This window comes from Hylobates moloch, unplaced genomic scaffold (genome assembly GCF_009828535.3).
Source record: "Hylobates moloch isolate HMO894 unplaced genomic scaffold, HMol_V3 SCAFFOLD_40, whole genome shotgun sequence".
NCBI lineage: Eukaryota > Metazoa > Chordata > Mammalia > Primates > Hylobatidae > Hylobates > Hylobates moloch.
This window is the reverse complement of record NW_026652315.1, coordinates 1-136,733: the sequence shown is the minus strand read 5'-3', so window position 1 is coordinate 136,733 and position 136,733 is coordinate 1. Positions and strand designations below refer to the sequence as shown.

The 136,733-nt window shown below is 41.8% G+C and overlaps 2 protein-coding genes and 1 pseudogene across 3 annotated transcripts; all 3 read right to left on the bottom strand.

The window, feature by feature from the left end:
- Positions 1 to 5,646: 5,646 nt before the first annotated feature.
- LOC116463518 (DNA-directed RNA polymerase II subunit GRINL1A) lies at positions 5,647 to 16,367 on the bottom strand. The gene is made up of 4 exons (XM_032146649.2): positions 16,166 to 16,367; positions 13,776 to 14,420; positions 10,970 to 11,174; positions 5,647 to 8,666 (listed from the first exon to the last, which is right to left on the bottom strand). The coding sequence occupies exons 1-4, from the start codon at positions 16,276 to 16,278 to the stop codon at positions 8,523 to 8,525; spliced, it is 1,107 nt and encodes a 368-aa protein (XP_032002540.1). The 5' UTR covers positions 16,279 to 16,367; the 3' UTR covers positions 5,647 to 8,522.
- Positions 16,368 to 32,595: 16,228 nt separating this feature from the next.
- Positions 32,596 to 126,952, bottom strand: LOC116463517 (myocardial zonula adherens protein). 2 transcript variants are annotated; one of them, XM_032146646.1, is made up of 13 exons: positions 126,747 to 126,952; positions 114,200 to 114,286; positions 100,328 to 100,483; positions 96,823 to 96,915; positions 92,651 to 92,764; positions 88,699 to 88,851; positions 85,985 to 86,110; positions 84,805 to 84,933; positions 80,555 to 80,634; positions 78,784 to 78,889; positions 56,656 to 56,739; positions 43,160 to 43,260; positions 32,596 to 33,559 (listed from the first exon to the last, which is right to left on the bottom strand). In XM_032146646.1, the coding sequence occupies exons 1-13, from the start codon at positions 126,819 to 126,821 to the stop codon at positions 33,463 to 33,465; spliced, it is 1,401 nt and encodes a 466-aa protein (XP_032002537.1). In that variant the 5' UTR covers positions 126,822 to 126,952; the 3' UTR covers positions 32,596 to 33,462. The 2 variants fall into 2 exon arrangements, with proteins under 2 accessions (XP_032002537.1, XP_032002539.1); XM_032146648.2 differs by lacking the exons at positions 32,596 to 33,559; positions 43,160 to 43,260; positions 56,656 to 56,739 and adding an exon at positions 72,108 to 72,189 and having other exon boundaries at positions 126,747 to 126,928.
- LOC116463545 (U7 small nuclear RNA) lies at positions 49,687 to 49,743 on the bottom strand (annotated as a pseudogene).
- Positions 126,953 to 136,733: the final 9,781 nt, after the last annotated feature.

Below are 136,733 nucleotides of genomic sequence, written 5' to 3'. Positions count from 1 at the left end.
AGTAGAGACGGGTTTTCACCATGTTGGCCAGGCTGGTGTCGAACTCCTGACCTCAGGTGATCTGCCCGCCTCAGCCTCCCAAAGTGCTGGGATTACAGGCATGAGCCACCGTGCCCGGCCAGCTTAATCATTTCTAGCTTTTGATTTAAAGTGAGAGACGTGCAACTCTTCCTCTCACTTGAACACTTAGAGGCCATTGTAGGGTTATTAATTGGCCTACATTCAGTATTGTTGTGTCTCAGGGAATAGGAAGACCCATGGAGAGGGAAAGAGTTGGGGGAATGGCCAGTGGGTGGGGCAGTCAGAACATACACATGTATTTATTTCTCAATTAAATTCCCTATCTGATAGGGGAATGGTTCATGGCACCTCAAAACAATTACAAAGGTAACATCAAAGATCATGGACAGACATAATGATAATAATGAAAACATTTGAAATATTGCAAGAATTACCAAAATGTGACAATGTGACACAGATACATGAAGTGAGCACATGTTGTTGGAAGAACTGGTGCCAATGTACTTGCTCGACCCAGGGTTGCCACAAACCTTCAATTGGTTTAAAAAAAAAAAAAAAAAAAAAGCCTTATCTGAGAAGCACAATCAAGGGAAGTACAATAAAATGAAAGTATGCCTGTACCTCCCAGAAGTGGTTTTCCAGAAACCAGGGAAAAAAAAATGTTTCATGGAAGAGGGGGATATCACCTACACCAAAAACTGCTGAAGGGTTAAGAAAAATGACTGGAAATTGATTATTGAACTTAGCGGCATGAAGGTCACTGGTGACCTTGACAAAAGCTTTTTCAGGAAAATGTTTGGAGCAAATACTTAAAATTTAAGTAGATGAGAGAGAAAATGGGAAGGGAGGAGCTGACAGTGTGATAGACAACTCTTCCAAATTATGCTTTCTTGCTACCCTTTGGCCGTTCAGGGCCCCTCCAGGCTGCTTCCTATCCTTGTCCTTCTCCTCTTTCATTTTTCATTTTCTCTCTTCTCTCCTACCACCCTCCAACCCGCAAAAAACTTGCCTGTTCCATTTACCATTGCTTTAAGCCCTACCTTCCTTCAGGAAAAAAATCATCTAATAAACTGATATGCACCGAGATATTGCTAAGAGTTGATTGATGCTAATTAGCCAGCTATACTGTTCAGACCCCAAGACTCTTGTTACCCTTGGATGCTGATAAAAGACTAAGACGTCTCAGAAGGACGGGTGAGAAGTTTCTGTAGGCTGATGGAAGCAGAACTGCCGAAGACGGAAAGGAAGAGGTGTGAAAATGGGCACATTCGAAACAGACCAAGCCAGGAAGTGAAAAGGAAAAATGGGGTCATGCTTATAAATAATGGGCAGCACATTACCCATGTTGAAGAAAATTGTAGTACCGGACCTAGATGCAATGGTTATGACTATCTTTAAAAACATCTATAGTTTTAAAATTAGAAACTAGATTTCTGGCACTGCGCTTTTTCAGTCATTTTGTAAACATGTGTTAATTAATTATGAGATGACTCCATATTAATCAAAGAGCATTGAACTAGGAAAGAAAAAAATTGGCTGGTCGGAACCAGCTGCCCAACCATAGCAAGTCTCCGTGCTTCTCTGTGCCTCAGTTTCTTCACTTACAGGGTTTGGAACAAATAACTAAGTTTCCTTCCTTCCCTAAAAACTGAAGATGTTAATTCAATGTAAGATTTGTTTTCTGTTGCCAGTTACAGTGTTTCTAATGGTGCTTCATTTTTACCCCACTAAGAGTAACTAAAGGGGAGAAAAAAATCTTTTTTATTAAAAATCTAAATATCGACAGAAGATAGGCTTTCATTTTTACAACACAATCACTAGAAAAGCTATTTAATTCAATACAAATATATGTGGTACTGATTAGGAGAACGGATATATTTACTAGCAATATTTTCAGTCAAAATTTATAAGCACTGAGCTGAGTCTCCCTCTTTTAAGGAGTATTTCTGTATGCTCTAAATAAGGACTTGATTTACGACTCTAATTCTTTTGCCTTAATAATGTGAAATTTTTCCATATGAAGTCGGATCTCTCCTTAGCTCAATGTCCTAATTTCCCCTTGTCAAAATAGCTTTTTTAGGGAGTCCCTATTGTTCTCAGTTAATTTTAACACTAAATTAAAAGTTTCATATGGTGGTGATTTTAAAACATTTTACTTCATATGGCCAAATGTACCTTCTAAACTACTTCAATCATAATTGTTACCATCGTTACAATAAGGTTTTCATATAGAATCTCTTTTAGACCTCAAAATGCTCTATAAAGACCACACTTTGAAATTTTGTTCTCTTAAAACATACCTCATACATTAGATAAGGGGTCACTGACCTCATCTTACAGACTTAATAGTCATGAGAGTACATAACTTCCCACTGGATTCAAAGGAAATAGTGGTATTTAAATCCTAAATCTAATAATCTAATGCTATTCCAGTGGCTTACCTTCTTTTTTAAATTTTTTTGCCTTTTTTAAATTCCAAGTTTTCTAAAACCATCTGGGAAGTAATAGATCATATTTAATTGTTCAGGCTTTTATGCTGTACTTTCAGAATCGCGTCTGATTTGTGGTCTGGCTCTGGTTCAGTATTATCCAACGCTAGGTTTATTTCATCAGCCCAGTATCAAAGCTTCCTCACTTTAGCCAGAAATTAAAATAATAGCTTTAAGAAACTCCTCCACTCCACCCCCCTTTAGCAAGCAGCTAGCCAATAATGTGATTTGCCATATTTTTTAAATGACTATATGCTCCCCATAAAAGCTGGATATATAAACCTTTTATTTGGCACAGGCATTCCCAACTTTTTTTGTGCAAAGACAGAATTATTTTTGTCCTAACAACTTTAGTGTTACAAACTATGTCATTAAGCCTGGGAAGGCTAAACTGCCAGATTGACCTGGTCCTCTGAGTAAAGCCTATGACACTTTACTTTTCCTTATATCTCTTCTCCTGAAAAGTTTTATGCAGCTGACCATCAAGTAAGGAGGGAGAAGTGAAGATTCCGGCAGAGACTGAAATGATCACACAGCCGTAAGATGATTAAAAACAAAACACTGCAAATAAAAAAAATCATCAGAAGCAAAAAGCTCTCTTGTAGAATGTCACGGAGACCTGACAAACACCCCCAGAGTAATTTGAGCTCTTGTCTGGCGTTAGCACGTGTTAACACCTGAATGCAGCCTTGATTTGTGGTATTCACCTGCAAGGCCATGCAGTCAAGGGCCTAAAACCTTGAGTGCTGGGTTCTTTTCTTGGCTGCCTCTGAGCGACCTTGAACAAATCACCTCAATCTCCCAGTTATAGGAAATGGAGATAATCCCACAAACTACCTTCCACATTAGCTCACAGCCTGGCTCCCCAGAGAATGCGATGTGGATTAGAGACAGGTCCTGTGAAAATGAAGAATTATCACTCCTATAGATAACTATTATATAATGAGATTAATCCTCATAACATCTTCCATGATTTAGATTAAGCCCCAAGCTTTAGCGCTTCCTTCCTTCCCTGGACATAGTCACTTGAAAATTGAAGGCAAGAGTTCACAACTACTGCATTCATTCCATTTTCCCAGTTTAAACCTAAATGTGACTTTTTAAAAAATCCTTTCTCTTCCGTTTTTCCTCAGTCAAAACTACACAATACTTCAGGTAGTCACACTAAAACAGCATTCTGAATTTTCTATTTAACTCAAAGCAACTAAAAATAGTCATCGGCATAGAAAGAGTAAGTCTAATGTACTTTAGTCAAGGGCAAAGTTCCAAATCCCAATTTCCTAAATTTCAATATATAGATTGTTAGAAAAGTTAATCAATGACAGAATATCAAACATATTTTTGAAAATGAATGAGAAAGAATTTGCACTACACCAAGGATTTTGTATGGAACATGACAAGCTGATTCTAAAATCTATATGAAAATCCAAAGGGCCAGAAATTCCCAAAGCACTTTGAAGAATAAGATGGCAGGCCTTGATCCAGCCTTATCATTAAGCTATCATAAACAAGGCAATGGAATATAAGCACAAATGGGTTAATGGAACTGAAGAATCCAGAAGGTAACGCAGACATATACAGATGCTTGATCTATGGCAGGAGTGCACGGAGGAGCAGCTGGGAATGACTGCGTTTGCACTCCGTAATGCTAGCACCAGGGCTGTCCAGAAGGACCCCTCCCTCACACACTCATGAATATCTTCCAGGTGGAATCAAAGACCTAACGTGAAAGGCAACATTATAAACCATTTTTTAATTATAAAGATTTTTAAAGATAAAAGATTATCTTCATGACTTCAGGAGAGGAAAAGTCCTTAAAACAAGCCACAAAAGGCACTAAACGTAAAAGATAGATTTGCCATTAAAATTAAGAATTTATCAATCATCAAGAAGAGAATGAGGGCTGGATGTGGTGGATCATGCCTGTAATCTCAGCACTTTAGGAGGCTGAGGTGGATCACTTGAGCTCAGGAGTTTAAGACCAGCCTGAGCAATATAGTGAGACCCCATCTCTGAAAAAAAAAAAGAGAATGAAAAATAATCCCCCAAAAGGAGAGGATATTTCCAACAAATATAGCCAACCAAATACCAATCTGATTGAATACCGAGGATCAGTCTCCAGAATATATCCTAAAAATCGGTGAGAAAAAAAACAGCTGACACAATTGAAAAAGAAAAAACTCGTATGGAGTCCAGTGCAATGGTTCCTGCCTGTAAGGTCAGCTACCCAGGAGGCTGAGGCAGAAGTATCCCTTGAGCCTAGGAGTTAGAGGTTGCAGTCAGCTGTGATCATGCCACTGCATTCCAGCCCAGACCGGGCAACAGAACAACTCTGTCTCTTTAAAAAAAAAAAAAAGACTTGAGTGAGCACTTTTCAAAAGAAGAAATCCAGTGCCCAATAAACATAAAAAAATGCTCATATGCCATTTCTAATCAGGGAAAGGCAAAATAAAACCACAATGAGGCCGGGTGTGGTGGTACACACTTGTAAGCCCAGTACTTTGGGAGGCTGAGGCAGGCGGATCATGAGGTCAGGAGATTGAGACCATCCTGGCTAACACGGTGAAACCCCGTCTCTACTAAAAATACAAAAAATTAGCTGGACGTGGTGGCATGCACCTGTAGTCCCAGCTACTCGGGAGGCTGAGGTAGGAGAATCGTTTGAACACAGGAGGCGGAGGTTGCAGTGAGCCAAGATCACACCACTGAGCTCCAGCCTGGGTGACAGAGTGAGACTCCATCTCAGAAGACAGAGAAAAAAAAAAAAAAAAAAAAAAACCACACACACACACAATGAACATCTACTATATAAACATCATATTGGCTAAAATTAAAATCTGGCCATACCAAGTGTTGATGAATAAGCACTCTCATACATCATGGAAGCAGATGTGGGAATATAAAAATTTAAAGGTGTGCATACAACTGAGCAATTCCACTCCTAGGTACACATCGTATGGAAACATGTTTATGTACACAAAGATGCTCACTGAAGCATTACTTACAATAGCCAAAAAGTGAAAATCTCAAAGTACTCATCAAAGTGGAGTAATAGCAGTATTAATGAAATGGCACACTATACAGCAATGAATATGAATGAAACACACCAATGTTGAAAGACACCAAACACAACATATAGTATTATTCTATTTTTATGTAAGTCAAAAGTGAGCAAAACGTAAACCATATTGTTATACACATAACTGGTAAAATAATTATTAAAAGGACAGAGGGAGAATTACCATTAAGTCAGGATAGTTACCTGTGGGGGAAACAGTGTCAAGAGGGGACACACAGAGATTTTGGAGTGCTGGCAAGACCTCCTCTGCATCTAGTTTATGATTACACAGCTGTTGCTTTACCCATTAAACTCTGTTTTAAGTACTTATTTGTAAGTTATATTTCACAAAATTTAAAAGAACAAGGGAGAACCTGTGTACTACCAAATATTAACACCAATTAAAGCGGTAATTATTGACAGTGTGGAAAAAACCCAGAAGGCCCAGAAATTGGCCTAAGACACAAAAGACACATAAGAATTTAATATTCTATAAAAATAGCATTACGAATCAGAGGGGAAATAGTTTCCCATACTGAACCAATTGGTAAACTCTTTGAAATAAAATCAAATCCCTACCTTATATAATATACCCAAATACATTTGAGATGGATTAAAAATTTCCTTTTCACCCCACACTTGTATTGATTTAGTTAATGTATATAAATAAAATTTAAATTCCTTTTAAAGACAGGTGTAAAAGTGAAATAAGAAAATACTAGAAGAAAATAAGGACATTTATCCATTCTTGGATTACAAAAATAGTTTCAAGCACATACACAAAGGTAGACTCCTAAAGAAAACAACTTCTACACTGAAATATCACAAACTACGTTAAATGACAAGGCTAAAAAAAGTTACAATATATGACAAAGGACGGACATTCTTAAGAACTTATAAGCCACAAAAAGAGCAAATTCTCTAAGCAAGTAACAGAAAAAATATGAATAAGCAATTCTCAAAAGAATGAATATAGCATGGCCAATAAACATGAAAAAAAACACAACCTTCACTAAGTAATAAAAACAAATACAAATTTTAAATGTAGTCCTTTTCTGTAATTATTCAACTTGCAAAGATTTTAAGTAGTAATTTTCAATTCTGAGCGTTGGATATATTGCTAATGGGAATGTAAATGAACATGATCTCTGCAGTAATATATATAAAGATTCTGAAAAACACTTTCACCTAACAATTTCATTTCTAGAGTGGTATCTTCTGGAAATAAGTCATTTTGTACAGATGTGATTAAGATGTTAATCATATCACCATTTACAGATTACATTATAATAAATAATCAAATTGCTGAATAGGAAATCAATCTTAAAGTTATGGTATACCCATGAAATAAAATATCCTACAGCTGTCTAAAAAGCAAAATATTTAATATGGGAACATGTTGACAATATATAGAGCAGACTACAAAGCAATGTACATTACGATTTCATTTTTGAGAATATAAATGTATAACTATGCATAGAAAAATACGCAAAAACACAACATCAAAATGTTAACAGAGGTTATCTCCCTAGATGGTAGGATTACAGGGAACTGTGTGTCCAGGCACATGAACTCTTCCATATCACCCAGCTTTCCAGAAATAACATCAAATTTTACGCTGTGAAATCATTTACTATTCGTTTTAAGAACTAAAATTAATGAGAATCTTAGGTCAGTATACTTTTCACATTTGCTTGAGGGGGGTAAGGAATGAAAGCAATAACTACACCTGGAAGCAAATGTGAACAGTCTTTTTCAAAAAGAAAAAGTTGTATTTAATTAAGTCCCGGTAAAACACCACCTTAGCATTTGAAGTTGTTCTAATTAGTATTTTATTCTTCAACACTTTTAAAGACTCCAATATATTAGGCAAAGAATTTTTTGATAATGTAAGTTAATTTCTCTGGAGACAACCATATAATCCTCTAAAATGACATGAACGTTTATATATGAGACTGAAGTTTCTGCAGTCTATATATGCCTCTTTGGGGGGAAAAAGTAAAGTACTGACAATTCAATTGTAACAACAAAAAAAAATGCTTTCCTTACCAAACATTAATGTTCTGTACATGAACCTATCATCCGTGACAGCAAGGAACTCAAGCCAGGTGATGCACAAGCCTTCACCCAGCTCAGTTAGCTTGGGCTTCTCCTGTACCAGATTTGCCTGAAGTAACATGAGGTTATTTAAAAAGACCTCCACCTAGGTTGCAGTGAGCCGAGATCGTGCACTGCACTCCAGCCTGGACGACAGAGCAAGACTCCGTCTCAAAAAAAAAAACAAAAAAACACAAAACCAAACAAACAAACCAACAAAAAAAACCTCCACCTTCCAGCATCTACTCAAAAGGGAAGTCCTTCCTAATCAGAAGAGAGATAACATTCTTTCTCAGGGAAGACAGAAAAAGGAGAAGAGCATTTGTTAAGCATTCTCCATGCATGTCTTCCTAGGTATTTCACATCCAATGTCTCAATAACCCCATGCAAACATACACACAATTCTTTAGACTGCTCCCTTCATTACCCAAAAAAGAAGGGAACTATGTCTTCCTAATTGATTTTAGGTGCCTGGAACAACTAAGTATTTCACTGAAAGACATGTAATAAATGCTATTTGATAGGTAAGAATAAGGAAAAAAGCAAAGTTACCTCTTTTCATTTGGCTTAAAGAAAAAAAAGTATGTTCTACTATATACTAAAATATCAGACCAATACACAATATATTGCAAAATTTTAATACCATGTGGTTAAACACATTACTCAAATATTAAACTTTTCAAGCACATGACAGTCATCTTCTGAAAGACAAACTGGGCTTTTTTTTTTTATAACTACCTTTGTGTAACTTTATAAAATTACTTCCCTCAACAATATCTGACACTGATCTTGATACTAGTTAGAAAGTCTGATGTAAGATGATGACATCTCAACGTCAGTGATTTAGGAGATTATCTTCAGAATTCATCAGAGGACCAATCGTCATCTTCATCCCTTACTTCTCGGTATCTCCCTGAAGACTTCCCTTCTGGATTATAATTCCGCATTTTAATATTCAGTCTTTCAGCTAATTTTTGCGCTGCGAGCTTTGCTTGCATCTCCTTTAAAACAAAGAGCAAAGCAAAAAGTTACACGTTCACATCTCTTCCTTACAATTTTTCAATGGGAAGTTACCTAGAATCAGCAACAAGAGGGGTCACTGAGTGCTCCCTTGGGCAATACGAGCCTGATGGCTGTGCCCTATCAGACACAACTGGGTAATGCTTCTGACAGCCACCAGCCTGCTACAGTTGAAGCTACTGAACTCCATTAATATACAACACTGCACTGAAATACACTCCTCTATATAAGAAACTGAGTAATGAGCTTAGCACTACAATACTTATAAATACAGATGCATTAAATATGTGGGCACATACACATGTATACACACTCACATAAAATTTGACCTATCAAATGTCAAAAATGACTAATGCTGGGGCCAGGCACGGTGGCTCACGCCTGTAATCCCAGCACTTTGGGAGGCTGAGGCAGGCGGATCACGAGGTCAGGAGATTGAGACCATCCTGGCTAACATGGTGAAACGTCTCTACTAAAAATACAAAAAATTAGCCGGGCGTGGTGGCGGGTGCCTGTAGTCCCAGCTACTCGGGAGGCTGAGGCAGGAGAATGGCATGAACCCGGGAGGCGGAGCTTGCAGTGAGCCGAGATTGCGCCACTGCACTCCAGCCTGGGTGACAGAATGAGACTCCGTCTCAAAAAAAAAAAAAAAAAAAAAAAAATGACTAATGCTGTCTAGATTTCTACAACTGACAGAACCTTCTTCCCTAATAACAATCATGACTTCCAGACTTGGGAATTACATTTCAATTGCAAAATGAAAATCAAGAAATTAATACTAAAAAGCTGACTAGTCCTCTCCAAATAAAGTCCTACAGCAACTAGTATCCAATAAAAAGTCCAAGTAAATTTCAGACACCGGCAATGTATTTAAAAACTCCCAAGGACTTTACCACCAACTGATGGTAGGTGGCAATGTCATTCCTAATTCAGTTCTTCCCTTTTCTCATGCTTTCTTGAACTTCTTGATGTCCTCCTCTTCAAGCAATGAATATGGGTCAGTAAAAGTGGGAGCTATTACCACTACAACTTCTCTGCCAAAAAAAAAAATTTTTAAATGAAGGGTTTAATTCAACCTAAAAATATCTTAGGACGGGCATTTAAGAGCTCAGAGACAATAAACACTTCCTCAATGCCACAGTCATAACTAGACAGTAATTTTAATGCACTGAGAGAAAGAAAAATGGTTTTTTCAAAAAAAGCACCTTGAAAATGCCAATCCATGCCAAGGCTTTTATGAAAAGCCAAGGCAGATTAACGGCCTGTTTTGTTGTTTTTTTGAGACAGGGTCTCACTCTGTCACCCAGGTTATATAGAGTGCAGTGGTGCGACTGCAGCTCACTGCAGCCTCGACCTCCTGAGCTCAAGCAATCCTCCTACCTCAGCCCCACGGGTAGCTGAGACCACAGGTGCATGCCCCAATGCCCGGCTAATTTTTTGGTAAAGATGGAGTCTAGCTATGTTGCCCAGGCTGGTCTCGAACTCCTGAACAGCCTGGTGTTATACTAGTTGGTACACTAGTACCTGACTAAAATCTAGCTAATCAATACATAGGAAGTGAGACAGGATACTGTTCTCCTGGAGGCTAAAATTATTACTAAATACTTCTAAACTTTTCTATTCCCCTATGGTCCTTCACACTTATTTTCTCCCATCCCATTATTCTGTATACAAACTCTCAACATACATGTTTAAAGTTCAATGCAAAACACATGGAAACAAGTGCTATGCAAAATTGATTAAGTTGCCAAAAGCAGGAGATATTTCTCTCTTCACATGGGCCTGCAGATTATGCTCTGAAGCAGTGTCTCACTGTCTGCTGGCTACACAACATTATCCTCCCACTCCTATGCTCTCCCCTGTACTGCAGGAGATGGAAGCCTGGGAACTACATTCTCCTCATTCTCTAACAAGGGGTCTGGGTTAGAGTCCACCACTGAGAAGCTGTCACATGAGTTTTACAAGGTGAAAGGGAGATGCGATGCTACTACTATCCTAACAGGAACAGGCAGGTACATGAGCTTTAAGACATGAAATTCTACAAGTCTCCCCACATTTCCTGGCAAATCACCACTTTAATGTTGAAGGTAGCTGTGATCATCTCTAGCTACTTCCTGCAGTTCTAGCAACTTTGTGACTCTCTGAAAACTAGTGGCATAGATCTGAGCTCATGGAAGCACCTAATCCCCTCTATTCCATTCCTTCCTCCTTGAACCTGGAGTAAATTCTAGCTTACGTAAGCAGCACACAACAAACAGACAAGAAAAGAAAATACTCTAAATACCTCATAATTCTGTTTCTGCTGTTTCTGAAGTGCCAAGGATTCTTCTATGGAGAGCAGCTGCGTGGGCATATGGTGAAGTGGTAGAAGCCGAGCTGCTGTGATGTCATCAAGATGCTGCTTATCCCTGCGCCGCCGCTCTTCTGAGGAAATAGGAGACCCGCTCTTCTGACAATGACTAGATGAATCATTTTGTCGAAAAGGTAACCTGATGAAAGGAAAACTTGTGTTATACAATCAGACTATTTCATCTGTAGACACATTTAAAACATTCACACAAATGGCCTTTACCTTATCAATTAATTCTCCTCCAAAGGTAATAGTAAGTAATTTACCAGTATTCATTGCTCTAACAAATACGGGTGTGTTTGTGTGCATACAGGCTCTTTGCCTTTTCCTTCCTTATTCAAATCTTGTATTTCATCTGGAGTTTTTTTTTTTTTCATTTATTCAAAGAACATTCACAAGAGGGCTTATTGCCCAGTAGAAAGAAATACACACGTAAAGTTTCAGTGCAATATAATACCAAAGGTACTGTGGCAGATAGCTCAACAAGATACACTGGAATATAAGGAAATGGCCAGTTCTAGTGGGAGACAGGGAGGCTGTAAGAAAAGCTTCGAAAAAGCTTTGAACAGTCTTGGAATAATAACTGCTTCCCATGTAAATAAGGACAGAAGTGCATCCCAGCAAGGGGAGTGAGAGAAAGTACAGAAGGTAGACAGACTCAGCTTTTCTGGCTACACAGAAAAGACAGCTAGAAAGAGGGCTGGGAAGTAGGCTGGGCCCAGACTGCAATGAAGAGTTCTCCGTAACAAGTTCAGATTTCCATCTTACAAATTTCACTCTGGCAGCAGTGGAGATAGACTGGTAGTTAAGACTAGAGGTAGAAGGGGCCACAATTACAGCCCGAGAGAGATGACAGTTTTCACTTCGACAGCAGATGAAGAACAATTATAGAGATGAAGATCAAAGAAATAAGTAGGTCTTCATGGCTAGCAGATATGGAGATGAGAAAAATGGAAGACACCTTAGGGGAAGAAAACCACGAAGGTGGTGACACTATTAGGGAATATGGAAATTACCTTGGAAAGAAACAGCAGTTCCACTTTGTACATGATTAAGCTGAGGTACCTGGGAACACCCAAGTGATCAAGTTTCATGGTTAACTGGCTATGCAAACCTAAAGTTCTGGGAAGATGTGGGATAGAGGTGGACAGGGGTCAGCCTCCAGCATCCAGGTGATACATGAAGCCAGAAGAGTATGCAGAAGGAAGAGCAGAAAGGACCCAAAGGACACTACCTGACCCCACCTTCCAACCTCCAAGCCACTTCTCACATGGAACCCTCTCAATCCCTATCTGTCTATGGCCTAAGAACTCCTCAAAGCCCTGCCTTTCCTGTTCTCCTCTAACTTATACAGGAGGTTCCCTGTCTCTTAAACTTCCTGAATTCTTGGTAGCCCTCATCACTATTCCCTTACCTCTCTCCCACTCCCAGCTAAATGAACATAATACAGAACTGAGATTAATGTATTCTTTGTTTTATTTATTGACTAGATGATGGTTCTAGTTTTCTAAAATGTCATCCTGGAAGTGAAGAAAGATACCCCACTGTACACAAGAGATTACTTGATCACATTAGTGTAGTATAATCCTGATTTTCTATACAGCAGAAATAAAATGTTTTGAGGTTAAAATGAATGCTGGGGTAGAATTAAAGTCTAACAAAAAAGAAGCATGTTTTAGGTACTTTTCACTAGAGGTTTTCTGTTTTTCAAAGAAAGGTAGTAGTGATTTAACTTTGATGTTACATACTTGTAAATACAGTATAGGAAGGTACCAGTTACCTGAGTTGAATGTTACATTTGCTGGATGTAAATAGCAATTATTTTCAAAAAGATTTTACTTTTCCTGAAATTTCAGAAACAAATTTATGGCAAGGAACTGGTAAGCAGAGTTTTTGCCTATCCTGCCTGAATCTATTTTCACAGTTTTTCAAACCTCTTCTCAGCTTCCTTCCCCCTGAAACTGTTATTATTATGTAGCTTAACTCTTTTCCAAGTGTGTAAACCTTGGGTCCTCATCTAGCTCTTAAACTCCTTGAAGAACATGGTATTGTATTACATTATATGTATACATTACAGTCATTTTTTAAACTTGAGATTTAACATCAAAAAGGCAAAGGAGTTTAAGAATCTTGACTTAATTGTGTCCCCACAACACCTACTGCCTGCTTACATACAGTGAGCATGCAAATAATTTTTGCTGGAAACTCATCAGCTCCTACAATTGCTTTACCCTTACTTCACAGACTAATCAGAGAGAGTACACTTTAATAGTACACTGTACACTAAAAAATGGTTCTGAAAAAAAGAAGTCATAATAAATTCTCTCCAACTCTGCTTATTATGAAATATTGGCTAAGCATCCTGAAATTTAATACTCCCCCATGCGCTATTTAAGATCTTGTCGATTATTTGGTTTCAAAACTAAATATTTTTCAACATGAATCTTCTACTCCAGCCAGGCTGGTCTCAGTGTTTCCACAACATGTTCTTTCCTAACTACAAGTAGTTCTCATACAAAGCCCACAGAACTTAGAGCATTCTCCTGACTTATTTAAGAGAAAAGGTCTTATTATATTGCCCAAGCTGGTCTACAACTCCTGGACTCAAGCTGTCTTCCCACCTCAGCCTCCTGAGTAGCCTGGGACTACAGGCAAGCACCACCACACCCAGTTTCTCATAACTTTTTGAGTTTAACAAATATCATGTTCCTGTTACAGGCCTGTTTCCGATGGTACTTACACATTGGTTTTAAATTTATGCAGCTGGGGCACTGGGTTTTTGGCTCGCATTTCTAGCACTTCCATGTAATGAGGTTTCTTCTGAGTCCCACTAGAAAGGCCTGTCAAGTTCTTAGTACTTGCGTTTTCTTCTGACTGTTGTTCACCTTGGTCTGCAATGGTGATCCTCTGTAACCTGTCAATAAACAGGTTGTCAAAGCTGCTGGAGGTATCTTCTGCTTGACTTGAAACACGATGCTGCGGGTGATGCTTACTAGCTTCAGATGAAGGTGGTACCCTGTCTCTGCTGCTGGAAGCTGGGCGCTTATTCACTGTGTACTCAACCTCTGAAGTCTCTTCATCACCTTCAAGAGCAGGACGTCCAAGTCCCTGGTTTTGTGAGGTTTGAGATGACTTGATGTTATCTACAGAGGAACACCCAGGAACTAGTGATGAAGTATCAAGTATCGGGTCAGAATTCTGGGCCTTATCTGTACCCACATGAACTTCTGCAATTGCTTTTTGCCTTAGCTTACAGTCTAAACTAACAGGATGGAACAGTTCACTTTTTCTTCTAACTTCTTCACATTCTGCAATGGCAGCTTTCAGTTTGGCAAAAGAGTCAAAGATCTTTTTACCTTTGTCGGGCAATTTGCAAATGAATTTTCTGTCAAATGGAAAAGAATACTATTACATTACAGCCATTTTTTTAACTTGAAATATAACATTAAAAAGACAAAGCATTGTCTTCAAAGAAAAGCTGATTTTTAAGTCAAATATCTGATTTCTAACTGCACCAAAATAGGAATAAAACAAATAAAATGGTCATTATCCAAATAGCCCAAAAAACAAGGCAAATGCAGGAAGAATAGGGAATATATGCCTCATTTGTCTCAGCAAATTAGAATTTCGGCAAAAGTATTTTAAGCATATAATAATCACATAAGACATTCCAAGAACCAGAGTCATTAAAGTGCAATCTCCAAAATTTGGGAATGGGGTGGAGTGTGGGGATGGGCCTATTAGGTCAAAACTACTTTCATAATAATATTAAGATGTTATTTCCCTCTCATTTTCTCACATGGGTACAGTGGAGTTTTCCAGAGGCTACATGACATGTGATAACATCATTGTTCTAGAATAGAATGTGTGCTTGTGTATGCTTATGTTTTAAAGACTTCAGCTGTATTTCTGATAAGTAAATACATTTTGCTAGACAAAACACATAAAACAGCTCTTTGGGATGTCAATAATTCTTAAAGTACAAAGGAGTCCTGAGACCAAAAAGTTAATTCACTGCTATACATTCAAAACCTGTTCTCACAAGGTCAAAACACGTGTCTTCATCTCAACCAATTATTTATTTGTCCCTTTTGCTGGATGACAGAGTTCCTTTTCTGATTCCCTTTTCTTTAACTATACAATAAATGGAGAGAAAAAATTACACCTTACGTCCTGTTTTTTGACACTACATTCATCCCCACAATTTCAACTATTAACAACACTCTACAGCTGAAATTCCTGTTTTCCATATTTTTCCAGGGTTCTCTCTTTCTTGAGCCTCATGACTACTTCTCCAGCTTTTAAGTGTTTGGTTTTCGATTAACCAAATGTCTGTCCTGCTCTCAACTCTGCACACCCTAAGTAAAATCAACCTTGGATCTATTCTTCTCCCTGAATTTTCCTATTTTTGCTAGTGGTCTTCCATATAGATTGGAAACTTCAGCCATCTCTGTCAACTACATTTAAATTAGTCCATGATTAAAAATTCTCCCAATCCCTTCCTAGCTCACTTTCTTATAACTGTCTCGTGGGGAGCCTCTCTGAAAATATCCTTCTACTGTCTTCTGCTTTTTATTCCTTCAAACCATCTTTTGCAACAAGCTGCTGAACAAAGCTGCCTAAAAAACAAAATCACTTTTATCACGTGGCTCCCTTGCTAAAATCCGTTAAATCAGCCAGCTGAATAAAGGTCGAACTTTCCCGGCCTAATAAACCCCTCTTCATATCCCACTCTTCCCATTTCCTACGGTGCCTGTAAGCATAGAACCCAGAGATGAAGCTGACAATTTGTTATGGGTTAGGGGTGCGGGCGACAAAAGGGTTTAGAATGCAGACTCATGGAACCACCACAGTCCCCGGGTAAATAAAACCAACGAGGGGCTACTAACTCCCTGCAACGTTAGGTAGCCGTTCAGTCCGAGCCATCCTCGCAGGCATACGTGACTGGCCAGGAAGAGGCACAGCTCTGCGGCAGCAAGCCCTCCGTCCACTCGCCCGCAGGACTGAAGCGAATGTGACTGAGTCAAGGTCACCTTCCAGGGAAGGGAACAGAGTGCGGGAGGGGAGGGGAGCGCCCAGGGAGCTCGAGCTGAAGGAGCCTGGCGGAGACTCCGCGGGACGCCAGCTTACTCGTTGCGCAAAAGTCTCTCCTGGCGCTTCAACATTTCCCGCAGCTCCACCAAACTCCGCTGCCCCAAGTCCTCGGGAGCTTGGGGCTCGAAGCCGCGGGGCAGCGAGGACATTCTGCGCGGGCTGAGGCTGGCGCGGCGGCGGGCACTCGGCTTCCTCGGCAGGCCTCGCTGCTAGCGCCGGATCCGCGGACGGCGGTGACTCCGGGGCACGAGCGGGAGTCGCCATTTTCCCGGAAGAACGAGGTCTTCTTCGAGCCGAATCGAGCTTTATTGAAATACCGGAAACAAACACGGACAGGGAGAAGGGGGAGTCCGCAGGAGCGCTAGAGGACGGAAGTTACGTCAGATGACGCCGGCGCCTCGGGTTGGCGCCTTTTCTCCTTGTGTGAGCATTCATGCGGTCATCTGCTGTTCATCGGTTTATACACAGTGTTCAGGGCCGGCGTGACTTCACCAAGCACTATGTGTTAGTCAACAAATAGCCACGTCCTCTGATATACTTGGGGTTTACAGAGTTGGCGGGGGGACGGGGGGAGGGAGAATCAAATTATAATATAATAGTAACGTTGGGATGGGCACCTGGGAAGGTATCTCTGAGAAGTGAAATTCAAGTCGAAACTTGAAAGATGAGTTGGCCATTAATAAGGTAGAGGAGAGTGTGGGACAGGATTTGGTAGACTCTGGCCTGTGCGTGGTGCCTTCTAACTCAGCTTAGCGATGTCCTGAAATTGTTAAAGTTGGAAGATTCCTTAGAATCAGCTATTCTTCTTGGGGCTCAATGCATTTGGAGAAGGACCTCATTTGTGGCACTGCCTCAAGCATTGTTAAGACATTTGGTGTTTCTGGCTTCTGCCTGCTAGGTGCTATGGCACTCCCAAGTCATTGCAACGATCCAAAATGTCTCCTCCAACATAACATTTCCAAAGGCCCACAAGAGGTGATGAGGGAGTGGGAGCAGCTGTACAAACTGGTTGAGGACCTTTTCTAATTTTCTACTTTGCCTATAGAAAAACAGAGGCATGAAAACTGAAATAAATATTCCCAGCACACAAAACCAGTAAGTGACAGCACCAGATTTCAAACCCAAAAGCCCAGCCCCTTTGCCAACACACCAATTTGAAAATCCCCTTCTTCACTTTAGGCCTATTTCCAAATGTGTAAAATTGTTGAAAAGACTTCCCCCTTCCTCCCCCAGCTGTTGAGAAGAAGGCAGCTTAATAGGTATTGGACACAGCTTTTACCTTCTTGTTATAGTTCAGCTACCAGAGGTGCATCCCAATGGAAAGAGTAGGAAGACATGCAGTCACAGCAGATGTCACTTGGGAGGTTTGAACACCCCCATAACCTCCAAAACCACCGCCCTCCCCCGATTTTTTGATATAGGAAATTGAAGTTGTCTCAATCCTGTGTAAGATGCTATATAAACACAAGCAGCTCTGTCCCAAAGAGACAGAAGATCTAGGTAAACTCCAAAGCTATTCCAGGGAGCACAATTGCAACCATTTATCTATCCCCCCAATCTGGTCCATTCTGATCAGATTCATTAATATATCAAAATAAGTTTTCTCTGTATAAGACTTGCTTTCAAGGATGTTAATAACCCTCTCCAGCATTGGCTGAATGAGAAATAGGTAAGGTCCTCGAGTCAGGTGGTTGTCTGTGGTACTGACAAAAAAAAAAGACTCCGTAAAATGTTGAAGAGATGTATACTGTGCCAAATATGAGTGACCATGGCCCATGACACAGCCCTCAGGAGATCCTGAGAACACGTGCCTAAGGTGGTCGGTGCACAGCTTGGTTTTATACATTTTAGGGAGACATGAGAAATCAATCAAATACATTTAAGATAAACATTGGCTTAATCCAGAAAGGTGGGACAACTCAAAGCAGAGCGGGTATGGGGCAAGATGGGCTCCCAAGTTATAGGTAAATTTAATTTTTTTTCTGATTGGCAATTGATTTAAAGAAATGTCTAGGTTACCATAAGGAGTTGTGGAGACCGAAGTTTTATCATGCAGATGAAGCCTCCAATTAGCAGGCTTCAGAGAAAAGAAGCTGTAAGTGTTTATTATCAGACTCAAGGTATGTGTTGATATTAAATGCTATGCAGCTTTTCCTGGACTCTAAAAGAAAGAAGGGCATAATGAGGCATGTCTGACCTCCCCTTCCCATGATGGCCTAAGCCAGTCTTTTAGGTTAAATTTGGAGGACCCTGGACTAGAGGAGGAAGTCCAGCTCATCATGTTCAAATAACAAAAAAAGGCAATGTGGAAGGCTGGGGCTAGATCTAGCAGGGCTTTGTAGACCAGGATATGGAGTTTGGATTTTACCCTAAAAGAAATGGGAAGGCACACGTGGTAGACAGCCTCTAGGATGGCCCCCAGTGTCCCACTCCAATGTAATCCTCTCCCATGGAATGTTGACTGGACTTAACTGACTCACTTCTAATAAATATGGTAGAAGTGATGAGCACCGCTTCCCAGATTAGGGAATAAAAGATTTGAAAAGACAGTTTGCCAAAGAAGATATATAAGTGAAAAATAAGCACATGAAAGAGGACCAGTGTTATTAGCCATTAGGAAAATGCAAATTAAAAACACATGGAGAAGCTGGGCATGGTGGTTCATGCCTGTAATCCCAGTTACTCAGGAGGCTGAGGTGGGAGGATTGCTTCTGCCCAGAAGTTCAAGACCAGCCTGGGCACCAAAGCAAGGTTCTATATCCAAGAAAAAAGAAATAATAAAATCACAATGAGATATTAGTACATGCCTACCAGAAAGACTGACCATTCCAAGTGTTGTAAAGGATGTAGAGCAACTGGAACTTTGATACACTGCTAATGGGAATGCAAAATAGTACAACCTCTTTGGAAACCAGTTTGGCAGTTTCTTAAAATATACCATTTGACCCAGCCATTCTTCTGCTAGGTATTTACCTAAGAGAAACAGGTAAATGAAAGCATATATTAATAGAAAGGCTTGCACATAAGTGTCATTACAGCTTTATTTGTAATAGCCCAAAACTTGACACAATCCATTAGTAGGTAAATGGATAAACACGTTGTAGTCTGTCTATATAATTGAATACTCTGGTACATGCAACAACTCTGATGAATCTCAATTATACTGAGAAAGAGGCCAAGAAAAAATTACATGCTGTATGACTCCATTTATATAAAATTGTAAAAAATACTAACTCATCTATAGTGACAGAAAGCAGATCAGTGATTATCGGATGTTGTGAGGTGGCAGGGATAGGCTGGGAGGAAGGATGACAAAGAGGCAGGAGGAAACATTTGGGAGTGACAGGGATGCTCAGTACCTTAATTGTGGTGATGGTTATATGGGTGTATTCATTTGATAAGTCAAAACTTACTTCTAGAGATAAAAAGAGAAAATTTAAAAAACTTATTGCACTGTATACTTTAAATATGTCCAGTGTATGGCATGTCAGTTATACCCCAATAAAGCAGTTAAAAGCTGCCCCTAGCTTCCACCTGCCTTCTTTTTTCAGACATATGCTTCCTAAAAGAATTGTCCACATTCTCTGACTCCATTTCTTCACCATCTTGCAAGCACCATGGATCCCTTCATGGCTGTCAGATTCAAGGAATATGTCTTAGTCCTTCCCCTTCTCACAGCATCTGACCCTGTTGAGAACTTTCTCCTTCTTAAAACTCTCTCTTACCATAAATTCCAAGGTACCAATCTCTCCAGGCTTTTAAGCACAGGAGTCTTTTGGGGTTTTGCTCTGGGACTAGAATTAGAGTCGGGGTAAAGGCCTTACCACCTGAATGTCTCAAAGGTTTCTCAGTCTCAACCTGTCCAAAACTGAATTTGTATTTCTCTCCTTCAACCCTCTCTTCCTCTCTTAAATTCTGACCTTTTTTTTCTTTTTTGAGACGGGTCTTGCTCTGTTGCACAGGCTGGAGTGCAGTGGTATGATGTCGGCACACTGTAACCTCAGCCTTCTTGGCTCAATCCTTCCACCTCAGCCTCCATCCCAGGTAGCTGGGACTACAGGTGTGTGTCCCACACCCTGCTAAATTTTTTTAAAATTTTTTTGTAGGGACAGGGTTTTGCCACGTTGCCGATGCTAGTCTTGAACTCCTGGGTTCAAGCGATCCGCCCGCCTCGGCCTCCCAAACTGTTGAGATTACAGGCATGAGCCACCACGCCCAGCCTTTTTTTCTTTAAGAAATTTAATTTTGCTTCCTTCACTTGGATTACTAATGTGGGAGACATTAGTGTCAATGTACAAAGTCTGAAAGTGTTCAACTTCACACTTGTTGGGCCTCTCAGCATGAGAGATGGCCTGACCCCCCACATGGGGATTGCTGGAGGATGAGGGGGTGGGGCTGTTATGGGGCAATGCAGAAGCATGTCCAGCCTCTATGCCTAGACTTGGCCATAGTGACAGTGGGCCAAGTGGGGGGTATGCAGGCAGCAGAGTGATGATTAGTGGGGAGTTAGTACCAAAAGGGCATTTAAAGGAGAGGCTACCCAGAGATTTGGACCATATGAAGTCAGTGGGAATAAAGATCACCAACAAGGGAGCCCAACAGCATCATTCTTTTGGAAAAACTAAGACTTCATTGATGACCAGACTTTAGGGTTACAGAGCTGACTGAGGAGGGGAGGAAGCTAGCTTTTGCTTTGGCCCTACTGTGTGCCTGGCCTTTTAATTACATTTTATTAATTTTATATAATTGTTGCAACAAATGGACCAATGGAACAAAATACAGAACACCAAAATAGACCCATGCATGCATGGGAACTTGATTTAAGATTTAAGATTAGTGAGGAAAGAGTGAATTTTCATAAATAGTGCTAGAGAGATTGGTTGTGTATATGGGAAAAAGTATTAATATAAATAGTTTCCTACTTCCAACAGACATGAGGATTAATTCGAGAGGAATTAACTACTATTTAAAATTGAAAAATAATGTTTACAGAAAAACATTTTAATGATCACAAGTTTAGGAAGGATTTCTTAAGACACATTTTACAAACTTTACAGGAAATAATTTGTAAATTAACTACATTAAGGCAAAAACTTCTGTAGTGTAGAAGGGTAAAGGCTATTATACATATAAACAGCAAGCTGGCATCCAGAATACAAAAACTCACACTTTACAAAAAGAATTCTTAAACATCAATAAGCAAAACAAGTCAGAAAAAAAAAAGGAAAAATACAAATAGTTCACAGAAGAGGAAACTGGAAAAACCAGAAAACATGCTTTACAAAAGGAACCTCAACTTCAGGGAAATGCAAAGTAAAAAAATCTAAAAAATTCCAAACTCTTTCTGATTGGAGAAACAGGAGCTCATGTGTTACAGAGACTGAACTGGCAGAAACACTTAGGAAAGATATGCAGTCACATCTAGTAAATTGGAAGACGTGCCTACTCTGCAATCCAACACACAGCCTTTATGTACTAGCCTTCCTAAGGAAACTCTGTGTATGTACCAAAGAAGACGTGTGTCAGAACATTCATTGCCACATTGTTTATAGTGGTAGCAAAAATTGAAAACTATATCAATTAAAATGAAGGAACAAAACCTACAGATATCAACAAGGTTTAATCTCCAAAACTTAAGGTTAAGTGAAAAAAGCAAGTTGCAGAACAATACCATTTATTTTAAGATGAATAACATGCAAATTGATACTGTATATTTCTTTTCTTTGTCAGATTTATTGATACAGTTTACATGTAGTAAAATCCCCCTTTTTTAGTGTACAGGTCTGAGTTTCGACAAATGCATACAGTTCTGCGACGACCACCATAATCATGATATAGAACAGTTCTATCATCCCCCGCAAAATGTAGTCAGCCTCTCCACTGAACCCCTATCCCTGGCAACTACTGGTTTGCCCTCTGTCCTAGAGTTTTGCCTTTTCCAGAATGTCATATAAGTAGAATCATACAGTAGCCTTTTGAATCTGGCTTCTTTCACTTAGCATAATGGTTTTGAGATTCATCTATGCCACTGCAGGTATCAGTAACCTGATCCTTTTTATTGCTAAGTAGTGTTGTATTCTATAGGTGCAGTACTCCATTATAGGGGTTTGTTTATACATTAAACAGTTGAAGGGTATTTTAGTTGCTTTAAGTTATTGCTGATTATGAATCAAGTCACTATAAACTTTGTGTATAGATTTTTGCATGAACATAAGCTTCCGTTTCACTTGGGAGTGGGATAACTAGGTCATAGGGTAAATGAATGTTTCTAAGAATCTACCAAATTGTTTACAAAGTATCTATACCATTTTGCACTCCACCAGCAATGTCTGAGGGTTCCAGTTGCTCAACATCTTCATTGACACTTGGGTTTTGTTTTTGTTCTTTGCATTTTTTTTTTTTTTTTTTTTTTTTTTTTTTGAGATGTAGTCTTGCTCTGTCACCCAGTCTGGAGTGCAGTGGCATGATCTTGGCTCACTGCAACCTCCACTTCCTGGGTTTAAGTGATTGTCCTGCCTCAGCCTCCCGAGTAGCTAGGACTATAGGTGCGCACCACCACCGCCGGCTAATTTTTTGTAATTTTAGTAGAGACAGGGTTTTGCCATGTTGGCCAGGCTGGTCTTAAACTCCTGGCCTCAAGGGATCTGCCCACCTCATCCTCCCAGAGTGCTGGGATTACAGGCGTGATCCACCACGCCCAGCCTGTTTTTGGTTTTGTTATGTTTTGTTTAATTTTAGCCACCAGCCTTGTTGCTCAAGTGCTCAGGCTGGGCTATTTAAGAAAGATTACAGAACTTGCACCAAACATTTTTTATGGTATCAATCATGTTTGTAAAGGAGTGTGGAGAACATTTTCTCCATGAACAAGTGATATGATCTATGAGAGTTGAGAGGAGTTGGCTGGAAAGGAAGAGATGGGAACCAAGGGTCATAAAGAAGTATGAAGCAAATTCTATTTTCTTTCATGATTTTTCTTGGAAGCATCCATTTGAGAATGGGACACACTGATTTTTTTCTCTTTTTTGAGACAGAGTCTCCCTCTGTCACCCAGGCTGAAGTGCAGTGGCACGATCATAGCTCACTGCAGTCTCAAACTCCTGGGCTCAAAGGTTACTCCTGCTTCAACCTCCCAAGTAGCTGGGACTACTGGTGTGCACCACCATGCCCAGCTGATTTGTGTGTGTGTGTGTAGAGAGAGATGGGGTCTGGCTATGTCGCCCAGGGCTGGTCTGGAACTCCTGGGCTCATATGATCCTCCCATCTTGGCCTCCCAAAGTGCTGAGAGGACAGATGTAAGCCTCCATGCCTAGTCACATTCTGAATTTTTAAACAAACCAAAACAATGGCTATAGCTAATGAAAAATTACTTATGAATGGTACACAGAGGACTTTATTGAACAATAATGGCTGACATCTGTGTGTCATTTTACAAAACCATCTCTTCTAATCAGTCCCCCAAACTGCCTTCTCACACTTTGCAGGGGAAGAGACAAGAGGTAGGGCCTCCTGACTTGTTTGCCTAGGGGCTACATTCACCACACTACCCCATGTGCCCCTCAGTGCAGAGCTTCACAGAGAAGTGACAGGAGCCTGGCTGGTGAGGAATGAGGAACCAAGGGAAGGAACTGGAATTGGGTATGAGAAAAACAGTGAAAAAAAGGAAAGAGAAAGGAATTGGTAAAGAGGGAGACGAAAAAGCGGAAGGGGCAATAAGAGGAATCACGTTTCTCTGCACAGAAATCAGAAACATAAAGCTCTAAACATAAGTCCTTAGGAAGTCACAGATACATTTTTTGTTTCCCTTCCAGCTCTAAAATTCTATACTTCTACAAAATGCCACATTTCCCCTCTTTATATTTCACTGTGATCCCATGGCAACAAAAGATTTTCCTCAGTTACCCAAGGGTTTAGGCCGTAAAGTGCCTGCACTCCACACTAAAAGTAAATTCTTGCATTAGTTATCCAAGTTGTTTGAAATGAGGAACCAAATTTTCAGCTTGTATCTCCCTTTTTATCAGCAAATAGTAATTTAAAGCCATTTGCCTGGGCTATGGTTCCCGGGTGACAGACTATGGCCTATTAAAATTAATCCTGACAGAAGATCCTTGCTGCTTTCTCCAAGCCCATTCAGGCCATTGGTTTATGAACAGGATGAACAGACGGCCCATCCCAGAGGGCTTGAGGGAGGAAGCACGTTAAAATGGCTGCCTGCATCTTTGTTTGCTCAGCTGCCTGGAAAAACTAGGACTAAGGGAAATGGGATTAATCAAGGGGGCAGTTGCCCATGGGAAAAAAAAAAATACAAAGACTGTGGTGAGAAAATCTCAGCCAAGTAAGGTTCAAGTTGGTGGAAAAGAACCCTTTTCTGTTAATACCGTCACATGGCTGAAGTGTTTTTTAGTGACGAATCTCCCATTTCAGGCCACCACTGTGTTTTATGATCTTGATAGTGTGGGAAGACATAGTTTTATAAATTATTAAATGTTTGGTACTCTGAAATTTCATGTAAGTTTACTTTTTAATGAATAAATTTAATGAAGATTGCTGGTTAGATATGTGACCAACTGAATTTTGATTAATAAAACTTTGTAAGATTTTTAAATATGAAAAAACTCACAAATTGGGAAAAAAAATCCTTGAAAGAGCACATGATCTTTGACACAGACTATATAGACATTGTAGCTAAGGCCCCTCCTCTCAGTTAAAGACATAAAATCTTAAACAAGATTAAAAATATCTTCCCCTCTCCTTGACTTATTTTCCATTGAGTGAAATTCCACCAATAAGAAGATTATATGGTGAACAAAGATCTTCCTTTGAGAACATAAATGATCTATTAGTCATTTACATGTGAGTATTGTTTAGTTCCAAAAGGCTTCCTCATAACAGCCTAGCTGAGGTGATGACCTACACTCAAACAGTGAAATTTGTTCAGAAGGGAAAGGGAGAAAATGGAGAGAATTTTGAGTAATCTGAGAAGAACACACGAGACAGACTATTACATCTGTGAGTTTAGGATAATAGGAAGACCCCAGAGTACTCATCTCTAGGATTTGGAGAGTATGTAGGGCAGGAAAGTAGGAGGATATCAAAGCCAAACTTTGCTTAGAATTGGTTCAAATTCTATGCTGGAGGGCAGAGTGTCCTACACTTAAATGGGCCTCACTGAATGTAAGTCTGGCTATAAAAATTATTTAATTCATAAAATATCAGATAAACTATGTTTACACTTCCTTTGTGGTTGAAGAAAGATAGTCTGCACATATATTTATAAGAAAACAGAAAAGGAGGAGTGAGGTAATTTGCAAAGTCACTATAGGATGAGATTTCATAAGATCCTTTCAGGTTTCACCAAGGAGGTAGTTGTATTTTTAGTGGATGGAAAGAACCGATTTCTGCTACAGTGTCAGCACACCATGGCTCTCACTATTTGGAGTCTGATGTACATCAGAGGCCATGAAATAAATAAACCAGTGATCAGCAGCAAGCTAGAGTTAGAGAAAACCAACTAACCCCTCTCCTCTCACTAGACCTGGCCAAAGGCAGTGTCTGGTCACCTTTAATTTCCATCTTACATGAGAAAGAACACAGCTCTGAAAATCATCAACATTGGGGATATGGAGAGGAGTAAGGGATGCCCATGAAATATATAGAAGAATTATTCAGGAAAAAAAAATCCTCAGTAATTTTCTTCTTGAAAATTGGGAGGAGATAATAGTCAAGCATAGTGTATAGGACAATAAAAGCAATCCAGATGAGAGAATAGAGGTGGTGGTAGTAAAATTTGTCAACCCTCAACAATGTTTTTATGGGGCAGGGTTTGTGGACCACTAACTTTGTGGCAAGTCAGTTAACTCTTCTGAACCTCAGCTTCCTCCTATTTAAAATGAGAGTATTGAACCAAAGTCCAAAATGCTTCTCAACACTTAAGTTATATGATTCTAGGATGATGAATGTTATAATACATTCTCTGGCAACATCTGCATCTATTTAAGCTCATAAATGTTGAGAAGAAATATTTGGTATGCAGTCAAACCAGGAAGCAAGTAGCTGCCTTTAAATAAATGCTCACCCAACATTGCTGGAGCCCCAGGCTTATCAGCCTTTGCTGGACTCCCATAGTTGTGCATGTCTTGCAGCCCTGGATAATGTTTCCCATCACCTAGAATTCTTGGGCTCCATTTAATTTTTATATCTAATGGATGGCAGCTCTGAGTAATTTAAAATTGTTTATAAGGTTAAAAAAGTGAAGTTGTCAAAATAGTAGAAGACAGGCAAACTATTGTGAATGATGTGGAAGGGCATCACCTCAAGCAGACTGAAGAAAGTTAGTATGAAGGAATAAATATCCTCTTCATAATATACAGAAAGAAAAACATTAGATAATGCAAGTCAGGGGTGGCAAATTGTGGGTCTTTGGCCACATTCAAACTACAGATGGGTGTGTTTGGCGGCAGCACAGTGTTTTTCAGACTTAGCAATTTGAGTGACTTTAGGATAGGCATGTTCTTATAGCCCAGGGAAGCATCCTCCCCTGTTCACATCAGCTACTGGCCCCATTATCCTACCCTTCTCACCTGTAGGCAAACTTCTTGGGTACCAGGGCATTTGAATTTGGGTGCAGGAGGCAAGTGTAAATAAAACACTTAGCCCAACTCTTTTATTTTCTGAGGCTGCAATTAATACCATAGAAACTTCCTAGATTACTAGTAGAAGATACATACTTGTTACAGGAAAGCATTCTTTACTTCTCTATCTCAAAGTTTTTATAAGGCCTTCTGTGTTTTAAGAATCCTCGCAAAAAATAAAAACTTTCACATTTAAAGCAATTTTAAAAAGAATCCTCACAAATGGTTCTCAGATAATTCATGGAATTAATGTTCCTCCAGATTATAAACTTCATCAAGATTACAACTTTTTTTTAGAATCAACTGTAAAAATTGAATTTTTTTTTTATTTCTACCTTAGCATGCCCTTCTGTGAGGACTCAGTCTTTTTGGAGGAAATAATTCCTTTGTTTTATAGTCAGAGATTCTCTAGTCAAAAGATATAATCCTGTCATTTGGAACAATTCCTAAAGAATTGTTTGCAACCATCTCAAACCACATATAGGCATAGTTTTCAAAGCTTGATTAAACACTGTTATCTATTTTTAAAAAGCCATTTTAAAAACATCAAAGAAAATTATGAATCTTTATGATTATCATAGAAAAATTAGCATCTTTACAGCTACATTTTATGCTCTAAATTTCATATTGGGGATTTTGTAACAAAAAAAGGATCAACTTAAGACAGCTCTATTTTCCTTCCCTTTAACACCCCAAAAATGTTTACATAAATTTGTGGGCACTATAAAGATATTTTGTTTTAAGGTTGGGCTACAAAGTGATCAGTTAAGTTTTTTTTGTTGTTGTTTTTTGTTTTTCAGTCTGAGTGTGCTTTGTTTAGGAGGTAGCAAGTTAAGAGGAAAGGGGAGAATTAAAATATTTGCAAGATGTCATTAATCTCCAGCAAGAGCCTAGAGTTGTTTTTTTTCCCCCCACTTCATTTCAGAACTAATCCAGCTTTCTGTTATTTGGCTCAGAAAAGTCTTAAATCTGTAACAAGAGAGTAACTTCCTGTTCTCAAGAGTATGGCTGCCAAAGAAAACATTTACAAGAAAAGTCCCAGGGCCAAAAAATTGCCTACTAATTATTTCTCAACCCCCCTCCCATCCCTAAATCAGGAAGGTGAATCCTGTAAATGGTCTATGTTAAAACTTGAAAAATTAAGAGAAAACCGTCAAGAACCGTTTGCCATTTATTTATAATTTATTGCATTCAGATTACATCAAGTTTATGGCCCTTGGGCACAAATGAATGTTTCTTATAATATTTTGTTTGGAATCCCACAAAGATTATACTATACCTTTACCAAAATACACTATGGAGGTTTTTCCCAGTCCCTTTAAAGCTAAGGAAGAGAAGAGCAGTCGCTGACATCCAGGAGCCAACCTAGTGCTCCCAGCTTGGGCTGCAGTGTTGCTAGGAGCTGGCCTGACACAGCAAGGGCTTGATGTTATCCTTGGTGACCTGTCTATTCAATGCAGTCCCAAGGAAAATCCCAACAGCCCTTTTGTAGAAATTGACAGACTGTAAAATTCATATAGAAATGCAAAGGACCTAGAATAGCCCAATCAACTTAGAAAAACATAATTAGAGAGCCTATGCTACCTGACTTCATGGCCGATGATAAAGCTACAGCAAACAAGATAGCACAGTATTAGTGTCAAGATAAGCAACTAGATCCCAATATAACAGTATAGAGAGTACAGAAATAGATTTATGCATATATGGCCAATTTATTTTCAACAATGGTACAAGGGCAATTCAGTGGAAAATGGGTAGTCTTTTCAACAAACAGTGCTAAAACAATTAGATATCTGCATGCAAAAACAAAAGGCAACTATATTTTTCACACCATGTATTAGTTATCTAATCCTGCCTAACGAATTACCCCAAGCTTTAGCAGCACTCACCTTCTGGTCTCTTTGCTTCTGTTCTCTCTTTTTTAGCAACACATCTTTAGTCTCCCTTTTAGGCCTTTCTTTCCCTGACAAAGTAAAATAGATTATTCTTAAATTCACATCTAAACAAAAGGAAATACAGTTTATTTAACCTCCTGCTTATCCAGTGGCATTTCCCTCACTCCTGTTGGTCTTCTGCACAATTCCATTCGCTAGTATTCATTAAATCTCTGTGTCCAATAAGAAGAAATCCTTGGGTTTGCAAATATTCTTGGTGCAATACTGGCTTCCCAATAATTACTAGTAATAGTAGCAGGGATCAATTATTGGCATGTCTCTGATGAACTGCTAGGAAATTTGTCAATGCTATCCCATGATCTGTGCAGCAAGCCTGGGTGGGGGATGCAATTCCATTTACTTCATCGAAAAGGCTGCATCCTGGGGCACGGAGCCGCAGAGTGCTATAGTGACCTGACCAAGGAGGTATTGTGATTTAATGGCAGACCTGGGATTGACTCCAGGCCTCCCACCTGTGTTCTGAAATCAGACAAGTCTGAGTGGTTTCAGACAATTTTCACATCTTTTTGAGTTTCAATTTCCTTATCCATGAAATGGTGGTGATAACATCTTCCAGGCAGGACTGTTGTAAAGACTCAGTGTATGTGTGCTGTGTCCAGCTCAGTAACTCCTGGTATTCTTTACTTCCCCAAAGCCGAGGCTTTTTCTGGAATACTACTCATTTGTAGGTTTCTTCATGCTTATCAAGGTTTACAATGGCTTCCCTCCAAATGACTAGTGTACCCCTTATGGGACATGGCCCCTGAGGAGTTTATGTCACTGGAGAGATAATAAATGTACACAAAGATTGGTCATGAGATGTAAAATTAAAGAAGGGGCTGAAAATAAGTTCCCCTGGGATTCAGAGATGGGGAAGATCAGGAGGGCCTGGACTTGCTGGAAAAGATTTTGGAGACAGCAAGGGTCTCGAGGTGCATGTCTTTGTCTTCCAAGCACCTGGCATGTGCTGGGTGAACTGGACTGACCCTCTCAGTCTGGCTGTCAAGAAGAGCACCATGGCCCAGTGGGGCCTGAGCCAGGACCCATTCCTGTCACCCCCACTTCTTGCCCTGGTGACCACCCTAGAGTTCCTGGAGTAGGCAGATGGCATTCACTGGGAAGAAAGTGGGTGCTCAGAGTGGACACATGGACCGGCTCAGGAGTCAGCCTTGGTTGGTGCACCCTCCAAGCACTTCCCAAATGTTGATCCTCTCTCCCAGGCTATCCCTGAAATAGGGGGCATGCCCCACTCAGAGTCAAACTGCATCTTAGGCATGTGGCCTGAGTGACAGGCTCTTGATGCTGGCTCACTAAGTGGCAGGCCTTCTCTGATTCCTTGATCCTGAGAACACTTGCTCCTTCTGAGTCCATCCAGTTTCCTGTCGGCTGCCCAGGCACTCTCTGGGCCCTAGGGACACCTCCAGGCCCACAGCTCACACCTGCATGTCCCTGAGTTCTGATACCCACAGGCAATATGCTGAAGGAACTTTGTTCACCACCTGTTTGGGGGGCAGATCTGCCTAAAGAAAGCCATGTTATACACTCTGTTTCTCATTCATGTTGGCAAAAGAGTCAGGAAGTCACATTCTCAGCCTGTTAGTGAGAATTTCAATGAATTCAAATTTCCATAGGCCATACTGGGCCATATGCACCAAAAGACTTAAAGTGTGCACACCTTTTGACCAGACAATTCCTCTAGGAATTGATCCTGAGAAAATAATCAGGCAAGTGTGCAAAAACGTGTGCACAAGATGGTTCATCAGAGGACTGCTGAAGAAAAGTAAAGACAACATCCAAAATTCCAACACTAAGGGATGGGTCAAATAAGTTATGGCACATCAAAAAATGGAATCCAATTACCTATAAGAAGCAATGGTGTAGATTATATATATAGTATATATATACTTTTTGCTTACTTTATGTATATGTGTATATTTCTATGTATAATACATATATATACTTTTTGCTTACTTTATATGTGTATATATATACTTTATACATATACATATAGTATATATACATATACATATATATACACATATATATACATATATATGTGTATATATAAAGTAAGCAAACTTGCTATATATATAAAGTAAGCAAACTTACTATATATAAAGTATATATATAAAGTAAGCAAACACTATATATATAAAGTATATATATAAAGCAAACTATATAAAATGTGTGTATATATTTGTATATATATTTATATATATATATATATAAAGTAAGCAAAAAGTGGCTACAAAAGTATGTAATGATAATGGGTAGCATATATTAAGCGCTTATCATGTGCCAAGCACTATTCTAAGAACCATGCAGGCATTAACTCATTTACTCTTCACACCAACCCCATTAGGAAAGAACTCTCACAGTTCCAATTTTACAGGCCCTCACACAGGTTTGTGACTTACTCACATGCACACTAGTGACTAAGCTCAGGTAGCTGACTCGAGTGTTCCCACGTGCTTAAAAATCACACGATTCCGCTTCTCAGTATAGGGTTATATTTATTTTAAAAATAAAATGGGGAGGGGTGTGTTTTAAAAGTCTGGAAGCACTGGAATGAAAATATTAATTGGAAGATTATAGGATGTTGTTTTTATTTTTTAAAAACCCTTTACATACACTGCTGCTTTCCATTTCAGGGAGATAAATTTACTATGAAATGTTAGAGTTCATTCTCCCAATTTTATGTAATACCCCTGCTCATGAAGAGGTTGATGAATGTCAGTCCTTTAGATGGAGGGTTGGGGGGCACTAGAGTTAATGTTAACAAAGGATCTGGAAGGATTATCTCTCAGTTTCTTTCAGTTTCAGTCTGTACAATTTAGGAACTCTCTTTAATAGTCTTCCTGAGTAGTTCAAATCATGTTTAGAGTTTTCCATATGTTGAAGATATATTTTAAAATACAAAGGCCCGAGCTGTAGAATGGTCCCTGGTATTCTTTAAATTTAAAATTACTAAGTTTTTCTTTTCCTTGCTTGTTTTAAGAGAGAGAGAAAGAAGTGAATGTGGAAGTATTGGCAGAGTAGTTTTCATTTCTACCTTGGTCTCATTAAAATTGACATTTTTTAAGTCATTGCATTTCACTTAGAAACTACTTCCAGACCAGTTTCTCCAGGGGGATGGGCTCCCAGAACCCTCTGCCTCTCTCTGAGTCCAGCTTCCCTATCTCCTGGTCCTAAGGACAGCTTTTTCTCTAAGTGCTCCTCCTTGGTGGCTGCCACAGAGCATGGTTTTTTGCTGCTAGAATACCTCCAGTGGTGAGACTCAACCAGCAATCAGCAGTGCTCTAAAACCTCCAGAATGACAGCAATCACTGCCTATGTGCCTGGCAGTGCCCAGTCCCTATGTGGGAATGACCTCATGTGGCACTCACATCAGCCTATCAAGTAGGTGTGATGATCCGAGGTTTTTAAAGGATGAAACTAACATTCAGAGAGTTTTGATGACTTGCCCAAGGTCCCACAGACAGTGTTTAAATACAAATTTGGCTCCCAAATGCACATTTTCCTCTTGGCATGATTCTGACTCACAGTGATTTATCTAACTGAGTTGCTTTGCTTTCTTACTTTTTTATTTCTTTGGTTTTTTGGAAGAGGAGACAGTAAGGGGTGGGAGGTGTGAGGAAAGGTTTAAAAGTAAAATCTATCTTTGTACTTTGTGATCATTAATGTACCTTGCTTTTTCCACATGATGTATTAACTAAATTTCAGGAATTAAAAGGACAGGCCCCCCGCCCTCCCCCTGACACACAGAGTCAATCTTATGGCTTACAGATGCTTGTATGGATTATACTGTCTGGAAGATCATGTGATCTGACTTTGACACTCATTCCAGAGCCTGATCTGCTCTCTGCCCCTTCTACATGGTCATGGATGAAACACAGAGACAACATTAGTAGAACAAAATATATGGTATTTATTAAACACATGTGACATAGGTTATAATATCAAAGTAGAGCATGCATGAACAGATGATTCATTCGTTTAACAAAAACACCAATTGATACTGAAATCATTAAATGATTAAATTTCCATGACATATAAAATTCTCTTTAAGTTAAAGTGAGAAAGAAAAAAAAATCGCAAGTTGAATAAATACAGTGATTTCAGCTGGTCCAATGAAAGCATAAGGCACAAATTAAACCAAGGGACTAGCGCATCGGAATGAAGCTTGTCTGGCCCACACAAGTCTCTCACTGCGGCTCCCACGACCCTGCACAGATGCTTGGGACCAAGAGGAAAGAGCACCTGCAGGCTGGGAACCCTCCTTTCCAGGTTCAAGTTTTGGCTGGGTGCCCATGCTCCTTGTGGACAGGCCTCTCTGTACTAGAGAAACGCTGCCTCTAATACTTTTACGGGTAAACAAAACCTTCATGCTCTATCAAACGATCCTGGCATGAATAACATGAAACTTCAAATTAATGTCCTTTTCCCTCCCAACCAACATCTAGCAAATAAAATACACTGTGAGGGAATCCTCCTGATAGGATTTCAGTGTCTACAAAGAAAACAAATGATGACGCAGTACAGCAGGGTATGCCGGGTGGGTGTCTGAAATATGACCTTGTATATCCCTCTCTTACCTGCTCACTCCGCCTTCACTTTCCTTCCTGTCTTAGAAGTGGATCAGAGCCTCAGCAATTTCCATTCCGGCTTACACTGTGTATAGGGGAAACAACAGTCACCCTTCCCAAAGGATTTGAAGCCACAGGGTTCCAGAGCTTTTGTCCATCTGTAAAAAGTATATGCCTCTGAGTGCCTAAGTCAGAGTTTTCTTCATGGTTAACTCCAGGACTCTTGTGTATGGGGTGTAGTTCCTAGAAGGCATCACAATTTCACGAGTCCTGCCTGTTTGGCTGAGAAATGAGAAAAGACAGGTCAGCAAAATGAAACAAAACCCCCCATATGCTTCACATGGTAAGACAACTCTAGAAAATGGTGTTTAAGTGCTTAAAAATAAAAAGACAGGCCGGGCGCGGTGGCTCACGCTTGTAATCCCAGCACTATGGGAGGCCGAGGTGGGCGGATCACGAGGTCAGGAGATCGAGACCACGGTGAAACCCCGTCTCTACTAAAAAAATACAAAAAATTAGCTGGGCGTGGTGGCGGGCGCCTGTAGTCCCAGCTACTTGGAGAGGCTGAGACAGGAGAATGGCATGAACCCGGGAGGCGGAGCTTGCAGTGAGCCGAGATTGCGCCACTGCACTCCAGCCTGGGCGACAGAGCGAGACTCCGTCTCAAAAAAATAAAATAAAATAAAATAAAAATAAAAAAAAATAAAAAAATAAAAAGACAATAATGCAGCTTAATATTTCATTTAAATATTACAAACAGGCCCTGCAATGGACTTTATGTTTTCCCAAATTCATATTTTGAAATCCTAACCTCTAAGGTGATGTATTAGGAGGTGGGGCCTTTGGGAGGTGATTAGGTCATGAGGGTGGAGCCCTCATGAATGGGATTAGTGGCCTTATAAGAGAGGCCCCAGGCCCAGCGTGGTGGCTCACGCCTGTAATCCCAGCACTTTGGAAGGCCGAGGCAGGGGGATCAACTGAAGTCGGGAATTCATGACCAGCCTGACCAACATGGAGAAACCCTGTCTCTACTAAAAATACAACATTAGCCGGGCATGGTGGCACATGCCTGTAATCCCAGCTACTCAGGAGGCTGAGGCAGAAGAATCGCTTGAACCCGGGAGGCAGAGTTTGCAGTGAGCCAAGTTCATGCCACTGCACTCCAGCCTGGGCAACAAGAGCTAAATTCCGTCTCAAAAAAAAAAAAAAAAAGAAAAGGAGAGAGGCCCCAGAAATATTCATCATCATCTCTTCTGCTATGTGAGGACATAGCAAGAAGACACTATACATGAACCAGAAAGCAAGTCCTCGCCAGACACTGGATCTGCTGGCACCTTGGTCTTAGACATCCCAGCCTTCGGAACTGTGAGAAATAAATTTCTGTTGTTTATAAGCTAACTAGTTTATGGTACTTTGTTATGGCAGCTGGAACAGACTACAACAGGTTAAAAATAAAAAAGTTATTTTTAACAACCTGTAAAGGTTGTACTAGGCATCCATCGTTCAGAAAAATATGAAACATGCATTCAAGGGACTTGTCACCTGGTGGGAAAGATATGTACATAAAAAATTTTCACGTACTGTGTTAGGAACTATAACAGAGACATAACAGCTGTGCTGGGCATTCTTCTTTTGTCATTCAGCCTTTCTCTCCCCCTTCTCCACCCTACTCTGTGGCCCGGAAAGGTCAGCATCAAGGGGCTCCCTTGCCCTTCAAATTCAGTTCCTTTTGGCCTACTGCAAGGTGGTAGCAGGGCATCAGGGAATGAGAGGACAAAGAGGTCAGGACATTTTCCCCTTCCCAGCCAGGCTGCAGCTTGGTAGTTGGCGGCATCCCTCTACCAGGGCCCATAGCTACAGCTCCCCAACTTGTTCTCTTCCCCAGCTTTCTCCCGTGCCTCCTCAGGCAAGGGTGGTAACAGCTTCCACTGTCGCTAGCTCCAGAGCTTACCACTGTCCCTTGTTTATTTCCCTTAAAGTTGCTCAAACATCCACAACAGTCCCTTCATCTAACTCTCAAGCCTCCCTTCCTGCCATGACCTGAACAAAATAAGCATAAACACATGGTGGGAAAATTGAGGGCAGAACAATTTAGCACCACCAGGAAATTCACATCGGGAAATTCACACAGAGAAGGTGAATCTTGAAGGATGCCTAGCATTCATCAAGTGGACAAAGCGGGGATGGGAACTCCAGGAAGAAGGGGCAGTATGTGTAAGGCAGAGATGGGTGAGCACACAGTTTGTGGATGTGGAACTGCAAACCGTGTGCTCCTTTGGAACGACTGGAAAAAAGAGTTCACAATGGAGAGTGGCAGAAGATGAGGCCTGGTGGAGAAGGGTTCCATGTCCCTGGCTAAGGAGTTCAGAAGGGGACAGGGAACTACAGCATGTTTTTAAGGAGGGCCATGATCTGCTCATATTTTTATTCTAGCAAGATTCCTCTGGTACTATCGAGGGTTGACTAGGGAAGGATTATTCTGAAAGCAGGTCAGTTAGAAAATTCTTACTCTTCAGGAGGTGAAAGAGAGATCATGAGAACTTGAATTCTGATGGAAGCACTTGATGGGAAGTGGCAGGGAGGTTTTAGGGAGACATTTGGGAGTTATAGTTAACAGGATTGGGTGACTAAGACATCCCATTTCTTTTTCCTCCTGGACACATAACTCAACTACATTTCCCAGCTTCTCTTGCCATTAGGTGGACCATGTGGCTAAACAGGCAGAAATGACTTCTACTACTTCCAGATTTAACCCATAAAAATCTACATAATCCCCCATGCTGTCTTTCTCTGTCTTCCCTTTTATGTAGAGCATACAGTTGGAGAATCCAGGAGGACTCCAAAGCTCAGGCAGGGTCGCTAGATGGAGGAATTCCTGGGCTCCTGAAAGACTGTGTGGAGTGAAATGTATACCAAACGGCCTTAAACTGTGACATGGGAAATTAATCTTTACCATGCTAAGCCACCAAGATCTATGGGTTCTTTCAAATATCTACATTCCTTATCCCAATCAACACAATGACAAAATGTGTACATGAAGCCTAAGAGTTGAATCCCTTTCCCCTAACTTCCCACATCCAGTCATTCACCAGGTGATAGAGGATGTATTAAAAGCGTGGCAGGGGGTGTATTTTAAACTTTCCATGTCTCCCCCCGGGAGATTCTCCATATTCTCCACCCAATCCCCATATACACCTTGTACATCACTATTATAGAGGCTTCTGACACCTCCATAGCTTTTTTTTTTTTTGAGACCAAATCTCTCTCTCTTGCCCAGGCTGGAGTGCAATGGCATGATCTCAGCTCATTGCAACCTCTGCCTCCCAGGCTCAAGCAATTCTCCTGCGTCAGCCTCCCAAGTAGCTGGGATTACAGGCGTGTGCCATGACCACCGGGCTAATTTTTGTATTTTTAGTAGAGACACAGTTTCACCATGTTGGCCAGTCTGGTCTTGAACTCCTGGCCTCAAATGATCCACCCAACTAGGCCTCCCAAAGTGCTGGGATTACAGGCGTGAGCCATTGCACCAAGCCTCTATAGCATCTTACTGCACTTATTGGTCTACACATTTGTGTCCACTGCTAGGTATAATTTCTTTAAGAGTGAAAGCCACATCTCCATCATCTCCATGAATCCAGCAGCTCACAGAAGCCAGCCACAGAGCTATTACCCCACATATGAATTACAAAGGAAACCAAAGGTTGGAGGAGTTTCAAGAAGTGGTCCCAGTGTCACCTGCCACAGAGAGCAATCCATGAGACCTGGTGATCCAGGAAGCCCCAGTGACCTGACCAGGCAGTTTACTAGAGTGCCAGGGGCAGACGCCAGATGGCTATTTGTGCCAACTCCTATGAAAATTCCACATAACAGAAACAGTCTCCAGTGACGATATCCTGAAACCCCATAAAATGCAGAAATATTTATAAAGGTGAACCTTCTAGGGTTCAAAAACAGGCTCTCATATCCCGATCTTTTAAAAAAGAAGTGGGATATTTTATTTTGTTGATCACTAGGAAACAACAGGATTTCAAGAACACAAATAACCTCAACCACAAAACTGAAACCCAACCATTTGCCTTAACACATTTAGGCTATTGTTAACCTTTTATTAATCAATAAAGGGGCAGTTCCCCTGGGGAAAACAATAGCAGAATCAGCAAATAAAGCTTTGAGAAAAAGCTACTTTGTGTTCTGGTCTTTGCACAGAAATACGAAAATATAAGCATTTTAAAGCACTTACTACGTGCTGAGCACTTATGACCATGGGGAATATTTTTCATCAAATTGTACCTATTAAGACATAATTGATGAAAACCAAGTTTGCTGGTTTGCTGGAAACCAAGTTTCACTACAGGGAAGAAGAAAGAAAAGTCACTTTTCCTTTCGTTTTTGTTTTTTCATTTTTCTTTGAAAATGAAGGCTAGATGACCTGAACTTGTTCTCAATGGCTTTAATTAACATATATCAAAGTTTTCAAACTAAACTCCTGAGTCTTTAAATACACACATCCATTTGTGTGTGTGTGTATGTGTGTGTGTGTAAACTCCTGAACCGACAGTGAGTCCCCTCTCACCCCTTCCCTTTCCTCTCTCTTTACGAAGAGATCCTTGGTCACTAGAAATTTATGGAAAACAAAGATTAGATGAAGGAGGGGAAGAATTTGAGGAGGAGAAAGTGAGGCAGAGAGATGGTACTGGGTAGATTAGACAGTCTCAGGCAGGCTGGCAGCAGGAGGAATGGGAAAGAAGGAGTCAAGTCATGAAAGAAAAGAACAGCACAGTATGAGTGAGTGAGTCAAGGAGCAAAACAATTCTCTGACTCAGAAGTGACTGCAATATACTGAGTTTAGGTAGCTGGGAAAGCAGTGGCTCTAGCCACAGAAATATGAAAAGGCGGGGCACTTCCACTGGACATTCTATGCCTGTTACTTCACTTAATCCTCTCGACAAGCTTCCAAAGGGATTGCCACCAAAATCATCCTTTTCAAGATGAGGGTAGGAATTTGCCAAAGCTGCAGATACAGCAGGAGGCAGACTCAGGACCCAAACCCAGGTCTAACTTCCAAGCCAGTATTCTTACTCACTCCTAAGAGGAGTGACTTTGAAGAAAGAGATGGCGCACTCGGCCATGCAACGGCAAGTATGAAGACCAAGCAGACACCAGCTGGGAGTGCCCAGAAGGCTGTGGGAAACAAGGACTTGTATTCAAGAGAAAGGTTCACACTTCTGTGGCTCAGCCACAGAGAGGAGAAGTGAAGCTGTGAGACTGGATGCAATCTTTGCAGGAAGTACTGGAACCAAGATAGAGCCATGTGGACTACCATGGGAGGGTCCTGGAGGAGGAAAAGAAGCCATCAAAGAAGCTGGAGAAGGACAGAGCAGGGAGATAGGTGGAGAACCAGGAGAGAAAAGTCCTGCAAGGGTAAGAAATAGGCTGAGGAATCCGTCCTTTCTTCTTAGGAAGGATTGCCGAATGCTACAGAGAGATGGCTCCATTCAACAAATATTGAGTGCCTAGTATGTGCCAAGCATTGCTCTAAGGAGGTCCCAGGGAGAATGCAATTAGTGAAACAGATGAAAATCCCTGCCCTCATGGAGCTCATATTCTAGTGAAGAGACAGAGAGAGAGAGAAAAAACACACACACTCACACAAAAAGAGGTAAAACATAAGCAGGAATCACTTCATCCAAGGCCTTTATTAAATAAATCATGTGATAACACTGATCACCTGCCTACGTTCCTCACTTGGTATGTATCTTTCACTTATTCACCCAACAAATGTTTATTGAGCATCAACTAAATGCATTTATTTTTTGAGATGGAGTTTCACTCTTGTTGGCCAGGATGGAGTACAATGGTGCGATCTCAGCTCAACACAACCTCCGCCTCTTGGGTTCAAGCGATTCTCCTGCCTCAGCTTCCTGAGTAGCTGGGATTACAGGCATGTGTCACCACACCTGGCTAATTTTTTATTTTTAGTAGAGACGGGGTTTCTCCATGTTGGTCAGGCTGGTCTCAAACTCCCGACCTCAGGTGATCCGCCCGCCTCAGCCTCCCAAAGTGCTGGGATTACAGGTGTGAGGCACCACACCCGGCAACTAAATGCAATTTTTTTTTCCACGCAAGACAAAAAAAAAGTAGAGCAGCTCTAAAAATGCTATTAGTAGTAGCACAGCATGTAACACGTGCAGTTGTACAGATGAGTGAGTAGGAGAAGCCATGCTATTCTACAATGAGACAAGTGCCCCATGCCTGCAGCACGCAGGGGCCGTTCTCAGGTCTTCACTGACAGAGACCTTATCAATCACTGGGCCTCCCAGAGTTTTACACAGTGTCTAGAAGGGGTGTCTAGAGAGTTTAACTGAAGAGCCCAATGCATACTGAAGCACTATATACTTGATCAGGCTATCAATCCATTTCATAAAATCAATGATTACCACCAATAAAAAGTTAATGAAATCATCTTAGCATACTCAAATTTATTTATATTTTATACAGTGTTCTACACAAAAAATCAGTTTGGGTTTAGTTAATATTAACAGTAATAGCTATTAGTTATTAAGTGCTTAACTCTGGTCCAGTTACCATGCTAAAATGCTTTCATTTTTATTTTTATTTATTTGAGATGGGGTCTCATTCTGTCGCCCAGGCCCAGGCTGGAGTGCAGGGGTGTGATCTTGGCTCACTGCAACCTTCGCCTCCCGGGTTCAAGCTATTCTCCTGTCTCAGCCTCCCGAGTAGCTGGGATTACAGGTGCACACCACCACACCCGGCTAATTTTTTGTATTTTAGTAGAGACAGGGTTTCACCAAGTTGCCCAGGCTGGTCTTGAACTCCGGAGCTCAGGCAATCCACCACCTTGGCCTCCCAAAGTGCTTAGGATTACAGGTGTGAGCCACCACGCCTGGCCTATTTTTTATTTATTTCTTTTTTTTTTTTTTGGTAGAGATAAGGTCTTGCTATGTGGCTTAGGCTGGTCTTGAACTCCTAGCTTCAAGGGATTCTCCTGCCTTGGCCTCCCAAAGTGCTGGCAATACAGGTGTGACCCACCATGCCCAGTCTCTAAATGCTTTATGTACACATTTTCATTTAATCTTCAAAGCAACCCAATGAGGTTTGATATTATCCTCTTCATTCTTATTTTAAAGATGAAAGAGTTGAGGCTTTAGAGAGATGAAGTAACTTGCCCAAGGCTGAGCTCAGCTAGCAGCTGGCTGCGCAGGGAACTGGACAGCCTGAGCGTCCCTGACTGTCCCACACTGATGAATTCCTTGTAGGAGAAGAACAGGGAGTAAGAACAAAACACTTCTGCATAACTCAGACTTAATTCAATGCTTGTATTGGTCTAAAATATTCTAGAGAAAAAAATCTAAAAAATATTCTGGACAATACCATGAATCTTTTATTAATTAGATGCAAATTTGAGGTCCAAGTATGACCCAGGAATTTTGTTAGAACATACACACCACCATTTAGTAGCTCTCCATTTATTACATATTTTCAAACTACACATGTACTGCACCAAGACTCAAGAAGGCCTGGTTCTAATTCTGGCTATGTGGCTTCCAGTGAATCACTTAATCTCTCTGAGCTCCAATTCTGGTATCCATAAAACATGGGGATTAACTAGACCGGGAGTTCCAATTTGTTTTTGCCCATAGAGCTATTTATTCAAACAGAATCTTACTTGGAATCCAACAGACAAAACAAACTAAAAGTTGACTTTCTCAGGTTGTTTTGGGGAGGAAGAAGGGTCCCACGGGCCAGCCCCTCACTAACCCTCCTCATCCCCCCGGGCATCCAGAGGCCTCTCCAGGAGTCCCAGCTCAGAGTAAGGCAGTTCCAAGAAGTGCAGGTGGAAGGGCACTGCCCTGAGTTACCGAAAGATCCTGGGCTCCTCCCCACCCAGACTTGCCTGGCGCCTTTCACATAGTAGGCACTTAATAAATATTTGCGAGGAAACGAATGAAATATTATTCTGCCTTTTCGGAAACAAGGATATGTAGTTTTCATTTCCTCTGCTGATTGACCTAGGTAGTTAAACTGCTAAGATGGATCCTGGGGGAAACCAAATGCTACATTTATGGAAAAGCTGCTTTTAGATACTGAAGTGGCTTCCAAGTTCACCATGGCCATAAGTTAAGGGTCTGTCAGCACTTCCATTATGAAAACCGCTTTGTGGTTTCATAACTTAGCCATAAAAGTTTGCTTCAGGCTATACTTGGGCATTCAAGTTGAAAAGCTTGTTTTAAGCCAAAATGTGGGAATTAGAAAACAAACAATTTATTGGTTTCAGACATAGTTTTGTACCGTCTTAGCCAAACAAGATTTATTATGTGGGCAATTAGAGTGGACTAGGCCACTTGGCTTTTAAAAAATACAAAAAGGGGGGAAATGGCCAAATTTTTTATATTTCAAAAAGGTCTCTGAACACAATTGATCATTCTTTTTGGTTATATTTTCATATATGAAAATATATCTCATTATGATGAGATCCAGAGTCTATATATATTCAACATTTTCTGCTAATTATATCAGAAAGATAAAAAATGCCTTTTTACTAGAAGGCAAGCAATGTAATTGAGGACATTATCAAAGAAAGAACCTAATGCTGCTTTTTGTAAATTCTTTGAGAATGGCAAGTGATTCATTTTAATTAACAAAAATGACAATGCCAGTAATAAATAAAAATTAATAAAGTAAGGAAAGGAAGCCTTATTGTACAATGTTAGAGCTGGTGGAGACCTGAGAAGTTACCTAGTCAAATCACTGACTTTACAAGTTGAGAAACTGAGGCCCCATTGAAGACCTGTCTGAAGGCATCCTGCTGCTGGCTGGTAGGACAAGAACCAGGTATTCCACACCCCAGCTTGGTGATCGGCTCATCACTACTTCCCACCAGCTGTAACCACTCAAGATTCCAGGATTCGACATTTTTCTAGACTACTATATCCAGCAAAGCACACACAAGTGCCCCTGTTCACACAAGAATCCACCCTCCTGCACACAGGATACCAGGCATTTTGTGACTTTGATTACCTAAATCACAAGTCACATGTCATTAGCATCTTTGCTGTAAACTTGTTTTATGTCCTCTTGAGGCCAGGCACAGTTGTGAGCACCTGGAAATGGTGAGTTAGTTATCAGAGGCAGGTTACTGTGTTACAGGCTCTAATGTCACCAGGAAGAGACACAAGCGTGGAAGCAGCTTAACAATGAACAGGTCAGTCCTCTAGCTCAGGAATGTAACTGAACAAACCAGGTTATAGTTATCACATATCTGCTGATGACTCAAGCAGGTCAGGTATTTATGAACTGGATCCAGTGCTTGACAATACCCTGTTACAGTACTGAGGAACAGATGAATTTTGTTCAAGGTTTAGATCCTCCCTCTTGTATATCACTAAAGCACCTTGGATGCCCCTCTCACACCGTTATAAATGTCTACCTACATACCTGTCTCTCCCTCCAGACTATACTCTGGGGCAAGAACCAAATCTCATTCCTCTCTGTGTCATAACTGTCTGGCACAGGGAAGGTACTAACAGCATTAGTTGAAGGAAGGAAGGAAGGAAGGAAGGAAGGAAGGAAGGAAGGAAGGAAGGAAGGAAGGAAGGAAGGAAGGAACAAATGTATGCACTCACTGACAGGGCCCATCTCTCTCTAAATGGCTTCCCCAGGTCTCTCCTTTGCTGACCCCTCCACCCTGCACAATGCCTCTGTTCCTACAGAAACCAGTCAAGCCCCTCAGCAGCCACCACTTGGCTTTGCAGAAATATTTTTGACAGGAAGAATGCAATTCTGCTAAGAACAGCCCAGTAAAGTATTTTCTTCAGACAAAGAGGAATTTAAATTAAAAAAAATCAGGAAATTCCTAAATACCTGGGTAGAAGATCACAGCCCACTCCAATCTCTCTGGTTTCCACTTCGGTCTTGGCCTGGGTTTCTATTAAATAGTCCAACCTGCTTTGTAGTTCATTATTCTGGAGACGAGAAAAAAAAGGTACTTTCAGTAAGTCAAATATGTTCCCCCCAAATATGCATGATACAATTTATATGTATTATCTGATTTTGCCCCATGACATGGGCAACTATCACAATGTATTTACAGAGCATCACTTACACAATAGTTGTTGAAGAAATAGATTGACCAAATGCATACAAATGGCTTTCTATGCATGTACAGACATGTGCATCCAGTTTTACATAAATGAAAACAAAATATTGTAATCTATGTTATAATCTGCTTTTTCAGCTACTAATTTGTTGTAGCTATCTTTCCATCTTTATTAGTTTTCTTTTTATGTCAACAAACTATTTTAACTCATTAATAGTATTCCATTGTATGGATACATTATTTATTTAACTAGTCTCTTATTGATGGGCATTTAGATATTTATCACGTTTTTGCCATTATAAATAAGGTGCAGCCCAACTTTTAACACCTCCTCATTAAACTATAAAATGAGCAAGTCTGTTAATTTAAGAGTGGGAAATACCTCTATAACTTAATTAGTATTTCGTAGGTGTGGAAAATTCAGAATCTCACACATATAAAGTAGAACAAGCTCCTTGGGATTAAAATTCGCATTCTGAAAAGTTTTTTTTCTTTCGGGCCAGAGCCAAACATTACATAAGTTAAAGATTAGATGCTCAGCAATTGGAAATTTGCCTTATGGGGGAAATGAAGGACAAAGAAGCAAGAGATACTGAAATGAACATAGACAAAGAAGTCAAAGATACTGAAATGAAAATAGACAAAGTGCTGGTGCCTGAAATCTGAAGGGCAAAAACACCAAAAAAAAAAAAATTTTTCAGAAAGAAGTGAACAGTAGTTATCTCTGCGTATTGAGATTCTGGGATGCTTTTTAAAAAGTCCTTCTATATATTTTTCAGTAACACCAGACTAAATGTTCATGAAGCAGTGATCGATCATATCTATCTTCCTGGTTGTATTCTGAAAGCATGGCATGCAGCAGATACAAAATAAATATTTGCTGAATAAATAAATTTATAAATGATTTTACAATGAGCATTTTATTTGCGTAACTAGAAATGAAACCGTTTGTTCTTTTCTTCTTTAAGTTGGAGCTGAAGCTGAGGCACTATTCTAAGACACTAGGTAACACAAGTAAGTTTAAAAGTTCTATGGAGACAGAAGCTCATTTGTTTTGAAAGAAAGAATGTGGGTTAAACATTCAGTAGCTCCCACTCTGAAAGGTTGATACCAAGGAGCAAAGTATCAGTTCTTGTGAAAATTCATGTTCTGTACAATCTAAAAGTCAATGAATCCCTTCTGATAAATAAGAAATGGTGTAAAGGAAGAGAATGCTTTGCAGATTCCTTAGCAGATGACACGCTATGACAGATCGATGGGCTCTGAATCTATCACCTCATCCCCAGTATGGAAGAATGGTGCTGGCTTATTCCCAGAGAGTCAGCAGCATTCACACACACACACACACACACACACACATATGCATGCACACACGTGCAGAGAGAGAGAGACAGAGAGAGAGAGAGAGAGAGCTTTCCCAGCAATGTCTGAACTCTCCAATTTATAAGAAAAGAGAAAGGCAGAAGATGCCTGCCTTTGCCGGATGCTCCAGTAATACCATCGCCTTATCCCTTCTTAGTGTAAAGACTTTAATCATAAGGATTTCACAGCATGCTGGGTCTAATACCTATAGGTAGGGGGCCTAAAAGACAAGGTTAGCAAATATGCCGCAACTGATACACAGTGAATAGTGGACTTTGTTCTATTTCCTGGGAACTCTGTGTGTGTACAACACCCATAGAAACAGAAATAAAAAATGTATACTCATGAGAATATAATGCAATCAGTAGAAAAATTATTGTATATCTACTATATATCAGGCAGTGAAATTAGGTGAGGGAAGAGTTAGAAGTTAGAGAAATATGGCATGATTTGCAACCCTTGAGGAGCTCGGTCTTGGGGGAATACAGATAACTGGGCAGCAAATAATAGAACGATGTGCTAAGTAACATTATAGGGGGATCCACAGAATATTAAGAGGGAACTCAGAGGGGACATCTGACTCAAAATGGGGAGAGGGGTGGAGTTTCTGGAGTTAGGCAAGGGAAAGAGAGTAAGAAAAAGCAAATGAGATGAGTATTCCAGAACTGTGGAAACACACTAGGTTGAGAAAAGGCACCTTATTGCATTACACAGGTGTGTAGAAGTTAGTTAGGAAAGGCTATGTATGCCACTACAAGAAGTTAGAAATCAATCTTACAATAGCAAGGTCAGCACCAGAATTTATTTTAATCACCTGGCTCCCAAGTGAAAGTTGGATTGGAGGAAAATAAGACTAAAGACAGCAGGAAGGCCACTGCAATTATTCAGCTAAAGAGTGGGGGCTGCACTTGCAGTAGAGAGGAGTATGCACTCAACACGCTGATCCTGCTGCAAGTCACAGCTGTACATTCTGAATAACAGATTAAAAACAACTAATGAGATCTCTAGAGAAGTGAACAAAGACAGGCAAGTTTTGGAGATGAGGTGAAACTTGAAGCATGTGGCAAGTAGTTCTCTGTATTCTCTGTGTTTTATTATTTTTCTTTTTGCTGGCAGCTTTGCCCTGAGAGCAGCACAGTCATGGTGGTGGCAGTACAGATATAGTAAAATATTAACAGAAAGATCATCTTTCTGGGGGAAGAAACCAGGAGAAGGATGCCAGGGCTACAAACAGTAGGGAAGAAGGCAAAAGAGGAGAGTCAGAGTTGGGGGAAAACACTAAATTCTTGTATATAGACTCAGTTCAAGTCTCTGGTAGACCACTGAACCATGCATGTCTGGAGAAAACTGAAAGAAGTTTGCAGCTAATGTTTAAAGAACTGATCTGAGATCTGCCATCACTGTCACAGACAAGCAGGATGTAGCTGGGTCTGGCTAAATTCATTGCCTTTTAAAACAAGAACCCAACAAAGCACTCACAATGTCCAGCTTATAATCCAAAATTATGTGACATATAAAGAGTCAGGAAAATATTACCCATTCCTAAGGGAAAAGAGAATCAACAGACACCAGTCCTGATATAATTCTGATGTTGGAATTTTCAGACAAAGACTTTAATGCAGCCATCATAACAATGATCAGTGAGACAAAGAAAAATATGCTTACAATTAACGAAGTAGTAAAAAAGAAATAGAGAACATAAAAAAGAACTAAATGAAAATTTTAGAACAGGAAAGTACAATACCTGAATTTTTTTTAAAAAAAAGTCACTAGATGGACTTAAGACTGAAGATGGTAAAGGAAAAAGTAAACTTTAAGATACATTAATATAAATTATCCAATTGAAAGTAGATGAACAAAAGACTGAAAATAATAAATGGAGCACTGTGGAACTGTGAAGCAATTTGAAAAGCCTAACATACGGGTTTTTTAATCAAAGAAAGAGAGGAGAGGAAAACTAAAGCAGAAAATTACTGTAAAACATAATAGCTGATAACTCCCCAAATTTAGTGAAAGACATAAATTTACAAATTCAAGAAGCTCAGTAAACCCCAAACAGGACAAATTCAAAGAAAAACACATTACAGTCAAACTTCTGAAAACCACAAATGAAGAAAAATCTTGAAAGCAACCTGTTACATATAGGGGCATAATCATTTGAATTACTACAGACATCTCATTAAAAACCATGGAACCCAGAAACAATGAGTACCAAGAGAAATAAACTGGCAACTTAGAGCTCTATATCTTTCAATAATGAAGGCGAAATAAAAACCTTACTTTTAGACAAAAAAAAGCTAAGAGAATGTTTTACCACCTGGCCTGCACTACACAAAATTCTAAATAAAAGTTCTACAGGCTGAAGAGAGACGACATCAGAGAGAAACTCAGACCTTCAGAAATAGAGTATATATGAAAGAATCTAGTTTCTCTTAATTTCTTTAAAGTACATATGATCGTTAAAGCAAAAATAATAACAACATATCACGGTTTTATAATGTATACAGATACAATACATATAAAAATTATAACCACAGGCACAGCAGTAAATGAACATATATCATTGCAAGACTTCTACATTTTACAAGAAATGGTACAATATTATCTCTAGGTGGACAGTGAACAGCTAATGATGTATACTGCAATACCCAGAGTAACCACGAACATATTAGAGAAAAGAGATACAGCAAAAATGCCAATGGATAACTTAAAATGATATTTTTAAAAAACTGAAATAATCCAAAAGGCAAAAAGGAAGAACAAAACAAACAAGCAAGCAAAATAAGCAAAACAAACCAGAAGGAACAGACAGAAAACAAATAATGAAATGGTAGCTCTAATCCAATCATATAAATATAATTAAATATTAGTAAACTACATACTCCAATTAAATGGCAGAGACTATAACAATGTATAAAAAAGCAAGTCCCAACTATTGTCTATAAGAGACGTACTTTAAATACAGAGATACAAATCAGTTGAAAGTAAGTGGCTGGAATAATATATATCACGTAAACAGTAATGGCTACATTAATATCAGTTAAAATAGATATCAAGACAAAGAGTATTAACAAAGGTAGGGACCAACATTTCATATTGTAAAGATCAATTCATCATCAAGACATAACAAAAATGTGTATATACCTAGTAACAGAGTTTCAAAATACATAAAGTAAAAACAAAGAAAGAAAGAGACAGTCTAAAACCATGGTAAGGGATTATAACACCTTTCTCTTGGCAATTGATAGGACAATTACACAAAATCCAAGAAAAATGTCAGTTATCTAAACAATATTATCAAACACCTAAACCCAATTGGTATTTGTAGAACATACACAACAGCAAAATATATATTTTTCACAAAAATTTAATTAAAACTATATGCTGAGCCATAAAATAAGTCCCAATAAATTAAAAGTTAAAACCATACAAGCTGTGTTCTCTGACTATAAAAGTATTAAATTAGAAATAAAAATAAGATATGAACAAAAATTTCAACTATTTGGAAATTAAATAACCTGCTCCTAAATAATCCATAAATCAAAGAAAAATCTCAACGGAAATTAGGAAATATTTTGAACTGGATGATAATAAAAGTACAGTATATCAAAGCTTGTGGGATGCAGGTGAAGCAGAAATTAGAAGGACATTTATAGCTTTAAAGGTTTATATTAAAAAAGAAGAAAGGTCTAAAATCAATGACCTAAGTTCTACCTCAAGAAGCTACAAAAAGAAGAGCAAAGTAATCCCGAAATAATTAGAAGGAAGTAATGAACATCAGGGCAAAAGCCAATAAAATAGAAAGCAGACACTCAATGGAGAAAATCACCAAAGCCAAAAGCTATTTTAATTATTTTTAAACATCAACAAAAATTGATAACCCACTATCTGGTCAAAGAAGAGAAAGAGAAAGACAGACAGAGACACAGTGCATTAAATAGGGAGAGAAAGAGGGTACAAATAATCTATATCAGAAATTAAAGAGACATTAAAAGTAAAGAACTGGGCATCTGTGTAGAAAAAAAGAGTATTGATACCTTTACTTCACACAAAACCCAAAAATCAACTTAAAATGGATCACCTAAATGAAAAAGTAAAAACTATAAAATTCTTAGGGGAAACCACAGGAGAAAATATTTGTGACCTTGTAGTAGGCTAATGTTTCTTAGGACATAAAACACACAAATCATAAAAGAAATAAATGGTTAATTGAAAACCAAAAATAAAAAATCTCTTCAACAGGGCCTGGCATGGTGGCTTATGTCTATAATCCCAGTACTTTGGGAGCCCGAGATGGGCAGATCACTTGAGCTCAGGAGTTTGAGACCAGCCCGGGCAATGTGGTGAAACCCATCTCTACTAAAAACACAAAAATTAGCCAAGCATGGTGGCATGCACCTGCAGTCCCAGCTACTCAGGAGGCTGAGAGGTAGGAGGATAGCTTAAACCCAGGAGGTCGAGGCTGCATTGAGCCAAGATTGCACCACTGTACTCCAGCTTGGGTGACTGCACAAGACCCCACTGCAAACAACAACAACAACAACAACAACAACAACAACAAATATATATATATGTGTATGTATCTTCAACAGATATCAAGAAAACAAAAAAGTAAGTCACAGGATGGGAGAAAATGTTCATAGTACATATATCTGACAAAGGACCTGAATCCAGAATATATAAAGAACTCTTCCAACTCAATAGTAAGAAAACTAAAAGCTCAATAAAATAATGGACTAAAGATTGGAACAGACACTTCAAAAGATGAAACTTATAAATGGCAAAAAGCATATGAAAAGATTCTCGAAAAGAAGAAAAGATGCTCGGCATCACCAGTTGACAAGGAAATGCACATTAAAACCACATGAGACAGCACTCTATATCCCCTAGCGTGGCTCAATTTATTTTCTTTTGTTTTTATTTTTATTTTGGGGGCTTTCAAAGCCAGAAAACCTTCTAGACAAATTCTAAAAGAGCTATAACACTGAATGGCTAAATTTAAAAGGTTGGCAATACTAGGTCTGGGTTAGGATATGGAGACACTGGTACACTCAAACTGCTGGAAAATTAAAATACTACAACCCCTTTGAAAAACTGACGGTCTCTTAAAAAGTTAAACTTACACCTCCTCTTACAACTCAGCTATTCCACTACCAGGAATTCACCCAAGAGGAATTAAAACTATGTTCACATAATGAGTTGTACTGTAATGCTCACTGCATTCACAATAGCCCCGAGCTGGAAACAACTCAAATGTATTTTGTCAGCTGAATGAATAAACTGCGATATATTCATACAATGGAATACCACTCTGCAACAAAATGGAAGGCATACAACTTAGATGAGCCTCAAATCGTTATGCTGAGTGAAAGAAGCTGGATACAGAAGAGGGCATGCTATATGATTCCATTTCTAGAAATGGAAATCATACAGTGGATTCCCACTAAATGGAAATCTGTAGTGACCAAAAGTGATAAAAAGTGACTCACCACCTCCAAAAAAAAAAAGATGAGGAATTGCCTAGGGATGAATGGAAAGCTAGATTGCAAAGTGAAACAGAGAATCTTTGGTGGGGTGATAGAAATTCTATCTCGATTGCAGTGGTTATTTCATGGGTATAAACACTGTCAAAACTCCGCGGATTATACGCTTAAACAGAAACACTTACTTATGTAAGTTAATAAATAACAGAAACTTATTTATGTAAGTTAATAAATAACTAAGTTGATAAGGTAAAAAATAAATGATGATGAGAGCCTGAACATGGGCAGTAAGAGGAGAGTTAGAGAGTGTGGGGCAGATTTAAGAAAAACCTTTAAAAATTAAATTAACGGATTTGATACAATAAATCAAGACTATCTGCTTCTTAGTCTTGCAGAATATGACTACAGTGGAACGACAAAGAATAGCCTCAGACTGCTGCCTGGACTGTGCTACAAAAAAGATTGCTTCTGGGATTGAGAAGCAAATTCCATGGTTCTCCTGCTTTCAAACACCACCCCCTTGTGTTTATATGTGTAACAAATACCAACCCGATGGCTTGGGAGGCACATGTGCCTTTCACGAAGGGAGAAAATGTGCAGCACCTCTGGACATTTTTTGGAAATTATGTCATGAATGTTTGGCGGTCACCTCCCCCACCATCTCCCTCAGGCCCAGAGGTGTGGGCAGCTTGGGGGCTGTAGCACATACACTGAACGTGTGTTCCATAAAATGCATGTGGGGAGCCCAGTGCCTGGTGCTGCCCCTCCAACATTACACAGAAAAATTAATAATAGTCCCAGGAATGCATAACAGACACACTGAGAGGCTCAGGTGCTACACAACACACATTAAATGAAGGATGGACAAAACCGAGATATTTGACTCCTTTCCTCTGACTTTTGAATTGAGCTGTAAGTGTAGTATATCCGACAGAGAAAAGTGTAACGAAATCTGTTCAGAGTTTCAGAAAGCTTATGAAGATAAATGCTTGCAATGTTATTTTAAGAATAGTTTCTATATTGGAAATGGAGAATATTTCTTCTTCTCCAGAAGTTGAGCTAATAAAAAAAATTGTTTGAAAAAAAGAAAATAGAATGGGCATATTTTTGTTATCAGGAAGATTTTCTTTTTCACCTTTATTTTAGAATCAGAGGGCACATGTGCAGGTTGGTGACAAAGGTATATTGTGGGATGCTGAGGTGTGGGGTATGACTGAGCCCATCACCCAGGTAATAAGCATAGTACCTAGTAGGTAGTTTTTCAGACCCTTTCCCCCTCCCTCTTTCCTGCATCTAGTAATCCCCAGTGTTTATGGTTCCCATGTTTATGTCCACTGAACACCGCATGTTCTCACTTATCAGCGGAATCAGGAAGATTTTAAATTGGTAGATGAAAATATAGTCTGACAGGGCCAGGCTAGAGCAAGCTTTCAGGAGTCTGCTGTGTCGTTTGGATTTGGGGCAGCGGGAGGAGGGAGTTCAAAATCTAATGAGTTTAAACCCAGGTAAGCACAAATGATGAATCCAGGGACTAAAATAATCCATATTCTCTGTTTTAAAAGAAAAGAAGGGTTCTAGAGTGTCAGCCGTGACCTAGGAAAGGGTCTGTCCTTTTCTCCGAGCCAAGGATCAGGTAGAGGGTGTTCCCTTAACTGTTTGTCTAGGATCCTAATATGATTTCAACATTTCAACAAAGTTTTCAAACATTAAAAATGGTAATAATCTGAGTTGATCTAAGCCTTCTCCCTTTTTTAAAGATGAAGTAACTGAGCCCAGGTTGTTGGTGGCATGATTTGCCCAAGGTCATGCACAGATAAAGGCAGAATGTGAGTCAGAACCGAAGTCTCCAAAAGGTTGAGTAATTAAGAAACAATTAACATTTGTCCATCTTTTGCACTGTGCCAAGCACAATTCTAAGTGTTTTGTATCTATTATTTAATCATAAAAAATTTCTTTCAAGTGGGAGGGATTATCCCCATTTCACAAATGCTGAAACTGATGCTCAGAGGGGTAGAATTACCTGCCCAGAGTTACTATGCTTGTAAGCAGAGGTGTCAGGGTAAAAACGCAAAGCCCTTAGGTATAACTGCAAGGTTATATAATACTAATGGTGCGCTAGTAGATTTTTGACAATAAAATCCCTAGGTTAAAAAGCTCTGATTGTGACATATGTCAATTTCTGTGGTGTAAAGACCTCCTCCATAGCTAATTGCAAGCGACCAACATGACATCCCCGAATGGAGACCTGAGAAGTGATGCATGGCTTCCGCTTTCATTAACCAGTATGAAGCAGCTCCAGCACAGCGCTGGATATGTCATGCAGTCCTGAACCGTAGCTCAAGAAGGAGAACAGCTAAAATGTTCTTGGGGAACAGCTAGGAACTGGACTAACTGAGGACATGTGTAAGAGCCAAGGCTCTTCAGTCTGAAACTAAGGGTTGCTTCTTTAAAACTAACAGCATTGTGGCTAAGTGGAGCACAGGCATGATCAATAAATCCCCAAATACTGCCTGGGCATGGAGCCAGAACAAATAATAGGAGTAATGACATCATACAAGATCATCAGCTTATGACACTTAAACTCTAAGACTTGATATGAATCCCAAACACCTATGAATTCTGGAAATATCAGGGGCAACTGCTAAAAGAAGCTGAAATATTGCCAGCCTATAAGATTCACATCCAGCCTCACCCTCCCAGGATGAACCTTTCAGGTTGCTGCAGGCAAAGGACTTTTGGGCCCTACGGCCTGCTAGTAGGACCTGGCCTGTCCAAGCCCTGCCCATGTTCACCTAAAGGTGAAATTCTCTTTGTTAAATTATCACACAGCTGAGTTTGATGACAGTCTCCAACTTTGAGGATGAGCAAAAGAGAAAGAGTGATTCATTATGGGACATAGCTATAAATCTAAAATATTTATCAATGACAATAAAAGAGTCCCTGGGACCCAGGCAATTAAAGAAACAGTAACACATATGGCATTTACCAGGAGCCAGGTACTTTTCTAATCACTTAAGTATTAACAAACTTAATCATCATAACAACTCTATGGAGAGGATGCCATTTCACAGAGAGAGTTCCTGTTTACCAATAAGCCAACTAAGGCATAGGACAACTAACTTGCTCAATATCACATCACTACTAAGTGGCAGACCTGAGATTTGTACGCAGGTAGTCTGAGTCCGGAGTCTGCAATTGAGCTCTTAACAAATGTAGCTACTTATTAATAAGATGGGGAGCTACCAGATTTACCTACCAAAACTTTTGTGGTTTCTTTTAGGAGGTATTAATTAGTTATCTATTTAAAAGTTTTCTGTGTTATGTTAGAAAGAATAACAAAAGAACATGTAAGTTAGGTCACCCCAGGACTTCAGGGCCTGGAGAAGGACTGCTCAGCATCCGTGCCGTAGGGCAATCAGGTGGAGAGTTGGGAAGCAACGTGGCAGCATTAGCGATCATCCACAATTAGCAAGGAACAGCGTCAGCAGAGTGTGTGTAAATGATCAACTAGTCTGAGAGCCAAAGAGGAAAACCAAGTATTTGAATGTCACCTCTGATCTCCTAGGAGAGGAGATCTCTACATGGCCTAGCTGTTCATGATGAAATATTGATAAAGAATGCATATGTTTTTAATAGTGCTAAAGACAGTGATAAGGAGTCCTGTGTTTGAATCACCTTGGAAGAAGCCACTGAGGGTCCTGTGACCCAACCAAGAACCTATGTAACCCACATCCTCTAATCTTAGCAATTTGGAGAAGGTATCCTTTCTCTTTTGGATCTGAAAGATGACTGCACCTGTCTGAAAGGTGTCAAAATGATGTTAGCCCTAAGAAAATATTGAAAGAAGTAAAACAATGGCCTCAGGAAGGTTTAAGAAAAAAAAAACAAGAACAGAAACAATGACAAAATAAATTAAAACCCATGATATTTAGTATTTTAGAATAGGTTTTAAGTCTAAATGTATTATTAAATCTTGTCATTATGCAACTTATTTTGTATATATTGTCTGCTGTTTAAGGTGGATGTGTGAAGTGGCCAAAAGCAATTAGCCATAATAAATTTGTATTGGAATTTAAATAGTTTCAGGGAATTTAATCAATCAAATTGATAATCATTACTGATATGCTCAAAAAAACTGGTTTTCAAAGTCTTGCTTATTAGGTAGACATAGCTGACACTGCCACCCACCCCCCTACATCCTCTGGGCATTCCTGTTTCCTAACAGGCCACTGGTGATTCTTCATCTGGGGGCTTCCTTTGACCACTAGAGTCTAACTGGCTCTGCCAAGGGCAGGCTACAACTGCCACAATCCCCCAGAGCAGGTCTCAGCCAATGACTAATGGCGAGTTAGTGGATAAATGCCCCAGCTTTCTGGCCTTTCAGTAAGGAAAGCTCAGGCCCACTTCCACACCATCTCCCAGAGATCCCCAGCAGGAGTGAGCTTCAGCTGTCCTCAGGGCAACCTCCTTGATATGGCACCGCTGTTGGCTCTCTTCCCTTCCCTGTCTCATTTTCCCCATTCCCCTAGTGGGGCTTCCTGAGATCGCCTCCCAGATAAACTATCTGGACTCCACATTTCAAGGTCTGGAGCAATCCACACTAAGGTAAGAGATGAGTTTAATACACTGAGCATAAACAAACACAGCTATTTCTAAGATTACTCCCCATGTGCAATATTCCCTTGGACATTTAAGAATCTGCCAGCAGGAGAGCTTGCTTTAGCAGCACAGCCAGAGGTGGGGGTGGGGGGCACTGTCTTGGGGGACCTTCTGCCTCTCCTGTCAGTCTGTCTTTCCTCTCTCCTGTGACTGCCCTCTCTTTGGACACGTGGGCTTCCACTAGGGCACTCATTTTCTGACTCTTACTGGGGAAGGTGTGCTTCCTCCCAAAGGGAGCTGCGATTTCAGAAAGGCATCTTTGAAACAGAAATGTTCATTCACAAGGCTGGCACTGAGCCAATGACTGTGGAGGGGAAGACAGGAGTGGAAATGGGGAAAATACCCATTTACTTAGCTTCAAAAGACAGAGATTCTTGGGCTTTGAATCTGGTACCAGGCCCCTATGGGCCACGAGGGACTTCCGATTATCACTGCTGTAAGGCACCCCCTAAAAAACAGAGTAAACGAAGGCTCAGCTCACCACCCACTCAAACGTGGTGGTTCAGAGCTTAGGCTCTGGATCTGGGCTTACCCATCTCTACTGTAACCTTGGGCAGACTTCCTAATGTCCTCGAACCTCAGTTTCCCTATCTATAAAAGGGGGAAAATATCATCTAACTCAGAGGGTGTCCTTTTCAATAAAGAGGGAACAACAATAATATGTTTAAAATTATTGAGTGCTTAGTACATGCCAGGCACCTTCTATACATTCTCATTTCACTGTCACCCACACATAGCACAGTTATGATCCCTCCTTTATAATGATAAGAAACTTCCCCCACATCACCCAGCTGATAAGAAGCAGATCCAGGGTTCACACTTGGGTAAGTTGGATTCCACTCTTAACTTCTGTGTTACACAGAACATATCCAAAGTAACTAACAGTGCCCAACACACAGCAGGGCTTAATCAAAGTTTTTTCTCTTTCCTCTTACTTTATCATTGTCTGCTGGGCTCTCTCACTGGGGAAGGGCTATAATGAGGAACACAGACAAGGACAAGTGCTTGGCAAACCAGCTTTTCACGAGTCTCAAAAGGCAAAGGCTCAATGCCAAGCTCTTAATAAAAAACCTTCAGAGTAAATAGACTTTGACTTCTCCTTGTAAGGTTCTTCCAACCCCATAATTTTCTCTCTGGAACCTATACAAAATCCCCAAATGACTTTCTAAAAGCCAGAAAGTCAAGAATACTAAGCATCTGAAAGTTTCAGGTAAAATTAAGTCTCCTCTAACACATCTTCACTCACTGTGATAGGAGAGCACTGGATTTAGGAGTCTTTCAGCCTGGCTCTGACATTTATTAAGCTGGGCAACCTTGAGCAAAACCACCTGTCTTCTCTGTGCCTCTGTTTTCTCATGTATTAATACAGAGATAATAATCTTAGTCTTGCCTTTCTTAAAGTTGCAGAGAGAATAGTGTAAGGAATGTATATGAACATATCTCACAAATTATAAAGCACTGGACAAATGTGGGGAATTATTAGTGCTAATCAACAGCTTATCAGGCTTGCTAGGATGATTCTTTAATAAGAAAAACTAGAGCCAAAAAGCAGAAGTCAGCAGCAAGTGGAATGAGGGGAGTCCGATGGTAAAGGAAAAACAGCTGTCAGAACCTCATTTTCAAGGCTGGCACTTAACCCTCAATCAATTTTATAAGGCTGGGAAATAGCCATATTTTTAATTAAGTGTCAGCGGTAGGCTTAGCAACGTAAAATTTAATGGTAGGGAAGACACCAACTTAAAGAAACAGATTCTTACCTCTCCTTCTAAGAAAGATATCTTTTCTAAAAGCTGCAGTATTAAGAGCTGTTTCTGTTGCAACTTTTTCTTTAATGATTCAATCTAGAAAGAAAGGGATGGAAAATTGTTAATCAAAAATGTACAATTGTATAAGTACAGGTTTATCAACTGGAATAGATGCCCTTGGTTTTCATTTACTTTTATTTCTATTTCTATTTTTCCTCATTTCCAGTGGGGCTGGATGGTTTTCACTGAAACAGCCTGCATACTGATTCTCTGTGTTTCATGGAACAGTATTAACACGAGACGCTCCATGACAGGGGGATTCTGTGAACAGGTGAGCTTGGGGCACCAGACATGATTTTGGAGTTACAGCTCATTAGCTTTGATTAATCCAACATTTCCACACTGATTTTGCTGTGTAACCCTTTAAAACATCCAGTAGATCTTCCAGAGAACATGCTTTGGGAAATGTAGATACAACTCTCCAAAAAATGATTATTCAGCTTGAATTTATAGGGCAGGCTGCATTTCAAACATTTGGCTGTGTTATTCAATGCAGTCATGTTTATTCAACCAAGTGTCAAAAGTTGGTTTGAAAAAAGGATCATTAGAAGTCTCATTAAAAGTGTTGAAATTCAGAGAACCAAAGACTCACGTGGCCCAGAGTAAGCAAGAAAGGCTTCCTAAAGAGACCCATCTTTGTTTTTATAATATATTATATCTTAGACTACTCTTTGTTTTCCAATCATACATCATGTCTCCCTAAACAAATCATAGCTTCCCTGAAGGCAGGAACCACAGTACTCTGTACCAGGCCATGTTATGCATAATAGTGGGAACAGTATATAGGATCATTAATAACACATTAACTTTCCAAAAATCCTGTATATTAAATTTGTGTGCTCACAAAATTATTTTAAAAAATCACTCTGAGGCCGAGCACAGTAGTTCACTCCTATGATCCCAGCACTTTGGGAGGCCAAGGGAGGGCGATTGCTTGAGCCTAGGAGTTCAAGACCAGTCTGGGCAACATAGTGAGACCCTGTCTCTACAAAAAATCAAAAACTTAGCTGGGTGTGGTGGTGTGTCCCTGTAGTCCCAGCCACTTGGGAGACTGAGGTGGGAGGATTGCTTGAGCCCACGAGGTCAAGGTAGAAGTCAGCTATGATGGTGCCACTGCACCCTAGCCTGGGTGACAAAGTGAGACCCTGTCTCAAAACAAAACAAATTTTAAAATCCTTCTCAGTGCAAAATGACACCATTCCTATGGAAGTGAATCTAGCAGTATCTAGAAAAAGTACATATGCATTAACCCTTTGACTCAGCAATTCCATTTTTAGGAATAGATGCCAAAGATACACTGGCCAAAATATGAAATGATATGAACAAAGGATTTTTGTTATTTTAGGAAACACAAAATGGAACTCCATCAATAAGTGACTGGTTATACAAACCATGGTATGATGGAGGTCTATGTAACCTTCCAAAAAATGCAGAAGATCTCAAAAAACACTGACGAAGTGTATGGCAAGGTAGACAGTATACTCGCTTTGATGTAAAACAGGTGGGGACACATGAATGCATATGTATTTGCAAAAGAAACACTGCAAAGACAAAATAAACCCTAATTATTAATAAACAGTTACCAATAGGGAAAGGGAAGAACTTAGGTGAAGGAGACAGAATAACATAAGTTATTACATAGGTTTAACTTTGAAACCTTGTTACATAGGTTTAACTTTGAAAGCATATTTTATAGATTCAAAAAATAAAATGAAGTCAAAAAGAAAAAAGTGAACCCTAAAATCTGAGAACAAACTGAATTGAAGAAACGATGTATATCAAATTGGTGCGAATTTTTTTTTATTTTTATTATACTTTAGGTTCTAGGGTATGTGTGCACAACGTGCAGGTTTGTTACATATGTATACATGTGCCATGTTGGTGTGCTGCATCCCTTAACTCGTCATTTACATTAGGTATATCTCCTAATGCTATCCCTCCCCCCTCCCCCAACCCCATGACAGGCCATGGTGTGTGATGTCCCCCTTCCTCTGTGGTGAGAAGTATTAATCCAAGTGTTGTTAGAATACAGTAATTTGACTCAATATTCTTAGTGGATTATTAAAGATAAATAGAGCTACAAAGTAATCTCATTCACTGAGAAGATTGTTAGTAGTAATACTGAAGTTATTTTGAAACCGTTTGATATATATTGTAGTATCACCATGTTTGGAACCAAGATTTTTACTGTAAGAGAAAGCAGTACAAGTATGAAATCAAAGAAGTAAAGTTTTGTTCAATTTAAAATGACAATATTAGTATGAATTCATAATTTTTATTTTCTTTTGTAAAATATGTATCCCTATTCTATCTACTGAGAAAACTTGGAAACAATAAGAACATAATATGTGCAGATTGTGGTCTCTAAATAGCATTCCCCACTAAAAAAACACAGGACATCTTGGTGGAATGGCTTATTTCAGGGGACAAAAAAATAAACTAGATGGACCCGAGATACCTTGTTATGCCTGAAAACAAGGACATGAGGTGTCTCCCCTTGGGCCAAGGATGGAACATTCTGAACATCAAAAATAATAATGAGTGTAATTGAGTAAAACACATGAAATAGATAGATATTAAAGAACATGAGTATTATATTTCTTTAAAAAAAAACAGTAACAGCTCACTGGACTCCAATGGATGTAAAAAAAGGCATCAACTCCTTACTTGGAAAGCTGTTTGGAGGAAAAAATAAAGCATCTGTCTTGCCTTCTTTGTTCAGACTGCATTTTGAGATTCTAAAAAGCCCTAGTTTTACTTGACAGAATAATTCCAGTTAATCAATGGCCAAGGAATGACAGAATTAGAAAATTACAATTTTGCAATTTCTATGAAATAATGGCTTCAAGCATCCATCATCAGTAGATTAAACCGTGATGGTAAAAGCTGATGAAAAAAACATTTGATCATGTTTTGGGCTGTCACCACTTGACTCCATTATCAGCCTTGGCATCACCCAAGGTGGAACAACCAGGCATTATACACCCCAGAAGTGATACACGATGAAACACATAGCATCACCCATGAAGTGTTCTTGCCTTTCCGAAAAGTTGAAAGTTGATCTAATCAAGCTTCGAGAGCTAACAAGGACAAAAAAAGTCGATTCCAGAATGTGAACATTTTTACAAGACAACTGATTCAGTTCTTAGGTAGGAATAAAAGTAGTCGGGAGAGATGGGGGCAGCAATGCTGTAGATTAGGAGACTTTAGAAACATAACTAAATGTAAACACCATGTATGCTGATTGGAAGAAAGCATCAGAAGAAAAGACACTTTGGAACATGTTATTGCAGGTTGGTATTTAATAATAGCAAGGAATTATCATTAATATTGTTAGGTGTGAGGATGGTGTTATAAGTATGTAAGAAAAAGTCCATATGTTCAGAGATGCACGGTGAAGTGTATAGGAAACATATGCAGAATGTCTGGGATTTGCTTTAAAATACTGCACAAGAGGGGAAAAAGGAGGTAAGGAGTAGCTAAAGCAAGTATGGCCAAATCTTGCTATTTGCTGAACCTGGGTAATGTAGAGGGCTCCATCAATTATTCTCTCTGTTCTGCGTGCATTTGGCATTTTCATTATCAAATATTTTAAATTTTACATGGTTTCAAAAAGTGTAATCCTCTGACATGAAAAGTAAACCATACAAAATAGAACAGAAACACCCGTAAGAAAAAATGTCCAATGTTAATAATAATTAAAGACATTACCAATTAAAAACAGCAATGGTTACCCTTGACTACCTATTAAATTTGCCTAAAACTATTGACTAAAGAAATGAGTGTTGGCAGGGCTGGGAGGGACAGCTTCTCTCCTGTGTTGCAGGTGGCATTGTGAATTAGTATGACCCTTCAGGCAATTTAGCAATAAATATGAAGAGCCATAAAGCTGTTCATACCCTTTGATCCACTAATCCCTCTCCTGGGAATTTATCCTAAGGATATAATTCAAACATAGGAAAAAGCTCTAGATATAAAGATGTTCTTGCTCCCATTATTTATAATAGAGAGAAAATGGAAATAACCTTAATGTCTAGCACTAAAGGAATGGGTAATAAATTATGAAATATCAATTTGATGGAGTATATTACACAAACACTGAAAACAAATATACTGCAAAATGGAAAGTTTACAAAAAGCCTCAAGGGATAGAAAAGCAAAAGTTTACAATGATGAAAGTAAAAGCTGGAAGAGAAATTGGATAAATGAAATACTTCTGGGGTTGTGGTAGGGTTAAAGTTTGTTTTGTGTAAACTTCCTTCCATTTTTGTAGAAATAGTTTCCAAAAATTACTGTCATGGTGTGCCTTTTTCATTCCTTTTTATAGTATTAAGATTGTTACAGTTAACTTTTAAAATCTTTAAATGAAAGGCAAAATGGAACTAAAAGATTCCAAGAAAGTCAGGGGTAATATTTAATCAAATGATGTAAAAAGTGATTTCAAATACACTCGTTTCGCTATCTCTGAAGAAATCAGAATGGCTTGTGAGGCAAGGAAAGCAAGAGAGGTGGTTTTAAAACACCTTAATGAGCAGCTCATAGTAAGATATTGAGAGGATCCTACTGGTCACTGTCCCCTAGATTGTAGTTTAAAAAATAAATCAGTGAATGGTTAATACATCACCTAGAGAGAGTGCTGTAGGGAGAAGGTCTCTAGAATTCTCATGAGAGAGCAGAGGGCTGATGGCAGTCTGGAGAGACACTTGGTTCTGGGGAGAAGGAGCTGGACAGGAGTAGGACTTGAGGGTGCTGCAGCTTCTAACAAGGCTCATGGTTTTCAGCAATGGTGCCCCAAGAAGCAAATATGCTACTGTGCTAAATGAATGCTGTCTGTGCAGATTTGCTTTTATCCTGGAACATCCTTACAGAAACATCTTTTCTAGTATATTCTGTGATCTGAATTGACTTGTTCAGTTAAGAGCACAAAGGATGCTAAGGCTGGCAGAGTCAGTGCACTGCTGGCCCCAAGGGGTGCCAACCTTGAATCCCAACTTAGTCTCCCCAGTGGTCTCCCCTGAAGAACCTTCCACGCCTTTCCAAAGTGACGCACTCAGCTTCTAAAATAAGTAGACTCACATGATCCTGGGTTTGATAGCCTCCTAGGAACATCTGACTCTCAAGCCTTTGGTTCTTTTTTTACAATCTTTATGTCACACACTTGCGTGGCTGGTATTATTTCTGACTACTAACTTCAAAGAACTTTGAAATATTGTCTCTTGTAGCACCTAGCACATGACAAATACTCAAAAGGTAGCTACTGTTATATGATTACTGATGTTTCTCCTTCCCCAGACTGTGAGCTTCCCAAGAGTAAAGACCTTGATCATCTTTATATTCTCAGATAACGAATGAATCAACAAATCCATCCAGCCATTCCTAAACAATCCATCCCATAGACTTCAGAGGAAAAATTGTCTGGATCAGATGCTTGGAGGCCCAGTTGGGCCAAGATGATCTTGCTAAACACATGTCCCCAGAGCAACCCCCAAATGAGGAGCTACTCCAAAATCCAGGGTCCCATATACCTGGTATGCAAGAAATCCATTAGGCACCTTTGCTCTCACTTCTTGATGCATTAAATGTTTAAGTTTGACCTTCAATTTACCCTTCACAAAGCTGCATTTAGTTCTAGCTGTCACCAGGTGGTGGTAAATGACGCAAGTTACTAGGCTCAAATCAGGGCATTAAGAACAGAGAAATTAGAAGCACTCATTTTCTGGATCTCACCTATTTGATTTATACAAGAACAGAATCTTGCAACAGCTAAATTTAAATATGAAATAGTAGGCCCCCTTATAGAACAAGGGGAAAAACACATTTTCATAAAATCTGGGACCTTTTAACTGATGTTAATAGAATTTTTTCTAATTTTTGTTTTGATGAGTATGTTTCTTTGTAACTCAGACTAAATATGTGAATATGTGCCTTGCAGCCTGATCAATCATGTAGGATGTTAGTCTCTTAGAATGCAGGCCAGTTTGATATTTAAGGAGGGAGGGGAAATAAAAGTTCTTTTAGTTTCTTAAAACTCATCATGGCTTTTTTTTTTTTTTTTTTTTCACATTAGCTACAATCGAGTTACCTGCATAGGTGGTTTGAGCTAAGTAATCATCCTTAACCATAGCCACACGCTGGAATTCCATGGAGGGAGCTTTTACAAAATACAGATGCTCTGGCACCAGAAATGCAGAATATCTCACTCTCCCAATTAAAAACCCCCTACACTTTTAATGTTCAAACTCACTAGCATGGCACAGGAGGCCCTTCTGCTGTGCTCCCTATTTTCCCACTTTAATTTCATGCCCATCCTGTCCCTGCAATGAACCCTATATTCAGGACACTCCATCCTCTCAGCACTGCATGAACACACTATGGTCCCGCCTCCACGACTTTGCACACACAGGCTGGTGGCTCCATTAGGAATGCCTCCCCACCCTTCATCCCCGTTTCCACCAGAAAAACTGCTGCTGTCACAATCTACCCACAGTCACCTAGGCCAGCGCTTTCCAAGTCCTCCAGGCTGGCCTTGTGTCCCCCTCCTCTGTGATAGCTCAGCCTTTGAACCACCCCTGTTAGGACACATCACAGTTACTGCCATCCTTGGTTGACTTTTTTCCATTGTAGTAGACTCCAAACCCACAGGGAACAAGTGTTTAGTGCATCAATTATCTCATATAAAAGATAACTTCTCTCAGGAACTAAAATCACCTTTGCCAATCTGCACATTTAAATAAAAACTGCTTTAGAAACAGATCACTATAGTTAAAAAAAAAAAGTCCCCCCAATATGTTTTGAAAAGAGCTTATATGTCAACCAGACCAAAGTGAAATTGTACAAAAATGTAGTATGGTTCTGTTATGGATTCAGTGAGGAATCCACAGCTGGAAGTTGTGAGGCTTCTCAACTTCCTGGAATTTCTTCCCATTAGTAACATGTAGGACACTGTCTATTTCACATCAGAGGACAGAAAATGAGATGGCTCTAGCATTGTAGTCATGTGAGTAGCACTCAATTGTGCAAGACTCATGAAACATAACTCAGTATTGAACTTGGAGAGAAATTAATGAAGAAAACACAGCAGCAAGTAAGTATTAAATACCAGACAGCGCTTGACATGGGCTGTTGGGGTATTTTCTTTCACCAGCTGGAAAAGGATAACAAACATGAAAAATGCCATATGTAAAACAGGAAACACACCAATACAGAGCACACAAAAGGTGCACATCACTTTGATTATGTACTGGGAGTGTCATGTGTATAATCAACTCCTCCTCCTGCCCCCTCTTACTGATAATAGGAGGTAGGTTAAAACTGACGACACACTTAGCAGTTTCCCACTAAAACAAAGGAAAACCAGCCATGATGGTAACAGAAGATGTCACACTAAAACTTGATCAATCTCTCACAAATGAAAGGCTAGCCAAAGGAGGGGAACCATTAAAATAATTAACTGGGAGGCCATTAGGCTGAGGTGGCTCCAGTGCCTTGGGTTCTGACCTAAGCAAACTGAAACCCATCTCAGAATGAATCGTCACAGCTTAGGAAAATGAAATTTAAATTTAACCAATCAGAAAACACCAAGTAACCTCTAAATAGGGACTTTTTTTTTTTTTAGACAGTGTCTCCCTCTGTAACCCAGGCTGTAGCATAGTGGTACAATCATAGCTCACTGCAGCCTCAAACTCCTGGGCTCAATGAGTCCTCCCACCTCAGCCTCCCAAGGAGCTAGGACTACAGGTGTGATCAACTGTGCCTGGCTAATTTTTTAATCTTTTGTAGAGACAGGGTCTCGCTATGTTACTTAGGCTGTTTTCAAACCCCTGGCCTCAATCAATCCTCTTGCCTCAGCCTCCCGAAGTGCTGGGATTACAGGTGTGGCCTAAGTAGGGACTTTCTGCTTTAACCAATCAAATATTTTCCTTGTCTTGCTTCCATAAACGCCTATTAAAGTTTTTCTCTCAAGCCCCTTAGGTGAAGCCCTCAATTGCATGTGGCCTGGTGCTGCCTGCTCAAATAAACTCTTCAAAAATAGAAAACAAAAAACAAAACTGATGGTCACATTTAATCAAACTGTTTAAATCTTATAAGGAAAATGGAATTCAGTATTTTAAATCCACATTAAGTTTATTTTATTTGAACATTTATTTGACATTATTGTTTATTTTATTTAAAATTTGTTTTATTTTGTTTTCATTTTAAATAAATGAAGCCTGAGTGAGCTCTAGAAAATTCCATCCCTGACCTAGTCAGTTCACCATTTCCCTGGATTTCTATGGGGGAACTTCAAGCTATTTCCTTGTGAAATTGTCAAATTTTCAAATAATGTAATGGCATAAACTTCCCCTGAAATAAACATTTTAAATTATTTTATTTGAAATTTGTTTATAATGTTTTCATTTCATTTTCATTTCATTGTTTTCAAAATCAGAGTGTCGGGGCTGTGTGTGCTTGCACACATCGCAAAACTCAACCATAGGTTAATAAATATACCAAAGCTCCCCAGCCAGCCACCATCCCCAACACCCCTGCTTTGTTATTCCTTCTCGTGGGCCCTCATTTATAGACATTCTGCTTAAAACGGCTTTAATGAAAGAATACTTCATTTTCACATTGAAAATGTTATCAAAGATGTATAACTGCCAATCAAAGCATCTAATCAAAACGAGATTACTAGGGCTATGAATTCTAGGTCAAAATAGAGGAATATGATACTTTATTGTGAGTTCTTACAGCCTTTTCAGGGGAAATTGATGCCATCACATTATTTGAAAATTTGAAAATTTTCAAGGAAATACTTTGAAGATCCCCATTATTGTTTTCAAAACCCCTAGAAATCCAGGGAAATGGTGAACTGACTGGGTCAGGGACAGAACCTTCTAGAGCTCACTCGGGCTTCAGCCGTTGTCTCCCTCTGCCTGCTCTTTTCCTGACAGTGCCGTGTCTTTAACCCAGTCTCTTGATCCCTCTATGATCTGGCAAACCATTGTTTCCATTTCCTTTAACAAAAGAGGAATTATGTCTGATCCCCACATACCCACTGTGACTATGAGAATAATTGATATTTTACACTCTTCCTCAGAAAAAGTGTTTTATTTTTGCATAGCATTCCTTAATTCTATTTTGGAAGTCCTGCAACATTGTAATTTCATAGTTACAATATTTTTTAAAGTGCATTCTCTTTGATAAAACCACCACAAAATGTAAGAATAAAAAGAATAAAGCTCAGCCTCTTTTTAACAAAAAAAATAATGTATAGAGAAATATGACAAGATCAGAATCTGCCCTGCACTAATGCAGCATGAAAGAAGAGTTTAATAAGGATGAAGAAAATGGTACATTATCTCATTTGGGGGGATGTAAAGGAAATGAATTAAGGCCACAACAAAATGAAACTGAAAAATTGCTAAATGAAGCACTGAGTAGGGAAAATGAAAAATCAATGAAGGAATGGAGGGAAAAAGGTACATTTTTCATCTTCATGATGCTTGATTGGGTTTGTGGAAATTCATTTTCAATTAATGTGTCTTGTGGCATTCAGCCAGGCTAGATATGAACATGGCACATATTTTGATCAATTTTTTCCTATTAAGTTTGAAGTAATATATAATAATAGAACCATACCATTCAAAAGGATTGGTTGCAACTGGGTTCTGAGGTAAAATAATGTAATTTGGTTTGATTTCTATCTTATATTAAAGATAACTCAACTTCTCCAAAAGGAGAGGAGGAGCACTCTGGCTCCCCCGGGTACCTAAACATGACTTGGCTGTACAAATGTCAGGGAAGGACAGTTAAACTGCTTCCCAATCTGAGCACATTCTCTGAGAAGGAAGAAAGGAGGAGTGTGCAAGCTACCAGGAACTTTGCTGGCTTAGCTCATGATTCTCAGAAACAACCCTATGTGGTTATCCCCACCAGACCATGAAACTGAGGTGCCAAGACTTTCATCATTCATTCATTCCCTTCACAATCATCCGGATGCTCATAGGGCTGAGATTAAGACCCAAGTAAGCATCTGTGAGGGCAAGGCCCAGGCTGTCCTATTCACACCACACCCTGTTCAGAGGTTTGCTTGCTTCCATCCTCCCAGTGATGACAACCTATGGCTGCAAAGCTGCCCTGGAGAGTTGGCAGGGCTGGGAGGAAGGTTGACATGTGATATCTTCTGTCACAAAGGATCTGCTGGGGCCCTAATTCTTTAGGCTGTTCTTTTTTTTCCTCTATGATTCAAGAGGAGGCAGATGGAATGGAGATGGGGGAGAAGCTTATTTACCCCTGTGCTTTTCTTGATGAATTCAGTTTCAGAGACAAAACACCAAATCCTGAACAGGAGTGTCCAGGGAGAGAACTGCTTCAAAATCATGTAATACATATATATGGAAGCCCCTAGCTCCACATCTGGCACAAAGCTGATGCTAAAAAATTGCATTTTGGAAGCTCTTCCTAAAGTTCAAGTGCATGGAAAGTGAACACTCTCTAGCACTAGCCAGGGCTCTCCTTGGAGCCTTCTTGCTGTCCTCCGTGCTCCTCTCCCCTCCTATTCACCCAGCACCCCCTGGCCAGAGGTACCACTCTGGAGCTCAGATCTGATCAGGCAATGGGGAGCCATTGAGGAATTATGAGCAGAGTGATGAAAGACATCCTTCTTGGCTTGGTGCTAATAAACCATCACAATTGGTGTCAAACTATATTTCTACCCTCTTCATTTCTCACTCCCTCATACCATCCAAACTAGATGAATGCTCTGTGAACTCACCCTATACTTTCTGGTCTGCATGTTTTTGCTTTTATTTATTCCATATCTTGTCTGACATGTCCACCCATTCAATCTCTGCCTAGAAAAATTCAACCCATCCTACAAGGCCTGGTCAAACACTACCTCCTCCCTAAAGACTCTCCACCCACATCAGAATTAGTTTGTACTGGCAGGAACTGTGCTAAGCATTTAGCACACATCACATCAGTCAATCCTTATAACTACCTCTTGAGGAGGTAATGTTATGACCATTCCCGTATTATTGATAAGGAAACTGAATCTTGGAGAGGATAATTTGCTCAAGATACAAAGCCTAGTCAGTAGCAGAGGCAGGATGCAAAAGCAGACTGAATTTACTCAAAGCCTATGAACTTAACACTAAGTTTCCCAGCTTCTGTGTTTCCAGCACTTATGACATTCTGCCTCAAGTTCAAATGAGTTTAAATGTCAGCCAGAAGGTCCTCTGAGAGCAGGAAATCATGTCCATTTTTGCACTCAGGCTCATAAGAGGCTCTTCTTAAATGTGTACCAACTGTCCCATAAGCTCCCCATAAATTGTACCTGGCTCCTCCTCATCCTTATTCCCACTCTTAAGCCCAAGGAATGGGTTTCCTTCAGTCTTCAGCAGAGGGGCAGGAAAACAGCATTGTTCAAAGACAATGGCACAGGGGAAACAACTCCAGCTTAACGAAAGTGACATGAAAAAAATCAGTATGGCAATGCTATTAGAGAAAGAAGCTTTCCGTGAGCCAAAAATAAACGGAGTCCTATTCATATGATACACAAAAATAAATTCTACACGGATCATTATTTGTCCAACAAATATTTATTGAGCAACTATCATTTGCCAGTGACTATCCCAGGTGTTAGAGATACAACCACAAACAAAATAGATACAAGTCCCTGCCCTCATGGGACTTACATTCTAGTGGAAGGAAACAGGCAACAGACAAAATATACACGCAAAACAGATAAATAAAGTGCAAGACATATTATTGGATGATAAGTGCTATGGAGAAAAACAGAGTAAGAAAGAGGATAGAGGGGACGGATGTGCAGGTTGTAATTGAAGACCTAAAGATGAACAATCAAACTTCAAAACTATTACAGAAACTATCTTTACGTCAAACAAGACACACAACACAGCCAAAAAGATTAACTTTACTTCTGCCAACATTAAAAACTTATATATTATAAAAGATACCACAAACAAAAAACATTGACTAGGAGAAGATAATGGCACCCAAATAGTTTTCGATAAATGATTAATATTGATAAGATGTAGAGTTCCTAAAAGTCAGCTGGAAAAAAGAAAAACAGCCTAATATAAAAATGAGCAAATGATATGAACAACCATTTCATAAAGGAGGAAACTTGAATGGCCAATAAGCTTAAGAAAAGTTTCTCAACCTCACAAGTTTCAATAAGTAGTAATCAGGCTGACGCAAATTAAGATGAAAACAATGAGATGCCATTTCCTAACTGGCCAAAATTATAGTCCACACAGTGCCAAGTGGTGGTGAGCATTTGGAAAATCTGCCCTCTCACATGTGACTGGTGGAAAGGTATGTGCACTGTGGGCAGCGATTGGGCAATATCTAGAAAAGGTGAAATTGTGCCAATCCCATGCCCTAGCAATTCCTCCTCTAAGTATACTTCCTAGTTAGAGAAGCCTGGAGACATGTTGGTATTGTTTGTAAAAGAATAAAAATGTCTATGAATAGGATAAATAAGTTACAATATATTCAAATAAAAGAATATTAGCCATTGAAATGAATAATCCAGATCTATATGGAATAACAGCAAAAAGAAAACTGAGAAATAAGTTGCAAAATATGTACAATTTATTTTTAATATTATAAATTAAAATTTATGTAAAATTTAAAACACAAACTAAGCCACATACTAATTTTATATATATATACACACAGTAAAATCATCAAGGCATGGCCTAGAGACCAAATTGCCTCTGAAGAAGAAGAGAGGGTGAAAGAAGGAAAAGGAACAGAATCAGGGACAGGTAAAAAGAAAACCTCTTCTTTATCTGTGATGTGTTCTTTTATTTAAAAAAAAAAAATCAGAAACAAATGTGCCAAAATGGCAACATTGGTTAATCCTAGAAGAGCGTACGTGGAGTTTTTGTTTTTATCATTCTCTACAACTTTTTGCAATTTAAATTTTTTTCCAATTAAAAGTAACAAGAAGAAAACAACAAAGGCTGGCTTTGGAGTCACAGATCTGGGTATGTAGTGCAGCACCATCATTATTTGCTGAGAGACTGCCAGCTACTTATTTTTTAAGACTCTAAGCCTCAGCTTCCCATGCTTAAAAAACTGGGCAAATAATACCTTCCAGAGATGATTGACATGGGAATGTGACATCCATATGCATAGCCTTGGAATGAGAGAAGCATTTGTGACTGGTAGTGACCCAAACATGAATTACTTAGCCTCACATAGTTTCTATGGCCAGAAACTGGGCACCAGGTGTCTGAGAAACAGTTTAAAGTCAATTAGAACAACTTCAATAAAGAGAACATAGGTTCAATGACATTTCCGAAGAAAATAGCTTTTCCCTTGAAAAGACAATTTGTATTGTAAATACAGTAACGAATACCTGTCATAGAATGAACCTGCTTTTTTTAATAATACATGTAATACATACAGGAAAAAGGCTGCCACAATTGTGCTCTGATACCTTCTAAAAATTGACATTTTAGATAAAGTGTCTAAGATTTTAAAATAAATAAGTGAATAATACCATGCTAAACACTAGAATTAGAAACTATAACATTGTCATTTATGATAAATCGGTCCTGCCTCAAACTTTTGAGTAGCACCTCCTTTGGGTGGGGCGTGAGTGGCCATGAGACAGAGCTGTAGCCTTGGAGTCCAAGGCTAAGGATCCAGTTAAGGGAGGAAAGCGGTGGCGGGGCAGGATTTGAGCACATGACTCAGGTTCGACAAGCAGTAAGTCAAGTTCACACCATATCACAGTACAGGCAGGAAAGAGGTGAATTGAGGGGCACCAGCAAAGGCAGACAAGAGCAGGTTGAGGTAGGTCCTGCAATGCAAGGAACCCAGATCTAAGAAGATCAACAATGAGCCTAGGACCCAGGCCCAGGGCCAAGTGCAGGAGGCGTGGAGGGCATCCACTTAGGAGGCACTCTCAGGCTATGCAGTACTCTAGGAACCTCACTCACTATCTGCTCCAGAATAAGGCCTGCCTGGCCTCCAAGTACTGTTCATAGCCCAAAAGAGAAAAGAAACTCTAAAAGCAGAAGAAAGCACACCACCTTGAAAGTGGGACTCACAGGAGTGACCCATTTTCTCTAAAGGTCATTGCATTCTCTTAATTATTTCCTTTTTTAAAACTTGGCAATGAATCAATGCTGCTAGAACAAATGCCAGTGACTTTTCCACCAGAGACTTAAAAAAACATTACAGCAATAAAGGTATCCCTGAAAAACAGTGTAGGTAAAAACACTAAGCTAACATCCAGATGAGATTCTCAAATCTGCCTCTGTCTCCCTAGTGGAAGTCTGAATATCCAGCATCGTATCTGGGGATCTGTGGCTAAACACAGCACCATGCACAGGTGAACAATATTAACAGTTAATTACCAGTGTGGAAAAGTATTCATCTGCTTCTTTCCCATCCCCTGCCTCCTTGCTTAAGCTGGGCAGAAGCATCTAAACGAAAGCCAAGGCAAGTATTAGCAAGAAAGCATCTTCATGCCTGCTTTGCCATGAAGGAGTGATAGGCATGGAGAACTAGCCAACGTCTGAAGTACACTGGGCCTCTGAACGCACTCACTCCACGAGCCCAGTCTCCCAGCTTATGTAGACTCATGCCACCCATTGCTATGACTGCAGCTACTACTGCTAGTTCTCAGCAAAACTGTCATGTTCTAATAAAACACCAATGCCTGCAGCAATCTCAAGAAAGACCTCTATAAAAATAAAACATACATGAAGGATGTTTCAGTTCAACATATTTCAGCCAAATAGATTTCTCTTTATCAGATACACTCCTTTTCGTGAAGTTGGTTGAACCAATTCAGGCAAAATGCTGATGGTGACAGAAGCAAGCTAAACTCCTCTTAGAAGAGTCCTAAGATGAGTATTGATATCCATTCAGGAAGGACACCTTCAGGGCCACCTCCCATATACAAGTAGAACCAAACCACATAGACACCTGGCTGCTCCTGTACTTTCTGGGGGGTGATCTAGTGGGAGCACCTCCTGCCCAGAGCACTAACATTCTTCCAGCTCTCTTCCCATCTCCTTAGCAGATGTCTTTGGCAGCTTTTCCATAAGTAAGGATTCATCTTTCAAGCCTCCACCTGGAACTTTCTGAATGGGTTTTTCAGTAGTCTTTTTCATTGCAGTTCCTTCTTCGATGTCTACTCAAGTTCCTAAAAATACTCTGTGGATCTGTGAGTTCTCTTGACTCTGCAGTTTGAGGCTGTACAAGTCAGGGTGACAGTGTGTGGGTGTTTTCACAAACAAGAGCCCCACATGGTCAAATTTTCCTTTCAATAGTATGTCCTTCCCGTTTTGTTCATTGGCTCATCATAGATAAATACCACCTCTTCCCAGCAGAGAGCGTACAAGTGTTCTTCTAATCACGAACAAGAAACGAATCGCTTCCAACCCAGAGCAGACTACCAATTTATCATCTTCCAAAGAGCCGGAGACTAAATCTGGAGAAGAGCTCGTGCGACATGATCTGGAGACAGTTCAATTGAGTGGATTAGGTTTGTGGGCTCGGTGCTATGGCTCTTTCCCCTACCCCCATTTGGCTAATTACCAATTATGAGAAGTACGTGAAATCCTCTAAACATAGGGCATTTAGCAAAATGTACTTTTGTGTGTTGCACATTTCAGCACACCACACAACAGTTTTGAATTAAATTGTGTGCCAGCAAATGACTGAACCATGTAAAAAGGGAAGATACTTGCAATGAAGCAAATTTAAATTTTAAAAATTGCTTTTTATATAAATGTTCTTGTGAAGAGACTGATGGCTAAGCTAGAAAACAGCACAGAGCACAAAAGAGAAGAGAGAAGTATACCCAAAGATTGAATGTGGCCAACAAGACTCCCAAAGGGAAAGATGAAGGGCAGCCCTGTGCATTGCTCAGGAAATCAACATAGCTACTTTTGCTTTTAGTTCACTTAACTTTAGGTATACACAGCAGAGTCCATTTACAGGGGGTAATAATAAGAGCCACTAATATTTATTATTTCTTATGATCCAATTAACATGCTGTGCATTTTATACATGTCATCTCATTTAACTCTTACAAAAAATTGGGTAGATACTATTATTAACCCTATTTTATAGACAAGGAAACTAGTAACTTTTCAAAGGTCCACAACTAGTAGATGCAGGTTTGTCTGATGCTAAAGTCCATGCTCATTGCTATTTTTCTAGGCTATCTTTTGTTGTAGACACATAAAGGTCTCTAACTGGGTGCATGTGGATTTAGGGACTAGTAATGTAAAGCCTTGTTTGGCCAACTGGCTAGAGAGCCAGATACTCAAAGCTTCAACTCTCTGAAGAGTTATTACTCATCTATTATTCTCCCTGATCCAGTTTGTTTCCCCCAAGGAACTGCTGCATTATGACTACAGCATCACTCTTTAAAAAAAACCTAAGAGATGACCATTAAATACTTTCAAAATCATTCCTTAGGAATCACAATTAATATTCTGCTTTGCCTTGAACTTGAGAAGTGGTCATTGCTAATATAATTATTTCACCAAGATTTTTTTTCTTCTCTTTCTAAAGAGGTACCATGTGGCCAAGTGTAACGTCTTCTGTATAGACAGAAGTGAATAATTTAAAGCAGGGCGAGGCAGACACGTGCATACACGCACAGTTGGAAGACGATCCATGAGAATCGCTCTTAGTCTCTGTTAGTGGTAGTCCAGCTTTCAAGGACTTAGGTGGATTGGATTCTGTCCCTTTAAGTTTCTATTATCTATTTAACAAGCATACCTCCTCCCACCTTAGTAACATCTCTCTAGATGGGTCTAAATAGCCTTTGGGAAGTTTGTATTATCTGTATACCACCAGGCCAGTACAGCTATTAAGATTAGGCTGTCAGGCCAGGTGTAGTGGCTCACACCTGTAATCCCAACACTTTGAGAGGCCAAGATGGGAAGATTTCTAGAGGCCAGGAGTTGGAAGACCAGCTGATCAACATAGCAAAATCCTGTCTCTATAAATAATAATAATAATAATAATACAAAAATTAGCTGGGCGTGGGTGCACGCGCCTATAGTCCCATCTACTTGGGAGGTTGAGTGGGGAGGATCACTTGAGCCCAGGAGTTGGAGGCTGCGGGAAGGTATGATTGCACCACTGCACTCCAGCCTGAGAAACAGGGCAAGACTTTGTCTCTAAAACAAAATAAAAAACAAAAAAAGAGTGAGCTGTCACAGAATCCTCCCAGGACCAGGGGCTGGCAAGAAGTGAAGGTCCCCTGACAGTGCCCAGAGAGTCACAGACTTGGGTGCTCCTGGTCCCTGGTGACTGTCTCCCTGGCTTGCTTTCTGTTGAGCCCTTCCTATTGAGTTCACCAGCAGCTTCCCGCCTCAGGCATAGGAGCTTCTGAGGGATGCTGGCCAAATGCATGAACACGAAACCCAGCAAGGAGAGTCAGGCCACTGCTCTGATAATCCAGGACAGCGATTCTCAATCCTGGATGCATATTAGAATCACTTGTAGAGTTTTTAAAATGAAACAAAACCCAGTGCTCAGTCTGCCTCCATCCCATCTGCCAGGTTCAGGCAAGTCTTAAAGCTCCCCAGGTGATTCCAATGTGCAGCTTGGGTGGAGAAGCACTAATGAGAAAATCAATTCCTTGCACCTTTGCACTTATTAAACATCTCAATTATAGCAAAGTGGGGTAGAGTGCAATTGCTTTCAGCAAAAGAAGTCTAAAGAAAATGCCTCCTCTGCAAATGAAAAGAAACTCCCTTCAGACTCTGTTGGAAGAAACATTTCCTATATCACAAATGGCAAAGGGAAATCAAAAGAAAGACATGATAAAATGAAAGGATGCCTAATGGCTGCACTGGGAAATAGCTAAAAAAAAAAAAAAAAAAAAAAAAAAAAAATTAAAAAAAAAAATTTTTTTTTGCTGAACAATATCCCTGCCCATTGGCAAAAATGTAAACCCACCCTCTTGGAAGGCAAATAATTTATTTTTTCCTTCAGATCACTTTCCCCTTGGCAGGAGAGCTGCTTTGGTTGGCAGCAGGTGAGCCATGGTGAGAGCAGGTAAAGAGGGTGTGAATGACTCTGTGGACTGAAGAAGTCACACTCAAAGATGTGTAAGCAGAGGGGCACTGTGGGGGCCTCAGGATGCTCTCTTACTTTTTACACTCCTCCCAGCTCTCCCAGTGCCTTTCCTGGCAATCTAAAGAATGCAGCTTGATTCAGGACCAAAGACCAATCCCAACAAAGCTTTTCAACAGGATAATAAAGGCCAAAGGCAAGACTACCCTGGAACTCGGGTGACACCAGTGGGTAAGATCCGTGCCCGCAGGGCCCATGTCTGCATGACTCCCCACTGTGTACCCAGCCCCAGCATGAAGCAGGTGCTGGTGGGTATCTGCTGAATGGATGAATGAATGAATTTCCCCTTTAGGGCTTTTTATTTCCAATCCCTTGGCATTTTTCTGTATTTTCTGGCTATAAGAGGCACACGTGGGGCTTTTTTGGCTTTGTTTTTTCATTTTTATAAAAGCCAGAATCAGCTGGAAGAACTAGTGATGGGGGAGATACCCAACCCCCTGACATCCATAACAGGAGACTTAATTCAGAAGAAAGACCTAGCCTAGTGAGAGGTACTTGGTCCCATATTTCACAGAAGACGTTTTGTGTTGTCTTTTCTCAATGAACTTGACCACGTAAGATAGGTACTAATCCTTCATTTCAAAAGGGCTCACCCCACCATGAGCCCTTCTTGCATAGTACAAGTCCTACTGTCTCCCACCATGGAAATCAAGTCATTATTAAGTTAAGGATGACAAAACTTGGGCCAGTTACTTTTTATTATTTGTTATTTTATTATTTATTATTACTATGATAGAATGATACTCCACTAAGGTGAGAAGAAACATGTTGCTTAACATTTTAGGATTCCCAAGGATCTCAGTAGTAATACCTGGATATTTTGAGCTAAACAAAAGAAGCTCATCATTTAAAAAAACTAAGCTTCCTCATGGACATTATGGCCAAAATGATACCAACAATGGATGGAGACGAGACTCTCATCCATGGTGAAAGTGAGGCTATGATGAAGACAAGCTTCCAGACCCATGTGAGGGAAGAAAAAGGGTCCCTAACATCTGCTACACTTAAAGGCTGCCTATATGCCTGGGGAGCCAGAGTTCACAGATGAAAACATACTTCTCTTCTAGAGTCAGAGTTCAAGATTCATTTCACAAGTGGCCAGTTCAGTAGTCTGGATTTTTCAAAATTTGCTCCAAGTGATCTGAAGTGATTTAGTTACGACTTTGCTGATTTTGCTCATTATGCAACATAATGATAAGGCTGAGCTCACAAAAATAGGCACAGCATAGTAAACAATAGAGAATTCTTTATATGATGAACAGTTCACTGAAGTCACCAGACTTCCTCCACACAGTCTTTAAGGTTACAGAACACAGAATTTGAGGAGGAACACTAGAGAACTTCTAAATCAACTTCTTACTTTGTAAAGAATGTACCCATGATGAAGGGCTAAATGCCTTACCAGTGCAGCCAGTATTAGAAATGTTTTGTTTTGAATGAAGAGCTGCAATTTGCCTTTGAAAGTGACACTTTGAAAGTGTCACCCAGTGGTTCTGGCCTGGCCTTGCTTCACAATACAAAATAAAGACATATTCCCTCATGTTTTCTAAGATGTGAATTCAGCTCCCATCTCTCCCTGGGCATGACTTCCCCAGTTCCCTGAATTATTCGGGTTCTCAACTCCTTTCCAACGTGGTCTTGTTCTTCTGAATGTGCTCATCTGTCCATGCCCCTTGACCATGTTTCTAACTTTTAAAAAAATATATTCACATAAATGGCTATGGCAATTGAGATTTTAAGCTATCCTTTTCTTATGTAAGTTAATGTAGTAGGCTGGGCAAACACAAACTTTCTAAATCAGGCAGTAAAAATTATTAGGAATAAAAAGTGTCTCTCTCTCTATTTGTTGTTGTTGTTGGTGGTGGTGGTCTACATTCACTGTTGAAACCCAGCCAGCCCCTATGGGGTGCTAACTCTGATGGCATCCTAAATTTTAGCTGGTGATTTCTTTCCAATGACTGGGCCTTCCAGACCACAGACCACATCAAAGCTTAGAGAAGCTTATCTGGAAGATATGAAATCATAGGTAGAAAAAAGCAAAGCATGGACAGTGATCTTTATATGCATCCCTACACACACACATATACATATGTATACACATATGTATATATGTATGCACATATGTATGTGTGTGTGTATGTATGTGTACTCCTTCACTCCCTTCAAATTGGTATGTTTGTTATATTCTGGAAGTAAGTTAGGAAACAGAGAATTCTAAACTTCTTTGAAAGTGTCTTCTAAAAAAACAATGTCTCTGATTCTGGTACAGCCTTAACCTCTTACAGGTAAGGGTTTAAATGAATCAGAAGCCAACCAGTATGAGGTTTTGTTCAATAGTTCCCTAATGATTAGATACAAGAATGACACAGACACCCCCCTGTGGTGAGGTGAGAGAAATGTAGTGCTCACAGTTAAGAGACTCACATGGGGGAAAATAAGGGATGCCCTTGCCCCAGACTTCGTGGGTGTGAAATTCAAAAGCAGAAAAACTATGCCCCAACAGCCAAGGCTCACTGAGATGCTAATTGTGGCAAAGTGATGCTTTTCCTTGGAAAACACACTCCTGACATCTACCTAGTGTTGACGATAGGGCAGGATCTCCCTCCCCATTACTGTCATGGGCAGTGCTCCTGCCTGGATGCACAAAAGGATTGCAAAGGTGTGTGCATGGCTTCCTCTGCTATTCCACTGCTCCCCAGAAACTTGTGTGTGAACCAATATAAGATGTACATGATTCAACACAGTATAACTGCACTTCTCGTTTGCGGACAAACTTTTAATGTATATGTTTATCCTACACACAATAAAAAAAGATGTCCCTTCCCATACTCACAATTCTCTGATCTTAACCCCACAACATTAATATCCCCAATATCTTAGAGACTAATAAAATAGATACATTTTAAATCTTCCATTTGTCTGTCATGTACATGAATTATTTATTAGAAGTAGATATGCTTTTAATTTTAATAATTCATTAATAAAACATAACTTTTTAAAGTAGTACTTTAATATAAGTAATATAAGGAAAATGTTTTTTCATTTTTCCACTGCCAACCAAATGTTTAATTAAATTGAAACCTTTTCTTTTCTTTGCAAGTTAGAGAATTAGACTCAAGGGAATTCTTATAACCCTGTTAGTACTAACTGCTCTTTTTCTATCAGATTTTTCCATCGGGTTTTTTTAATTGAGCAAGAAGAAAACTACAATAATATGTGATTAGCTTTACAGAGCACGGACTTTCTTCTTTGGAACATCACCACAAGAGAGGCAGATTATATTGACACAAATTAAAAAAAAATTTGTTCCTCTTAGAGAAATAGAAATGTTCAACTTACCCGTTTTTTCATTTAGAAAAGAATAGTAAACTATGCCCATACAGTAAATGTATAGCTTGGTTTCCTGTTACAGAGATAGTTAGGAGAGAAAGGATGGTGGCAAAGGAAAAGGAAGAAGAAACAGGAATGGGAGAAGAGAATGAGGAGGGAGGGAGAAAAAAAGAGAGAAACAGACAAGGAAAGGGAATGAAAGACAAACCCAGAAAAGGATAAAGGACAAGAATGGTAGCCGAGAGAGACAGACAGACGGCTGTGGAGGCAGTGCGGGGACCTGGGCTAAGTTCACCCTTCCCATCACCCCCTTGGGTCCCCCTGAGCTGTGGGTACCCACTCAGGCTATCACTGTCCTTTCACAGTGGGTGAGCTTATGAACTGTACTTTCCAGCTTTCTTAACTGTAACCTTTTGACCTGAGGAAACCCCTCTTTTAGGGGCATCATCGTCATCAGTCCATGGGGGACATGTGGGGAAATCCCACTCTGGGCCTAGATGGCAGTGGCCTGAGCACCTCGGCTTGTGAGCCACAGGAAATGGAGAGGCAAGGCAGACTTGTTCTGGGGATGCTTCCCCACCACAGGAAGCAATCCCAGGCCTGTGACCTTTTGCAGATGCTTACCTCCTCGACCATCTGCTTGACTTTCTTCTGCTGGCAATGCACCATGTCATCTAGGTGTCTGATCCGCTCACGGAGGCTGGCTGATGCCTCCTCCAACTGCTGATACCTAACACAAATAGGAGAAAAAAGCAAATGAGTCCTAAACCAAAGCAGCAACAGCAGTAGCAACAGTCACAGCTTTAAAGAATATTGCCAAGAAGGCCAGGCATGGCGGCTCATGCCTGTAATCCCAACACTTCAAGAGGCCAAGGCAGGAGGACTGCTTGAGGCCAGGAGTTTGAGACCAGCCTGGGCAACATGCCGAGACCCCCATCTCCACAAAAATAAATAAATAAAAATAGAAAACATGTATCTTTTGGGGAAGGTTTGGTAAAAAAAAAAAAACTGTAAATTTAAAAAAAATTTAAAAATACTGCCAAGAACAAGAAATCAAACCCTAAGATCCATTCTTCTTACTTTATGTGATGACCACACAAAGTAGTGTGATTACTAACAAACTACCACACCAGAGGAGCACAGGACTATTTTTCAAGTTCCTATTTGCAAGTTTTATCCCATATAAGGATGATTATTTTCCAGGGACTGAGAGATAATTTTTTTGCACCATTTACAGATCTGAGAAGCTCTCTGTTTTTGGGGGTTAGTAACATATTGGAACATCCAGTAAATTACTTTGATGGGGGTACGGGGAAGGAGGAGTCTAGCAACACAATAAAATATCTGAAATCAATGGCAGGGTACCGAAAAGTCTAGAATCACTGTTGCTCTCCATATCCTTTATTTTTGGCAAATGTGGGACAAGCTGAAAGACCTTCTCTACATCCAAACAGAGCAAGCCACATCACAAAACATTTCATACTTTTGTTTTACAACAGCACAACTTATTCTCCAACATTGCTTGGACTCTTCAGTTCTCTGGGGCCGCTGGGGCTGGGCACCAGAGGAAAGGTCTGGTGGTCTAGTTCCCGTGCCCCATCTCTGCCTCAGCACTATGTTAATGACTAGCAAGCCTCCTATAACTTTGAAAACTCTGAAATTGCAAATGAGGAAGGAAAAATGGGTATTTTTTCAGCACATACTATTTGGCAGGCAGCAAGCCCAACAGTTCTCTTAACAATAGCAACCTAGTGAGATGGGCACTGTTATCACCGTCATACCCATCTCCACCATTTAAAGATGAATTTCCATGTGGCACAAGCATGACTCAGGGAGGTTAAGTCACTTGCCCAAAACACTGAAATCATCTCAACCTTGTTTTCCTTCACTAGAGACCCCTGAATGGCCTCTCTGCATTTTGATTTCCAGAAGAGACAGCATACTATTCCGTGTTTTTCATGTAGGGCTTTATATACTCACTGCCATAGGATAATGCAAGGTTTTACTAAGCAAAGTTTGGAAACAAAGAAAGATGTTTTAAAACTGGTTTCCAAAGCAAATGGTATTAGTCACAGTTGATGAGTTTTCTCATCAACAAGGTGTATCCTGTGGAGTTCAAGGCGATGGAGAACATTAATAGACTGAACTTTTGCACTTGTGAAAGTATTTGACGTGTTCCACTACACTAACAACCAGCCATGATCTGCAAGATGTGGCTGGAGGCTTCCAAAGAAACTTGTTCCATATTGGAAACTCTCAGCCCAATGTTATGTATGCTTAAGTCTGTAATAAGGGACAACCACACCAATGAAAATGCAAGGGTCAAATGAGGTCATAAAAACACAGCGTGTCCAAAACCTAAATCCATTACAAGACCAAAGGCATTACATCTCACCTTTCCTTGTCAGAATCAGTTAACTCCCCAGACATTTCTGTTTCATGTTCTAGGAGTTGAAGTTGCAGTTGATGACGTTCCTAAAACAAACAGAAACTGATATTTTAATCAATGGATCCCAAGTTTGACAGAGAATGTCTATTTAGCAATTCTAGCACTAGGGAGTCCAAGTCTACATGACAGCCCCTAGGTTTTACACACTTGCTCAGCAAAGTCCAAACAAGGCTCAAAACTACCAAGTCTGTTGTTGTGTATTTATAGAAATATTTATGGGTCAGAGACAAACATCCCAAATAAAACCATTCGAGATTCATTTTCCAAAGTATTCCATCAGCCCAGGCACAGTGAAAATTTATAGCTCCAAATAATGATAATCAATACTTTAAATTGGTGGCTTGTGATACTGCAAAATTCTTTATTATTTTCTGAATAATCAAGAAAAGAGGCTCTGGAATTCTGGTAATATCCTATATTCTAACCTGTGGTGTTTACACAGGTGTATTCACTTGTAAAAATATGTTGTGATCAGAAAAATGGCCCTCCAAAGATGTCCGTGTCCTGATTCCTGAATCCTATGTGTTATCTTACATGGAGAAAGGAACTCTGCAGATGTGATTAAGTTAAGGATCTTAAAATGGGGAGATCCTGGGTTATCCAGTTGGGCCCTTCTAAGGAGGAGGCAGCAGGGTTAGAATCAGAGGGAAGGAGCCTGGAAGATGCTCTGCTACTGCCTCTGAAGCTGCAGGAGGGGGCCACAAGCTGAGGAGTACAGGTGGCCTCCAGAAGTTAGAGAAGGCGGGAAGTGCATTCCCTTCTAGAGCTTCCAAAAGGAATCCAGCTCTGTCAACACCGGGATTTTAGGACTTCTGACCTCCAGGAATGTAACATAACATATTTGTGTTGTTTTAAGCCACTAACCTTGTGGAAATTTGCTATGGTAGCAATAGGAAACATACGTGCACCAAGCTGTGCACTTTGTACACTTTGCTATATATATGTATATTTAGAGGTTTGCCCAAAAAAGGAATCTGGAATCATTTCTTTGGACAAAGCTGAAAAATGTTCATAAAAACATGGTTCCCGTCATAACTGAAATTGCACTAAAAATACATTACAGATGTTAGCATTAACAAATTTCCTTAAAATGGAAGTTTATCAAATCCCGCTCACTAACTGGGAGATTATTTTACTTTAGGTCCTTCTCTAAGAACTAATGTTCCTCATCTTTATGTTCAGAAATTCCACCCAGCAAACTCTTACTAGCTACATAGATTCCAAACCTCTTTTCTACCAAATTATTAAAAGCAAATCTTTGGAAATTTAACTGCCACAACTTCTGAAGCTGTAAGCAGTGGTATATCAAGAGGTAGGCCAAAGGGGTGGGGAAGCAGTCCACCTTGAGCAGGAAGAATATATTATCTCTGAAATATTTTAAATAACAAAGGTGATCAACTTTGACTGGGGTTTTGTTACTGTTTTTAAATCTCTACAGCAAATGCACATTCTTATGGCCTGGCCTGAGCAGAACATTCCTCCTGCCCCTATGTGGTTGGAAGTTTTACATTAAGCCCTGAAATAACAGTGATAAAAGCTTTCACAAGTGAATGCCTCCCTCCAAAAAAAAAAGAAAGAAAAAGGCTGTCATAAAGTAGAGCAAGTTCTAACTTACAGCACACTTTTAAAATTTGTTTTAAATTGAGGTACAATAAATCTTAAGTGCACACTGCACAATTATTTCTTACATTTGTAAACACCTGTGAAACCACTGCCCAGATTAAGGCATAGACTATTTTCTGTTCCCCAGAAGGGTGCCTGGTAGAGAACACTCCTTAAAAGATTTTTACTGATCAGAAAAAAAAGGTGTTTGAAATAAAATGCTCAACAAGAGAAACAGTAAACTAAGGTATATGGCAGAGAAGCCATTCAAAAGCACATGGTTTGTCCTTGAGCAAGATCCAAAACTGACAGCAGGATACGTACACTGCCACAGCCCTGCCTAGGGACATGCCGTTCACGTAGTGTGAGACAGGGATTTGGCCAGATTCCTGCTCTCAAAGATTTATCCCTGAAAAGGAAACAGCGTAAATTGGCCTATCTAATCTCAGTTCAATAAATAGAGCATTTCTCTAGCCTAAATGGAAAGGAAAATTTAGAGAAAGGACAATAAATTTCCAATCACTAAAGAAGAAGCCAACACCACTTGGGGAAGGTTTTGTGTTTCCTAAATGCTGGCAGGGAGGGCTGGCCTTACCAGCTTCCTGGCTCTACCTGTTCACCCCACATGAGGGTTCCATATGAAAATCAGTTGTGAACGACAAGAAACTTTCAGAACCTCAAGAGTACAATGAAGATAATCATAAAATGGGTTGAGCTAAAGACAACCTGACTCTGAGGGCAGACACCCAGGCAACCTCGTAACAAAGTAAAAATCATAGCCACAAATGATTGAACCCTTACTATAAACGAGGAACCATGCTTAGCACTTGGCGTGGATTTTTCTCATTTATTGCCCACAAAAGCCCTAAGAATAAGAAGTTACCATTATCAGCATTTTATAGAAGTGGAGACTGAGTTTGGAAAAATCAAGTAACTGCAAAAAAACTAGAAAGAGACACGAGATTCAAACCCCCAGGCTGTCTGATTCTAAAGCCTATGTTCGTAACTACCACCTGTTGTCTCTCTGTATGATGGCGTCTCCCCAGACCACCCCGCTATGCTGCCTGCTCACCTTGCTTCTTTATGCTGCAGGAAAACCTGCCGCCCAGAGAGACAGCATCTGAGTTAAGTGGCATCTTCTGCTGTTATAGGAGGTCAGTAATGTGGGAGGAAGCTCACCCAAGTTCTTTTTTTTTTTTTTTGAGATGGAGTTTCACTCTTGTTGCCCAGGCTGAAGTGCAATGGCACGATCTTGGCTCACTGCAACCTCCACCTCTCAGGTTCAAGCAATTCTACTGCCTCAGCCTCTTGAGTAGCTGGGATTACAGGCAAGCCACCACACCAGGCTAATTTTTTATATTTTTAGCAGAGATGGGGTTTCACCATGTTGGCCAGGCTGGTTTCGAACTAGTTCACCCAATTCTAGAAAGCCCCCTTGTTGCCCAAACTTCTCCACCACCCGCTCTGGTCAATACTAATGTTAGTCCTGACTAAGCCAATCATCTACTCTTCAATAAAAGATGGAATTCTGTTTTCCCAGGGAGTAGAAGTGAGATTGTAATTGACTCTTTAGTTTGCCCAAGTCTCTCCCAAGTAAAAAGCTAAAGAGCTAAAAAGAAGCACCCAGTGAGCTCTGAAGCTCCAGAGAACTGAATTTAATGCAGTTCCCATAGTGGTGACACCTCACCTTGTGAGGGGACAGTTGAGGGGCTTATGCTGCAAACACCTGAGGTAAAGCGACCTCTTCTCAGCATCGCATGAAGCCTGATAGTGACCTTGCTCTCACTGTCCCTCCTCTGCCTCCATCATCAGATTGGAGATTCTCGGCATCCCGAATGAGTCACAGGGTGCTAATAATGTCAGGGTCTTGGCAGGTCACTGCTCTCTGCAGCTCATATGCAGCCAGGGAGCCACCAGAAATCAGCCACAGCCTTGGCCCTGAACTCCTGGGTCCAGAAGTCAGCCGTCACCTGCTAAAGGTCACCCATCCTTTCTCTTCCTTCTGTTCCTTCCTTTCCTCTTTCGTTTCTCCCACCACTTCCTCCCTTTCCTCCACTTCCTACTTAATTCCTGGCTGCTTCTCTTTCTCTAGACAGGCTTCATTATCCTAGCTGAGCTCCTGCCTTCCTCAGGTCCCCCCACCCCACTCATCAGCCTGCTTACGACACCTAGAGAAATGGGGCCTCCCCACTCCCTCAAGTCCCCAGCGTGTCAAGGAAAAGCCAACCCTTGAGACACAAGCCCCAGAAACAACAGGGTTGCTGTGTTGATGTAACACCTAAATAGGGCTTGATAATTCAGTGGATAAACTAAGTTTATGCCTGGGGCACCAGCAAAGCCAGGCTGCTAAAATATTAATTTTTCTAAAGAATCTCAAAAGTAATATTTTTAAAAGCATTAAAATAGTTACCATGGGAAAAATGAGAACTTTGTTGGACTTTCTTATACTTTATTTTATAGCTTTGTCTTTTTTTTTTTTTTAATCACAAATTTGGGAGGTGAGAGGAATCCATATCCAGGGCTTCTCGTATCTCAGATGGACCTGCAGGGAAAAGTTTGGGCAAGTGGGCAATAGGCCCAACGCTGTGTCCTACCTTTTCCATGCGCTCAATCAGCCTGTCCAGCTCCCCGATCCTCTGGTCTTTCTCCTCTAGGCTGATCTCTGCCGCTTGCATCTTTTTATTGGCTTCTTCAATTGCTTTCAGAAAACTATTGGTTTCCTCCTGCAAAAGAAATATACTCTCCTAAGTACAGGCATGGAGTACCGAGGCTACTCACCGGGATCCAAGCAGCTCTGGCCTTGCTAGATCATGATTTCTCTTTAAAACATGACCTTGGAACCTGAAAGTGTCTCACAGATCATGAACTCAACCTCATGGTTCTGGTTCTCACCTATGAATAAAGATATATCGTGTGACTGGTTAATGGGCCTCACTACTTTTTTTTTCTATTTTTTCCCTTGAGTTTTTATAGCCAAAAGGTGTAAAAGAGGCCTACAAATGTTTGATAACATTGAGTAGGTGCTCAGAATGTCATTGTATTAACCAGAAGTGTTAAGGGAATTAGAACCAGATCTGGAATCGAATGCAGAATTCCCAGATCCTTCTCCCATAATGCAATGCATCAGCTCATTACTAACAAGAAAATCTTGTCAATCATCAGAACATGTATTAAGCCTCTAAGGACACAGATGAACCAGACATGGAGTCCCTGCCTTCAGGAACTTATAATCTCCTGGAAAAGACAAGATGTGAGATGCACAGCCCCACTCTAATGGCAGGTATAAAAGAATTCCACAGTAAAAGCAGAGAGAGAGTGAGCTTCCTAAGGACAGCTAATACTTTTGGCTCCATGACCGGGAGAAACTGCATGCATGGAGAGGGTGGCATTTAAGGTTTTTAGGGAGCTTAGGCAAGAGCAAGGACAGGGAAGGAGGAAATTTCTGGTAGAGAGAAGCAAATGGAGGGAGGGAGGGCACAGCTGTGGGCAAGCCCAGGGTTTGCTTAGATGCTGGCAAATTGTCAGATGAGCTAGAAAAAGGTGTGTATTTGGAGACAGAGACAAGGGGCTATTCTGAGCAGGGACAGGGATGAATAAAGGCAGAGGGGAAGAGGGGAGGGGAGTGAATGAGCAGAGGAATAATTCCTTGATCCCTTACCCACGGCCGAGTCCACTAACCCACCTCTAAGAATAAACACTACTACGTAAACATCACCAATAATAATGAACCAACAACTCCCTGTTAGTTAACATCGGCAGCTACAACACACACACCAGAAGAGCCTCCTTCTCGGCACTGTGCTTCCTCTGTTCTTCCTGCAGCTTCTCTTCATACTGGCTGTACAGCTTCTTGGTCATCTCTCGCATCACCTCGGCATTGGCTTCTTGGGACGATTCCACCTACAAAGAGACTCATTTCAGAATGACAGCTTTTGCAGGGCCCAGGAGAATTGGCAGCTTCCAGTCTGTGCATTTCATGTGGGGACTCACAGAGGCAGTGAGCCCATCCACTGGGTTCTGCAGCAGAGAGACGCAGCAGGACCTAACAGGGAAAGGGAGGAAGAGAGGTGAGCAGAGCCACAGAAAAATAAAAAGTGGCATTTCACATGAATTTTGGGGGCATTCTCAGGACAAAGGTATGCTCCACATGAGTGACTTTTTCAAAAGGTAGAAACTTATTTCTCTAAGCAATCTCATCAGTTGCATTGGCCAAGGCAATTTCTAGGTAAGACCAGCTAAGCTCAAAGGAGAAATCTGGACTCACCCTTTCCACACCTTTGTCCTTTCCTAAACGTTGCTTTTGGAAACATTCCAACCTAGCGTGGGGAACACTAAGCTGGCACCCCTAGTGCTGAAGCAGGCCTGGCTTAGGAGGTGAGAAAAAGTCAGTGGAGTTGCAGGTGGGCAGGGCTTAGGTTGGTGGTGGCTGGTGCTTCCTGTTTGCCAGGCCACGTCCTCACACAGACTTCCTGCTATTGATTTTATGCTGCAGAAGGTTTGCAGTCATCCCCTCCTTCCAGGTTATTGCCTATTGCAGAGAGCTGAGTTTGCTGCATACCTAAACTCTGGAAAAGGGAGGCATTCTTCAAACTCAATAGGTTACATGATGTTTATTTCCAAGATGTGACAGGTCTCTCTTGACACCCTTGACTTCTCCCTTCTCATCAGTGGGCAAGTGTTGGCACCATTTAGTCCCAAAGTGGAAAATCCTGAGCAGAGCTTATGACCAGCTGAGAGAGACCCTGTGTGCTGTGAGCTCCATTTGCAGTGCATGCACAGCTTGCTGGAAGGGCTCTGTCCCTGGAGGCCCATTCACTCTGCATCCAGGTCATGTAACATACCCTGAGTTCCTGAAGCTTTTTTTTTTTTTTTCAATTTGGGGAGTAAAATATGAGGAGTAGGAAAAATCTGTTTAACTCCACTGTCAGGATGAAAACAAGCATCAGTCTCTTAAACAGGCAACTGTGGGCTGGAGTTAAAGCCCTGGACTCCAGGGAAGCAGCCAGATTGCCAAGCAGCCTAATGATGTCCCCAGATGCCTGGTGACAGGCCACCTCTGGAACCAAAACGACTGAACAGGACACTCACATAGAGTAGACACTCAATAAATATTTGTGGAATGAATGATTGAATAAATCCCCTAAGCTGAAAAAAAAAAATACTTAAATCAGCAATTTCAGGCTTTTTTAGTAATATAAACTTTTTTCACCCCCAAAGTAACTCTTACTGAGAAAGGCAATATATAGAAAAGAAGAACTGCCCTATTAGAAGTGAACATAGAGAGGAGATGATCTGTTCCATGTCTGTGGCAGGTCAGGTGAACTGGCAGCAGATCCCCAGGGCGGCAATACAGAGACTGGGCGGCGGACTGGCAGCCCCTCCTCCCCACCCAGCCCACCCCTGTGAAGGGGCCCACACTTCCCAGTTTGTCTCCCTAACTAAATTACCAATGGTACGAACTTTCACTCCCTCACATATTCTGCTTTGAGCAATAAACTATGTGGATACGCTACCCATAAGACAGCCTAAGTCTCTGCAGAGCAAAATTTTCAAACCACAGACTTACATAAAAAGGAATTCATCCAAGATACAATTTATTAAGTGCCCTCCAGGAGCCATTCATGGATCTGCTCCTGTCACCGGGTAAGAAGTCTATCCAGGGTTTAAATTTGGGAGGTCCACTAATGCCTCTAGAGCATTAGAAGTCCAGCTAAGGAATGCTCCCAGCCTAGGAGGCCAAATGGGACATTCCCCAGTGCCCCTAGTCACCCACCAATTTTCTTCTTGAGAAAATTATACTTGGGGTACAGCCCAAGTACCAGCTAATTGTGTGCCTCTCAGCTCTTTATTGTCAAGCCAAACAGAAAGGCCTTGAGACCTCAAAGAAAATCTATACAGTGAAGAGAGAGATCTCCAAGCCTTCTGACATCCCAGATCTGTGGGCATCCCAAGCGTCTTCTCAGTAACATAACAACAGCACCACGGTGAGTGTCTAAAGAGCCCTTGAGGCCACCGGAGGCCAAGAAAGGCATGCCCAATAGGGGCATTTATGGAGCAGCCCCAATCTGGGCCAAGCATGGTGGCTCATGCCTATAATCCCAGCACTTTGGGAGGCCAAGGCAGGTGGATCACCTGAGGTCAGGAGTTCAAGACCAGCCTGGCCAACATGGTGAAACCCCTTCTGTATTAAAAATACAAAAATTAGCTGGGTATGGTGTCACATGCCTGTAATTCCAGCTACTCAGGAGGCTGAGACACAAGAATTGCTTGAACCCGGGAGGCGGAGGTTGCAGTGAGCCATGATTGTGCCACTGCACTCCAGCCTGGGTGACAGAGCGAAACTCTGTCTCAAAAAAAAAAAAAAAAAAAAATCCAATGAAGAAGAGAATGGAGAAAAGGAAATGGAAAGGTTGAAGATGGGAAGAGAAAAGGGAGAAGTGAAGAGGAGAAAGGTTCATAGAAAATAAATCTAGGCTTTCATACTCCACCTTCATTTTCAGCAGCTGGTTTTCAACTTGTGCTACCTCCAACTGCCTCTGCTTTTCCCTCAGCTTGTCCATGGATGCTTCATACGTCTGCTGCAGATTTCTGATTTGATCCTTAATGTTGCTGTTTTCCAAAGTCACATCCACAAGGGTTTTCTGTGAGGATAAAAATAAAAACAAAACCAGATCGGGTGGCGTGAAAACACATGGGCTGCGCCATGCGCTGGGGCATCCCCTTATCATTAACCACTGGGGTAGCTGTCCTAGGCTACAGCAGCTGCCAGTCTGGGACCCTGTGTTATGAGGGACTGCGGGTCTCCCATGGTGGCCAAGAGGTCTGCCCCTGTAGCTTGGTGGGACTGAAAGCCTCTCCCATACCATCCCATAGCTGCTGTCAACACCACTTGCCACTGCTTAGGATGGATGGAAATGGATTAAAATGAAGTCCTTCCAAGGAAAAGTGTTATAATACACTTTCACATGGGAAAAAAAACAGATTTGAAAATAGTAAATATAGTACAATCCCATTTTGAAAAATATGTATAAGCATTGGTTCAAATATATGTTTATGCACTGCGGGGAAAAGACTAGGAGGAAATCCGAATGATAGTTTTCACTATGTGACAGGGCTATGGATATCTATTTTCTTATTTATTTTTTCTGTATTTTCCAAATTGCCACAATGAAATCAGAAAACAAAATATGAGCTTTATAGAATAGAAATATTCCTCTTTTTATTCTTTTTCTTTTTTGTTGTTGTTTTTGAGACAGATCCTCACTCTGTTGCCCAGACTGGAGTGCAGTGGCCCGATCTCGGCTCACTGCAACCTCCGCCTCCCAGGTTCAAGCGATTCTCCTGCCTCAGCCTCTCAGGTAGCTGGGACTACAGGTGCCTGCCACCACACCTGGCTAATTTTTGTATTTTTAGTGGAGATGGGGTTTCACCATATTGGCCAGGCTGGTCTCAAACTCCTGACCTTGTGATCCACCTGATTTGGCCTCCCACAGTGCTGGGATTCCAGGTGTGAGCCACCACCCCCGGCCTCCTCTTTTTCTTAAAAGAGCTATCCCTCTGCGCTTCTAGACCGCCTGCCAGGATAGTGACAACATGACTGAGAATACTCGCATACCTGCAAACATTTCACCTTCCTCCCTTAGGCAGAGAAGGGAAGTAATAAAGAAGTACTAAGGAACAGAATTTGGTAATGCAGACAAGTGATTTTTGCTCCAGGCCACACTGAAGCAAGGATATTTAAATCAATAGTGTTGGCCATGCGTGATGGCTCATGACTGTAATCCCAGCACTTTGGGAGGCCGAAGTGGGAGGAGCACCTGAGCCTGGAGTTCAAGACTAGCCTGGGCAACTACAAAAAAAATTTAAAAACCAGCTAGACATAGTTGTGTGTACCTGTAGCCCCAGCTCCCCAGGAGGCTGAGGCATGAGTATCACTTGAGCCTAGGAGGTTGAGGCTGTAGTGAACTATGATCACACTGCTGCACTCCAGCCTGGACAACAGAGAAAGACCCCATCTCTAAAAATATAATAAAAAAGAAAAAAAAATGGTGTTGCTATTTACTGCTGTGGTTTCTACTTGGTTAACTCTCCTTAGAGATAAATGGCCTCCACAGAATCCCTGCCGTTGGAAAGGCATCTTCTACTATGTCCTCAGTCATCTACAACTTCACATTAGAAGATGTGAAAACCCTGGTGTTGGGCACTGTTTCTAACGCCTCTGTGCTCTTATCTAGATGATCAGTCTCTGAAGCTTCTTCAATTCCTCAGCCTCTACTTTGGACAATATAAGCCTTTCACTCCTAAACCTACTTGAATCAAGAAAAAGAATTTCTGAAGGAGGTGATTAGATACTAAAGGAAATACTGAAGCCATTTGGAAGCATGGAGGCACAGAACATTTGAGCTTCAAGGGGCTTTAGAAACCACCTAGGCCAGCCACCCACTCCCCCAGCCCCACTGGCTTCACAGATTCTACTCTTGTATCCATACAAAAACCTACACTCTGGCCCAAGAGACCAGGATTCTTCTAATCCTGGCTCTGTCACTAGGTAGGCATCTTGCTCATGTCATTTTTCTCTGTTGGCCTCAGTTTGTTGATTCATAAAACAAAGGGATTAGAGATCCTCTCAGTTCTTTCTAGCTCTGACATTCTATGGAATCAAACCAAGGGTCTGGTCTCCCTGTCAGTAATAATGAAAGTGGATAGAGTGGGCCAGTGGAAGAGGCTGGGATCTTGCATAAGGAAGAAGCCAGCTCTCTTCAGACTCGGTCCACCAGGTACCCGAGTGGTCCTCAGCATCAGTGCCTAACACCATGCATCAGCGCCTAACACCATGCATCAGCCCTCTTCCTCTAGCAGGTTGAGTTTCCTGCTGTGACATGGCTTCTCCTTCTCCTTCTCCTCCTCCTCCCCCCGCACCTCCCCTCCCCCTCCCCTTCCCCTCCCCCTCCCTCTCCCTCTCTCTTTGTCTCTCTCTTTCTCTTTCTCTGAGCGGTTTTAGCTATAAGGCTCCTTTGGCTGTCTAGGACTAAGAGTCTGCACGATAACTAGGAACCAGTCAAGGTGCCTGGGTCAGAGCTGGCCCAGCTCAAACAGCTGACCTCTGCAGTAAATGCCAGAGTGTTGCCAGATGGCAAAGCAGAAGAATTGCCAGAAAATACTGGCAAATATATTTTTTTTTCTGGGAAGAAAAACCAGAGATGTAGTACAAATACCAACTAAGTCTGAACTCAGGTGAGATCAAGCCCTCGCTGGTGGGCTGGGAATGAGACGGCGTCCAAAAGGGGAGGAAGGGAGCCTTGGCAAGCCCCCCCGACCACAGGAGGAAGGAAAACAAGGGCTACTGAGCAAACTAGACCCAGTGGGGCTTGGCCTGAGGCCAGGGGAAAGCTGGCATACACTCAAGAGAGCCAGGAAAAGGGTGGGACTCAGAGGCCCCACCAGAAATGGGCATCGCAGACAAACCCAAACACGAGGCCACCCGGACCCACTCCAGGACAGTGGCCGAGACTTGCTGTTGTCATTGCTGCCATACCAACTGTTATCAGAGAATTAGGGGAAGTGGAGAATCCCAACATGAAAATGTATTTATCTAATAAATTACTTATATAGAACCAGAAAGGATTTGAAATAGCTTTTGGAACTTTTGAGAGGAGGGTAAAAAGATAAGAGCCAAATAAATTTGGAGGAGAGGTAAAAACTATTGTTCATATATTTGGAAATGAAGACCAAGGGAAGCTATTTCAAATACATATAATGCTTTGTTTTGAACATATTCAAGTTAATTTGCATGTTAGGGGACTTGTAAGAGTAAGAATGGGAAGCACCTGAATGGTTAGCTCCTAGTAAATCAAATCAACCAAGAAAACAATCCCTCAAAGTGAGATAACAACACACATTTTCACAAATAGAAGATACTGGGTCTTTCTGTTTCCCTGTCTGCTACTACAAGATGTGGAATATCCACGATTCTTTCTGCTACAAAATAATTTCTAATTATAAAAAAGTGTTTACAGGCCTTTTTTATATTGCTTGCCATGAAGGAGTACAGATTGTCTTTGGTGAAGTCTGTGTTATTCTGTGATTAGGTGGCACTTCCTGTGGCACTGGGGCTGGAGGAAGAGGGCTGATGTGCAGGGTTAGGCACTGATGCTGAGGACCACTCGGGTATATGGTGGAGCAAGCGACATCTCTCACACTAAACTCAGGGTCTAAATTCCCTTTTCAGTGAGAGCAAAAACAAAGCCTTAGAGTCTCAGCTTGGAAATGCTTCCTTCAGTTTCCTTCACTGTCTTCTGGGCACAGTCTTCACAGTGGTTCTGCTTAAAGAATTCTGAATGATGAGATGAGGATGTTCTGTGACTTATTTTTCTACAAAGGCACAGGCCCCACTCTTGATTAAGCTGGGTTGCCCCGTCACAGCAGTAAGCAGATGAGTACCTGCAGGCCAATGGAATCCGACGCCAAGGCTGAGTTCATGGCATTAAAACTATCCAGGGCAGATGACTGGGTTTGGATGTGATTCTCCAGATACTCCTGCTGAGCATGGGAAACCTGGACAGATCGAGGAGACAGTCACACAAAATCAATCCCTACACGTTCATGACAATCTTCAGCTAGGCTGGAACTTTCTTCTGTTAGAAGCCACATCTACTTCAACAATATCTAAAGTAAAGCTTTAAATTAAAAGTCAACATCTGCATGACCCAGAGAGAAGGGCAAGAATCATCTTCCTTTGGATAGTGTTTACTCACAGACCCTCGCTTAGCCCTCTCAACAACACTGTGCAGGAGTCAGAACCTTGTCCTCTGCAAGGAAGAAAACAATCAGAGAGGTTATGTGATTTGCTCACTGTCAAACAGCTCAGAAGTGGCACTCCTAGAACTAGAACCCAGTTGAAATAACTTCTGCAACCACCTTGCTCTTTGAGGTCACCATGGAGAGAATATGCTTTGGTCTCACTCAATTCTCAAGAGTTGTTTTTGTAATTCCACCACTTTGGGAGGCCAAGGCAGTCGGATCACCTGAGGTCAAGAGTTCAAGACCAGCCTGGCCAACGTGGTGAAACTCTATCTCTACTAAAAATACAAAAATTAGCCAGGCATGGTGGTGCACGCTTGTAATCCCAGCTTCATGGAAGGCTGAGGCAGGCAAATCGCTTGAACCCGGGAGGCTGAGGTTGCAGTGAGCCAAGGTTGCAGTGAGCCAAGGTTGCAGTGAGCTGAGATGGCGCCATTGCACTCCAGCCTAGGTGACAACAGCGAAACTCTGTCTCATTAAAAAAAAAAAAAAAAAGAGTTGTTTTGTTGCTGCTGTTGTTGCTGCTGTCTTTGTTGGGTGTGTGTGTTTAACATGTCTGAGTCAGAAGCCAGTCTTGACCTAGATACTGGCAAGAGGCTAGATACAATTAGGACTGAGGATAGAAGTCCCCAGGAAGGCCCCCGATGTGGCCTCTGGGAGCAGCAGAAAGCAGCCCCGGCACAGCAGAGCAGGAGGTGTACTCTGGGGAGTGGAGACAAAATCGAAGCAGCAAGCCAGGCCCAGGAGCATGTGGCAGCTTTGTGTTCAGCAGTGTGTTTCAATAGCAATAATTTAGCAATCTTAATCTGGCTGCAGTAGGTAGGATGGCATGGAGAAGGAGGAGACCTGTAGGCAGAGAGACATGGTTTCTGGGACAATTCTAGCATGAGAAAATGAGGATGTGTAGGAGATGGTGATGGAAAGCAAGGAGCAGAGTCTTGTTTATGCATCTATTGCAAATCCAATTCTTTGGCTTTGATGACAGTCGTTGGTGTCTGACAGTCATGGCAGAATGACTTTCCATAAGCAGGTGAGAATTTCACAAATGTCCTCCCACATGCCAGTGGGAATGGGCTGGGTAGATATGTTTATGTAGCCCCACTCCTATAATCAAGAAAGGGGGAAGGGAGACACATTTACATAGCCCCACTCTATAATCAAGGTAGTAGGTGTTACTTAAGCACTCAATCTCACAGCCCAGCCATAAATTGAACTCTAATGCATGACTGTTGTAACTGCCCTTCTTTCCCACAGATATTAATTCTCATGGAAGGTATGTCATATAGACAGGGACTTTTATCTTTGGGATTATTAATAACAAATTTTTTTAAATGTCCACAAGCTTTAGCTTGGCTAAACTAGAGGAAGGTTATTTTTCTTAAATTTTTGAGTAGGTAATACACTCACATGGTGCAAACATTTAAAAAGTATAAAGTTACTTTATATTTTTATAAAAAGTTACCACCGTGCTCAGTTACCACCCTGCCCATCCCTGCCTCCCAATTAGAAACAGTTGTTCGTTACTTTCTGCATTATCCTTTTAGTAATTTTTGTGCACACACAGAACAATCCTAATATGTTTATCTTCTCTTCCTGTTTTATACAAATGGTAGCAAAATTTTCCTACATGTTTTCTTGCATCTTGCTTTTTTTCACCATCTACATCTTTCTGTATCTCCCCTTCAAGGGCTTACTTGCTTTTTTTGTTTTTTGTTTTTTTAAACTGCATATATTCTATTGTAGAGATACATAATTTATCTCACTTTCCCCTTTTTTTTTTTTTAAAACAGGATCTCACTCTGTCACCCAGACTGGAGTGCAATGGCACAATCTCAGCTCACTGCAACCTGTGCCTCCCAGGCTCAAGTGGTTCTCCTGCCTCAGCCTACTGAGTAGCTAGGATTACAGGCCTGCACCACCATACCCGGCTAATTTTTGTATTTTTAGTAGAGACAGGGTTTCACCACATTGGCCAGGCTGGTCTTGAACTCCTGACCTCAAGTGATCCACCTGCCTCGGCCTCCCAAAGTGCTGGGATTATAAGCGTGAGCCACCATGCCTGGCCACTTTCCCCTTCTTGATAGACATTTAGGTTTCCATTTGTTTTACTATTACAAACAATGCTGCAATAATTAAGTCTATCCCTATGTCCTTCCTCATATGTGAGAGTCTATCTGTAGAATAAATGCTAGGAATAGAATTGCTGGGTCAAAGGATCTAAGATCTGTAATTTTGATCGATAATGCTGAATTGTTCTCTATAAGAGTAATAGCAAATTGCATTTTCATCAGCAACCCCCTTGTTTGCCCACAGGCCTGTGAACAATGTCCTGACCCACTCTTGCACTTTGGTGGGTCTAATAGATAAAAATTATATCATGGGATGGTTTTAACCTGCGTTTCTCTTATGATGAGGTGAGGCAGAGCATCCTGTCATACACAAAAGAGCTCTCCATCTTTCCTTTAGTATACATTACCTGTTACAAATCTTTCGCCTATTTTTATGAGTTGTAGCCTTTTTCTTCTTGATTCGTGGGGGATCTTTCAATATTCAGAAAATGAGCCTATTATCTATGATATGAAGGACAAATAATTTTTCCTAGTCATTTGACTTTGACATTTTTACCAGCAGGAGTTTCTCATTTTAAAGTTGTCAAAGTTACCAGTCTTTCTTTTCATGGTTTTGGGATTTTATGTCATAATAAGAAAAGGCATTCCCTTACCCCAAGGGTATAAATGAATTCACACATATTTTTCTTCTGGCACTTTTGGGTTTTATTTTTCACATTTAAATCTTTGATACATTTGGAATTTAGCCAGCTATAAGACTTCCAACAGCACATAAGTTTTCCCAATAGCACATATTGACTAGTCCATTTTCCTTCCTTTTTTGAGATGCTACATTTATCATGTATAGGGGTACATTTCTGGAGTACTTTTTATTGATGTTTGTCTATTTATGTGCCACTATGATACTGTTTCATTGTCTGAGGCTTTTTCACTTTCTTTCAACATTTAATAAGGCTACTCCCTCTCATTGCTCTTTTTTCCCATTATTTTCCCAATCTTTTTATTTATTTTCTATATAAACCTTAGAATCACCTACTCCACTTATAAAAAACAAAATCTGTTGGTCTTTTTATTGTGTCATATTACATTGGTACAGTAATGTGAATCTTATGATGCTGAATCTTCCTTTCTAAGCACACGGTGTTTCTTTCCGCTTATTATAGTTGACTCCTAGGTATGTAGTATTTTTCTGTTGATGATATTTTGGGAATTTTTTGTATATTGAAACCTCTTTGTATATTATATATTAATTTTATATCCTCTGTGTGTGTGCGTATAACATTTTACACCCTGCTACAAATAACAAATTCTTTATTTGTTTCTAGTAGTTTTTCTTTCATCATTTCATGTTCACTTGAGCTTTCCAGGTATACAATCATATAGTTTGTAAACAGTGATAGTTTTACATCTACCTATGCCATTTTAAACCTATATGTTTATTTCTTTTGTTTGGCTAGTATGTCAAGAACAATGTTAAATAAGAATAGTGATAGCTGGCATCCTTGTTTTGCTCCTGACTTTGGTGAGAATGCTTTGAATATGAATAAGATTATTCTTACCATAAAAATTTCCCTTTAGGTAATAAATTTCATTCTGTGATAAAATTTTCTCAGTTTATTTAAAATACAATTCTATTGATAAAGAACATGAGATACTCTAATATCTTTAGGCACTAGCCGCTGAAGGACCACTCTGAGCTCTGCCATGCCTCCCTATCTCCAAGCAACTGAGATAATGACTTACTGATAGCTCCTGGGTGAGCTGTCGAATCTTCTGTCTCATCTCATCATAGTCTCCATACATTCGCTTTCTCACCTTTTCCAAAGTGGCTCTCACCTGTAGCCCACAAAGATAGTAGTTAGAGATCAAGCCACAACATCTTCATACAAGATTTCTAAAACTTTTAAGAAACTCTAAAGAAAGAAGGAACCCAGCTGGGCACGGTGGCTCAAGCCTGTAATCCCAGCACTTTGGGAGGCCAGGGCAGGCGGATCACAAGGTCAGGAGATCGAGACCACCCTGGCTGACATGGTGAAACCCCGTCTCTACTAAAAATACAGAAAATTAGCCAGGCGTGGTGGTGGGCACCTGTAGTCCCAGCTACTTGGGAGGCTGAGGCAGGAGAATTACGTGAACCCACGAGGCGGAGCTTGCAGTGAGCCGAGATCATGCCACTGCACTCCAGCCTGGATGACAGAGCAAGACTCCATCTCAAAAAACAAAAACAAAAAAAAAAAAAGAAAAAGAAAGAAGGACCCCACATAAAAATAATCTTAAGAACAAGACAGGAAATTAAGGGAGAAGGTCACCCCCAACAACTAGTTAGAAACTAGTTAGGAATTATCCAAATAATTTATATATATATATATAATTTTATTATGTATATATTTTATATACATAATAAAATATATAGGCATATATTAATATAGAATATATTAATATATGCTAATATTATATATTAATTACATAAAATTATGTATAATTACACATAACTATCATAATAAATATTAATTAGCCAAATTAACTCTGAAGAAAAAATGGTTTGTTGAAATTCACCTATCACCCTCAAATGACATTTGGGCAGTTTTGCCCTTTTCCCATCACGTGTTTTTACAAGTAGAATGTGTTTTAACACTCATGGCTAAGAGGACCAAAGAAACCAAAAAGCAACCTCTAACTTTCCCTCTATCTGCTCTGACTGCCAAAGAGCAACTAAATATCTGGAATGGAAGCAAGTAAAATATGAACCCTGGGGAGCCCATAAATTTGAAAGTCAGCTCCTCAGTAATCACCAATAACACGCAAGGCAGTAAATATAACAAAAGTTCAAGTGATCCCCAAAACCCTTGTTTACACAAACGCTGTTCAAGTTTCTCTACAGTACTACTTTCAGAGGGCTAGCAGGACCTTAAAAACTTTAAAAACACAACAAAAGACCTTACAAACAGTCCCTGTCTCCTCCCTTCTTCTGGTGTCCCTAGGATGGGGAAAGTACTCAGGAATCCTCAGATAGGGCAGGAAGTCTCAAGGGAGTTTTCTCCAGCACACTCCAGAATTTCTGTTTTAGGAAGGGCCTAAAGATAGCAGTTTGGTTAGAATGTAAGTGTTTAAGACATAGTATTGGAAGGCTTAATTTTGAAGCACATTGTTTTAAATTAGACAGCATGTTTATTAGGGGTTACCAGATATTGGTGGAGATTTGAGGGAAGGGAGAGTCAAGACCCCCAGACTTCCCCATATGAATTCTAAAAATAGAGTCTACTTTCTTGCCATGAAGTACAAACATTTTGGGAAAATGAGGTTAAAAGTACAACTTTTCATTTTAGGCAGGCAGAACGGCTTTCATGTGTGGCCCTGAGCTGGCTCTTGTGCTGCTCCCAGTGGTGAGTGGGTGGAATCTTGAGCTGCGTGTCCCTCCCAAAGGCAAATACTGCAACGACCAGGCCAGGGATGGAACTGAAGCCACCTATGGCAGGAGGGACCTGAAAGTTAGTTTTAAGTTGCAGATCACAGTGGAGGGTGGTAATTCCAGGTCACGTGACTTTGGCACATGTCATCCACGGCTCAGGATTAGCCAACATCTCCTCCTGTCTTTGTATTGAGCAATTTGGAACTCTGGACTCTGTTTAGAAGGTTACTAAGGGAGGAGCCATGTCTCTGGAGCATTTAAATGAGGAAGGCCTATGTATTTCCTTGAGAAAAAAATACAAGAAAGTTAAAATGTCTGAGCTATTCTTAACAGGAAATTCAGGAATTGAATATTCTGAATGGTTAAAAATTATGTCTGGAGGCCAGGCACAGTGGCTTACACCTGTAATCCCAGGACTTTGGGAAACTGAGGTGGGAGGTTCACTTGAGTCCAGGAGTTTCAGACCAGCCTGGGCATCATGGCAAAACCCCATCTCTACAAAAAATTATCTGAGGGGTGGCACGCACCTGCAGTCCCAGATGCTTGGGAAGCTGAGGCAGGAGGATCACTTGAGGCTGGGGAGGTAGAGGCTGCAATGAGCTGTGATTGTGCCGCTGCAGTGAGCTGTGATTGTGCCACTGCACTCCAGCCTGGATGACAGAGTGAGACCCTGTCTCAAAAATATACAATAAAATAAATTTTAAAAATTATGTTTGAAAGGTGGGATAACTAGGAGTTTGAGGTTGGTGGCTGTCATATACATTATGTATATGCATGTTAATTTTTCTGGCTTTTCCTCATATTTTCTGCTAAGCATTTATTATTTTTTAAATTCAACAAGAAATGTTACTTTTAAAAACTCACACAAAAGCGAAGACATCGTGAATTTGCATCTTATCTGAAAACCCACAAAATAAAATGGGGCTCACAGAGCTATGTTTTTAACCTTAGGTATCAAAGCCCAGCCAACCCCCACAATCTCAACATGAGGACTGAAGCCTGCACAGAGCAAAACTGACTTGCTGGGCCAGACACAGAGCTGGAGCTCGAAGCAAGGTCTGTGAGCTCACAGGCCTGGGTTGACTCCCTGGCCCCACACTGCTTCTTACAAGCACTTTCTAAGCCACGGGTCTGTAATGTGAGCCCATTAGTGTCAGAGCAGCCCATCTCCTCTTCCATATAAGCTGGGTGGTTTGGTCAAGAGCGGAATCAGTCAATCTAGTGGAACACAGGATGGAATGAAAAGAAATGGAGAGAGAGAGAAGAAGAAAATACTCCAAAATGTTAACAATTGCTCTAGTTGAATGGTGAGATTATGAGTGATTTTCTTCATACATGTTTGTATTTCCCAAATTTTTTCAAAACAACATGTAATTTAAAAGACAGGAAATAAACTATTAAATACAAGGAAATGGCATTGATTGGCTTGGTTGGACAAAGTCTATTGTGGTTGACTTCCTAGCATTTGTGATTGATCTGAATCAGCCACAGTCTTCCTATTCCTCTTGCCCGGGATGAATTTGGGACTGTTAAGTGTAATATAGAAAAACCACTCAAGAGCCTCCAAACCCTACATGGAAGGAGGAAGCCATCTGCTCTCGTGAGTATACTTACCTAGTAACATCCATCCAGCAGAAGCTCAACCTTTCCTTCCTTGCAGATTTACATCTGTACTTTAACATTACCATGAAGATACACAGAAACATTTCCAGCCAAAATGATAACACTAAGAATTCTCTCAAAATGCCTTATTACATTCACTTCAATGCTTCCAACTCCATCCTCTTGCATGCTACAAAAAGAATACAGATGGGGGGCAAAAACTCTTAAATGGCTCACATCTTTGATGTAGTTCATCTCTTCTTTCAGCTGACTGGTGGACCACCCATACACCACCATTTCTTTCTGCTGATTTTGATCTGATCTTCGCACCACACCATAAACAACACCCTGAGGAAGTTTCCTGGTAGGTTCTCCATTGCTCAGGTCAAGATGCTAAAAGAAAGTAGGAAAAGAGAAAAAGAAAAATGACTCTTTAGGCCTCATGCAAACAGTTGTAATAATGGGCCCACTGTGTATGATTATGCAAATTGTGCCCAGCACTCATTGCCTGGCAGTGGAGATGGAGGGAGCAAAAATCCCACCTGGTCTCTGTTCGCCAAGGTGATTTAGCATAGGCTTGGGCTGCATTTACCCCAGAGGAAGAGCACCCTTTGCTAATGTCTATAAGGGCCTGCCCACTCATCTAGGAGTAATTCCCACAAAGATACCAGATGGACTTGCGTTGTCCTAGTAAGAAGAGCAAGCATTTGAAACCTCATGCTCTTAATAATGCTGTCTTTCCCCTTATCCCAGTTTCTCCATATGACTTCAACCTCATCACTAAATACAATGCACAAAGTTGAGGCTGGGAGTCAACTAGTAGCCAAACTGTCCTCTGAGGGTAAGGCTGGTCCTGGGGCCAAGTTCTGAGAAAAGGGGGTAGTGTTAGTACATAACTTGTTGTGACCATTCATGAAATATTTCTGAAAAGCCAGGAAGAGGTGGTGTGACTTCAGCCCAAAAGGATCCTCCCAGTCCTGTTGGCTGGTTCTTAATTCTTTCAGTTAAAGTTTTGGTCATTGCTGAAATGCAAATACCCTTGAGAAACAGTAACATGTCCAAGCCTTAACACGCTTTTATAGAATGAAGGCTTAGCAAGCAGGAAAGGGGGAAATTAAGATTTGTTGAGCACCTACTATAGGCTAGAAATATTCCTAAGCACATTTAATGTTCACAACCACTCTATGACACAGCAATTGTCCTTTCTGTCCTTTCCATTTCATAGCTGAGAAAACTGAAGTTCAGAGAGGTTAGGCAACTTGCTTATGGACACACACCTACATTTAAGCCTGGCTCTGTGATTCTGTCTGACATTAGGCACCTCCCCATACTGCAGGCTATGTTTAGATGCAGGGGGACAGAGTAGGGGCCTCCACAACACGGAAGGGACAGAAGTAAGAAAAAATCCAAGATCAAGGACTGAGACTTCAGACAAACTGGCCTTCTCCCCGTTTTCCCTGGGGCTGACCCAGGTACCTCGACAATCCCACAGCACAGAAACCCAAATTCCATAAGGGTAATTCTGCTGTCCTGCTAACTTTTCAACTGCCTTTACAAAGAGATTCTTGCCATGTATTCACACACACACACACACACACACACACACACAAAACAAAACAAAACAAAACAAAAAAACACTTTTTTTTTTGAGATGGAGTTTCACTCTGTCACCCAGGCTGGAATGTAGTGGCGTGATCTTGGCTCACTGCAACCTCCACCTCCCAGGTTCAAGTGATTCTCCTGCCTCAGTCTTCCAAGTAGCTGCAATTACAAGTGTATACCACCACATGGGCTAATTTTTGTATTTTGTTTGTTTGTTTTTGAGACAGAGTCTCACTCTGTCGCCAGGTTGGAGCGCAGTGGCGCAATCTCGGCTCACTGCAACTTCCACCTCCCAGATTCAACCAATTCTCCTACCTCAGCCTCCTGAGTAGCTGGGACTAGAAGCACGCCACCACGCCCAACTAATTTTTGTATTTTCAGTAGAGACGGGGTTTCACCATGTTGGCCAGGATGGTCTCGATCTCTTGACCTTGTGATCCGCCCATCTCGGCCCCCCAAAGTGCTGGGATCACAGGCGTGAGCCACTGTGCCCAGCCAATTTTTGTATTTTTAGTACAGACAAGGTTTCACCATCTTGGCCAGATTGGTCTCAAATTCCTGACCTCAAGTGATCTGCCTGCTTTGGCCTCCCCAAGTGGTGGGATTACAAGCATGAGCCACCTTGCCTGGCCCACAAAATATTTTTTAACACGCAAAACTTTAATTTGCATTTGAAAATCATTCATTGTGGCAAAACAGTAAGTACTTTATGATCCCATTCATTCAAAGTTTGCAAAATCAAAGAAAGGTCTACAAAGCTATGTGATGATGATTAACCTTACAGGTCTCTAAGGAAGGAACCGTGGGTGGGGTAGGGGAGCCAGAGATCAGGATGACTTTTGCCTTTTTCTTTATACCTTTCTGTATTGCTTGTTTTTTGTTTTGTTTTGCTTTGTTTCAATGTAAGCTTTTTAAAAAGTAAGAAAATACTACAACCATGGCTTCTTGTTCTTCTTCCCACACTTGGGAAGAGATGGGATGCAAGGGGCTGTGATTCCTTGTACTTGCTTCTGGTAAACGCTTTCCCCTGAGTCCCTTACAGCTGGGTCCCAAAGGCACTGATGTAATCCTTACATTTGTGCTTAAGTTTGGGTAACTGAGCTGTTAAATGGTTTGCAGCAGAGTCACAAGCTGGCATTAAGTTATCCCCAATTTACTGGACATATAACCAGGAAGAGGAAAAGCTCTAATGAAACGCCCCAAATACCAGGAAACAAAAGCAAGATCTTTCAGTCATGGACTCCACCCAGTTGCTAAAAAACAAGCCGATGACAACACAAGGCTTTGGTGAAATGCATTTCTGCAAAGCAAAGGCTTTCAGAGGTGGACTGGCTTGCAGGAAAACTCAGGTGGCCGGACACAGAGGATCCTGCCCCTGGCCCAGGCAGGGAGATGAGGCCGCCACGGAGTGGGGAAAACACAAGCAATGCCAGGAACAATGAGGTCTGTGGAACACTCCCGAGTGGCCCAGGTCTCAAAGTTGTACACACAGAAAGAGATCAAGATACACTGAGTGAAAAATCGTAAATTTCAAATTTTCATTTTTTGTTTTAAGACTGTGTGTTTGTGTATGTAAAACATCTAGAAGGATGGAATCCAGATCCCTAACGACAGTTTCCTCAGGAAAATGAGATTTCACTTTTTCCTTTATGTTCTTTTGTAGACTTCGAATGTTTTTTGGCCAAAAGAAAAAAGCATTATGTTTGAATTGATCATTTGTGTACATGTCAGGGTCTAAATAAAAGGCCCCCAGGAAGGGCATGGCCCCAGGACTCTACCCACTGGGGAGCAGGGCCATCAGCACTGGCCACGCCAGGGCAGAGGACTCCTGAGGCAGCCCAGGGAGCTGATGGTCCCTGACAGGAAAAGTGAAGAAGAAAGTTACTGAAGAAAGAGGAGGGGGAAGAAATTTGTTGTCAGGTGATTTTATTATATATAATATATAGTAAAAGATATGTTTTCTTTAATCCTCACAATGACCCTACTGTGTAAATAGTATGACTTCTCTTATTCCAGGGTAACAGCCTGCAAGTGCCTGCCTATGTCTTTCCAAAATGGAGTTCTTTTTTCACTACAATGCTACAGTCAGGAGAGGAACTGGAACTCACGTCTCCATGTAGCATCCCAGGGTCTCCAGCCGTAGGAAGCCAAGAGCCTGCCTTCAGGTCCCAGGGCCATTTGGAAGAGGCAGGCCCAGGATGGGGGGCTCTTTCCACTTCCCCCGCCCATCCCCAACCCCACACCTGCCTGACTGCCTCCCTTCTGTTCCTTTAAGAGCCAGTCTCCTTCTTGTTTCAAGGTAGTCACACGTGCTATTCCCTCGATCTGCACTGCTGGGCTGAAATGTCGCTTCCTCAAGAATCAAGAACGCCTTCCCTGACCCTTCAGACCCCTGAGGCCTTCTCGGTCCACTCTCACAGCACTTCCCCACGACACTCACCACAGCTGCAGCCCAGCGACTGTCGTTGTATGTCAGTATCCTTGTGTAGGGAAGGCCTGCTTCCCTATCAACTGTAAATTCCAGCAAGTCCAGGGCCTACTTTGTCTTCTTTTCCACCGTAATTCCCAGATCTAACAGTGACTGACGTGCAATGAGTCTCTCAATAAATATTTGCTGAATGAATAGGGAACTTTAGAAGTTGGGAGAGGTCTGGGAATTACTCAGGGTACATAAATATGGTCCAAATGAAGCAATTACCTGTTATTCTTCTTAGATGGAGGAACAGACAGTTAATGTTTACCCCAGTCACAGCATGTATACCCAGAAAAGCTGCTAGGAGCAGAGATGGCTATCATTTTTATAAAATGTCAGTATGCTTTTGGTCAAAAACTGAACACAGGGAAAAAAGAAAAAAGCTGATAGGTTGAGCAAGATGTTTGTGGCTAAATTTCTCTCCTCTTGTATCCTTTAAAATACCTCCCAATAAGAAGAGTATTGATGTTTAGGCAGAAGAGCATTATGATGATATTAAGAAACAGTCTCTTTTTAGAGAAACATGATGAGATACAAATGATGTATATTTATTTCCTTATACAGCGTGGATGTAGATGAGGCAGGATTGGCCATGTATTGAGGTTGCCGGTGCTGGAGAAATGACCAATGACTCATTACACGATCCAGTCTCATTTTGTATGTTTGAAACTCTCCAAAATCAAGTTTTTTAAAACCTCCTTATGGCCAGACACGGTGGCTCATGCTTACAATCCCAGCACTTTGGGAGGCCAAGGCAGGCAGATTGCTTGAGCCCAAGCATTTGAGACCAGCCTGGGCAACATGGTGAAAATCCATCTCTGCAAAAAATGCAAATTAGCTGGGTGTGGTGGTGTGTGCCTGTAGTCCCAGCTTCTTGGGAGGCTAAGGTGGGAAGATCGCTTGAGCCCAGGAGGTTGAGGCTACAGTAAGCCATGATCATACCACTACACTCCAGCCTGGGCGACAGAGCAAGACCCTATCTCAAGAAAATTAAATTAAATTTAAATAAAAAATCAAAAGCCTCTTTATAATGCTACTTGGTATTAAAAAAACAAATTTTAAAAAATGTACTCTAGACCTATTAAAAGCCTCCTGGGCAAGAAACAATACTAGACAAAATCTGCTTGAAAAAAAAAGGCCTGGCCAGGTGTGGTGGCTCACGACTATAATCCCAGTACTTTGGGAGGCTGAGGCAGGTGGATCACAAGGTCAGGAGATCAAGACCATCCTAGCTAACACTGTGAAATGCCATCTCTACTAAAAATACAAAAAAATTAGCCGGGCGTGGTGGCGGGCGCCTGCAGTCCTAGCTACTCGGGAGGCTGAGGCAGGAGAATGGCAGGAACCCAGGAGGTGGAGCTTGCAGTGAGCTGAGATCACGCCATTGCACTCCAGCCTGGGCGACAGAGTGAGACTCTGTCTCAAAAAAAAAAAAAAAAGAAAAAAGAAAAGGCTTAATAAATGTGTAGAATAAAAAGAAAGTTATTACAAAGAAGGAAAATTGACTGAAAGGGCATTCCATACTCCCAACACATACGCAGAATCTCTGGATTAAGCCGTTCCCTGTGAGTACTCACAGCTTAAAATCTACCTACAGGCCCCATACTATGGCTGACCTCCCTAAAGATACATCTGGCAGCCAGTGTCTTAGAAAGAAAGAGCAGCTACAGAAAACTAACTCCAGCCTAAATTCCTCTCCTAAGGGATTTACTGGCCATTGAAGAGTCTGGGTTAACAAGGCCAATGATATTGTCCAAACCTTAAATGAGAAGATAGGATCCTACAATGCAACAAGCTCCACAAAGCCAGGGACTACCTGTGCCTTATTCACTGCTCTATCTCTGGTACCCAGCATAAATAGATGCTCCATAAATACATTTTGAAGGGAAAAAGAAAGATGGAATATTTGGAGTATACAGTCATCCTTGACATTGAGGATTAATCTGTGCAAAAAAAGAAAATCCCTTGGTCAATCAGCGTTCTTAGGGGAAACAAGAGCAGAAACGCAGCTCAACATACATCAAATTGACAATAGCAGACTAACACAGCCAGTCCCCTGCCCCACCGGCCAGGAGGGGCAGCTGCTCACACATCCTGGCTGCCAATATGATTGAGAAGGGCCATAATGTGACTCGTGTGACTCCCAGACTGGAAGCCAAGTTATTTCCAAAACTTCTTACTTCAGACTTCTTTTCTCCAGCCAGAGGGCAGCAGCTAACCTAGGACTGCTGAGCACAGAGCCACTGGGTTCCCTGCCCATCTTGCAGGCAGAGGCTGGCACTTCAGGAATGTGCTCTGGCTTGTCCAACCTGTGTGTCTATCTCAGCAAATTATTTGGCCCAGGTCATTACTCATACTTGACACTGTTTTGTTTTCTTGGACAAAAATGAACATTACCTCTGAGCCCGAAGGGCCTTTCCACAGCCTGGGAAATAAATATTCTCAGAAAAACTGAAACCTTTGGCTTATCAAAATACTTGGCCAGGCACAGTTGTGTATGCTTGTAGTCCCAGCTACTTGAGAGGCTGAGACAGGAGGAATACTTGAGCCCAGGTGTTCAAGGCAATCATGTGCTATGATTGCACCTGGGAATAGCCACTGTGCTCCAGCCTGGATGACATAGTGAGACCCTGTTTCTAAAAAATAAAACTAATTTAGTTATTTCTGACAGTCTCACAGACTGAATAGTGCCTACTTCCTAAGTAAACTCAGGAGAAAAGATCACTTTCAAAGCTTAAGATGAGAAGGAAAAGGAAAGCTTCTAGCCAAGCAGAAGTCCCAAAGACAGTGGCATTTGTAATGATAGCAGCCTGATAGGAGTGCTAGTGTACAGCTAGTGTACAGCTTCGATGCAGACTAGTGTGCAGCTAGTGTACAGCTTCAACGCAGACAATAGTTGCTTAGGCCTAATAACCCCCGCGGAAAAGGGAAGAATACATGGGAGAAAAAAAAATCAGGAACTGCTTTTCTGGAACCCAGGGGTATAGTACACACCTTAGGTAACCTTGACTGATAAAATGTAAATATCCTAAACAGAGTTTCTCTAATAGGAGAAAGCATGCAAGTCAATGTTCCCATGGCAACATGACCCGTCACAGACCTGAGTTGGAATTGCAAATCCACTATCTACTAGCTGTGTGCCCCTAAGAAAGTTATTTTCTGTACTTTAAAGAGCTTCAGGGTCCTTAACAGTAAAATGGGGATCATACCACCAATTTCAGTGGGCAGTCTAAGGAACACACGGAATAAAATACACAAAACACCTAGTGTGCTAATAGCATACTAGTAGATATGGGGAGTTTCTAGTATTGGTGGTGTAGTTTCTTTACATTTTTGAGTACATGGGTTCCTACTCAACTCTACATGTCTACCTGAATGAGTCTGTCTGTCTGTCCACCCTCTTCTTGGTCTTTTTGCTGTTCTCATTACAGTTGTCAAATTGGCTCTGACAGCGAAATAGTCACCCCCAAAGTGGCCTTGGTTTCTCTTCATGGGGAGTGAATCACAAAGTCTCAGAAGGTTAGAAAAATGGAAAAGAGTTGTATAGTCCAGTGGGTTTTCAGACACTATTCCCAGTTCCTCCTCCGTGTCTGACAAGGTTGTAGGGTGAAGAGTTGGGGGCCTGCTGGAGGCAGCCAACATAGCCCTGATCTTATTTCACCTCCACCCACTGCACCTTGACTGCTTTACCAATAGAACTTCCACATTTACCAACGTGAATAAAGGAATGTTTGGAAAAACGCTGGCTCTAGACTAACATTTCTATTTGCTAGAAGAAGCAACAAAGACCCCTAGAGATGACCTGACTGGCCCAATCACCACAGGGGTTCATGAGGAAGCCGGGACTCAAACCCTAGGTCTCTCCCCATCCTCCAGGGGCTGTTATCTCTGAGGGGCACGCGGAGTCCCTGGTGTGCTGTCACAAAGGGCAGCCCGGCCCCCACCTGAAGCTCTGAATCATGGCAGCACACTTGCTCACTTGGCAACAGCCCGCGAGGTTGTATAAACAGTCACGCCAAGGACGAGAACTCAGCAGGCTTATTCATCCAAGGCTTTTAAAGGAAAGAGGACTATAAAACCTACTGGCAAGGACTTCCTCCTTTTCAACATTTTATTGGGTTATGAAAGTTCCCAACTCTACATCCATACCCACGCATCTGCTCTCTCTCTCACTCAGCATTCAAAGATCTAGAGAGAAAACAACTTCTTTAAAAACAACAGGTCACAGGAAGGGGAACATCACATTCCAGGTACTGTTGTGGGGTGGGGGGTGGGGGGGGCGGGGACAGCATTAGGAGATATACCTAATGCTAAATGACGAGCTAATGGGTGCAGGAAATCAACATGGCACATGGATACATATGTAACAAACCTGCACATTGTGCACATGTACCCGAAAACCTAAAGTATAATAAAAAAAAAAAAAAAAAAAAAAAAAAACAGGTCACTGAAGGACACCTCCAAAGCTGGGATGTTAATAGCTATTTAAAACAGTATCTGCCTCAAGCTATTTTATCTATTTGCAAAGGACTTTACCATCATAAAGACTCAGAATCAACTCAAATCAGATTCCCTAAAATTCAAGTGTGCAGTGAGGCCCTGATTCAATATGCTAAGTCTGCAATAGCTGGTGTGGGTTCTGTCTCTGTGTATGTGTGTCCCTGCATATACACATAGGAATCTGTTGCACATGACTATGGATGAGAATATGGATACATAAATTCACAGAGTTCTTTGAAAACAATAGGTACATAATTTCAAAACTATTACCAATTTTAATTTGAATGCTCAGCATGTTTATAAACATTATATTCTACATTTATCAATTTCTTAACACGTAATTTGTGCCCACAAACTAATCAACATCCTCTCTCCCATATTATTAATGATTTTTAATGTTCAATATTCAAATAAAAGCCCACGGCTAATTCATCTGAGTTGTTACAATAATTCAAGGTGATTTCCTCAGAGAACCTGTTATGGGTTGAATAGTGTCCCCCAAAAAGATATGCTGGAGTCCTAACCCCCAGTACCCAGGAATTTGACCTTATATGGAGAGCAGGTCAAGTTAAGATAAAGCCATTAGACTGGGCCCTATTGGTGTCTCTATAAAAAGGGGAAAATCTGGACACAGAGACATGAAAATGCCATGTGAAGATTGGAGTGATGCTGCCACAAGGCAAGGATTACCAAGAGCTACCAGCAGCTGGAAGAGGCAAAGAAGAATTCTCCCCCTGGAGCCTTCAGAGCGGGCACCACCAGCACCTTGATCCCAGATGTCTGAACTCCAGAACTGTGACAGAATACATTCTTGAAGCCATCTCGTTTTTCATGCTTTGTTGTGGCAGCCCTAGGAAGCTAATATAAAACTCAATCATCGTAATCAACAAGCATTCATTAAGCACCTACTATGTGCAAGGCGGAGACCTAGGCTTTGGGAAGAGAGAATAAAAAGACTCAATCTCATTTTTCTCTGTGTGTGTATGTGCCTACATATATGTTATACACAAATTTTGCAAAAATATATATCTATGCCTATGTGGAGTTCTTAGCAGCACATGGCTAGGTGCCAAGTGAAAGGGGCAGCCTGGGTGTCCTGTAGGTTAAGGGAAGAGTGACCACCACAGCACATGGAAGTCAGGGAAGTTATCAGAAGGGAAGTGGGCCTTTAGCTGAGCCTTGAAGGACAGGGAAGACTTGGATAAACTGAGACATGGCAGGGAAGGGACTCCAAGCATGGCTAGGGCCTCAGCAAGGGTTATGAGGAGGGAAGAGATGCTATGTGCTTGGAAAATAAAGACAGGCAGCTTCAGGCAGGAGAATAACTCCAGAAGGTCTAAGGGGGTAAAAACAAAGACCCAGGGCCACTGGGTTTGGCATTCAAAGGGAAGAGATTCAGCGTTTAGTCATTACCTCTTTAATCCATATTACAAACCAGACACTGTGGTGCACATTTTGCATATATTAGCTCATTTACAATTTGAAACCAGGCATCGTCATGTCTACTTTAAAGATGAGGAAGCTGTGCATTTGGGAGCTCATCTGTGGTCAGCATAAAGCAGTCTCGGGGCAGTTGATGTCTCCTGAAGGACTAAAAGGAACAGGCAGCCAGGACATCTTCCTTAGGGCTAGGAAACCTCCAAATACACCCCACAAACCCTTGACTCCATAAGAAGGTGCTGACTGTTGTAATTGCATCAAGCAGCCTCCAAACACACCTTTGTGGAAATGGGCAAAATACGCCATCCACAACACACCCACATTGGGAGTAATTCCTTTCTCCAATGACTGGAGAACAGCAGACGGAAGAATGGCCCAACTGGCAGCAGCCTCTATGCATGGCCAGCTGTCCCATGGCATCATGGCATCCCCGCAATATTAAACACCTTCCACAACAGTGTGAAAGACTAAGGAAGGCCCAGGCTGCCCTCAGTCATGTGCAGCTCTAACAGGGCCCTGGAAATCCTTGAGAAGTCTCACTTCAACAGAAGTCAGTCGGGCCATTTACAACTTTCTACTCACATATCTGAGCCAGCTCCAATCCCCTGGCCTTTGCACACAGAAGACGCCCCTTCAAAGGAACCAAAGTCATGTGATCAGGGAGGGTCATCCAGAGTTTTGGCGTCTTGCAATTCCATGGGTTCCAAGGAGGGGAAGCCATGTTGAAACCACATCCAAGGAAGTGGCCCCTACAGAGTCTCCTCACCGGTGCATGGCCCTGGCTCTCAGTGACTCATGCCAGGAACCTGGTCAGGACATGGTGATGAAATCACTCAGAGCAGCCTCCCAGTTACCCCTAGAAACTTCAAGGGCTGCCACCACCCAAGGACTTTATCCCTAGGGAAACAACAGCCCCACCCTCCTCCCCTCTACTCCAGTTCTTCTGCAGTGAGTCACCAATGTGCCACACAGAGGCACTTAGACTGCATGCCTAGTTCATCTGGTGTAAGAAGTATCCTGGTGCATATGCTATCCCAGCAGTGCCTGTCCTGTGCTCCTCAGGGCCTTGGAGTTCTCAAGCAACCACAGGAGGGTGTCTGGGGGCTGAGGGGCAAAGGGAGACTGGGAGGACTTGGGCCCCCGTTAGCACCACTTTTGCTTGGTTTGCATATGAGGGCTCAGTAAAACATTTTGATTTTTTTTAAAAAAGAGGGTCCTATTGACAAGTTTGAAAAGCACTATTCAGGACAAATAGGCAAACTGGCACACAATTTGTTGACTCCACTCGACACAGCTAAACACACGAGGCTCCTTCCTTGGGATTACTTGATTCTTCTTCAGTGGTTACGGACCCTCCAGGGTCCTCCAGCCCCTACCGCCCCAGTTTTGGCACTCAGAAACCTTTCACAAACATCTCCTAAGGCACGAAGCTTGGGTCTAACTCCAAAAGACCATATTCCCCAATTCCTCTACCGTCTGTACCAAAAGGCACAGCCACCAGGCCCTTGTCCTATCCCTCACTCCAGTTTAGGCCACTTCTTCAAAAAGTGTTCTAAGCAGCTCTGAGCACCTGGACACAGCCCAGGCCCATGTCTTGGACCAAGCCATCAACTCTAAAAGGGACAGGCAGGGAGAGGAGCAGTGAGGACAGAAGGGGACACTCCCTAGTGACAGATGGCCCCACTCAATCCTGCTCATCAGCAGGGGTGCAGTGGCTGAAGCCTGACCACTTCCACTCTCTGCTTAGGACTTTTACTCCCAAACTTTGTCTTTGGAGAATGTTCAAAGCTACAGAGAAGCTGAAAGAGCCACTCAACTACATGACCATAGTACCATTATCACAAGAAAATTAACATTTATTCAACAATATGTAATATATAGTTCATATACAAAATTGTATAGTCATCCCAGTGTATCTTTTATATAATTTTTTTTGCCAAGATCTAATCCAGGTTCACTCATTACATTTAATGTTATGTCTCTTTAGTCTCTTATCTGCAACAAATTCTCATCTTTTTTAAAAATAACATTGAATTTACGAAAAATTCAGGCCAATTGTTTTGTAGAATGTCTCACATTTTGGTTTTCTGTTTCCTTATTATCAGATTCAGTTAAACAAGTTTGGCATGAATATTACATATGTGATGTTGTGCACCTCTTAGCTGAATCACCTCAGAAGTCATGTAACATCAGCTCGTCCCACTGTTGGTGAAGTTAGGTTGGATCACTTGGTTGAAATGCTGGCTGCCTGCCTACTCCACTGTGAAGGTACTGTCCCTTTAGAATCAGTAATCCATTGGAGTGATACTTTGAGAATATCCTACAATAATCTTTCATCAATTTATTTTTGCATCTATTGATGAGTATACCTGGAGGTTACAAAACAAAGATTTTCTGAACTTATTAGCTAGTGTTCTGTAAAAAAAAAAAGGAGCCTTCCCTTTTTTATCCTCTCATCTTGCACCTCTCCTCCTCTTCTCCAATTATTACTATAAATGTATGGATTTTTTAAAATATTCAATGTGTTATAACCCACGACTGTCATTATTCTTTTTGATGCTCCAGTTGGTCCCATTTTGGCCAGTGAAAGCCCATTCAAACTGGCTGCTAGGTCCTTTACTAGGACCCCATTCGTCTCTGAGTGGCACCTTATTTTCCAGAGGTCCCATGTCCCCCTCATCTTTTCCCTTCTGCAACCCAGAACTAGCTGTTTTTCTGGATCTTTTTGGTGGAACTCATCCACTCTTTTTAGGCAGATCGGCAATTTTACTTCTTCTCACCTTTCTCTAGTCAGAACTTCATTTTACTTTCTCTTTACTTCCTTTCCCTGGCATTCATCATTTGCATCAGCACAGGCAGCTCTCTGTCCTTGGTAGAAAGTGGGGAGGAGAGGGCAAGGAGAGACAGAGACCTACGGTAAACTTAGGGACATTATCAAACACTTAGCAGTCGATGAGAAGCTTTTTTATAGTTGACCACATTAGTGGTTAACTCCAAAGCAAGGCTTGTATTTCAAGAGGTCACTATGTCATGACTCCACTTATGAAATTTATATCATTTTATTTTGTTTTATTTTATAATCATATAAAATACATGCTCAAGAAAAAGTACTGCCTACTTCCTGGCACCCCTACCCCTTCTTTTACTTTGTCTCCATCAGCACTTACCACCTCCTAACCTCTATAAAATGTACTTAATTATTTCATTTACTTCCATTCTTGTCCCACTAGAATATAAGTTCCGTGGATGACAGATTTGGTTTACTGCTTTGTTCACTACTATACTCCTACTGTCTGCAACAGTGCCTGGAATACAGTAGGTGCCCCATAATTATGAATGAGTAAAATGGGTCGGCCAGGACCACAGGCCTAGAGGTCAGCAGGACCTCCTCTTTATCCTTTGGGCCTCCAACTTCACTGTCACCTCCCAAGCAGTCAGTTATTCCCTTCTGTGTGTTGCCAGATTCCATCTTACAGGGCTGGATCCTAACACCTGAAATATCACATCATCATTGTCTCACCCAGAAAACTGCAAATTCCTCCAAGGCAAGGACATACTTATCTTCATGGCCTCAGCACTTAGCACAGGAGCTGGCACAAAAATGTTTGCCGAATGCCTCCTACCCCCAGCCAAGAAAGTGCCCTTTCCCCACACCATGCTGCCTGCCAGCCTTCCCTCTCTTCTGCGGGAGCAGGGCCCCCGGCTGCTGCTCCAAGCTGCTGAGAAAGGTTCCAACCCCGCCAGCTGCTCACAATAGGCCCTTTGACGCAACTGGATTGGGCTGTTTCAGGAAAACCCACGTTCCCCACCACAGCACCTGTCACTAAGGCCAGTGTCCCTGCAGCTTGAAGGCAACACAAAGCCATAGTGTTCACCAAGAAACAAGAGCAGGGCACGTCGCTGGCAGAGCCGGCTAGGGAGAGCTCTCTGTCTTCTGGGAAGATGGGAGATGAGGTGGGAAGGTTGAGAGGGCCTTCTCCTCAACAGAAGTGCAGACACTCAGCCTCTGGGAATGGCCTGGTTAGGAGATGGGAGAGTGGGTTAAGGGTATAGAGGCTGGAACTTGTTGGGGCTTTGCCTCAGAGATACCTTACCTGCTCTTTTCTCTCAATCTTCTTTTCACTTTGCTCAGGAACTGGACTCTCAGGAGGTACGGTCAGCCGTAGTCTGCAAACATTTGCCTAGAAGAGAGGGAAAGGAGAAGCCAGTTAGGAATCGGCATTTGGGGCAGAAAGAACCAGATGACCTTGGGCTTCTCACAGCCCATTTCCCCTACTTCCAATGGGGAACACTGCCCTGATCATACAAGAGCCATACAGGAGATAAGGCCAGCCTTATCTTCACAGTACCAGGCCAGCCTGGTACAGCACAGGCACCCACCACCCTGGGGCTCAAAGAAGGAAACTACGAAATCACTTGATCTATTTCAAACATTTCTTTACCAATGGCTCAGGTTCCATAACAATATATATAGAATGATCTCATTTCATAAGTATAGGCAAAAATATAGTTAGAAGGAAAGAAGCCAAAATAAACACAGTGGATATCTCTATTGGGAAGGGAGGGTGCTTTCTACTTGCCTATATATTTAATTTTTCTACAATATACATGTACATGTTTAATCATAACCTTTTTCAAAAAAGTCCATATACCCACGTTCATAGCAGCATTATCCACAATAGCCAAAAGGTGGAAGCAACCCAAATGTCCATTGACAGATGAATGGATAAACAAAATATGATTTATACATACAATGGAATATTACCCAATATTAAAAAGGAAGGAAATTCTGACACATGCTACAACATGGAGAAACCTTGAAGACACTATGCTAAGTGAAATAAGCCAGTGGCAAAAAGACAAATACTGCATGATTCCACTTAGATGAGGTACCAGGAGTAATCAAAATCATAGAGACAGAAAGTGGAACTGTGGTGGACAGGGGGTAAGGATACAGGGAAAGTTAGTATTTAATGGGAATGGAATCCCAGTTTGGGAAGATGAAAAAAATCCTCAAGATAGATGGTGGTGCCAGTTGCACAACAGTGTGGATGCACTTAATGCCATTGAACTATACACTTAAAAGGGGTCAAAATGGTAAATCTCACAAGTACATTGCCACAATTTAAAAAAAAAAAGCTGTCCTTGTTTGTTGGATACAGACTAAAAGTAAGACAGTTAGCTGGAAAGGCATAGGAGAAGAAAATATAATGCTTATGAGTTTTGGTAAGACATCTGACTCTTTAATTAGCTATGCCACCATGAATATTTGTCACTAGTCACTGAGATTCTCATGTCAGTTTATTAAAGGCTGCCAAAAAAGTTCACTGAAATATTAGATAAAGGTTCCTAAATGATTTTTTAAAGTCTAAATTGCACCATTTCTGTTAAAAATAAAAAAGCATTATACCATTCAGTGAGAGAAGCTACAACTTGTGTGATTTATCATATTCTGTTGACAAAGGGTGACTAGGAACAAAGTCATTTTCCTACTCAACAGAGGGAAAAATGGACTACTATAATCCGTAGTATGAGGGGACAATAACAGTAATAATAGTAATAGCTAACCATGTATAGGCACCTTCTAAGTGTTTTACAGTTATTTATTCATTTGACCCTCACCACAAACCTACAGTAAGAGATTCTCTTACCTGCCCCGTTTTTCAGATGAGGAAGCTAAGCCTCTGAAGGGTTACATGGCTGGGAAATGACAGAGCTGAGATTTGAACCCAGGCAGTCTCCTGGGCTTGCATTCTTAGCTCTTATACTCATGGCCCCCATCACATGTCTGAAATGCCATATGGGCTCGATTCGCGGGAGTGCTGTTTGCTCCCTAGTATGGGTTGAATTGCATTCCCCTAAAATTCATCCACTGAAGTCCTGACTGCTTTCCTGGCATCTCAGAATGTGATCTTATTTGAAGACAGGGTCTTTATAGAGGTAATCAAGTAAAAATGAGATCATAAGTGTGGCCCTAAATCAAAATGACTGGTGTCCTTATAAGAGTGGGAAATTTGGGGACAGACACACATACAGGGTGATCATCATATAAACATTAAGACGACCCATCAACAGCCAAGGAGAAGGGCCTGGAACAGACAGTTCCTTCATAGACCTCAGAAGAAACTAACCTTGCCAACACCTTAATTTTGGGCCACTAACCTCCAGAACTGTGAGACAAGAAATTTCTGTTGTTTAACCCACTGGTGTTGTGGTACTTTTCATGGCACCCCTAGCAAACAAATCTTCTCCACCCCAACCCCAGTCTGGTTGGCAGGTTCACAGATCTGTACTGGTCCACAGGGTGGCCTCTGAGCAAAACCACCCTGCAGCCTAGAAGCCCAGGGCTGGAGGGAATGTCAAAAATCTCTTGAGTTCAACCTGCCCACCTATGAAGAAACCCAACACCCAAAAATGTACCTGACAGGTGGCACCAGCCTGTTCATTTTCCACGAACAGGTTAGGGAGCCCAGGTTTGGGACCCATGTTAGCACTTCCACATATACCATTGCTGCCCTCCAAGGTATTGCATTTTGCTACCAGGCACCTCTAACTTCCTGATCTGAGCTTACACCAGAATTTCTACCTAATGGACCCAGGGTTGTCCTCGGACTGCAAAATAATTCGTCTTTCTCTAGACAGTCCTCCTGTCCCTTGAACCTCCTTTCTTCTGGACGAAACAACCCCAGTTCTTTAAATCACATGACTTGGTTTCAAGATCCCTCTCCATCCTCATCCTCCTCTTGGCAAGCATCATCCCCCAGGGACCCCAGAATCAGATGTGGCCTGACCCCCAGGGCTATCATTGCCTCTTGTGTGGCCAATTTTGCAAGCAACCTTCGAAGCTCACTGTCAGTCATGTTGGCCAAAAAGAAACCAAGCCATACTACCAGGTATCTCTCTTTCCTGGTGGGCAACAACACTGATGGGAATCTTGAGTCCCTCCAGAGAAAGGCAACTCTCTGGCTCCAGGCCCCTCAGACTGGTTGAAACCAGTCTGACATTTGCACAAGCATCAAAGTGTAACTCAGACCACATAGACAATCCAAACCTGTGGTGTTTATCAGTCTCCTATTATGCTGGGTCTAGTCCATGCATAATTCTGCAAGGAAAAGGAAGTCCTTTTCTCCTGCACCACGCCCCCCCCCACACACACACAGACACACACGAGTGTGCACACACGTACATATATGCCTATGCACACACACACACATACACAGGCTCCAACATCTACTAGCTGTGTGTCTATGGGAAAGTTACTTAATCTCTCTGAATCTCAAGGGTAAAATGGGATAAAAGGAGAGTGTCACATAGTAAGCCTCTATGAATATTAGATATTTTTATTTTTATTTGATTATTTATTTATTTTGAGACGGGGTCTTGCTCTGTCGCCCAGGCTGGAGTGCAGTGGTGCAATCATAGCACTGCAGCCTCAATCTCCTGGGCTCCAGTGATTCTCCAACCTCAGACCCCCAAATAGCTGGGACCACAGGCATGCGTCACCATGCCTGGCTTATTTTTTATTTTTTGTAGACACAGAGTCTTACCATGTTGCCCACGTGGGTCTCAGACACCTGGGCTCAAGCAATACTCCTGTCTCGGCCTCCAAATGTGTTGGGATTACAGGCATGAGCCGCCGCACCCAGCCAGATATTTTTACTATTATCTAGATATTATCATCATTCTATATGCTTCAAAATGAAACAGACCTGCTTAGCCTCACAGCCCTGTTTCCATGAAAATAACAATTTGGTCAATGAATCAGAGACATTAACACTGTAAGTGATGACTTTCAGTTGGTTGATTATTTTAGAGGGGTAATCCTTAATGGTCATAATTTTCAGAAAGGGGGTCCCATGGGTCCAATCACTCAAAAGTGAGATGGTCCCTCCCCTGGCTTGAGCCCATTCTTCATCTGCCCATCTACATTCCTCAACACACTTCCTATGATGAGCTGGGCAACCCTTATATGAAGCTCTCATACTGAGCAATACCCTGAGGTATACAAAGCCACAAGGTAAACAGAATGCATAAAATAAAATGCATTGTAACTTGTAAAATAAAACATGCAACTTCAAAGACATTTGGCAGTTGCAGCAGGTGCTTGAGGCTACTGCAGCACCCTGTCTAAAGTTTACTCTTGTCAACAGAGGTGCTTTGATCAAAACATTAAGGAGCACAGCTAGTTTTTCTTTAATAAATACTGACCCACTGACGGACTGGCTGTTCAGGAGCAATTTAAACCCAGCTTAGAACAGAATCACACATCTTCCTTACAAGATAGCCAAATCTATGGTCATGGGGAAAAAAGAAAGTTGCAGAACAAAACATTAAGAATAATCCCATTTTTATTTTTTAAATATACCCTGATAACTTGTGTAGATGTAGGGGGAAAACATTCTTAAGGAAACAGATTTCTGTGTTGGTGGCAATGATGTTAAGTATATGTAAGTTTTTGATTAAAATAATAATAGTAGTAATAGTAATAACAAAGACTGGGAGAAAATATGTCGGAAAGAGACAGATCCAGAAAGAGACTAATCCTTCCACAGGACTGCTTCAGGAGCGGCAAGGGGTACATTCTAAAGGTCTAAAAGGTACTCCGAATCCCTAACAGAAGCACTAAGGACAGTAACCCCTGAACCACCCATAAAGTAGTCCGAGTACGGTCTACCTCCCTCCATTCATTCACCTTCCGCAATCTCTCCATGGGAAAATCTCCCCCTGAGTAACATCAAAGCAGCACTCCTTACCTCCGAGCATTTGATGAGGCTGATCTCCATGGTCTCCTGAAACTCAGATACACAATCTCCAGAGCTGCCCCAGGCTTGGCAGTGCCTGAAAGGCAGGTAGGGCACTTTATTCCCAGGGGTTCCCAAAGCAGCTGGTTCAGGGCTTGTGTTATGAACAATGCGAAGAACTGCATCCTACCCTGAACACCACTGCTAGCGAACCAGCTGTCCCTGGGGGCAAGGGTCCCTTCCAGGAAATCAAAGCAGGAAGCTGGACTCAGCATAGTTTATTACTCAGTTACTGAGCACCCACTACTTGCGAAATATTTTAGGGACTATGAGGGTACCACAATGGCAAAAAAAAAAAAAAAAAAAAAAAAAAAAAAATAGCTGTGCCTCCAAGGAGTACATCATCTAGGAATATACCCAAACAAGGCAATCAAGAACACTTGGAATAACCAATACAAGGTGTAGAGAGACAGGATACTTTGTGGTTAAATCATAGTGGAAATGTACTTCCTGGCTTCCAATATTGGTTCTGACACCTACTAGCTTTGAGATCTTTGGAAAGCCACTTAGTCTTCAGTGCTTCCATTACCCTAGTTGTAAAACAGAGCTAACAATACTGTACCCACTTAGGAATGCTGTGAGGATTAAATTAGCTAATGTGTGTAAAGAGCTTAGGACAATTTCTGGCATGCATTAAGCACTCTGTAAGCATTCTTTATTATCATGGGAATATAGGAAGAAGAACACTAATCTTAATGGGAGGTGGGAGTATATGGGAAAGTCCCTCAGGAAGGACCCTCAGGATACCATCTGAGCTGGGTATAGAAGGACAGAAAGGACTTTACAGGTCAGTGAGGTTTGGAGAACCCACCATCATAACAACAACAGACAGCTATCAGGCAAGGCGTTCCAGTCTGTGCCAAACGCAGAGATGTTGGAAAGTTCCAAGAATAAGAACCTGCAGCCTAAGCCTGGGTAGGAATGGCAAACGGACAACCAGATAGGGGCTGAACTATCAATCTACGAATGCATGATAGAGAAGCACTGGCTCTAGTCAGAAGACAATGAGGAGCCATTCAAATCTTTGGAGGAAGAGACTAACATTCAAATCTGAGTACATTTCAATAATCCAACTGGTCATTTTTCAGTGCCTCCTGTGTTCCATGCACCACACAATGGATGGAAGGGAAAACACAGGGGGAGTGATCAAGTAAGCTTTGTACTGTCACCACTTTCAGAGCCCCTACAGTGCTTAGCACAGTATCAACACATGATGGGCGCTCGCTCAGTGTTGGGTTTTGTAGTTTTTTTAGGTTGAACTAAAACAAAGTAAGAATATACCTGAAACTCCCTGGAGTGCCTTGTACTTTCTTGAAACCAACCCCGCTGGGAGGGATAGCAAGGGAGAGACAGGTAGCATTCAGGTTTCCTCCACAAGAAAAAGCACAACAAAACCCTTTTTGGCAACTCAGGGCCCCTGGGGAGCTACATGGGTCCCCTCGGGCCCTGTTTCTGACCCTTTTGTGGAGACGAGGGCCTGGGTCTCACTTAGGGGGTACTCTGCGGATCCAGTATCATCATGCTCTCAACTTTGGGCACCTTGGCTCACCCAGGGGAAAAATATCTATCTCAAATAAAAAGGGAGTGGAGAAGATGATTCAGGGAGGTGACAGGGGTTTGCCAAACAGTTTACAAACATGGATTTCCCTAAGGAAATTAGCCAAGTGCATTTACATTTCTCTCAGGTCTGTTCCACTTTGTGACTGTGGGTCCCTGCCCAGCTCCCCTTAATGATAAAAGGTGGGGCCCTTGTAAGTGTGGCTGGGGGGAACAGACCCCACACTCTCTGCTCAGCACAAGTATCAAATCCCAGGAGCCTGCAGCAGGCTGCATGCGGAACGGTGTATGCCCCATCAAGATTAGACCTCTTGGCTCTGCTGTGGCCCTGAACTTGCAGCCCAATTATCTACATCAGGGTGGGGCAAACTTTTTCTGTAGAGAGCCAGACAGTAAATATTTAGGTTTTGCAGGCCCCTGCAAAAACCATTCTTAGCTCAGAGGCATACAAAACATTCCTGCTCTCTGTGGCTGTGTTCTGTACCAGGCACACAATGTGCCCCAAACGCCAAGATCCAGAGAGAAAACACAGGTGGATGAAGGCACACAAAGATGCCAGTGTGACTTGGAGTGTGAGGACTCCCCCGCCCTGCCCCACCACCACTCTGCCCTTCATCCCACAAGGCCCAAGGGACCTTTCTGCAACACTGTCCCAGGAGTGTCTACATTTCCAAGAAAGCTATAGAAGGGAGTAATGCTTAAAGAAATATTCTTAGCCTTGCTGCACATTAGAATCGCCTGGGAAGCTTCCTAAAAAATACTCATGCTTTTCTGTACTTTAAGATGTTCCCATTTAATTGGTTTGGGATGAGGCCTCGACATGGCTATTTTAAGCCTCCCAGTGGTTCTGCGTATAACCGGTTGAGAACCACTGACTGAACCAAAGGGATGAAGCTCCAACTGTGCAGCAGGATGAGGCAACTCGAATATTTGGAGGACTTCCCAGAACTGTCAAATTCCTCACCTGGGCCAGCATTCCCATGTATTTGTCACCCGTTTCCTGCCCAGGTGGGTCAGAGGTGATGGGATGGATTTAACCCAAAGCTTCTCTTCCTGTTTTTCCATTTGCCAATTCAATGTTAACCGTGGCTCCTCTAAGTAGGACCTGGTGATATTTCTGTTTTTGAGTGCCTATTCCACCAGGCCTGGGGAGGGGTGGTTCCTAAGCCCTGTCTTCCTGTAGGTAATCATAGGTAATGCAAGTAATGGTGGCATGCACAGGCCTCTAGGGGAACACGAGAAGGAGGGTTGAGGTTTCAGGGCAGGCTTCCTAGAGGAGACAACCCTTATCAGAGGAGAAACATGAAGAAAAGCAAAGAGGCAAGGAACAGCATTGAAAGCTCGGGGGAATGGCAAACAATTCAGAATATTTGAGAAGAGTACATATAGAGAGGGGAAACAGGACAGGAACGGGCCAAACCAGAGGGCCTAGATGCTACACTAAGGAGTGTGAACTTTTTCCTGGCAGTACTGAGGAGGCTCTTGAAGCAGACAAGTCAGGAGACTAGATTTAGCATTTTAGAAAGATCACCCTGGCCTTTAAGAGTGAAAAAGAGCCAGGAGTGTGGTTGACACTTAGGAACTATCACTCACCAAAGAGGGAAAGAGGTAAACACCACTGTATTGCTCTTCTATGTGCTGCAGAAGTACTGGAACTCCGTAAGACCATAAGGCATGATAAGTGCTGAGAAGTATCTTGGGTTGAAATATTTAACATGGTCTCTAGTTAGTCAGCCCTGGGCCCACAGCTCCTTGAACTCAATTAGACAAGAACATTTGAGGCTAATTGACTTCAAAGTCTTCCCCAGTGACCAGGGCTTAGTGACACCAGCCTCCAGGTCTCTGGTTCAGATATGGATGCACAGCATAGGTAAACTACAACAGGGACCTCATATGCAGTGCTCTATCAGTGCTCCCAGAGACAAATGGGTCAAAATCACATTCCATATCCTTTGTAGAAAAGCCATGGGATCTCCATAAATGTCTAGGGGAAATCAAGTTTCCTTACGAGTCTCCAGAATTCAGGTCTGTTCATCCTATATCAAACAAGGCAAGGTGAAAGATCAAAAGCATAGAGCTGGGCACTTCTTTTTCTGAGCCCATAACCATCATTTTTGACTGGCAGAGGTTTAAGCCCTGCCCTTAGCCCAGAGGACACCATGGTTCCAAACCCTCACAACTTAGCCCATCGGGGGCTGGCTCAGGAGGGCCCTGTGAGCAGCCAGCCTGTTTTCTGGGTGCAGCAGGATCCACCTCCCCTTCCCCAGTGGATGCTGCAGCCAGCTTCCTTCCACCAGATGTCAAGGGTCCCACAACATCTGGGTCCCTTCCTCAGGACCCACGGGATGATAGAGAGCTTATGTGCACAGATGTTCCTGTCTCCTGGGAAAGGGAAGTGCGGTAAACACCTGTCTATCATTCACAGGCCAGCTAAGGAGAATTCTTTACTTTCAGCCAGTCAGGCAGCAATGGGACATAGGAGAGGGACACATTAGCCAAGGAACAATGACTAGCAGGCCCATTCCAGTGTTCAACAGAGGAAGCCTTTGCCAAATAGAAATAAATATCAGCAAGGGCAGGCTAGGAGATAGTCCTATCCTGTGACCTTGTTGGGTTTTGTTTTTTTTCTGTGCCAGTGAGGGGTCACGATACCAGCAACACCAGCCAACAGTCTTTTATTATCAAGAGAGCAAGGTGCTGGAGAAGATCCTTGACAGATCTATCATTCCACAGCCCGGGATCAGATCAGCTTAGCCAAAAATACTCGGCAGTAAGTATTGTGCCGAAAGGTCGGTTGTGTGGCCCGGTTGTGTGCTTTGTGGGGAAGCCACAAAGCAACACATGCCTTCCCCACAAAGCACACAACCCAGCCACACAACCAACCTTCCATTTCAAAGGCCCATTTAGCAAGACTAACTGGCATTTATAAAATTCCTTTCAAAAGCAAGAAGCAAGGTCAATATTTTTAAAATCGTTTCCCCCCATTCCCCAAGGTCATCTTCTGGCTGTGGTTATTCTCCAGTCAATTTGTCTTCCTGCTGTTGCCATAGATAAAACTATTTTTAGTGCACAACTGGTTTGAAGGGAGTTTTTTTAATTTCACAACTTCTGCTGGTTGGCATCCATAAATGCCTTTCAGAGCTTTGTTTATCAGCTGACAGAAATTACTCTCTCCACCTGTTTGTTTTTTTTTCCTTGAGAGATGATTTCAGATAAGAAGGAAATACAAATTGCAGGTGGCAGCCACTGAACAAAGGCTAACTGGTGGCAGTCCAGCCAGCCACATAACCCTTGGCAGCTGGCTTGCAGGAGTCTCTGCTCAGTGTCAGCTGTCACCACCACTTCTGGTTGGCTTGAATATCTGGACCCACATAGACTGGTTTCCCCTGCAGTTTCCAATTTGATGAGCTCTTTGGATGAACTAGAAATACAATTTTAATGGCTAACATGTTCAAGACCATCAGTTGTCCACCACCAGAGAGGAATAACAGAACAATACAGTATTTACTGAACAACTTTCAATGAAAGGTACACTTCCAATGATTATTTGGTCTACAATTTTATTTTCAGGACATCCTGTTCCTGCATTTCTAAACAATAGGCATTTTGTCCCAAAGCAGGTCCAATTTACCATCATGATAAAGTAGTCATGTGTCACTTAACCGTGGAGATGCATTCTGAGAAATGCATCATTTGATGATTTCTGTCGTTGCGTAATCATCATAGAGTGCACTTACACAAACCTAGATGGTATAGCCTACCACACACCTAGGCGATATGATATAGCCTACCGTTCCAACCACCGTCATATATCCTGGCTGCTGTTGACCGAAATGTGTTTATGCAATACATGACTATATATGCCAAGTATTCCATTGAGATGGTTATTTCCTCCTTTCAGTATCCCAATAATGTCAATTCCCCTACAAATTCCACTCATCCTGCAAGATTAAACTCAAATATCACCAGTAGGCGGGGCGGGGTGGCTGATGCCTGTAATCCCAGCACTTTGGGAGGCCAAGGCAGTTGGATTACTTGAGGTCAGGAGTTCAAGACCAGGCTGGCCAACATGACAAAACCCTGTCTCCACTAAAAATACAAAAATTAGCCAAGCATGGTGGTGTGTGCCTGTAGTCCCAGCTACTCGGGAGGCTGAGGCAGGAGGACTGCTTGAACCTGGGAGGTGGAGGCTGCAGTGAGCCGAGATCGTGCCACGGCACTCCAGCCTGGATGACAAAGTGAGACTCTGTCTCAAAAAAACATACCTGTAGTGAGAGGCCTTCCCCTGATGCCTCAGGAAGAACCTTTATTTTAGCTTCTACAGAACTTTGTAAACTCTTCACCCCACTATAACCATCACCACTTTGTTTGATGTTAGTTTGGGACAATGTCTGCCTCTACAGGTAGGGCGGACCCCAATGCCAGCCCTTTACCACACAGAAAAAGGTTTATGAATATTCAATAAATCAATTAATCAACATCTCACAGCTTCCCACCACACACACGATCCCCAGCACACACACAGATAGTACCTGTAACATCTGCAAATCATGAGCAGAGCTAGAAACCATAAAGATGGGCAGAACCCTAGACCCTTTAGATACCTTCTTTCCAGAAACAAGTACCAGTGTACCCAGGACAGCCCTGCATGGCCTGATCCCGAGCCCTGAGTTCTCCAGTCCAAAATATGTCTGCCATTTTATTCAAAAGGCAAAGTCTTTTCAAGAGTGTCACAATGTGCCCGACACCAAAGCACCTACAATTAAAGAAATACTCCAAAGGAAATGGTTGACCCAAAATCTTCAGAAATGTTATTTGGTATACTAGTCACATTTGTATCAACCCACCGTATTAGGTTAGGTACCCCAACTAATCCCCACCTCTGGAAGGGAAGTTACAGAGAATTTCATGCAATTCATGCAGTCTGGTCACAGATATGATCCTCTCAGGGCTCAGGGTTAGCTTTTCAGTGACTTCATTCTTTTTCAGTTGCAATTGTGTTCAAATTGGGAAAGATTTCCATAGAAAAATACAAACACCCAACTTAGAGTAAGGCCAGGACTGTGGTTGGAAACCCCCTTGGATCCAATGTAGATCTTATTCTATGATGCTAATGATTGGACAACTGGAGTTCTGTCAACCTTGGGCATGAGCCAACTGATGGATTCTGGGGGGGAGTGTGCGCATGCACGTGTGTACACAACCTAAGTGTCTGGTAAGTGCACACACACACACACCCCTCAGAATCCATCAGTTGGCCCATGCCCAAGAGTAACACATCTTTCTTCTAGAGCTAAAGAAAGACAGCTTATAAGGTGACCACCACCACTCACTTAAGGCATGTAAAAGGAAACAAGCAGGTCCAAGACCTACAACGCAGACAGGAGGACCAGCGAGGGTTTTGCTTTGGACTTAACCACCTGTTTAAATCTTGAGGAAACACGATAACTGAAGTCTCAATCAGAGCAAAGAGGTACCAAATGATAAGTATTGAATATCATGATAAATGGAAGAACTAAAAAGCCACAAGCCAAGCTCCTGGCAGTTGCTCTAAGGCGTTGACCCTGTTAGAAAGATGGAGCATTTCTTTTACAGAGCATCTGGAGAGATGGGAAAAGATGCCACAAAGATCAAAAAGAAACAGCACTTCCAAAGAGAAACCTTCCCTGGAGATGCTGTCCCGGGATTTCAGTGCTGCCATTGTCACTGTGCTAATATTTAAATCAGACAGAAGAAAGTGGTTTACATAAACCGGAGTCCCACACAGCCGGGCTCCTGGGCGGCCGGCTGCTGTTCTGGTTTGCACAGTGGTGCCCACCTTGGTTAACCCCACTCCAGAATTACCCTATCACTAGTGGATACCCTATCACTAGTGGACACAAGTGATCCCGTCTTTCTTTTAATTAATGGAAGAAGGAAAGTTTGAGTTTTAAATACATTCATTACTTTTGGGTCTCAAGGTAGGGACACTGCACAAATGTCTTCCTTGCTTTTTAAACTTGTGCCACCAATAAACTCGGCTTGACAGAGAGGCAGGAAGGAGAGGAAATCTCTGGGAATTCCATAAAGTCCCCTAAGCCCTCTCCTGCCAGCTGGTGGGCCCCCTGAAACCTCAAGAGGGAGGGTCACTGCCAGAGCCGGCACAGGACCTGGGAGTTGAGCCCAGGGTGGGGCGTCGGGGCCAGGTGCTGGTTCCCGAGCTTTCCCATCCCTAGTCCCCTCTAGAGGGGGCGGCCGGAATGGGGGAACGAGACGGCGGCAGCTCCCGCCTCCAGCTACTCACCCTCCTGCTGGGCGCCCCGGGCGTCCTGGCGGCGCCGCCCGAGAGCAGGGTGACCGTGGACGTGGAGCGCAGCATCCCGCAGCGGCGGTCGGTAGCGGGCTGGACGCCGGCGTTCCTCCAGGGCCGAATAAGCGTGCGGGGCCCGCCCTGAGCGGGGGCGACGCGGGACGGCGCCAGCTACTTGCAGCTCCAGCTGCACCGCGAAGGCCCGGGGGTGGGCCCGGGGGTGGGGTCGGGGGTGGGGCCGGGCCGGGCCGGGGCGGGGCGGGGCCGAGCGCGCTCACCCGACCCGTCAGGCTGCATTTTCTCCCGAGGGCGCCGACCGGGTTAAAGTTGAGCACCATCCTCTCCCAGGGCGCTGCGCCCTCCCAGGGTCAGTCCCAGGACAGACGCCCACGCTGTCTCTGTCCCCCGCAGAGTTGAAGTCCACCTGCCCATTCAGTCTCATGGGCAGGAGACCCCGGACTGCCCCCTACAGCCTCTGCACGCCCTCGGATCACTGGGACCCTCACCCCGTGTCATTCATTCAGTATTTCCTGAATGCCTATTATGCGGCACCGCCAGCAGCCAACCCAGTCGACTGGCTCTTGGCCTCGGAGAGTTTGCAGTCTGGTGGGGATGACAGGTGCCGTGCTATGGTAGAAGAGAAAATACCGTGTACTACAGGAGCACACAGCCAACCTCGGAGGAGGTGATGACTAAGCTAAGACCTGAAATGCAAGTAGGAGTGGGCCACATTGCCCATATTTATTCAATGATTACTGTGGGCTTGCCTGGCGAGCACTTTGCGTGTGTTACCTCATTTAATCCTCACCAGTGCCCTTTGAGGGAGTCACTGTTGTTACCTTGTATCCCCATTTTGCAGATGAAGACGTTGACTCACCTAGGGATTGAGCAACACAGCAGGTGCTCCACTGGCCGCTCAGTGGCAAAGGTAGTATATGAATCCCCCAGTCCAACCCTAGTGCCTTGCTTGTCCAGTCTGCTGTCCCCTAGCAGAGGGAGAAGGGAGTCCCAGGCCCAAAGAACAAGCATGCACAAAGATGGAAGGAAAGCAAGGGAAGGTATAAAATATGTTTCAAGAATTGGAAGTATCACAGTGCACAGGGAAAACAGTGGAGAAGCAGAAGAAGGGAGCTGAGGACATCATGAGGAACCTGGGTGCTTAGCTGGAAATTTGGCCTTTATCTTGAAGACAAAGTGTTTTTCAGCAAGGAAAGACACAATCTCTGTCTACTGGTCCTTCAAAGCCCAGGTCAAGCACTGCCTCCCCACCGAGCTCTCCAGAAACCCCTTCCCCAAACACTCATGCTCAGGAACTTAGCAGCTCCGTGGGACCGTGTCTTCTGTTAGAGTTATCTATATGTGTGCCTGTACCCTGTCCTTCTGGAGGGCAGAGGCCAGGCCTTGACCCTCTCTGAATGCCCAATGGCACCAACAGGGAAGATGCTGAAAAAAAATGTTGCTAAACAGAATTACAGTTGATCCCGTGGAACTCACTCCATTTGCAGATGAGGAAACTGAGGCCAGTGTATACAAGTGACTTTCCCAAAGTTGCACAGCCTGTTCTTCACCATCCCCATCATCATCCTCACAGCAGCTGTGCCTGTGTCCTAAGTGCTTTATGTGCATTTTCTCAACCAATTCTCACAATGCCCCACAAGGTGGGCTACAGTTATCGCCCCTGTTTTGCAAATGAGGAAACTGAGGCCAGAGACATTAGGTTAATTGGTGAACAGCTGAGACTACACCTCTAGTCTTCTAACCCAAGTCCTTCTGCTTTTCTGCTACACTCCTCTCTGCATCCTCCCATCCACCTATCCCTTCCAAAAAGAAAATTGTTCATGAGAGGTTCCTTCCCATTCCACTTCCACGAAGCCCTCTAATCTACCCAAGTCTTTTTCATATTGTTAACATCCTATTCACACTGTTATAGTTCTTTACAAAAGCAGCAGACCGCTCACTAGCTTGTGAGCTCTGTGTAGAAGCTGGATCTTGTTAACATCTCTACCCGTCCAATATCTGGAGCAGGTCATTGACGTGTGGTATTGCACAGTAAATGTGGAAAGAATGAAGAAATGATATTACAGAGTAAGATTTCAACTCACTCATGGTCATGCAAAACAGAAACTAAGATCCTTGCCAACCCAGCTCCTAGGGTGGGCCAGGGACTCCAAGCAATTTGGCAGCTGAAGCAACAAGAATCCCAGGGTTGTCCCAGCCAGGCCATTTCCCCAAAGCTGGCTGACAATCGCCAAGGGCTGTGGGTGGTGTGTCCAAGCAGATGCCAGGCCCTGGCTTATGCCAGAGCTCCTCCCTAATAGGCCAGCACTAGGAATCTGGGGTCATAAGGAACTGCAAGACAGAGGAGAGTGGGGAGCCCAGAAAGTGGGAAAGAAGGAAAATGGGAAGACAAGTAGGACTGAAATCAATGGAAAAGTGGATCTAGAGTGGAGAGGAAAAAGTAAAAAGTGAAGTCACGGTCACTGGTTTCTATTAATAGTTCTGAGAGAAGATGATTTTTAAAAAAAGATTGACTCTTTTCAAAAGAGGAATCAAAAGCTGAGAACTTCTGCCCAGTCAGAAGTCCTCCGGAGTCTGGGGACACGAGTGGGGAAGAGGGCCAATGAGAGGGGAACAGGGATAAGGGTCTGGTGTAGAAGTTCTCCACATTCCCTTGCAACATGCCTCATCTACTCCAGACCCTCTGAGCATTGGTGATGAAGGGGTTGCTAGTGTTTGGGCTGGAGAGAACAGGAGCTATGACAAAACTGTCTTAGCTGTCATCCTTTTCTATCCACAGAAATAGCCACATAGGCCTAAGAGCAGTCCTGAATTTCTCTGCTAAAGCACAGGTGTGTAGAAAATTCCAGAAGTCTGTATAAGCACCCTTCATTTTCTTGTAATCAGTTACTGAATTTTACCTCCTTCTCCCATCCCAGTTCCTAGAATTATCTTTCATATCTTCTAGGTCTCTGCTTCTGAATTGTCTTTATTGCTTTCTGCTAAACCCTTTCCAAATTCCACTGGCATCTTTAGTTGAGAGGCTTATGATAGGACCGTTTTCTCCAGCAAAGTCCTGAGCAGCAATGACTCATTATTTCTTGCACAAATGATCAAGAGTTAAATCACTGGACAAGAGCACACAGTAGATGAACCCAAGCAATGCTGGCATTCCTGATATTTCGTGCCCTCTTCACTCTTATATCTCTGAAGCTTCGCTTTCTTTCTCTCCCATTCAGCTGTGACAGCATCCTGAAGTCCTGGCATATTCTCCCATTCTGCATGCCAAACAGACCAAACTTTCACAATAGAAAAAGGACACATTTCCAACCAAGGACAAGGGTAATACATTACAAATCCCCTCTGGATAAAGTAGAACAAGAAACACCCCATATTCACAGGTTGTCCGAGAAACAGGGAATGGGGCCTAGAGATAAGGAAGGCAGGCTGAGAGGAACCGAAAACCCCAGCCAAGTCACCCAGATACACAGCAGTTATAAGCCTGTCTAGACACAAGGGCTGGAACCACTTGCTGATCCACCCTGGGGAATACAAGCTCACTGGAAATCATTCTGTTGGCTTGCCAGTTAACCCAATGAACCAAAAGGCAACTGGTAGAGTAATAATAAGCCAATTCATGGAACAAATATGTACCAAGCACCTACTATGTACTGAGCACTGGGTACTGAGGTGAGTAAGACAGCCCCTGTCTTCTAGGAGTTCACAATCAAACCAGGAAGAGAGATGTGCACTTAGCAAATAAAATGATAGCTAACACTTTTATATGGCACTTACTGTGTTCACAAAGCTTAAAATGCGTCAACACATTTAACTGTCGCAGCAACTCAGTGAGGAAAGTATTGTTATGTCCCTTACTTTGCAGATGAGAAAATGGAGCAGCAGGGAGGTTAAGTAACTTGCCCATGGTTCCAGCACTAGTAAGTGGTGTTGGGCTGTGGGGTCTGGGGTCCCTTCCTCTTAATAAGAGATTATCTTTTAATTGTTCTGAGGGGCTTTCTGGCTTACTAGGCTTTAGCCCACAGGTGCTGCATAGAGCTGGGTTTTGTTGTCAGGCCAGAAAGACTTGCACATAGGATACTTCAGACCATTTTCCCTGATTTCCACAGAAAAGATCTAGCTGTAGGATGGAGTTAAACTTCACAGTCTCATTCTCCAGCCATGTTTTCTCAGCTAATCTGTAGGGAGGATAAATAGTGTTACAAAAGAAGATAAAGTTTTCTTTTTTCTAAGTTCATTTAGCCAAAAGCTGTTCTAATTTTTAGATATACATCCCAGGGGTGTTTCAGTGACAGTAGAGGATTCAACTCCCACGGTGCCAGAATCCTGCAATGACAGAACATTTACTGAAGTCCAGGAGGCTGTGGGCATCCCCACGGGCCAAGTGGTACCACCAAGTGTCCAGCGCATCCCCCCGAAACCCCATTAACTGAAGCTCTAGGCGGTCATAGGCATTTGCCATACACCGTCCTAGCTCTCCCCAGCGGTGGACATCTCCAGCCCTACCGAGATGACCCCCACTGCTGGCTAGGGGGCAGATGTCCGGGTGACAAGCCTTGCCCTAATTCACTAGCTTGCCATTTGTGATGTCCAATTATAACGCCTGGAAAGCTCAGATGCAATCCCTATGACCGGTCATCTACATGCCTGTGCATCTTTTGTTGGGCAAAGAAAGCCTGTTGAAGAACAATTTCAAAGAGCTGGGAAATGCATAAAGCCTGAAGGGACAGGGTTCTCTTAATGTGCTGCTCGAAACAAAACAAAAATTTTGTAAACAGAAAACCTGACCAGAAAATACATTACAATAGCCACTAGGTGGAGACAGAGTATTGCTGAAGGGACAGCAAACAATAAGCTGAGTCTGAACTGTGGCCAGAAAGATGTGAAACTAAGCGGCAAAGTAGCCCAAATATGAAATATTGAGGGCAACCCATGTGGTCAGTGTATTTATCGATACCACAGAAGCAGCAGCCAAAAGAAGAGCGGACATATATTCTCCCTCTAAAGAATACAGGTGACTTAAAAATGGTGCAGCAAACCAACATGGCACATGGATACGTATGTAACAAACCTGCACATTGTGCACATGTACCCTAAAACCTAAAGTATAATAATAAAAATAAATAAATAAAATAAATAAAATAAAATAAAAAAATAAAGCCACACACACACAAAAACATTTCCCCCAGAACTTTACTGAAACAGCGCTGGAACAAGCAGCGCTAATTAACTAGGTAGTCTGGAACTGCCATAGTATTCACTGTAAGTAAAGGGAAACTGAAATTAATGAAGCAGACAAACCTCTCCCCAGGTCATGGCACCAGAAATGTTGATGGCTGATGTAATACCTTGGTTCTTATCTCCTTAGTTTAAAAGAATTTAAACAAGAAACACACAGTAAAAGAAGTACAGAATAATTTGTTGCAAAAAGGAGAGGATATTTTGAAAATTAAGTGCAGAATAGACGACACAGTCTGAGAAAGAGATTCCAGGGCAGCCTGCTCATAAAAGTGAGACAGCATTAATTATTGCTGGAGAAACCCTCTTTATGGGAGTTTTGCATGATTATTCATAAGAAGGTGGAAAGAAGTGTCACAGTAAGCATGTTCTGACTGGTCTTCTGGGTGCACAAATGCAGTAGCTGTACACATCTGTGCATACATTCCATGTCTCATTAGCATCTTAAATCTCCACCCAGGAATGTGTTTTTTACTATTAAAATAAACAAAGGGTCAGCTTGAAGACAGATAAAATCAAAATGCAAATGCTTTCTAGAAGTAAAAGTCCCTACTGAAGATAGCGGGTTTCAAATGACCCCAAGTGCTCCACATCTTAAAAGTTGCTCCAGTAAAGCTGGAAAACTATCTGTTCCTGACGTAACAGGTCCCATTGGTGGCTCTGAGCCACTGGCAAGCCAGGCCTGACTTGAGATGAGACTACTGATTTCAAGTGTAAAATGCCTAAATAGTCAGCAGCTTCAGGTTGCATTTTGGAGCTTGTCCACTTAAACGGGTTGATGAAAATGGCTCACAAGACTCACGCCTCGGAAATGGGGTTTTCTCCTTTGCTCTTAGCAGATTTTGTGCAACCCAATAATTAACATTTCTGATGCCTAGACTTTCACATTCGTGAAAAAGGCGACTTTGAGAGTGACATTTCCAGGAAGCCACAGTCCTTGTCACAATCTGCAGAGCTCTGAAGCTGATCACAAGCAGGCCAGGTGGAATATTTCTCTCTAAAACGGTTGAGTGCATGCTCTGGCTAGAGAAAAAAGAGGGCTGCGTCACAATGGACAGTGTCTCGGACATCAGGAAAGTTTCCACAGCAGTTTAGGAAAGAAGGCACTGCCCTGGGCTACAGAAGACGTAATGCTCTGGAAGGAACCCTGGGTGCAACGGAAAGAGGAACCTGAGAAGGATAGGGCCAATCGGGTGAGGACAACCCGCCCTATTTGGGAAAAGGTAAGGTATCTTCATAGGGTAATACCCTCCTCAATGGTCAGCCCAGACCTGCCCTCCAGGTGCACCTCTGTACTCACTATCCTTGCAAAGAGTCGGCATAGCATAAGAACTCAGCAGTGCTTTGGACTCTGGGAAGTCCACACCGCTCTGCCCCTCCCTCCAGGGCTAAGCACCCCGGATCCCGGTACATGCTGGGATTATAGTTCTGAAGACTACTGACAAACAGGCTGAGAGTAGTTAACGGACTACAGCTCCCAGCATATCAGGTGGGACGCATACCACTCTGACCCTTCTTCCAGGTCTGCGCCTCGCCCTGGAGCCTGGCGCATGCTGGGATTGTAGTCCTGTAGCCCTTTGACCAAAGGATTGGGAGTGTTTATGAGAATACATCTTCCAGCAATCCTAGGGAGGGGCACACAGCCCGGTCTCTTCCTCCAGTGACACGCATTGTCCCTGAGAGTGGTGCATGCTAAGATTGTAGTCCTGCAGCTCTTTGAAGAAAGGACTGGAAGTGTTTATGAGCATATATCTCCCAGCAAGCCTAGGGAGACGCACACAGCCCCGCCTCTTTTCCCAGTGACGTTCACTTTCCCTGACCCCGGTGCATACTGGTATGTATGGTAGTCCTGTGGCAACGGGACCGGAAAGTCTTGGAGTCTTTATGAAACTACATCTCCCAGCAAGTAGAAGGAGGCGCCCACGGTCCAGTCTCTTCCTTCAGTAATGCGCACTGTCCCCGAGCTGGGTGCATGCTGGGACTGTAGTCTTGCAGCTCGGTGATGAAAGGGCTGGGACTGGTTATGAGACTACATCTCCCAGCAAGCCCACTGAGGCGCGCACGACCCTGCCTCTTCCTCCAGTGACGCGCACTTTCCCTGAGCCCGGTGCATGCTAAGATTGTAGTGCTGCAGCCCTGTGACCAAAGGGCTGGGAGCGTTTATGAGACTGCATCTCCCAGCAAGACCAGCGAGACGTGCGGAGCCTCGTCCCTTCCTCCACTGATTGGCGCACGCTCCCTGAGCCTGGTGCATGCTGGGATTGCAGTGCCGCAGCCCTGCGACCAAAGAGCTTTGTTATAGTTATCTGTGAAGTATTCAACAAACTACTTAATTATTACTGGAAGCCAGAACCTCAGTTGCTTTCACTTTTTGGATTTTATGTAAGTGAAATTTTATAATATGCATAGTTTTACATCTACTTTCTTCTATGCAATATTATAGTTATAGTATTAATTCATGATATTGCAGATAGCTATAGTTTGTTTATTTAAAAAATTTTTTTTTACTTTGTGGTAAAGTATACATAAAATTAACCATTTTAGCTATTGTAAGTGTGCAGCTCAGAAAAATTAACTACATTCACATTGTTTTGCAACTATCATTCCCATTCATAGGGACCTTCTTTCAACCTGCAGAAACAAAACTCTATAGTCATTAAGTAAGCTCCTTTTTACTCCCCCTCAGTCTCCTAGGAACCACTCTTCTACTTGAGTTTCTAGAATTTCATTATTCTAAGTATCTCATAATTGGAATGATTCAGTATTTGTCCTTTTATGACTGGCTAATGTCACTGCACAATGTCCTTAAGGTTCATGCATGAGACATATCATGTGTCAGAATTTCCTTATTTTACATAGCTAAATAATATTCCACTGTATGTATAAATCACATTTTATCTATTTTTTCATTGACGGTAATTCAAACAACACTTGAGTAATTCAAACAACTTTTTGGTGATGTGAGTAATGCTGCTATGAACCTAGGTGTACGTGAATTATTTTCTGTCTTTGCTTTCCTATCTTTTGCTGCATACCCAGATGTGAAATTGCTGGATCGTATGGTGATATTATGTATAAATTTTGTAGTTACTATTTTGTTATTTTATAGCAGCTGCAACATTTTACATTTCCACCAACAGTGTACAAGGGTTCTAATTGCTCCACGTCCTCACCAACACTTGTGATTTTCTGTTTTGTTTTCTTTCTTTTGGTAGTAGCTGTGCTGATGGGTATTAAGTGATATGTCATTTGGGGTTAGATTTGCATTTCATTAATGATGAATTTTGTTGAGCATCTTTTCATGTGCTTATTAGCTACTTTACATAATTTTTAGAGAAATGTCTGCTTAAGATTTTACCAATATTTTAAACAGGTAGTTTCTTTGATTGTTGCTGAATTGTTCTTTGCAAATTCCGGATAGAGTCCGATTCATCTATTTTTCTTTTGTTTCTTGTGTTTTGGGTGTCCTGTTAAAAAAAAAAAAAAAAAAAAAAAAACACTGCCAGATACAGTGTATGACATGTTTCCCCTATATTTTGTTCTAAGAATTTTGTAGTTTTAGCTCTTATATTTAGGTATTTGATCCAGTTAGTTAATTTTTTCTTATGGTATAAGTCAAGGGCCCAGGTTCATTCTTTTACATGTGGGTACCCAATTTCCCCTGCACCGTTCTGCCTCCGACCATTGGTCCTGTGTGAGTTTACATGGAGGTGCTTTGCCTCTGAGAAAGAAGGCGAGTGGACGGGGGGGCAATACAGCCCTGACAACGCCTTGACTCAAGCCCAGTAAGACACGCGAGCAATAGGCCCCCTTGCAGAGGGCAAAGCAACGTGGAATCCGAAACCACGCTTCAGTCGGCCTGAGTGTGACTCCTGTGTGGACGGGAGTATCTGCCTCTTGCTCCGTTGCAGGCTCAATGTGGGGCTATCTCATCTGTGAACCATGTGGTTGAAAAATGGACAACCACCCAGGTCTCGGCTCATTGCTCTCTGAGCAATTCGCTCATTCCTTGGGAGACGAAATTCGTCTGAATCGCTCCTGGATGAAGTAACCCAGGCTGGTGATCTGGAGGGCTGGTGAGCGCCTCGCAGGCCGATGGGGCTGTGGGCCGAGCACTTAGCCCCCACTGGACACCCAACATTTTCCTGGAGTGCGAGGTCCTGCTGGTCCTGGAGGTAGAAGACAGCTTTTCTCTCTGCCTTCCTTTCTCTGTCCCTTGATCCCTCCCTCCTTCTTTCCCTCCATCCCTCCCTCAGTTTCTCCCTTCATCCCTCCCTCCATCCCTCCCTCCCTTCTTCCCTATATCCCTCCCTCTATCCCTCCATCCCTTCCAAGGTCGCTCCATCCATCCGTTCTTTCCTCCCTCCATCGCTCCCATTCTCTCTGTCTCCCTTCCTCTCCTCCTCTCTGCCTGAGTTCCCTCGCACGTAGAAAGGGCAGCAACCTGGTTTGCATGGGGTCTCGGGTCTGCATTTAGCTGTCAGGCGCTCCACGGTGATGCCGAAGAAGCTGGCAGGGCACGGGTAGGTGAGTGACAGTGGCAGGGGGAGTAAGAGGAGGCGAGGTGAGGAAAGAAGAGCAGGCCTGGTGGCTGCCTGGGCCAGTGATTCCTGGGATGGAGGTCTCCGCCCGCCCCACTGAAGAACGCGGGTGGGTGGGGGAAAAAGGGATGAGAGCTCCACCTGGGCTAGTTAGAAAACCTAGGCTGTTGCCTGCAAACCCACGCAT

Coding starts and splice junctions, on each gene's coding strand:
- LOC116463517 (XM_032146646.1), bottom strand. CDS start 126,821: ATGCTGCGCTCCACGTCCACGGTCACCCTGCTCTCGGGCGGCGCCGCC. Junction 100,484..114,199: donor AGATTGAGAGAAAAGAGCAG/GTAAGGTATCTC, acceptor ACTTTCTTTTAG/CATCTTGACCTGAGCAATGG. Junction 88,852..92,650: donor CGGATTCCATTGGCCTGCAG/GTACTCATCTGC, acceptor TTATCCTCACAG/AAAACCCTTGTGGATGTGAC.
- LOC116463518 (XM_032146649.2), bottom strand. CDS start 16,278: ATGTCCTCGCTGCCCCGCGGCTTCGAGCCCCAAGCTCCCGAGGACTTG. Junction 14,421..16,165: donor GAGAGACTTTTGCGCAACGA/GTAAGCTGGCGT, acceptor TCCATTTGACAG/AAAATTCATTTGCAAATTGC. Junction 11,175..13,775: donor CATAAATTTAAAACCAATGT/GTAAGTACCATC, acceptor TCCTTTCATCAG/GTTACCTTTTCGACAAAATG.